This window comes from Microcaecilia unicolor, chromosome 9 (assembly GCF_901765095.1).
Source record: "Microcaecilia unicolor chromosome 9, aMicUni1.1, whole genome shotgun sequence".
Classification (NCBI taxonomy): Eukaryota; Metazoa; Chordata; class Amphibia; order Gymnophiona; family Siphonopidae; genus Microcaecilia; species Microcaecilia unicolor.
The window spans coordinates 84,037,993-84,182,171 of NC_044039.1; the positions used below are offsets into that span (position 1 = coordinate 84,037,993).

Below are 144,179 nucleotides of genomic sequence, written 5' to 3' on the forward strand. Positions count from 1 at the left end.
GGATGGATGGAGGGAGGGAAGAAGGAGATGCACACGGATGGAGTGGAAGGGAGAGAGGAGAAATGCCGGACATGGATGGAGGGGAGGAAAGACAGAGGAAGTTCATGCACATGGATGGAGGGGAGACATGCTGGATTTGGATGGAGGGGAAATTGCTGAATTTAAGGGCTGGATTGGAACACTTTGAGGGCAGATGCTGAAACTGGAGAAAGGATAAGGACAGGGCTACAGATGGTAGACAGGACGCATAAGGACACAGGAGGATGGTGGACATGTTGAGAGAAAAAATATCAAATGGAAAGAAGACACTGGGACCAAAGAATAGAAAAACTAAATGATCAGACAACAAAGGTAAATAAAAGTATTTTATTCATAATTTATTAATTGAAATGTGTCAGCTTTTTGAAATGTGCATCTGTGATATTTTGCCTGTAAATTTCATTTCCTTCCTCCATATTAGCATATTCATTTGCATATGTATATATGCAAATGATATGCTAATATGCTCCGCCCATTCTTTGCCCCCCCCCAAATGAAACAGTCAAACTACGCCTATGGATAAAAGTCCCCTTTACTCTAGTACATCAACCAGCTAATATGCTGATCACTGTACTAGTAAGATGGATCCTCAGGAGCTTAGCCAAGATTGGGTGGCAGAGCCGATGGTGGGAGGTGGGGCTGGTGGTTGGGAGGCGGGGATAGTGCTGGGCAGACTTATACGGTCTGTGGCAGAGCCGGTGGTGGGAGGCGGGACTGGTGGTTGGGAGGCGGGGGATAGTGCTGGGCAGACTTATACGGTCTGTGCCAGAGCCGGTGGTGGGAGGCGGGGCTGGTGGTTGGGAGGCGGGGATAGTGCTGGGCAGACTTATACGGTCTGTGCCAGAGCCGGTGGTGGGAGGTGGGGCTGGTGGTTGGGAGGCGGGGATAGTGCTGGGCAGACGTATACGGTCTGTGCCCTGAAGAGGACAGGTACAAATCAAGGTGGGGTATACACAAAATGTAGCACATATGAGTTTATCTTGTTGGGCAGACTGGATGGACCGTGCAAGTCTTTTTCTGCCGTCATCTACTATGTTACTATGTATGAGAAAAGAAATCAGGCAACTTTCACCAACTATCTGGGAAATACAGCTATCATGTTTTAGCAGGGATGTGCACAGGCAAAAAGATTCGGTTCGTTTTTTGGATTTAAAACAAAAAAAAAACTTTTTTTCCTGATTTATGTTCTCGTTTTTTTCAGTTGATTTCACGCATGCTGTTTAATTTAAAAACAAGAATTTAATGCACATTAGAACTTTTTAACGTGTGCACATTGATTAAACACCTATTAATGCATAGGATAAGGTGCATTAATTTTGCATGCAGTATATTTTACACGTCAATGCACATGTATGTGTTAAGCAGTGTCAGTTCCTTTTCAGCGTCAGCATCAGTACTGTTGGTAAGATCTACTAAACAAGAACCCACCCACTCCCTCCTGCTGTCTGAAGTAAGAGCCAGGGACAGGGAGGCAAACCAGATGGAGAGACTAGGAAGCCTGTTGCAATAGTTTGGTGTTGCTTTGTGGAGAAGAAGTAATCCTGAACTGGATTCTGCCTTTTAAAGTGAGATGTTGGAAGCGGTGCCTGCTCACGGAACGGACGGATTGCCCTGCACTGTATAAATAAGCAGCCATCTGGGAGGGGAAAGGAGTGACAGAGAGGATTTATGCTTTATACATGCGTGCTTTGGAGCTACAAGGAGGTAACTGTGCTGTCTGAGAGAACCTGTCTGAAAGGGAATGTCTCCTTGGAATGGAATGGTCATGTAATGGATGAAAAGGTAGGTACAAGAGTGAAAGTACGACCGATGCTCACCTGGAGACTGACGGTAATAACTTTGCTTTATGGTATTAGACGTATTAGGACTGAAAATGGAAATTTAAAAAGCAAGTATGTCTTGAGAGCACAGAAATCGCTTTGATGGAAGTTGGTCGTTATGCTTAATATTCCTGAGGTCTCCGTCTTCCAAACTTCTTATCTGTCTGCCTGCCTGAGCAGTACTCTTCAATAAAAAGTCTGAAACCCTTCCCCCTGCTCCTCAAACCAGCAATCAGTCCCTATGGTATCTATGGGGGAACCCACCTATTCCCATGCGCTATAGTGATTCATCATGTCTGTTATACACAGGATCTGTCTTTCCTTAGAGGAAAAACGACTTATTCATGAATAGCAAGTGCATTTGTATGAAGAAAAGATGTATAGCGGTCAGATGCAGAAAGCAGAGAGTAACTGGCTGGGTTGGCTGCTGCGTTGCCGGAATAGGACATCTCAGTTAACTCCACTCCTTCTTAAAATGATTCCTGGCAGCTGAATGTTAAAACCTCCTATGTTACTGTCAGATTTCTGTCTTTATTTTCTGCTTTGAGGAAAATAGATTCCTTCTCATTTTCTTAGGGTTTTTTGTGTTATTTTTTGCAGGGTTTTTTTGTGTTATTTTTTGCAGTGTATTTAGCAGCTGATTAGAAGGACACACACCCAAAACACAAAATAGCTTGTTAAGGAGGAAAGAAGCAAACCATGGGGAAGTTTCAAGGGGAACCCAGCAACAATGTACTATGGCTGCTGCTTTTTAGGTCTGTGTATATTTGCAGGACGACTTTTTTTTTTCCAAAGGGGTTTTCTGTGGAAAAAGGGCTGCTGAAAACTGCCTCTCCTTCTGTGCGTAAAGGTACATATTCTGTTTGATACCACAGGTGGCTTTGCCTGTGATGAAAAGGGTCTAGTCTGGGAGCATGGGAGGACACAGGGAGGTCACCACAAAGAAGGATTTCACACTGAAAACTCCAGAGATGCTTGTAGCCATTGACTGTATAAAAAGCGGTCAAAGGTCAGAGGTACTTGTGCCCGTCCCTTTTTCTTTCAGATGTACCTATGGGATACTTAGAACATTTTGAATGCCCGTTCATGAACTTTGATGTGGGTTAAATTCTGTTTCTTTTAATTTTTTATATGTTTTGTACGTTTTATGTATTTTTATATGTATATATTGCCTCGCCTTGGATAAGGGTGGGTTATAAATAATAAAATCTAAATCTTAATTGCAGTCAATATTCAAAAGATTTGTTGTCTGGCTAACTGTTGGAGATAACTGGAAATACTCCTCTCTCTCTCCCTTCTCCTCTTTCCCCTCCCCTCCATTTGAATATTTCCAGTGGACCTGTCTGGTTAAATTTCACTGAATATCCAGAAAAAGAAAACCAGATAACTTTATCCAAATAAAGTTTGGCACTTTTGGCATCTTGCTGAATATAGAGCTCAATGCATGCGTTAAAATTTACCAAAAATGGTGCATGTATGTAATCTGTTGGGTTGGTCGTGAGCCCTTGGGCCCTGGCCGAGGCCAGCAGAGCGCCACCACCACACACCCCAGCTACACAATACCCCGAAGCTACCCTCCCCCTCAGTACCTCAGGAAGAAAGGGAAATAGGCATACAGGCTGGCCTCGCGGCCGAACCGGAACCTAGGCATGCAGAGCCACTCGTGCGGGCCTCACGGCCAAACTGGAACCCAGACACACACAGGGAGGGGTGAAAGAACACCGAGGGCCCCCTGGGACCCCAAAATGCCAAACGCGCTAAACCCCAGCAATAGGGCAGAGGGAGTAACAAAAGAACCAGAGCGGGGCCACACCCAGGGGACTAGCGCAGGACAGGGGAGCTAATACAGCAAGCCAAAAAGGGGTGAGATAGCCCCCAACCAGAGGCTAGAGGTATAAGACACAAAAGGGAGGCAGAAAGCCCTTGCCTCAATCCCACTGAAGACAGAGGCAGAGACACAGTATACAAAGTACACAAAGGGTTAAACTCACTGAGCCAGCAGACCCAGGGAAGAGAAATCCTTAAACAATCAAAGAGAAAGCTCCCAAGGGGAAGCAGGACCACAAACAAACACACAGTCAGAGGCAGGGACACAATACACACAGTACACAAAGGGTTCAACTCACTGAGCCAGCAGACCCAGGGAAGAGAAATCCTTAGAGTAAACAATCAACAGGAGAGGACCTCTGCTCTCAGATAAGCAGCCTAGCTGAAACAGAGGCTGAACAAACCCCAGCCCCCACTGACAAAGAGCAGCTGGCTTCCCACAGAGAACTGCAGGCAGTGAAGGGAAACCCAGCTGGAGGCAAGAGAACTGATTACTCACACACGCACAGTTGCCCACAGCTAACACAAACAGAAGGGAAAGGAAAGAAATCCCTGAACAGGAAACTCAGATCAAAGTCAGAACCCAACAAGAGAACTGCACAGCTTTAGTCACACAGGGAATGTAACGCCAAAGCAAAGTAAGTAGCAACATGCAGGCTTAAGTACTACCCACTGACGTCAGCACAAACCCTGGCAGCCAATCAAAAAAGACGTCCTCCCTCTCCCTCTGCCAAACCGGCAGAATCATAACAATGTATTTTAAAATGTGCAATTTCAAACTATGTACTTTTCTTCAAAATGTGCATTTTTCTCAATATTTTATCTGGTTTGAACATGGAATACATTTTGAAAGCTTAGACTCCGTTTACAGGTGTAGATTATCATATATTTGAGGGTAACTTTATAATAGAACACATATGTTGAAAGGCTCAGATTGTGCCTATTTTATAAGGCAATATACGCTTTTATAAACTTTTTGTTTTATTTATTATATACCCACCCTGAGCTACTAGTGAAAAAGGTGTGAGCAAAATCTAAATAAATAAATATATACCACTTGCAAGCTATTGAAGCTTGTACATTTGGGTACAGGAGCTATTTTTCTGCCATTGGAGGGTTCACAACCTGAGTTTGTACCTGAGATAATGAAGGGCTAAAGGGATCTTTTACTAAGCTGCAGTAGCGTTTACAGCTTGTGGTAGAAATCAGCTGGTGGTAAATGCTGAGATGCCAAAGGCGTCTCGGTGATTACCGCCAGCTGATTTCTACCATGAGCTAAAAACGCTACCACAGCTTAGAAAAAGACCCCGTAAGTGACTTGCCCAAGATCACAATGATGTTAACGCACCTATAATGTTGCTTAGTAAACAGGGCAATGGACTTCTCCGGTTCTCAGCCCATTACTCAAAGTGGCTATTGGGCTCATAAGTACATAAGTAATGACACACTGGGAAAAGACCAAGGGTCCATCGAGTCCAGCATCCTGTCCACAACAGCGGCCAATCCAGGCCAAGGGCACCTGGCAAGCTTCCCAAACGTACAAACATTCTATAAATGTTATTCCTGGAATTGTGGATTTTTCCCAAGTCCATTTAGTAGCGGTCTATGGACTTGTCCTTTAGGAAACCGTCCGACCCCTTTTTAAACTCTACCAAGCTAACCGCCTTTACCATGTTCTTCGGCAACGAATTCCAGAGTTTAACTATGCGTTGGGTGAAGAAACATTTTCTCCAATTAGTTTTAAATTTACTACAGTGTAGTTTCATCGCATGCCCCCTAGTCCTAGTATTTTTGGAAAGCGTGAACAGATGCTTCACATCCACCTGCTCCACTCCACTCATTATTTTATATACCTCTATCATGTCTCCCCTCAGCCGTCTCTTCTCCAAGCTGAAAAGCCCTAGCCTCCTTAGTCTTTCTTCATAGGTAAGTCATCCCCATCCCTGCTTCGCTGCACCCTTTTCCATTCTACTATATCTTTCTTGAGATGCGGCCACCAGAATTGAACACAATACTGAAGGTGCGGTCGCACCATGGAGCGATAAATTGGCATTATAACATCCTCGCACCTGTTTTCTATACCTTTCCTAATAATACCCAACATTCTATTCGCTTTCCTAGCTGCAGCAGCACACTAAGCAGAAGGTTTCAGTGTATTATACAACGACACCCAGATCCCTTTCTTGTTCCGTTACTCCTAATGTGGAACCTTGCATGATGTAGCTATAATTCAGGTTCTTATTTCCCCTTGCACTTGCTCATATTAAATGTCATCTGCCATTTAGCCACCCAGTCTTCCAGTCTTGTAAGGTCCTTCTGTAATTTTCACAATCCTGTTGTGAGCTAATGACTTTGAATAACTTTCAGGCTTATTTTCGAAAGTGATTGCCGGGCATCTTCTGACATAAATCGAGAGATGGCCGGCAATCTCTCAAAAAGAGGCGAAATCGGTATAATCGAAAGCTGCTTTTTTGACACCATTGCTGCTTTCCCCTCGCCAAGCCAGCGAAAGTTCAAGGGGGCGTGTTGGCGGCGTAGCGAAGGCGGGACATGGGCGTGGCTACCAGATGGCCAGCTTTCGCAGATAATGGAAAAAAACCCGGCGTTATAATCAGTATTTCGCGCCGGGTTTACTTGGTCCCTTTTATTTTTCACTACCAAAGTCTCAAAAAGGTGCCCCAACTCAATAGATGACCACCGGAGGGAATGAGGGATGACCTCCCCATACTCCCCCAGTGGTCACCAACCCCCTCCCACACTAAAAAAAAATAAAAACCTTTTTTTGCCAGCCTGTATGCCACCCTCAAATGTCATACCCAGTTCCCTGACAGCAGTATGCAAGTCCCTGGAGCAGTTTTTAATGGGTGCAGTGCACTTCAGGCAGGCAGACTCAGGTCCATCCCTCCCCTACCTGTTACACTTGTGGTGCTAAGTGTTGAGCCCCCCAAACCCCACTGTACCCACATGTAGGTGGCCCCCTTCACCCATAAGGGCTATGGTAATGGTGTAGAGTTGTGGGGAGTGGGCTTGGGGGGGATTTGGGGGGCTCAGCACCCAAGGTAAGGGAGCTATGCACCTGGGAGCTATTTGTGTATTTTAAAAAGATTTTTAGAAGTGCCCTCTAGGGTGCCCGGTTGGTGCCTTGACATGTCAGGGATGACCAGGCACTACAAATGCTGGCTCCTCCCAGACCAAATGCCTTGGATTTTGCCGGGTTGAGATGGCCGGCATCTTTTTTCCATTATGCTGAAAAACAAAACCGGCAATCTTCAACCCGGCGAACTCTGGCATTTTGGCGGGCCAAACCATATTATTGAACGAGAAGATGATCGGCCATCTTTTTTCGACTATATGGTTACGTCACCGGTGATCTATTTCGCTGGCGCCGTTCGATTATGCCTCTCTTTGTGTCATCAGCAAATTTAATTAACTTGCTAGTTACTTGTCACGATTTCACAACAGGAACTGGGTTTGTGAGCCCTTGTGTCCCGTCCCGGGTCCTTACCTGGGCTCCCGCGGCGGGAAGCGATGGTCGACGGAGCCCGCAGGGCCCAGTGCGGCGAAGACGAGCCGCCGACGGGGCCGGCGCTGCCGCGGATCGGTCCGAGGCCGGCGACCCGCTGGAGCGAACGCCGGCCTCGGAGAAGGGAATACGCCGGCCAAGATGGCGGCGCCGGCGTTGTCGTCTCCCCGGCCAGAGCAGACCAGCGGGCAAGCCCCGCCCACTCGCGCCGGATTGGCGCATGGAAGGAGAGACTCCACCTGCTAGGCAGGCCTGCCAATCCGGGCGCTCCTTGCCTGTCAGGGCCGGAGGGATTGGCTCCTCGTCCAGGGAGGGGATGGACTGGCGGGGGATTTAAACCTCGGAACGGGAAGCATTCAGGGCTTCCGTTTCTAATGTCAGGAGCCGACGCAGTGGATCGCGGAGTGTTATTCTTCAGAGACTGTGTTCTTTTTGTTGCTAGCCGTCCTTGCTAGCCACCCTCAGAGACTGGGTCCATCTTCCTTGCTAGCCGTCCTTGCTAGCCACCATCAGAGACTGGGTCCATCTTCCTTGCTAGCCGTCCTTGCTAGCCACCATCAGAGACTGGGTCCATATTCCTTACTAGCCGTCCTTGCTAGCCACCCTCAGAGACTGGGTCCATCTTCCTTGCTAGCCGTCCTTGCTAGCCACCATCAGAGACTGGGTCCATCTTCCTTGCTAGCCGTCCTTGCTAGCCACCATCAGAGACTGGGTCCATATTCCTTACTAGCCGTCCTTGCTAGCCACCCTCAGAGACTGGGTCCATCTTCCTTGCTAGCCGTCCTTGCTAGCCACCATCAGAGACTGGGTCCATCTTCCTCATTGCTAGCCGTCCTTGCTAGCCACCCTCAGAGACTGAGTCCATCTTCATTGCTAGCCGTCCTTGCTAGCCCCCCTCAGAGACTGTGTTTCTTCCGGTGCTGGCTGCCCTTGCTAGCCACCTTCAGAGACTGGGTCCATATTCCTTGCTAGCCGTCCTTGCTAGCCACCTTCAGAGACTGGGTCCATATTCCTTGCTAGCCGTCCTTGCTAGCCACCCTCAGAGACTGGGTCCATCTTCCTTGCTAGCCGTCCTTGCTAGCCACCATCAGAGACTGGGTCCATCTTCCTCATTGCTAGCCGTCCTTGCTAGCCACCCTCAGAGACTGAGTCCATCTTCATTGCTAGCCGTCCTTGCTAGCCCCCCTCAGAGACTGTGTTTCTTTCCGGTGCTGGCCGCCCTTACTAGCCACCTTCAGAGACTGTGTTCCTTTTCATTGCTAGCCGTCCTGGCTAGCTACCGTCAGAGACTGTGTTCCTCTTCATTGCTAGCCGTCCTTGCTAGCCACCCTCAGAGACTGGGTCCATCTTCCTTGCTAGCCGTCCTTGCTAGCCACCATCAGAGACTGGGTCCATATTCCTTGCTAGCCGTCCTTGCTAGCCACCCTCAGAGACTGGGTCCATCTTCCTTGCTAGCCGTCCTTGCTAGCCACCATCAGAGACTGGGTCCATCTTCCTCATTGCTAGCCGTCCTTGCTAGCCACCCTCAGAGACTGAGTCCATCTTCATTGCTAGCCGTCCTTGCTAGCCCCCCTCAGAGACTGTGTTTCTTTCCGGTGCTGGCCGCCCTTGCTAGCCACCTTCAGAGACTGTGTTCCTTTTCATTGCTAGCCGTCCTGGCTAGCTACCGTCAGAGACTGTGTTCCTCTTCATTGCTAGCCGTCCTTGCTAGCCACCCTCAGAGACTGGGTCCATCTTCCTTGCTAGCCGTCCTTGCTAGCCACCATCAGAGACTGGGTCCATCTTCCTTGCTAGCCGTCCTTGCTAGCCACCCTCAGAGACTGGGTCCATCTTCCTTGCTAGCCGTCCTTGCTAGCCACCATCAGAGACTGGGTCCATATTCCTTGCTAGCCGTCCTTGCTAGCCACCCTCAGAGACTGGGTCCATATTCCTTGCTAGCCGTCCTTGCTAGCCACCCTCAGAGACTGGGTCCATCTTCCTTGCTAGCCGTCCTTGCTAGCCACCATCAGAGACTGGGTCCATCTCCTCATTGCTAGCCGCCTTGCTAGCCACCCTCAGAGGACTGAGTCCATCTTCATTGCTAGCCGTCCTTGCTAGCCCCCCTCAGAGACTGTGTTTCTTCCGGTGCTGGCCGCCCTTGCTAGCCACCTTCAGAGACTGTGTTCCTTTCATGCTAGCCGTCCTGGCTAGCTACCGTCAGAGACTGTGTTCCTCTTCCTTGCTAGCCGTCCTTGCTAGCCACCCTCGGAGACTGTGTGCCTTTTCAATGCTAGCCGCCCTTGCTAGCCACCTGCAGAGACTGTGTCCTTTCAGTGCTAGCCGTCCTTGCTAGCTGTCCTTCAGAGACTGAGTTGCTGACTACCAGCCAGGCCGGCCGTCACCCCGCGGTTCCAGCAGTCCTGCTGGCCGCCTGCAGCTGGGGGCTCAACCCTTGGTGAACAGCGGTCGCCGCGGGTGAAGATTCGGGGTGCGCGGCTGTCCTCTGAGGTCTTGCGGGGCCTCAGGGAACCTAAGGGCTCACCATAACCGACACAGGACACCTTGGGCCACTGCCGAGGTGCGGCAGTGGCAGGCAAAACCACCCCACACCAGGGGCACGGCAGAACTCTGACAACAGTTAGGCTTCACCTGTACCTGGCCACTTTCCACCAGGAGTTGAGCTCCCAGCTTCAGGTGGCCGACAGGACTTGGCAGGACAGGGCAGGAGCGGGAAAACAGCTAGGCAGCACAAGGACTAAGTGTCAGAGAGGAAAGGAAGGAACATGGGCAGCAAGGCAAGAAACTGGGCTAGACAATACAACACAAGGCAGGGACAGGACAAGCTAGGGGACAGAAACTGGAAGCTGCAAGCAGCCACTGAAACAGGGAACAAAACACTGACTAACAAGACACAGAACTAAAAGCTGCAAGCAGCCACAAAGCCAGCAAACAAACAGAAACTAACTGTAACAGGAGACAAGAGGCAAATGGTTCGAGGCATGACAGCTTTTATTAGCTAGCTGACACAGTACTGAGTCCAGACTCGGGATACTGTGCCCCGAGCGTCACCTGACACTCGTTCTTATACACTCTTATCAGTAGTCATGCGCAGTTACAGACAGAGGATCTTACACAAAACCCAGGAAAGAAACTTATCTTTGGCTTTGCACACAACCCTCTATTTCCAACACTGGTCTCTAGTCTATTCACAGTTATTTGGCATTGCATAAACCATATAAGGCAATATACTGTTAAGCAGCACAAGTTCCAGCTGGTTTCTGCTATCTGGTTACAGCTGCTTCCTGTGAGCTAACTGTCAGCTTGCAAGCCTTACATTTCAGAAAGGCACAGAAGGAGAGAAAATGTATTTCACAGAAAAAGCAAAGTTAATGGCTGCCATGTTACAAGTTACAGCTTCTTTTAGCTAAGCACAATAGATTGTCCTTTACAGCAAAATCTAACTCTAGTATAACCTGACTCCAGTTTCAGCAAAACAGTAACTTATTGCAGTGTTCCAGCACATTTACACAATACAGCCTCTATGCATGGATCACGAGACTGCGCTGGCAGAGCCAGCTGCCTTCCCTACAACCCTAAATTGCTGACTACTACAACTTGTTATCTAGCTGCTGGTTAACAAATACATACTACTAGTAAAAGTCCAACTGCACAGGTTTAGGTCTTAGTCTAGGCTCATTATATGAAAGCTGAGGTTTTGGTACAAAGCAAAGGTGCAAGTGTGAATGCAAAGTCCAAATAGAAAATCCTGTTAGTGCAAAAGTCCACAAAAGTCCAGATAAAGTAAACTGTGTAACGCTCTTTATCTAATGGGTCTGCATCCTGTCTCAAACAGTTATCTATTGTTGAGAATTTAGGGGTCCCCAGCCCCCCCAGGAAGGCTAGAGTGACCTTAATCTGACTCCATCTCTAAATAACACTAGTACTGGGGTAATCAGGGAGTTATTGCCTCTAAGGGAGAAGTTAGGTCTAAGGAAAAGATACCAGCCTTATGACAAGTTATACAATGCATTTATACTTACAGCCTTTGATCATTAAGTGAAGCCCACAAATCATCATTTGGAATGAGGAGTTTATTTGCTAAGGTATAAGTCAAATCAGAGATTGACAACAGGCATGTACAATCAATTAATTATAGGAATATAATAAGCTGCAAACAGGTGTTAATTATTTGCTAATCTTTTATAATTTCTTTTACCAATTAGAGGTTTTACAAGGGAAAGCAATTAGGTAATTTGTTAATTCTGCTGGACACATTGGTTTCCCTTGGAGAGAGAGTGCCAACCCTTGTCTCTCTAACTCAAACCAGGAAATACCCGGATTTTTATAGGTGCCCTCAGGATATGGGTAATATGACAGTAGATATACCTGATTGGGTCTATGCTAATGTCATGGTTGTCACTGATTGGCTCATGCTAATGAGTAGCTTCTATCTTGCTACGCCTTTCCTTTCTCACACCAGCTGACCAGCTGACCACAATCCTGCTCACAGGAAGTCTCCCTCCTCTCTGGAACAGCTAGTTCCCTATTTTCTTTGCACCTGCTATGACTCACTTATTTCTCAACTTGTTTTTCTAACTTACATTAGAGAAAATTCCACTTTGTAACAGATATGGGCTTCCATTTTGTGCTGAATTCCTCCATTTTATTTCCATATCTATTAACTTTTCCTAATTTAGCTTATTTAGGCCTCAATCTGGGCTACAAACTAGGCCATACTTTTCCAGTAAGCTCCCAGTTATGTCAGCCATCAGATTTCTGACTCAGCCAAGGTCTGTACTGGCCTGAGCTCTGTGACTGGGCCCTCCACCATTCCAGTGGGGGGGGGGGGGGGGTCTCTGGCTGTACCATAATTATACATTCCCCACTTGTCACCCCCTCTGGGGAGGGTGACACAAAGCTCGTCAAGCTTGTCATCATCCATTCCAGAAGGTGGCAAGCTATCAAACGAGAGGGCGAGTTTTGATCTTACAAATTGCTAGAAGGTATGGTGCAAGATAGGAAACTTCATTCTCAGGTGATATATTACCCAACCCCTTGGGCCTTAATCCTGATGTCATCTCTCTTGAGACTTACTCAAACCTGTAGTGAGAAAGGTTTTATGAATGGGACAAATCCATGAGTTCATCTACAAAATCCCATGAAGTATAGGTAATAGCAATTTCAGGTGGATCGTACTAATAAACACTTTCAGGTCTTTCTATGGCTTCTATTGTATCTATTGCATAGTGCATGGGGAGATAATCTAATGTATCTATCTCAGTGGTCTTGAGAAGGAACAGTGGTTTCGATTAAGCATTGTTATGGGCTCAACAAATATATGGTTAGTACTCAGATTGCAGGCTGTTTTAGGTTGTAGGTATTCAGATCCTTAAATAGGTCGGAATTCCGGACCTTACTATTACTCATCATTAGCATCCAATCATGAGCACCAAAAAGTGGATAGCAAGTATGAGGTTGCCTCATACAGCAAAAAGGATCAATCCTAGGAAAATTCATATTAACAAAGGTCATGCATGGAACTTGACATATGCATAATGATCTGGAAGTATGGGAAGCATTTTATATATCCGTTATCCCACTTGGAGCTTAGTCAAACCTACAGAAAGATATGCAGCTTAAGTAAGCCTATACCAGAGTTAAACAATTGCATAACTGGTTGATACTAACAGGGTTTACACCTACATTATGATATCATAGCCAGTATTAGGGTTTGATGTTACCCTTGTATCTGAGCAATATCAACTTCAATTTAAATTACATAAACAGAAATAACGGGGAAAGTCTTAGAAAAACATTTAGAACAATAAATAAAAATAAAACCTCTTCAATATATAGACAGGATTACTGCTAAACTGAAAATAAAACAAAATATGAATCTATAATGTCCATAAACAGCAACAATAATTCTCAAATTAAGTATCAGTTCTAAATTCTCTTCCATCGATCATGGTTGAGGCGGTGGAAGCGCTGAAGAATCTGGATGGAGATCTGGGTTTTCAGGCTGGCCTGCTGAAGGAAGTGGCTGGTCTTGAGATGGTTAGGCTGGTAACATCTGGTTCTGCGGCTGAGTAAACCCGTATATCTTTCACATGGACCCAGGACTTGTGGTCCAGTAGTTTGCAAGGTGTAAAGATTATTGCCACAACCTTGGGGGATCTAACATCATTGGGCCTGGATAGATCTTGAAGACGTACTTGTGGTGCACAACTTGGATCTTTCCATGTCTTATTCTAGGCATGCCCCATCATAATCAGTCCATCAAGAGTCAGAGGCTAGCAAGGGAATAAGCAAAATAACTGTATGCCTGACTTGCTGTTGCTATAACTTGGTGGGCATAATCAGTGTAAACTGAATAAGCAAAAATAATATATAGATGTCAAGAGACATGAAGACAATGTAAACATGGAGAAAACAGTGCTAATTAAGTGCAAAAGCAAAAGCGAAACCATAAGGGTTCAATAACGAAAAGCCAATTACATAAATAGCAATATAGTATATGAAATTATATCTCCTGATTGGTAGGGGTCAGAGCTTCAACTTCAACCCTCTTAATACTAGGAATATATCCCCACTTCTGGCTTGCATAATGTGCAAGACAGATTGGTAATTATTACGAAGACATGATTAAATAACAATGGTTAAGTATATGGAACAAAAGAAAAGAGTACAAAAAAAACTAACAATAAAAATTGATTGTTCGAGTTATTGATGTATGGAGGGTCAAAAATATGGTGAACAAAAATAGTCTAAAGGCACGGATAATGCGTTGCAATCTATGGCCAGTAGGTATGGAATCTTCACCTGCGATGACTAACATTCACCAAGGGTTGAGCCCTCAGCTGCAGGAGGCCAGCAGGACTTACGAGCTAGATGATTCAAAAAGAAGGGTAGCGTAGGAAATAGTCATAGTCAAAGCAGAAGACTAATGTGCAGAAATTTAAAACTCATAACTAGTCCAGGTGATGGAAGTATCTACTGAAATCACGGTCACTGTCTGTTGTAACAGAGAGCTCATACGTAAAGTGCCATATAGGTTCTGGAAAAGATGAGCCTGCAAAAATATTTAATACAGTAGAATATTTAAGAGCCTAACCAAGAAGGTCTAAATTAATGACATCATTTGGACAAAAGAAAAATCTCTTTGGAGGAGGTGGCGCTTCTTTTTCATGCCAGAGCTCAGTTGTAGCAGAAGTATCAAACTGGAATAGAGGCGGTAGATCAGGAATTGGATTAACAGTCTTCACTCACCCTACAGAACTTAATAAATAGAGCTGATATAAGAAGTAATATCAAGTGGTCAAATCTCAGCACAGGACCATCAGAAAGAAAAGATCAAAGAATGCATTGTTAGTTCCTTGGGGCACCAGTAGGTGGAGCATAGTCTCAATACATAACATCACAAATTACCAGTAGGAAAAAAAAAAATGTTCTCTGTAAATTAGATGTTGCTGGCACAGGAAGTCAGCAGAGTCTGAGGAAACATTGTGGTCAGAGTCTGCTCCAGGAAAATACAACAGCCTTTAATATGATATTTAGAGAGATAGAGAAAAGCCAATATCAGAAAACAAAGATGTAAAAACTATATATGTCTATGAGGCCTCCTCACGTGACCTTTACAAGGTTTAAATAGGTCAAATGAGAAGGACAATAACCTATAGTCCTCTGTAATAGTTCAGAGCCAATTTGGATAATGAAAATTATATTAAATTTTAAACTGATCCTTTCTATGCTTTCACAATTTGGGCCCTAAATTATGACAGCATATCAAGATTCACATTCAGAGGGATAGCTAAAAATAAGCTTATATATTCCCAGGAATCAATTTACAATTTAAAGTATATTTTAAATACAGAGGAGGAGCCACTTTATCAGCAGGAGACAAGTAGGAGCATTTCTTAAAACATTTTAGTAAAATTCAAAAATTCAAAGATATAGTAACAATTTTTATTAATGCAATAAATGCCCACAATTGACCAATAGGATATGTTCATATAGACCAGTATGATAAATGGAACAGCTTGTAAACCTACATTGTAGGATAACACAGAATCACAGAAAAACCCATCTAGCTATTAAAAATCTGAAACACGTAATGAATTCCTTTATCATATACTGAGTTCAAAGCATTTGTAAAGATGAACTTTAGAGAAAATAAGAACTACAAGGGTTAATCTCTGTTAATAGGTCTTAAGGAAATCACGAAATAACTGTGTTTCCTGTGTCTAATTTGAGTTTACTGCTCACTGCAAGCATTGGATATTATGGTGACTGAAAATAGGTCTATACATCAGACAAAAACTGTAAGTTTAAGTTTTCGTATTAAAACTTCATGCTGGTGGAATTGGTCTTCATAGAATTAATACTTCAGGACAGGAAAAGAAGGAAAAGAAGGTTATTACTTTATCTGCTTTTCATAGGTACGGGTCTCAATAAAAAGGAAATTGGCAATTGTAGCTAGTCTTATCTGAACATAGCTCTGAAATAATAGCAACCTGAATTTCTTTAGTTCCGATTTACCAGTTAGTTATGTTATGCAAGGGTTAATCTCTAAACCCTATTGAGAACCAGAAATGCTGGAACTCTATACAATAATATATCTTAAAACTATAAATCTTTAAGAGGCAGGGAAGGAAGTTTGAAAGTAGTAGATAAGACGTGAAAAGAAAAAATTAAAACAGTTAATTCATTCTTACGGAACACATCCCCAATAGAGAGCCAGGAAGTGAACATCAGCAGTAGTAATTTTAAACAACGTCACAAATAAACAGTGTTTTAGATGGCATATAATATAGAACCTTTTATAGTAAATATCTGGAATAATTATGCAATTTTCAAAGAACACACACACGGACACACACCTATAAAATTAAAACTAAAGAGTGCTTGCATTTCTAGTGAAAGCAATTTACCAGAAGTCAAAAACAATCAGGTATTTAACATCACGTCACAAATCAAACAAACATTGCTTAAATGAAATAATATACAATCCTGGAAAAAAACACTCCTTTGAGATTTACTACCACTGCAGTTGATAGGCAATCTCTCAGAGTAACCTTAAAGCACTAATTTAAAACTAAAGAAATGATTCCTTAATAATTAGCTGGTTTATTATATGCCATTTATCACAGGACACACAGCAACATATAGACATAAAATTAAAACAGTAACCTAACCCTGATAAGTAGAAAACTTAAAGTTCAGAAGATGAAGCGAGATATTTCTAAATGTAGTTCAAAACCAATCATTGGAATTGTGCACAGTTAAGGAATTGTATAGGGTTTCAAAACAAAAAATATAAAAATAAATATTCCAGTAGCCAATTACAAGTCACAGCACATAGACAGAAAAGGAAAGCCACACTCATACACAGACACAGTTATTGTCTCACATACAGAGGTATCCTTGTGTACTGAGGACAAAAAATCTTAATCCTAAATTTGGTAAAAGAAAACATTTAAATTAGAGCTAATCCAATAGGCTATTGAAAGTATATAACGGCAAGCTTAATAGTAACACATACAATAATGAAAATATACTCACGATTCGTACAATGTAATCTCCAGCGCAGAAAATCAAGTGAGAAAGAGAACAGTTGGCGGGATAACTATGCCCTTCCGAACTCTCGGTGGCATAGGGAGGTCAACCGCAAAATAGAAGATTTGTTTCAGAAAGTCCTTACCAGAGATCTGAATAGATGTCAGATCACCAGTATCTGGTGTTGGGTGTGGAGAGGAAGATATGATATAATGGGTAGTGAACAACATCACCCAATATGTATAATGACGGGACCTAGTGAGCAAGTGGTCTACAAATAAGCTTCAGACCTGTAATTTGCTATAGAAAAAAATGAACTAAATTAGTAATATATATATTGACCAGATCTAGAACCCGGTACAAGGTCAGTGGTTCAAAAGGCAGCTTCAGAGACAGCAAGGAGACCTAGAAATGATAATGTGCTAACAGTTTACAAAAACATGCGATGATTATCCTGATAGTAGAACATGCAGAGACATAACACAATCATACTCACGCATCTGCTAAGTACTCCAACAGAGGAACCCAAAATAAAGTTACTAATTGGCGGAAAGCTCCACGCTTTGACCGCAGGTGACATTAACAGAGAGCTGACAGTTGATGGTTAAGGCACAATACAAGGAGATGCGAATGTTCAGTAAACATTCAAGTACAAAGTATGCCACAGAGAACGCAAGGTCAATAAGTTGTGTGCAAACAGCAAAGTCCATAGGTAGTATGCACAGAGCTTGAGGTTGTCCTGCCAGTCTAGTGAAGGCTGCAGGCCGTGCACAGTGTTCGCTTGTCCACTCCTACATAACCACTGAGAAACAAACAAGAAACAAGGCTAGGAAAACAAGTAAAACCTAAACTAAACCAAACACAGACTAACTAGAAACAGGCAAGTATCAAGGCAAGAATCTCAGAAAAATCACTGGACTAGCAGAAGTATTGAGCTGACATCTGGAATGGGTGACAGCACACCGACAATCTAATACAGCCAGCACATAGAGACAGAGACAGAACTAACTCACAAAGAACAGACAGAAGCCAGCTCAGACGCTGACCACAGGAAATAAGGTGAGTCTGAGAGGGGTCACGGCCACAGACGTGACATTACTCCCATCTCTAAATCATTTATAAATATATTAAAAAGCAGCGGTTCTAGCACAGATCCCTGAGGAACCCCGCTAACTACCCTTCTCAATTGTGAATACTGCCCATTTAACCCCACTCTCTGTTTCCTATCCTTAATCAGTTTTTAATCCACAATAGGACATTTCCTCCTATCCCATGACCCTCCAGTTTCCTCTGTAGCCTTTCATGAGGTACCTTGTCAAACGTCTTTTGAAAATCCAGATACACAATATCAAACGGCTCCCCTTTGTCCACATGTTTGTTTACTCCTTCAATTACTCCTTCAAAGAAACTGAAGTAAATTGTTCAGGCAAGATTTCCTCACACAAAAGTGGAGTGGAGGAGTGGCCTAGTGGTTAGAGTGGTGGACTTTGGTCCCGGGGAACTGGGTTCAATTCCCACCACAAGCACAGGCAGCTCCTTGTGACTCTGGGCAAATCACTTAACCCTCCATTGCCCCAGGTACAAATAAGTACCTAAGCTGCATTGAGCCTGCCATGAGTGGGAAAGCACAGGGTACAAAAAAAAAAAGCTGTGCTGACTTGGTCTCAGTAATCCATGTCCTTGGATGTGCTCTGTAATTTTGTTTTTGATAATAGCCGCTACCATTTTCCCTGGCACCAACGTCAGACTCGCCGGTCCTATAATTTCCCGATCTCCCCTGGAACCTTTTTTAAAATTGGTGTTACATTGGCCACCTTCCAATCTTCCGGTACCACGCTCGATTTAAGGATAAATTGCATATCACTAACAGTAGCTCTGCAAGCTAATTTTTCAGTTCTATCAGTACTCTAGGATGAATACCATCCAGTCCAGAAGATTTGCTACTCTTCAGTTTGATATACCATTTCCGACACCGGTATCCCACCCAAATCTTCCTCGGTGAAGACTGAAGCAAAGAATTCATTTAATCTCTCTGCTATGTCTTTATCTTCCTTGATTGCTCCTTTTACCCCTCGGTCAGTCAGCGGCCCAACCGATTCTTTTGCCGGCTTCCTGCTTTTAATATACCGAAAAACATTTTCGCTATGTTTTTTTGCCTCTAATGCTATCTTTTTTTTGTAATCCCTATTGGCCTTCTTTATCTGCGCCGTGCATTTGCTTTGACACTCCTTATGCTGCTTCTTGTTATTTTCAGACGGTTCCTCTTCCATTTTCTGAAGGCGTTTCTTTTAGCCCTAATAGCTTCCTTCACCTCACTTTTCAACCATGCTGGCTGTCTTTTGGACTTCCGTCTTTCTTTTCTAATTCCCGGAATATGTTTGGCCTGGGCCTCCAGGATGGTATTTTTGAACAGTGTCCATGCCTGTTGTACAGTTTTTACCCTCTCAGTGGCCCCCCTAAGTTTTTTTTTAACCGTTCTTCTCATTTTATCATAGTCTCCTTTTTTAAAGTTAAACGCTAACGTATTTGACTTCCTTTGTATAGTTACTTCAAGTTTGATATCAAAACTGATCATATTATGATCACTGTTATCAAGTGGCCCCAGTACCATAACGTCCCTCACCAGATCATGCTCTCCACTAAGGACCAAGTCTACAGTGGCGTAGGAAGGGGAGGCCATCCGCCCCGGGTGCACGCCGCTGGGGGATGTCGGCTCTGCTGGTTCCCTGTTCCCTCTGCCCCGGAACAGGTTACTTCCTGTTCCGGGGCAGAGAGAGCAGGGAACCAGCGGAGCCGACGCAGCTCCCAGCGACGTGCAGTCGGGGCGGATCGACCCTCCCACCCGCTCCCCGCTTTCCTATGCTAGTAAGAATGCGCTCCGGGGGGGGGGTGCATGCCAAGGGGGGGTGCGCCGTGCTGCACTGGAAGGAGGGGGGTGCGCAGCGGCGACCCGCCCCGGGTGTCAGCCGCCCTTGCTACGGCACTGCAAGTCTAGAATGTTTCCTTCTCTTGTCGGCTCCTGCACCAGCTGCTCCATAAAGCTGTCCTTGATTTCATCAAGGCATTGTACCTCTCTAGCATGTCCCGTTGTTACATTTACCCAGTCTATATTTGGATAATTGAAGTCACCCATTATTATCACATTGCCCATTTTGTTTTCAAAACAGAAAAACGTCTAAAAAGTGGCATAAAGCAGCATTTGGACGTTTTTCTCACAAAAATGTCCAAATCAGTATTTTCGAAACCTATTTTTAGACGTGTTTCTATGAAGTCCATGAGAAATGCATCCAAATCAAGGGGGTGTGTCAGGGGTGTGTTCATGCCGGCACTTGGGCGTTCCTAAGACTTGGATGTTGTTCAGCCATAATGGAACAAAACAAAATTGTCCAGGACTAAAACTTAGACGTTTTGAGCTAGACCTGTTTTTATAACGAATAAGCCAAAAAGGTGCCCTAAATACCCAGATGACCACTGGAGGGAATCAGGAATGACTTCCCCTTTTCCCCCAGTGGTTACTAACCCCCTCCCACCCCCCAAAAACGTGATGAAAAGCATTACTTGCCAATCTCTATGCCAGCCTCAGATGTTATACTCGGGTCCATTAGAACAGCAAAAGCAACAAATCAAGCAGAAGAAATCCAGAAAGACCAGGTCCATTAGAACAGCATGCAGGTCCCTGGAGTAGTCTAATGGTGGGTACAGGGCACTGCAGACAGGTGGACCCAAGCTCCTACCGCCCCCTACCTGTTACACTTGTGGATGAATCTGTAAGCCCTCCAAAACTCACCAGAAACCCACTGTACCCACATATAGGTGCCCTCTTCACCCATAAGGGCTATGGTAGTGGATTACATTTGGGGGTAGTGGGTTTTGGGGGGGGCTCAGCAGACAAGGTAATGGAGCAGTGGTGAGATGTGTACCTGGGAGCTTTTTATGAAGTCCACTGCAGTGCCCCCTAAGGTGCCCTATTACTGTCCTGGGATGTCAGGGGAACCAGTCTACTAAAAATGCTGGCTCCTCCTACATCCCAATGGCTTGATTTTGTGTGTTTTGCACTTGGATGTTTTGTTTTCGAAAATGGACCAAAAAACAAAATGTCCAAATCACAAAACCTTGTTCAAAACGGTATTTTCGGAAAAAAAATAGACTTTTTCTTTTTTGAAAATGGCCTTTTCACCTGTTCCGATTTTGGATGTTTTTTGCAAAACATCCAAAGTCGGACTTAGATGTCATATTGAAAATGCCCTACTATGTGCCTCTCTGAAATAGGCATGAGGTATCAGCTCCAACAGTGTGCAAATTCAAACACACAGATTTGCACCTGCTCTTAAAATAATGAAAATGTGTGCATCTACTGTATGCCTGTTCCTGTGCATTTTAGCGTGCAGGACGGCAGGAGTCAGGACTCACAGAAACAGATCAGCGAACGCGCCGGAGACCAGCGCTGAAGAAGACTTCGGCTGGCGGGTGTTGGGGCCACCCCCCAGCAAAGGTACCTGGCGGAGGGGAGGGATTGAAAGTGGTGGGGGGGGAGGGTAAAATGTGCCCCCTCACCTTGGGCTCTGGACCCCCCTTCTGCTGAGGTCTGGCTACGCCCCTGCCATTCACACTCTAAATTAGAGCACCCTCACCCCACGTTGGCTCTTTAGCACTTAGCTGCAATTCATACTCTGTCAACCAGGAGTGCTCGTGCTGCTAGTGTTGTCATGATCATGACTGAAAAGTTCAGTGCTGGTGCCACTAGCGCTGGCCCTTCTGCTGTGGTTCAGCGGAACCAACACTCCATTCTTCTGCCACGAGTCTGGAGACACCAGCAGCAGGAACGCTCCTGTGCTCTGCCAAAGAACAGCTGTACCTGTAATACAAAGCCTACAAAAGTCACTCAAAATCTATATAATCTACTGTACCATAACACCACTGATTTTACAGAAGTAACACAACAAAGACCTTATCTAGAAAAATGCAAAACAGGGAATACTACTGTAGGAACTAGAACATCAATATGCCTATTGGAAAACTGGAACAAGTTGAATTCTTAAAGATGCTTAAGTAGAAACTAGATTCAAACAGAGTACCTGGCCTTGGTCACAAACACTGAACACCTTTGCAAGGTGTAGAATAAATTACCACAAAGTTAAAATATGAATATGTAGACAAAACTTAAACTTAAAATTCAAGAAGCCACACTGCATCCAGTTTAACACTAGAGAAATTGAAATAGCACCCTCCACTCTGTAAAATATAAAGAAAGCAGTGTAAACTTACTGTAAAACTGACATTTTCCATTCAGTGAATTAAAAATAAATTTTTTCTTTCTACCTTTGTTGTCTGGTTGTTTTGTTTTTTTCCCCCATCATGTTTGTCTCTGTCTCCAGTTTTTGCTTTCATCTGGCTTTTCTTAACTTTCTTCACTTCTCTTCCTTCCTGCCTTCTTCACTTCCTCTCCTACATCCACCTCTGAATTGATCTTTTCCTTTCAGCTTTCCTTCATTTAGTTTTCTGCCTCTTAGACTTCATTCATTCTTACTATTCAGTCTTCAATCTTCCATTTTATTTTAACCACATCTGCCTACAGTTTTCATCTCCCTTACTCCAGCCCTCCCATTCTTTATCCTATTTCATAGTTTATTTGTTTTTTGCTATCCCTTCTCTTCCATCACCGTCTCTTTCCTCCCTTGTGTACAGCACCCTCTTTCTATTTTCACTCCTCTGACCAGTATATTCTCTTTCGTTTTCTCTTACACTCCTCCATCCAGGATGTCCTCTTTCCCTCACCTCCATCCAGCATCTCTCCCTGACACCCTACTCCCCCCTCATATGCAGCATTTCTCCGTGTCCTTCTCTCCTTTCTATGTCAGCATCTCCCCTATATCCCTACTCCTCCCATATGCAGCATATCCCTTCTCGGTCCTCATGCCTGATGTGGGACTGATGTGGGTGGCGTTGGGTGAAACAGTATTTAGGAGGGAGAAACTTCATTAAAGGTAGCCTGGGGAGAGGATGGCCTGATGGGGTGTGGCATGCTGAGGGCATCAAACCAAAACTTGGCTCAGGGCATCACGGTCCCTTGAGCCAGCCCTACGAATCAGCAATTGCAAGTATCCTTTCTCCAAAATTACATTGGATAACAATAAGCTTGTTGCTCCTAGCACATTTTTAGCCACCTAATAATTTCCTCCATTCATAGAGCCCTAAAGAAGGTTACTGAAAAAAGGGCTGTTTCAAATGGAGATACACAAATCTTCCTCAATACCTCCAACAACGTGTACAACTCCCCAGGCAAAATAGGAAGCCTGGTACGCCGGACTCCTGAGACTGCTGCACTATGGGTATAACCTCTCAACAGCTTCTTCACAAGAAAAGTGATAAACAGGCCAGGGACCCTTTCCCAAGAAGTTTGTTAAGGAATGTAATACTGGCTATTGATTACAAACCGTAATCTTACTTTAGACAGTCACGTGAAAAACGTAGCAGAGAGGATGTTCTATGCAATGTGGAGGCTGAAAGGAATGAAACCTTTCTTCCCAAGGGAGGTATTCCGCAATTTGGTACAATCACTCATTTTGAGTCATCTGCACTATTGTAATTCCATCTATGCCGGATGTAAAGCCCAAGTTATTAAGAGACTCCAGACAGCCCAAAATACTGCCGCCAGACTCATATTTGGTAAAGCGAAATTTGAAAGCACCAGACCCCTCAGGAAAAAACTACACTGGCTCCCACTAACAGACCGAATTACATTCAAAATCTGCACTCTGGCTCATAAAATAATTCATGGAGAGTCCCCGATTTACATGTCAGACCTTATAGATCTACCAGCAAGAAATTCAAAAAGTTCCTCACGGACTTTCTTGAACCTCCACTACCCCAGCTGTAAGGGACTTAAATACAAGTCATTATATGCATCCAACTTCTCTTAAATCTGTGCGCAACATTGGAATGCACTACTAAATCCCTTAAAAACAACACAAGATCTGACAGTCTTCCGGAGATCTCTGAAAACTAAATTATTCAACGAGACCTACAATAAGAACCCTTCATAAAGACCCTCTATCACATCTGTATCAAAACTAATCAACATTGAACTCCTAATTTGACTACTTTAATCATATTGTTATTTAACACCATACTCTACCTTATATTTTGCATATCTGAGCTGTATTAATTATTTCTTTGTTTCTAATTTTCTTGATATCTAATGTACCTTAATTGTATTAATACTTTGCTCTTCTCACACCATTAATGACGATTGCCATTGCGGCATAATGTAAGCCACATTGAGCCTGCAAAGAGGTGGGAAAATGTGGGATACAAATGCAGCAAATAAATAAATAAATAAAATGCCTTTGCAATGTCCAGTACCCCCCTTTGGTTTTTTTTTATTCCCCCTTGTCCAGCATCTCCCCGTCTTCCTACTCACCCCATGTCTAGCATCCTCCAATATTCCCCCCCACTCTTCCAAGCCAGAAATTGCCCTCACTCAACCCCTTTAGAGACCTATCCACTTCCATCCAGCTGAAAAGAGTGTTATTTATTTATTTATTTATGTGTAGCATTTGTATCCCACATTTTCCCACCAATTTGCAGGCTCAATGTGGCTTGCATTATGCCGTGATGGCGATCGCCATTTACGGGTACAGAATTACAAATGGTGTTGCATTAAGGTGCATACATACATGGTAAAGAAGAATACATTATGGTATTGCATTGAGGTTTCTGAGTGATCGACATTTCCGGGTACAAAGTTACAAATGGTTTCGCATTAAGGTGCATACCTACATGGTAAAGAAGAATACATTATGGTATTGCATAGAAGTTTCTGAGTGATAGAGTGAATTGTAACGTAAATTAGGTCATCGGCTATAGAGAGATCATTTTCAGCATAAGAGATAAGGTGGTAGTACGTATTATGTAGCTTTCATTAATAGCAATGAGGTTAAACAGTCAAGTGACAAGAGTTCGGTTTTGTCTAGTTCATGTAAAGTCTAATTATTTTGTATATAGGATGGATCATTATGGTAGGCCTTCTTGAACAGGTCAGTTTTCAGTAGTCTACGGAAGATTGTTAGGTCATGCATTGTTTTTATGGCCTTCGGTAATGCATTCCATAGTTGCGTGCATAGGTAGGAGAAGCTTGATGCATATATGGATTTATATTTTAGTCCTTTACAGCTGAGGTAGTGGAGATTGAGGAATGCGTGTGCTGATCTTTTTGCATTCCTAGTAGGCAAGTCTATGAGGTCTGACATACAGGTAGGAGCTTCCCCGTAAACGATTTTATGGACCAGGGTGCAAACTTTGAATGCAATTCGTTCTTTTAATGGGGCCAGTGTAGTTTTTCTCTTAGGGGTTTGGCGCTTTCGTATTTCGTTTTCCCAAATATGAGTCTGCTGTGTTTTGAGCAGTTTGAAGCTTCTTAATGACTTGTTCTTTGCATCTGGCATAAATGGCATTGCAGTAATCTAGATGGCTTAGCACCATCGATTGTACAAGGCTACGGAATATTTCCCTTGGGAAGAAAGGTTTGATCCTTTTAAGTTTCCACATTGAGTGGAACATTTTCTTTGCAGTATTTTTTGCATTGTCTTCGAGTGTGAGATTTCGGTCAATTGTGACTCCCAGAATTTTCAGACTATCTGAGACCGGAAGGGTGTAGTCTGGGGTGTTTATGGTGCTGGGTTTGTTTGTGTTATATTATGAGGACAGAATGAGACATTGTGTCTTTTCTACATTTAGCTTTAGTTGGAATGCATCTGCCCATGAATTCATTATTTGGAGGCTGTGTTTGATTTCATTTGTGATTTCGGTTAGATCATGTTTGAACAGGATGTATATTGTGACATCGTCTGCATAGATGTATGGGTTGAATCCTTGGTTGGATAGCGATTTGGCTAAAGGTGTCATCATTAAGTTAAAAAGGGTTGGTGAGAGCGGCGATCCTTGTGGTACTCCGCATTCAGGTTTCCATGGTGTTGACATTTTTGAGTTTGATATCACTTGATAGGTTCTTGCTGTTAAGAAGCCTTCGAACCATCCAAGTACGTTTCCTCCAATCCCGAAGTAGTCTAGGATGTTCGAGAGTATTTGGTGGCTGCCCATGTCGAATGTGCTGGACATGTCAAATTGTAGGAGAAGCACGTTGTTTCCGGTTGCAATTAACTGTTTAAATTTGGTTATAAGAGTGGTTAGAACTGTTTCAGTGCTATGGTTGGGTCAAAATCCTGACTGTGATTCATGTATTATTTATTTTATTTTATTGCTTTTGTATCCCACATTTTCCCACCTATTTGCGGGCTCAGTGTGGCTTACAATACATTGTGATTGATGGAAGTACAGCTTGCTACAATTCAATATTGGGTTACATTGTAGAGAATTAAGGGAAGACAAAGTCAATTCAGAATATCATTTGGTGGATACATCAATGGAATGTAACAAAGGGGGATGATAAGACGATAGAACAGTAGCCTGAGAACGTTAAGGTGTAACAGTTTTATCTGTGGGTGGAGCTTTAGGTGTGGTGAAAGTATGGGGAGGAGAATTCAGGGGAAGTGTATTGATGCATTTCTATTAGTGCGGAAGGAAAGAAAGGCAGGTTTGTGGCCTTGTAGCGTAGAAAGAACGGTGCGCATAGGCTCCGTTTCCCCTAAAATCCATTTGGGGGAGCGACCACTCCCCTTGTGCCCTACCTAGCTACGCCACTGTTCCTTCCCTATTGTAGCCCATGCTCTCTTCCTGAGGCCCTAATGCTCAAATGTAAATGCAGGTGCTAGAGGTCATTAGCGCTGGTTTAGTACCTGCGTTTACTAGCGCAGGATGTTTGGAGACCCGGAGCATGGGTTTGAATGCACGTGGGAAGGAATAACATAATGAGCATGCAAATGTATGCTGATGAGCTCATTCACTGTCCCTCCCCAATGCTCAGTGGGCACTGTGCCAAAGAAGGGCACTCTTCCCACTGCAAACCCTATGCCAGCTTGGAGCTGGCATTAGGGTTTATCAAGCAGCCTGGCCATCAAGTCCTGGTGGTCTGGTGGACCCCAGATCCCCCAACACCCCCAAACACTAAACCCTGATGATCCAGTGGGACCCCATACCTCCCACCTTCCAAACACATAAGGGCCTGGTGGTCCAGTGGGACACAAGACCCCCCACCCCCAAACACATAAGGGCCTGATGGTCCAGTGGGACCCCAGACCCCCACTACCCCAATCACTAAACCCTAGTGGTCCAGTGGACCCTAGATCTTCCACCCCCAAGGATGTAGGGGTCTGGTGGACCCCAGACCCCCCTGAAAATAAAAAAATCCATGATGGTCCAATGGGGCCCCTGGTCATGGCCCCCATCCTGAAGACTAGCCCTGGTGGCCTAGCAGCTGCCCCCACCCCTCCTACCTTGATGGAGGATAGAGTCTTGGTCCCTCCTCCTGCTGAATGCGCCATCAAAATGGTAGTTAAGCCCCTCCCAGTGCATCCCATGGTAGGGAACCACCATTTTAATGGCACGTCTAGCAGGAGGGGGGACTAGGACTCCATCCCTCCCACCATGGTTTTTTTTTTTGGGGGGGGGGTGGAGGGTCTGGGGTCCACTGGACTACTAGGGCTGAAAGTCTTTGGAGGTGGGGAGTCTGGAGGTCCACCGGATCTCCAGGCCCTTATGTTGGGGGGGGTCTGGGGGTCCTCTAGACCACCATGGCTTGTTTGACAGGTCAGGGCTTTTTTGACAGGTTAGGGCTTTGTCTGTGCATGCGCTCAAGAACTGTGCTTAACCCACAGCTCTTGAGTGTATGCCCAGGCATAATTGTTCCACAGAAGTCCCTAATGCTCAATGTTAACAACGTGCCTAAATTTCATGTCATTAGCATTGCCTGCACTGTTGTGGTGATATTTTTCTGGCACCAGAGTTTTGAGCATCCCCTTATTTGTTCCTCTCACCTTCACCTTCTACCCCTCTCACACAGCTGCATTTCCAGGACCTGTGACCATTACCCAACCTCTCTTCCCCTTACAGTTGTTTCTTCCTCTTCCAACCAATTACAACAGCATTCTCCCAATCCCTTCCCCAGTAATTTCTTTCAATCCCCTTTACCCTTTCCTAGCACCTATATTCCTTTTCCAGTGCTTCCCTGTCTTTTCCCCCTTAACTGCTAGAAACTATGGGGTCCTTTTACTAAGGTGCGTAGGTGCTTATGTGCGTCCAATGCATGTCAAATTGGCACTACCACTGGCTACAGCGTGCCCCGGGCGGTAATTCCATTTTTGGCATCCACCCAAAACACAAGGTAGAAAATTTCTACCGTGGGGTGCTTACCCGGCAGTAATCAGCAGTTGGTGCAGGCTGAATACTTAGAGGTAAGGTATTGCCTTCTAACCGGGTGGTAAGTATCCAGCGTCAATGGGTGGCGTTAAGGTCTCAGGCTAAAAATGGACGCATACTGGTTTTCATTTTGCCACACATCCATTTTCCGGCACAATAAAAAAAAATCCCTTTTTTCCAGGTGCGCTCGGGAAACGGACCAGCGTGCGTCCAAAACACGTGCCTACACCAGCGCAGGCCACTTTTGTGTGTGCCTTAGTAAAAGGGCCCCTATGATAGAGGGAATCCAAAGCACACCAAAAGAGCACCAAACATAAAAGTACAAAGGGCCTTCAAGATTAGGTTGTCAACTCAGAAATTTATTAATTAGACCCGACATGGTCTGTGTTTCAGTGAAATCATCTGCGTCAGGGGTCTAAACATAAAATATTAAAATACAAAAACAAAATCAACATACATATCCTATATATTAATTCTCACCACCAACGTTCTAATGTCTTGCCTGTGTCCGTGGCTCCTTCAGCGTTGCTGAGCTAGGCTCCGTAGCCAGACTGACGTCACTCACAGCTGGCTGTCAGCTCTGCAGCTACTCCTGTCGCCTCTCAAGTCACTGCCCCCCTCTCTGAGTCGCTGAATGCCCGCCCCCACAGCGGATCCAACCCCCCCCCCCCCGCCCTCCCCAACCACAAACTGGCATGCGCAGATTTGACAGGAAAGAAACACAGCAACTGAAACCGAAAAGGCTCGAGACTCCATGACTCCCTCCCTTCCTCCCTCCCGTCCACTGCCAGCCCCCTCCTTCCGAATTTTAGAAGTCTCACTTACCCAGTTAGGGTTACGGCAGATGGCAGCAGCAGCAGAAAATGGCCTGCAGGCTCAGCCCATCTGTCTCTCTCAGCTCTGGTCCTGCCCTTGCGGAAACAGGAAATGAGGGCGGGACCACAGCTGAGAGAGACAGACGGGCCAAGCCTGCAGGCCGTTTACCGCTGCTGCCGCCCGCCATAACCCTGACTGGGTAAGTGAGACTTCTAAAATTCGGAAGGGAGGGACGACGACCCTGGAACTGAGAGTGAGGGGGGATCCTGGAACTGGCATGGAGGGAGGGAGGGAGGGAGGGGGGACCCTGGAACTGGGAGGGAGACCCTGAAACTCGGGGAACTGGGTGGGAGGGAGACAGAGAGAGAGAGAGACCCTGAAACTCGGAGGGAGGGAGGGGGACCCTGAAACTTGGAGGGAGGGGGGACCCTGGAACTCGGAGGGAGGGAGACCCTGAAACTCGGAGGGAGGGCGGGGGGATGACCCGGGAAGGGGGGGGGGGGGGGGACCCTGGTAGGGGGGGACCCTGGCACACACTCTCATTCTCACACACACACTCACACCCAGTCTCAATCTCTCTCTGTCACACACACACTCACACATTTACTCTCTCTCACACAGTCACTCTCACACACACTCTCTCAAACATACACACTCTGAGGAAAACCTTGCTAGCGCCCGTTTCATTACATACAGAAACGGGCCTTTTTTACTAGTATCTATATAAAATATTTTAAGAGTAAATACATCTTTGTACTCAATACATAAATAAATGTGCATATATATATATGAACAGTAAGTTAAAAACACAGAGCTGAATATACTAAATTCATGAATTACAAATCAAGTGATGTTAATTTATAAGTAAATACAGAAACACTTCCTTCCTCTACTGCTTTACAGTATGGAACTTTCTACTTTAATTTAATAAAATACATTATTAAAATAATGGGCTGTTTGGAGGTAATTTTATAAGTGGGGTACGTAGGTTAGTGTCACGTTTTCAAAGCTGGAACTGGGTTTGTGAGCCCTTGGGCCACTGCCGAGGAGCGGCAGCGGCAGGCAAAACCACCCCACATCAGAGGCAAGGCAGAACTCTGACAAACAGTGAGACTTCACCTGCACATGGCCACCTGTCACCAAGACTTGAGCCCCTGGCTGCAAGTGGCCGGCAGGACTTACTGGGCAAGGCAGGACTGGATACCCACTAGGCTGAACCAGGACAGAGGGTCAGAGGGGAAAGGAATAAACATGGGCAGCAAGGCAGGAAACTGGGCTAGGACTCACAACACAACACAAGGCAGGGAATGGACAAGCTAGGGGACAGACACTGGAAGCTGCAAGCAGTCACAAAAGCAGGAAACAAACACTGACAAACAAGGGAAAGAACTAAAAGCTGCAAGCAGCTACTGAAGACAGACAACACAGAAACCTAAGCCCTACACAAAGAACTACAAACAAGGAGCAAGACTAAGAACAAGCAAACCCTAAACTAAACATAGACTAACTAGAAACAGGCAAGAACTTCAGGCAAGAAACTAGAACAAGGAAACAAACTCAGGCTGAAGTGCAACAAACACCTACATACCAGGGCCTTAGACGATGCAAAGGCAAAGGCAGAGAGATTCCAAATGGCTAATAAACCCAGCAGCAACTGAGGCTCAGCTGCAGCAATCACCAGGCCACTATGGGAGCTGTGCAGGGTCAAACAAGACAGACAAATCCAGCCGCCGGGAAGATCCGGACTGGACTAGGCTAAAGTCTGGAACGGGTGATAGTCCATAGCAGCCACCGGTTCTGGCCACCAGAGGACGAGGTGAGCACAGACGTAATGGTACCTCTCTCTCAAGGCCCCCCCCCCCCCGACCTCCACGGGGAATTCAGGTCTCCACGGGTAGCAATGGTGAAATCTAAGGAGGAGCCTCAAAACATGACCAGGGTAGCTTGGCTGGAGCTTGAACAAGGTTCAAGACTGGAACCCGGACTGGCATCAGGACTGGACTTCGCCTCTTGGCCAGAACTGGAACTCGGCTTGGACTCAACATCTTAGCTGGAATTGGAACTCAGCGTGGACTCAGCAGCTTGGCTGGAACCGGAACTCAGCGTGGACTCAGCAGCTTGGCTGGACCTGGAACTCAGTGTGGACTCAGCAGCTTGACTGGAGCTGGAACTCGGCTGGGACTCAACATCTTGGCTGGAGCTGGAACTCGGCTCGGACTCCGCATCTCGGCTGGAGCTCAAACTCGGAGTGGACTCAGCATCATCTTGGCTGGCAATCAAACTCGGCAAAGGCTCGGCGAGGAGTGCCACTTGAACAGGAATCGAAGGCTCAGTTAGAAGCGCCACTCGAACTGGATTCAGAGACTTGACTGGAAGCGTCACTTGGACTGGCATCGGAGGCTCGGTTCGAAGTGCGACTCGGACTGGACTCCGAGGCTTGAGTGGGAGCGTCACTTGACCGAGGATTGGAGGCTCAGTTTGAAGTGCCACCCGAACTGGAATCGGAGGCTCGGTTAGCAGCGTCACTCAGACTGGACTCCAAGGCTTGAGTGGATGCACCACTTGAACTGGGATTGGAAGTTCGGTTAGACGCGTCCCGTGGACTGGACTCCGAGGCTTGAGTGGGAGCGCCACCTGAACAGGACTCAGGGCTTGACTGGAACTGGAACTCAGCATGGACTCAGCAGCTTGGCCAGAGCAGGAACTCGGCTGGACTCGAGCAATTCGGCTGAGAGCATCCCTCCGGATGGACTGACGGTACGCCTTGTCACGTTTTCAAAGCTGGTACTGGGTTTGTCAGCCCTTGGGCCATTGCCGAGTGGAGAGTTAAGTGACTTGCCCAAGAACGCCTGTGCACATACCAAGCCGTCCACTCCCCCCCCCCCCCCTCGTGCAATGCTGGGTTTTTGTACAACCGAGCAAGTGAGAGGGAGACCCACCCCCGTGCATTCATGAAAACCTCAAATGCACAAAAACTGTGCATGTGCAGGGGATTGGCCTCTTCTGCGCATGCGCGGTTGTACAAAAACCCAGCATTATGTGGGGGTTGGGGAGTGGATGGCACAGTATGTGGGCAGGAGGACATCTGCTGGTGAGGCTTGGGGACCTCCGCCAGCCAAGCACCTCAGTTGGGGGGGGGGGGCCTGGGGCACCTGTCATGTGCAGGCCAAGATGGTGCCAAGTTGGTCCACTCCCCCCTTACTACACCACTGTCTACAACTACACAATATTTTGCAGGTGTGTGTTTACAAAGGTGGAGTCTGGGTAAACTGTGGGCAGGGTGCAAATTTACCCAGTAACTTACAGAATACTTAGTTAGATGTGGATCTCCTGAATCTAGGTGCGAGCATTTACACCAGCTTTATGACTGGCATATGAGCTCACACCTAAATGTATATGTGTGTACATACTGGGTTATGCTACTAGGTGTCTCCTTTTCATTATAGGCACCCTGTAACCCACTTATTCTATATAAGGCACCAAAGGTTAGGCACCAGTTCGGCATGTAATTACGGCAGTTACGTGCCAAATTGTGGGTGAAATGGCAGGTACATGTGTAAGTGCACATAGGCGCTATCTATAACTTGGTGCTACTGCTCCCTCTAAGCTGATTTGGAGTCCTCCATCTACATTCCTGCCAGTAGGTGTTGCTGTTTCGCTATCATGTTTTCAATAGTGAGGGGCAAGCAAGTTCTGAAACAATAGCAAACTTGTGAGGTTTATGACTGCCTATGTGTTTTTTTTTTTATTTGACAGCTTTTTATTTATTTGAAAGCTTCCCATACATAACCCAAGGTCCTGAGGTGTGAGCTGCGGTCCACGGGTACAGGCACTCCAGAGCCACAGGAGGCTTGATTGTAGTGGGGGGTAGCTTTAAGAAAAGCCCCAGCTCTTCCTGAGCCTCGGGGCTGAGTTGTGGGGATACGCTTCCCCCCAGAGGTAAAAAAAATAAACAAAACCCTTAGGTTATATATGGGAAGCTTTCAAATAAATAAAAAAGTTGTGAAATTTCAAAAAACATACGTGGAGGGGCATAATCGACGTGCAGGCCTCTAGAACTTGTTGCTGCTATATAACATTGGCACACCAGTTGAAACCTGAAGACTAATCTCTCCGAAAATGTCCTTTATTGGAATAAGCACGCTTACTCACAGTTAACTGCAGATCAGAGGTTGTGCCCCACTGGCAACGAGTCTCACTGGTACTGAGATTAGCAGTAGGTCAGAGCTGGAAGAATGGTGTACAATGCCCTCTTTCAGCCACATTCAAGGTAAGAACTAAGTTCTGTAATGTGGCTAACACGTGAAAGGGATCTAAAACTGGCTTACAAAAATGGCCACTACCTCATGGACTACCAGAAACAAAACAGGGCACACTCTGACCCAGTAAGCAGGGGGAAAAGCACCATGGGAGTAAAGCCTACCAACTACCAACATCGTGAGCATTTGCCACAAGCTAGTGGAATCACGGAGCCCAATACCCTACACCCACCACAATGCATTGCTGATGTGACTCTGCAGTGTGCATAACAGAAAAGGTGTCACACTCACCGGAGCCCATCAGAACCAGGGATAGGCTGTCACAAGATAGAACACATTCTGCTGTCATGGAGGTGGGTACGGCATTTGAGGCTGGCATAGAGGCTGGAAAAAATTTTTTAAGTGTTTTTTTTGGGTGGGAGGGGGTTAGTGACCACTGGGGGAGTCCGGGGAGGTCATCTCCGATTCCCTCCAGCGGTCATCTGGTCAGTTGGGGCACTTTTTTGGGACCTGATCGTGAAAAAAAAGGGTCCAAAAAAAGTGACCCAAAATCTCGGTAAAAACGTCTTTTTTTTCGATTATCAGCTAAAGACGCCCATCTCTCCTCGGCCGATAAACATGCCCCAGTTCTGCCTTCACTACGCCTCCGACACGCCCCCGTCAACTTTACCCGTTTCCGCGACTGATTGCAGTTGGAAATGCCCAAAATCGGCGTTCGATTATACCGATTTGGGCACCCACGGGAGAAAGACGCCCATCTCCCGATTTGGGTCGCAATATAGGCGTTTTTCTCTTTCGATTATAAGCAGGATAGGCAGTCATAAACCTCACAAGTTTGCTATTGATTTCAATAGTGTCTGTGAATGTTTGGGGTCACACAATATGGCAGCTCCGTGGGGGAGACAGCTTCAACTTTTTGACATCATGCTGTCTACTGTCATAAAACCTCCTTGATTGACATAGTGTAGGTAGATACACCTAAATGTTGGCACTGCCAACTTATGCTAGTATTCTGGAAAGGATTTGGTGTACCAATTTATCATTATAGTATTTTGATGTCTAACTTTCCATGCTCTTTATAGAATTGACTCCTAGGTATAACAGTGGAGGTACCCCTTTGTAGAACTGCTATCCACATCCTAGTAAATTTTCAAAGGGGCCTTATTTAAGATCCTAGTTTTTAGAGGTCTTTTGCAGCAAAAAAATGGACTACTGTTGGACATGCTACAGTGTTTTTGAATGTGCACTTGCTAACCGCACGCTAAATAAATTTTAGTATATTTTTAGGGGGCATGTCAGGAGCAGAGAAGGGGTAAATGTGAGAAAAGATCCACCAGGAGGTGGAAAACTCAAGAACCCCACGGTAAAAACTCCCACTTTTTACACATTCAGGAGCAGAGAAGGGGCATTTCTGTGCTAACCAGTTAGTACATCTACATTATTGCACGCTAACTGGTTAGCGCACAGATAACACAGGAGCACTTACTGCCTATAAAATACATGTCAATATGTGCTCCCACGGTAATGTTTAAAAATGGCTGCGTGCTAGTGGCAACATTAGCTCATGGCTACTGCTGCAAAAAAAAAAAAATCAGGATTTTTACAGCTGTGATGAAAATGGCCTTAGAATGCAGGAAAGATCCATATAAGGGTGAGTTAAGGCCTATTTTTATCACAGCTTAGTAAAAGGACCCCAATGTTAGGAGTCTAAACCCTTTCAAAACTGACCCCATAGTATTTGGAGGAAAGTTAGAATTTTCTGATGTTTCATGAACTGTCCAGTAAGTGAAAGATGAGAACATTTCTGTCAATTTGTGAGAAGATGTGAGCAGACCCCCTTAATTTGGGCTGAACACTCCCAGGAGTTGTTCACAGACTGCATAAAATACAGAAGAGCTTTATGGTCTCACTATGCCACTGTCAAATACCTTTGCCTATAGATGATAATGATGACTCCAGGTGTAGCCAGACCTCAGTGTGTGTGTGTGTGGGAGGGGGGGCTGAGCCCAAAGCACATTTTGCCCCAACTCCCATCTGCTCCCTGCCACAACCCCACATACCTGGCCCCCAAGGCCCCCCTGTGTCTACGCCACATTTACTTCTTATTTATTTATTGCATTTGTATCCCACATTTTCCCACCTATTTGCAGGCTCAATGTGGCTTACATAGTTTTGTTATGACATTGTCATACAGGATAACAGATACAATTAATTATGTGCAAAGATTAAGTAAGGGAAGAAAGAAGGAGAGTGTTAGGCGGTTAAGTATAGGAGGTAATCTTTCAGGCTGGGTGGGTTGGTGAGGTGGGCTAGTAGGGCTGTAGGTTCTCTTTGTAGGCCTTGTTGAAGAAATATGTCTTCAGAGATTTGCGAAAGTTGGTTATTTTGTCGATTGTTTTAAGGTCTGTGGGTAGTGCATTCCATAACTGCGTGCTCATGTAAGAGAAAGATTTGCGGGATGATCTTATGGCGTTTCTGGGAGGTAGGTCCACGAGGTTTAGCATGTAGATTGGAGCGTCTACGTGAATGATTTTGTGTACGATCGTGCAAATCTTGAACGCAATGCGTTCCTTAAGTGGGAGCCAGTGAAGTTTCTCTCTTAGGGGTTTTGCACTTTCATATTTAGTTTTTCCAAATAGTCTGGCGGCAGTATTCTGGGCTGTTTGGAGTTTTTTGATAGTCTGTTCTTTACAGCCAGTGTACAGTGCGTTGCAGTAGTCCAGATGACTTATTACCATTGACTGTACCAGGGTACGGAAGATGTATCTCGGGAAGAAAGGTTTTACTCTTAAAACTAAACGGTTGGAAATCCTTTTTTTGCCAGGTGTCTCTCAGCTAAGCAGGAGTGTCTTGAACCAGAGACATGCCCCTTTGCAACATGCCTCCGTCAACTCCCACCCTGCCCACTGTATTATGAACAAGCAGAGGAGCTGGTGTGACATAAGTGAAGGAATGGATCTACAGATGTTAGCGGAGATTGGGTGGCGACGCCGATAATTGGAGAATAAAACCAATGCTGGACGGACTTCTATGGTCTGCGTCCTGATGGTGGCTGAATAGATATGGATGGGCTGGAGTGTTAATTTTAAGGGGCTTCAACATTAGCTTCAGAAATTGTAGTACAGGAACAGTGCTGGGCAGACTTTTACAGTCTGTGCCCTGACAAAGGCAAGGACAAATCAAACTTGGGTATACATATAAAGTATCACATACCATGTAAAATGAGTTTATCTTGTTGGGCAGAATGGATGAACCGTTCAGGTCTTTATCTGTCGTCATTTACTATGTTACTATGACATGATTGTCTGTATGTCAGAAAGGAAATGCTTTCAAAGTACTACTACTACTACTACTTAATATTTCTAAAGCGCTACTAGGGTTACGCAGCATTGTACAAATTAACAAAGAAGGACGGTCCCTGCTCAAAGGAGCTTACAATCTAAAGGACGAAATGTCAAGTTGGGGCAGTCTAGATTTCCTGAGTAGAGGTGTAGTGGTTAGGTGCCGAAGGCGACATTGAAGAGGTGGGCTTTGAGCAATGATTTGAAGATGGGCAGGGAGGGGGCCCTGGTGTATGGGCTCAGGGAGTTTGTTCCAAGCATGGGGTGAGGCGAGGCAGAAAGGGCGGAGCCTGGAGTTGGCGGTGGTGGAGAAGGGTACTGAAAGGAGGGATTTGTCTTGAGAGCGGAGGTTACGGGTAGGAACGTAAGGGGAGATGAGGGTTGTAGGATGAAAATAAGTAATTAGGGAAATACCCCTACAGGGTAGAGAGGTAAGGAGGGGCTGCAGATCAAGTGCATTTGTAGGTTAGTAGGAGAAGCTGAACTGTATGCGGTACCTGATCGGAAGCCAGTGAAGTGACTTGAGGAGAGGGGTGATATGAGTATATCGGTCGAGGCGGAAGATAAGACGTGCAGCAGAGTTCTGAACGGACTGAAGGAGGCTAGATGGCTAAGTGGGAGGCCAGTGAGCAGTAGGTTGCAGTAGTCAAGGCGAGAGGTAATGAGAGAGTGGATGAGAGTTCGGGTGGTGTGCTCAGAGAGGAAAGGACGAATTTTGCTAATGTTATAGAGGAAGAAGCGACAGGTCTTGGCTATCTGCTGGATATGCGTAGAGAGGAGAGGGAGGAGTCGAAGATGACACCGAGTTGCGGGCAGATGAGACGGGGACGATGAGGGTGTTATCAACTGAGATAGAGAGTGAAGGGAGAGGAGAAGTGGGTTTGGGTGGGAAGACAATAAGTTTGGTCTTGGCCATGTTCAGTTTCAGGTGGCGGTTGGGCATCCAGGCATCAAAAGAAGATTTGCATTGACCTCTGTTCTGCAAAAATCCACTAGAGGGACAAAATGGGTTTTTTTGTTTGTTTGTTTTCTGACATAATGCAGGTTTAAAGATTTGCAGTCAGACTATACAAATAGAGCAGTAAGGCTAGCATACATGTCAGAATTTTCATGTAAGTGGGTTTATGCTGGATTACTTAAGGAAAGTCACATTCTAAAAGCACTTGTTATAATGCAATGTTACTTAAAGCACAGTGCAACAAACACTAGACGTTATTTTAGATACAAAGAGTCATAGAAAGAGCTACAGGTGTACATTGGGTGAATCTCTTCATAAAGGCGGTTAATAAATCTTAATAATTAAATAAAGACATGGCCACCTTAGCAAGGCCAGGAGTGAGAGAAAGAAAAACATCATAGCTCTTGTCCTATTTATAGACTGCCCTGTATTGCAATCCGTGGACACATGATATGTATCAACTATATAGGATGTAGTATAAAAGACATGTGCCTCTCACACTGGTTAGCAACATTGCCCTGGTAAGTTTGTACACTTTTAAATCATAAGGTATTCTTCCCAGCTTCTGTTCGAGGTTCATTTCATGGGTCCTATGATTGTAAACCATTAGGTCAGTTTTCAAGGGGACTACAGTATAGGTTCAATGACTATCACTAAACATATATGTCTTCCTATCTACAGATTTCCAGCACCACTATGGGGGCAATTCTATAAATGGCACTAAAAGTTAGGCACCCAAAATCTAGGTGCTAAGCTTGTGTTCTACAACATCAAATTTGTGCGCATAATCCTTTAGAATACTAGCATAAGTCAGCAATTAGGTGTTTAAATGAAGTTGTGACCATTACACTTGCTCTGTGGCAGGTGTAAATGTACAGGGCCGGCTTAACCATTAGACCAGCTGAGGAACTGGTCCAGGGCGCCGGTGACTAAGGCTGCCAAAATACCCAAGTGAAATGTAATAAGTCCTAGGAAAATTTCCCAACACACATAATTTTTCCAAATGATTTTTCAAGAAAGTATTATTTTTCATATATACAGTATAAAAAAAGGAGGAAAATACCTCATCAAACTGGCATCAATAATTCTACAAATATGTAGATCTTCTAGTATAATCACTTGAATTGGCAACCAGTCAAAAAGTCATCATCGGTCAGAAAAACCTCCCAAAACAGTCTACTTATATTTTTGCTTAAACCACAAATAAGAAGAAAACAAATAAATCAAGAGCGCACTTAAGTCATGGAAGATGGCTCCAGTCCCTACGGGGACCTGTTTCGCAACGGCTTCTTCTTGAGACCATGCCATACTTGCACCTTTGGACAAAACTTTCAATCAATAGAATATAGTGCTGAAAAGTAACAAAAAGTACCACGAAAAAACAAAAAATACTACTGCCGTGTAAACTAGCTCTGTTCTTTTGCAAATGTAAGAAGATGGCAGTTTCTTAAAAAAAGGCACAGTCTTGCTGTGAATCAATCATTGCACAGTGGCATCACAGAGAAGCTCTCCAATCAGGATACAGCCTAAAAAATAATGGACAATAATACTTCAAATAAACGCGGACCACTGCAACAGAGTATTTAAACTGCCTGGTTCAAAAGATTTCAGATGAAAAATCCAGCATTGTTCTCGCTGAAGTAAATGTTTGTCTCTGTTGCCAACACGACTGACCTGGTTAACTTGTGCAATAATTCAACAATGAAAAGAGTTGAAGTCATGTTGGAACACCTTGCAATGTGCCACTAAAGGTGCCCTTAATTTGCCTTTAGTGATGCTAGAACTATTTTCACCCAACCGTATAGTAAAATGGTGGATAGGCTTCCCCACATATATAATTTATTGCAGGGACACTTTAAGGCATATATAACATGGTCTAAATTACAGGTGGTGGTAGAATGTAACTTGTAGATTTTCCAGTTTACTGGGTTTGTAAAATCAGTGCACTCAATGGTCATATCTCAAAACTTACAATAACAACAACCGTTGAAAATGCCAAAAAACTCTTTAATCTTAATTTAGAAAAATCTTAACTCATAGTCATACGACCAATTATTGAGTATAAACTTTGATTAGCATAGTGTTCAAAACTTACAATGAGAGCATTTACTATGTCCCAACGGCAGAGCATGCTGTAAAGTTAGTGTAAAACCTGGTAACACAGCTGGACTAATAAGTATTTCTTTAAGATTAGAATCTCTGGAATAGTCAATCCTTAATTGATGTTCTGAAAAATCAGGGTGAGTTTGCATAATGTCCCAGTTTTTCTTCTACAATTTAGCCACCTCTTCCCCTCCCGTCTTATATCATAATATAAAATTGTTGCATAGACCATGTGGAGGACAATAAAAGATTATGGTTATTATATTTAGTTCTAGTGTAGGACTTCCTCAGAATATGTTTAGGATATCCTTGCTAGGCCAAATCTGTGGTCAAAGCTTTTGCTTGATTTTTATAATCAACCGTGTTGCTACAAATTCTACACTTGTCTTAAAAATTGTGAATAAGGCAGGCTGTTTTTTTAAGGTCAGGGAAGGCAGCTCTGGTATTATAAGAAACTGTTCCTATTGGTAGGTTTTTGATATACTTTGGTATAAAAAGTACCATCTGAAAGCAAAATTGACACATCCAAAAAATGTGTATTTGAATCTGAAACCTCATGTGTAAATTGAATAGCTGCATCACATGAATTAACTCAACTGAGGAAATCATCAAGCTGCTGAAGTTTCCCTGTTCATAACATGAAAACGTCATCTATGTAATGTTTCCACATCAAGATCTTATCCTTGAACGGGGAATCCACCAGCCACTTTTTTTCAAAAATGTTCATAAATAAGTTTCCAATGGTAGGAGCAAAAGTTGCCTCCATTGCAATGCCTGAAACTTGTAGATAATTCATTCTGAAAAAGAAAAAAATTCTTACATAATGCAAGTTTAGCCAATTCAAATAAAAATTCCAAAGGAACTTCAATAGGTCTAGGACGATCGTCCAAAACCTTCCAAATTACCTCCAAAACCTGAATCTGTGGAATAGAAGTATAGAAGGATTTGATGTCCATAATTGATATGGATCACCTTAAAAGAGAGGATAGAACCTCTGTCCATGTGGGTGTTGTCTACAGACCCCCGACACAATTAGAGGAACTAGATAAAGATCTGATCGCAGATATTCAAAAATTAGGAAAGAAAAAAGAGGTTCTGTTGATGTGAGATTTTGATCTGCCGGATGTAGATTGGAAGGTTCCATCTGCGAAATCAGAAAGAAGTAGAGAGATAGTGGATGCTTTACAAAGTGCTCTGCTCAGACAAATGGTGAAGGAACCCACGAGGGAGGGAGCGACGCTGGATCTGGTGCTCACAAATGGGAATAGTGTATCAAATGTCCGAGTGGGTTCCCACCTGGGCAGCAATGACCATCAAACAGTTTGGTTCGATATGACAGCTGAAGTGGAGGGCAGCCACTCAAAACTGAAAGTCTTAGATTTAAAGCGTGATGATTTTAGTAAAATGGGGGAATACCTGAGGAAGGAGCTGATGGGCTGGGAGAACGAACAAGAAGTGGAAGGACAGTGGTCCAGGCTGAAAGAAGCTATAAATAGAGCCACAAGCATTTATGTAAGGAGATTAAATAAAAGCAAGAGAAAGAGGAAACCGATATGGTTCTCCAAGCAAGTGGCCGAGAAAATAAAGACTAAAGAGTTGGCGTTCCTGAAATACACCAAAACTCAAGAAGCCGAACACAGAGAGGAATACCGGAGGAAACTGAAAGAAGCCAAGAGAGAGATACGTCTGGTGAAAGCGCAAGCAGAAGAAAAAATGGCTAGAAATGTAAGGAGACGTGACAAAAATTTCTTCAGGTATATTAGTGAAAGGAGGAAGACAAATAAGGGAATTGTGAGACTGAAAGACGCTGCGAACCGCTATGTAGATAACGATGAAGAAAAAGCAAATTTGCTAAATAGATACTTTTGTTCTGTATTCACATAAGAAAATCCTGGAGAAGGACTGTGATGGACTGGCAAAAGTGCAAATGAAAATGGAGTAGATATAGCACCGTTCACGGAAGAGAGTTTGTATAAACAACTTGAAAAGCTAAAGGTGGACAAAGCCGTGGGACCGGAGGGGATTCACCCCAGGATATTAAAGGAGCTCAGAGAGGTTCTGGCAGGTCCTCTTAAAGATTTGTTTAATAAATCATTGGAAACGGGAGAGGTTCCATGGGATTGGAGAATGGCGGATGTGGTCCCTCTTCACAAAAATGATGATAGGGAAGAAGCTGGAAACTACAGGCCAGTAAGCCTCACTTCGATTATTGGAAAGGTAATGGAAGCGATGCTGAAGGAAAGGATAGTGAATTTCCTGGAAGCCAATAAGTTGCAAGATCCGAGACAACAATGGTTTTACCAAAGGAAAAATCGTGCCAAACGAATCTCATTGAATTCTTTGACTGGGTGACTGGAGAATGAAATCAGGGATGTGATATAGACGTAATCTACCTAGATTTCAGCAAGGCCTTTGACATGGTTCCCCACAGGAGGCTCTTGAACAAACTGGATGGGCTGAAGATAGGACCCAAGTGGTGAACTGGATTAGGAACTGGTTGACGGACAGATGCCAGAGGGTGGTAAATGGAATTCGCTCGGAGAAAAGGGAAAGGTGAGTAGTGGAGTGCCTCAGGGATCGGCGCTGGGAACGATTCTGTTCAATATATTTGTGAGTGACATTGCTGAAGGGTTAGAAGGTAAAGTTTGCCTTTTTGCGGATGATACTAAGATTTGTAACAGAGTGGACACCCGGGAGGGAGTGGAAAACATGAAAAAGGATCTGCGGAGGCTAGAAGAATGGTCTAAGGTTTGGCAATTAAAATTCAATGCGAAGAAATGCAAAGTGATGCACTTAGGGAGTAGAAATCCACGGGAGACATATGTGTTAGGCGGGGAGAGTCTGATAGGAACCGATGGGGAGAGGGATCTTGGGGTGATAGTATCTGAGGATCTGAAGGCAACGAAACAGTGTAACAAGGCGGTGGCCGTAAGTAGAAGGTTGCTAGGCTTTATAGAGAGGGGAGTGACCAGCAGAAGAAAAGAGGTTTTAATGCCCCTGTATAAGTCGTTGGTGAGGCCCCACCTGGAGTATTGTGTTCAGTTCTGGAGGCCGTATCTTGCTAAGGATGTAAAAAGAATTGAAGCGGTGCAAAGAAAAGCTACGAGAATGGTATGGGATTTGCGTTACAAGACGTATGAGGAGAGACTTGCTGACCTGAACATGTATACCCTGGAGGAAAGGAGAAACAGGGGTGATATGATACAGACGTTCAAATATCTGAAAGGTATTAATCCGCAAACGAACCTTTTCCGGAGATGGGAAGGCAGTAGAACTAGAAGGCACGATACGAGATTGAAGGGGGGCAGACTCAAGAAAAATGTCAGGAAGTATTTTTTCATGGAGAGAGTGGTGGATGCTTGGAATGCTCTCCCGCGGGAGGTGGTGGAGAGGAAAACAGTAATGGAATTCAAACATGCGTGGGATAAACATAAAGGAATCCTGTTCCGAGGGAATAGATCCTCAGAAGCTTAGCTGAGATTGGGTGGCAGAGCCGGTGGTGGGAGGTGGGGCTGGTGGTTGGGAGGCGAGGATATTGCTGGGCGGACTTATACGGTCTGTCCCATAGCCGATGATTGGGAGGCAGGGATATTGCTGGGCAGACTTGTACGGTCTGTGCCCTGAAAATGACAGATCCAAATCAAGGTAAGTTATACACAAAAGGTAGCACATATGAGTTTATCATGTTGGGCAGACTGGATGGACCATGCAGGTCTTTTTCTGCCGTCATCTACTGTGTTACTATGTAATCACCATAAAATATGATCAGCAGAGTTTAAAGAAACCTCTCACAAAATCTACAAAAATAATGTGTTGAATCCTTAACAAAAGACGTGGAAAATTCAACAAAAAGTTTAAAAAATAGTCAACAAGGTGGAAAGTGGCTCAAGTAAGGAGCCCCTAGGTGATAAATGGGACATCCCATTAAGTTGTCCAACCTTTTGTGCACTTTTGGTAAGGCATACAGAACTGGTGTCAAAGGGTGGGAGGTGTTTAAAAAACACCCCTCTGTTTTAGTCAAAAAGCCAGCTACCATGGCTTCCTGAGTAAGAATCTTAATCTCTTCCTGAATTTCTCCTGTTGGGTCCTCATGCAGTTTTTGATATGTATTAAGATCCATGAATTGTGATCTAACTTCATTCACATAATCATCTTTATCTTGGATGACCACCACGCCACCTTTATCGGCTTTTCTGATCACGATATTATGAATAGCCTTCAATTTTTTCAAAGACTGTCTTTCATCTTTTGTCAGATTATCATAATACCTGTATTGTCTAGAGAGGACTTTCACATCCTGCAAAACTTCTATAAAGACCTTAACTATGGGATCTAATGGACCAGGAGGGGTCCAAGTGGAATATGCCTTTATCCTTGAGTGATCTTCCAAAGAACATAAGAACATAATTACTTATGCTACACTAGGAAAAGACCAAGGGTCCATTAAGCCCAGCATCCTGTCCACAACAGCAGCCAATCCAGGCCAAGGGCACCTGGCAAGATTCCCAAACGTACAAACATTCTATACATGTTATTCCTGGAATTGTGGATTTTTTCCAAGTCCATTTAGTAGTGGTTTATGGACTTGTCCTTTAGGAAATCGTCTAACCCCTTTTTAAACTCTGCCAAGCTAACTGCCTTAACCACGTTCTCCGGCAACGAATTCCAGAGTTTAATTATGCGTTGGGTGAAGAAAGATTTTCTCCGATTTGTTTTAAATTTACTACACTGTAGTTTCATCGCATGCCCCCTAGTCCTAGTATTTTTGGAAAGCGTGAACAGACGCTTCACATCCACCTGGTCCACTCCACTCATTATTTTATATACCTCTATCATGTCTCCCCTCAGCCGTCTCTTCTCCAAGCTGAAAAGCCCTAGCCTTCTTGGTCTTTCTTCATAGGGAAGTCGTCCAATCCCCGCTATCATTTGTCGCCCTTCGCTGCATCTTTTCCAATTCTACTTTATCTTTCTTGAGATGCGGCGACCAAAATTGAACACCATGGAGCGATACAATGGCATTATAACATCCTCACACCTGTTTTCCATATCTTTCCTAATAATACCCAACATTCTGTTCTCTTTCCTAGCTGCAGCAGCACACTGAGCAGAAGGTTTCAGTGTATTATCGACGACAACACCCAGATCCCTTTCTTGGTCTGTAACTCCTAACGTGGAACCTTGCATGACGTAGCTATAATTCTTTCCCAAATGCATCACCTTGCACTTGCTCACATTAAATGTCATCTGCCATTTAGCCGCCCAGTCTCCCAGTCTCGTAAGGTCCTTCTGTCGCGAGTTAATGACGTTGAATAACTTTGTGTCATCAGTAAATTTAATTACCTCGCTAGTTACTCCCATCTCTAAATCATTTATAAATATACTAGCCGTTAAGCCCATAAAAACGGGTGAGATTTCCAGCTACCCTCCTCGCCACCGCTCCCTCCCCCCTCCGCACCGGGCCCCCTGCACCGACCCGACAGCGCATCCCACCTCTGCGTGAAAGCGCCGCAGGCAGCAGCAGATCGCTCTACTGCTGCCTGCAGCGCTTCCACACAGAGGCGAGAGGCACCGTCAGGCCAGCACAGGGGGCCCGACATGGAGGCAGGAGTGGCGGCGGGGATGGGGGGAGGGTGGAGGTTGGTGTGCGCGATGTTCGTTTCCAGGCGGCAGCGTCCGACAGTGACTCCGACTCCGTTTCCCTCTCTGTTCCACCCTCTGTCATCACTTCTTGACGCGAGGGCGAGATAGAGAGGGAAGTCTCTACTGCGCATTTGCAGGTGTGTTGGTCACTTGCCATTTATATGTTTGATTAAAATATATTAAAAAGCAGTGGGCCTAGCACAGACCCATGAGGAACCCCACTAACTACCTTCTCCATTGTGAATACTGCCGATTTAACCCACTCTCTGTTTCTTATCCTTCAACCTGCGGGGACGGGGACGGAGACAGAACCTGCGGGGATGGAGACAGAACCCGCGGGGACAAACTTTGTCCGCTTGTCATTTTCTACACACAACTAATGTTAATAGTGTCCAATATTCAAGTTTCTACTTTGGGAGCAGAGGGACCTAAATCACTATACCTTAAAATGTTTTGGGCACTATAGTATATATTACTTACATTAACAGTAGAAAACGTTCCAAATCAATGTGAAATTGGAACTCATCAAAGCCAGCAGATGGTACAAACAATAGGCCCTTAGATAGTAGAGACAAATCAGTGACATCCAAAGTAGTAGATGACAAATTTATTACCACTGATGAGCTTGTCTCTGGGATCGTGTCTGGGGCTGCATTGGGCTTGACGGTCCCTTCTTCTGAGTGTGCTTCTCCCCCGTCCTCTGAACTGTTGAGCCCCTAAAAAATGCTCACTACATTCATTACCACTGGAACCATTATCACTTAAACCAGACTCAAAAAGGTCCTCTGGTTTATTACCTTCAACTTTTGCTGAAGGTTTATATTTTTTGGACATCCAAGAATAGACAATGTTCTCAATATAATCTTTAGCATCCCTTTTGAACTTTTTAAGTTTGAGCTTCCAGATAGATTCACAAAATGTACTCAAAGATTCTTTTGTCATGCTCTTTCTCAAACTGTAATTGGGGTCCTTTTTCTTTTAACTTTTGTAATGCATCATCCAGGGCTTTCTTCTCAGTTTCTAACACAATTTTACTTCTTTCTATAATGAGAAGCCTTAAATGCAATGAGCATTTGTTCAATATCATATTCCATCTGGAAACAAATTGTTCATCATCTCTAAAGATCGGAGTTGGAATACGTTCTACTTTACAATATTAATTTAAGGAAGCGTTATTTAGTTCTATTTTTAGCGCTGACTTAAATTTAGCACTCAATGTTTCCAAATCAAATGTACAATGCCCAAACCCACAGTACCAAAAAAGGAGCTAGGTCCCAGCAAAGTGGTCACTGAGTCGGCTGTAAAACAAAATCCTGTTTACCAAGAGTCGGACATATTGTCAAAAAGTGATCTACATAAAAAGTTAAAGACCAAATCACACCATTCAGATCTTATTCACCTTAATGTAAACAAGTGACACCTTGAAATGCTAAAAGGAAATGTAGTAAATCCTAGGAAAACTTCCCAACACACATAAAGTGAAATGTAATAAGTCCTAGGAAAACTTCCTGTTAAACCATGCTGCGTTGGGAGCCATAGCATTCCTCCAACGCATAGAAGTCCACAGTAAATTGTTCCTGCCAAAAGCTTTGTGGTGGGAAGAACTTCCATGAGTTAAGTGTGCTCTTGATTTATTTGCTTTCTTCTTTTTTTTGTGATTTAAGCAAAAATATAAGTAGACTGTTTTTGGAGGTTTTTCTGACCGATAATGATTTTTTGACTTCTAGTATATTTCAAGTGATTATACTAGAAGATTGATGTAAGCACAGAAGAACAAAACTTTGCAGACTTGCAATCACACAGAAAACAGCGAAGGTGACTCAAAAAGGAGGATTGGACAATGCTTTTGAATACAGAGTTTATTGATCAATCTACAGACTCGACATGGCCGTGTTTCGCCCAAAGGGCCTGCCTCAGGAGTCTAAATACAGAAAATAAAATAAAAAACTAGTGCAGGAATAAAAAAGATAAATATATAACTAGTAGATCGATAGAACTAAAACACAAATGAAAAATAGTAATAAACAATAATAAAAAATGAAAAACAATAAGTATATCTTAAAAATTAAAATTGGAGAGATAGCAATAATGACACAGTATAATACAAAACAATGGATAGATAAATAATGTAAAATATGCAATAAAAACTATAATTGAAAAAATGGTAAATTAGTCTAGACAGAGAAAAGGAACAGTTAAATATACAAAACAGAGGCTGTCTTCTTTAAGAGATATATAGATGATGTATTCTTACTTTGGAGAGTTGAAGAGAGAAAATTGATGGAGTTCTGTGACTGGCTGAACCAACAAGACAAACATTTACATTTTAAAATTCATTACAGTAATCACCAAATTCTATACTTAGACATTTTGATTATTAAGACTACATACAGATTTGTTACAAATGTTTATAAGAAACCAATGGACATAAGTACATAATAAGTACATAAGTAGTGCCATACTGGGAAAGACCAAAGGTCCATCTAGCCCAGCATCCTGTCACCGACAGTGGCCAATCCAGGTCAAGGGCACCTGGCACGCTCCCCAAACGTAAAACATTCCAGACAAGTTATACCTAAAAATGCGGAATTTTTCCAAGTCCATTTAATAGCAGTCTATGGACTTGTCCTTTAGGAATCTATCTAACCCCTTTTTAAACTCCGTCAAGCTAACCGCCCGTACCATGTTCTCCGCAACGAATTCCAGAGTCTAATTACACGTTGGGTGAAGAAAATTTTCTCCGATTCGTTTTAAATTTACCACACTGTAGCTTCAACTCATGCCCTCTAGTCCTAGTATTTTTGGATAGCGTGAACAGTCGCTTCACATCCACCCGATCCATTCCACTCATTATTTTATACACTTCTATCATATCTCCCCTCAGCCGTCTCTTCTCCAAGCTGAAAAGCCCTAGCCTTCTCAGCCTCTCTTCATAGGAAAGTCGTCCCATCCCCACTATCATTTTCGTCGCCCTTCGCTGTACCTTTTCCAATTCTACTATATCTTTTTTGAGATACGGAGACCAGTACTGAACACAATACTCCAGGTGCGGTCGCACCATGGAGCGATACAACAGCATTATAACATCCGCACACCTGGACTCCATACCCTTCCTAATAACACCCAACATTCTATTCGCTTTCCTAGCCGCAGCAGCACACTGAGCAGAAGGTTTCGCGTATCATCGACGACGACACCCAGATCCCTTTCTTGATCCGTAACTCCTAACGTGGAACCTTGCAAGACGTAGCTATAATTCGGGTTCCTCTTACCCACATGCATCACTTTGCACTTGTCAACATTGAACTTCATCTGCCACTTGCACGCCCATTCTCCCAGTCTCGCAAGGTCCTCCTGTAATCGTTCACATTCCTCCTGCGACTTGACGACCCTGAATAATTTTGTGTCATCGGCGAATTTAATTACCTCACTAGTTATTCCCATCTCTAGGTCATTTATAAATACATTAAAAAGCAACGGACCCAGCACAGACCCCTGCGGGACCCCACTAACTACCCTCCTCCACTGAGAATACTGGCCACGCAATCCTACTCTCTGCTTCCTATCTTTCAACCAGTTCTTAATCCATAATAATACCCTACCTCCGATTCCATGACTCTGCAATTTCTTCAGGAGTCTTTCGTGCGGCACTTTGTCAAACGCCTTCTGAAAATCCAGATATACAATCAACCGGCTCCCCATTGTCCACATGTTTGCTTACCCCCTCAAAAAAATGCATTAGATTGGTGAGGCAAGACTTCCCTTCACTAAATCCGTGCTGACTTTGTCTCATCAGTCCATGTTTTTGTATATGCTCTGCAATTTTATTCTTAATAATAGCCTCCACCATCTTGCCCGGCACCGACGTCAGACTCACAAGAACATTTTTTTTATATTTCAACAGCTTTCAAAACCAGTCTCAAAATAATTTACCTTACTCTCAATTCCTCTGTTTACGACGCCTATGCACCAATTTTGAAGACTTTGAATCACAGGCAGAGCTCCTAAAATAAAAATTCAGAGACAGAGGCCATCCTGAAGCATGCATACAAGGAAGTCTTGACAGGGCTAAGCACAAGACAGAAACCTTTTACTCAATACAGTGAAACCTAGGTTTTAGTCGATAATCCGTCCGAAAACAATCGGCGAAATCTGAAACCAATGAAAATCGAGGCAATTAACAAGGACACCCAAAATCGGGAGAAGGACGTCCATCTTCCGATACAAATTGGGAGATGGACGTCCTTCTTTTTTGACAAAATCCGAGGCAACCAACGAAAACCGAGACAAATTTCTCGTCGAAAAAATCAACGAAATCCGAAACCGACGAAAACCGACATCAACGAAAACCAAGGTACTACTGTACTAAGAAAGAGTCCAACCAAGCATAGTATTCACCTTGAAGTTCTCACAATTTTCAAATCAATTTTGCAAACGTATTCTCAATAATTGGCATATTCTGGAAACACAGCCAAAGAATATGAAACCCACCATTGCAAACTCAAGAAATAAAAACCTTAAAGAGCGACTTGTACCCTCAACTGTACCTACAGTTAGTTTGGAAGAATACATCCATACAGGCCATACCATCTGTGGTAAATGTACAGTATGCCAACATAGTTTGACACTAGATAAATTTGTACATCCTATTACGAGGAAGACCTACCTGCTTCATCATTCTACTGATTGTACATCTTCTAACGTGATTATGTTCTCATTTGTCATTGCAAATTACTATACATGGGAAAGAATACTACTACTACTACTTATCATTTCTAAAGCGCTACTAGACGTACGCAGCGCTGTACACTTGAACATGAAGAGACAGAGAAAGACAAAGAGAATGGTGAAAACCGGAATAATAGAACACAGATCATGTGTCAACGGACACATTCTATTGGCACCTTTAGTTTCCCACTGGGATGAAACCAATCTCAGTGTAGTAGATGTGAAATTCTTTCTTTGTCATTAAGCATATTCCATCTAGAACAAGAAGGGGAATATAGATAGCACTCTTCTCAGAGAAGAACAACGTTTCATCTTTAACCTAAACACAGTCGCTCCCAATGGTCTTAATGTAGAGCTAGATCTTACATCATTCCTGTAGGTTTACTACTGTCCCTATAGACATGTCTTAAAGTAAGGGGCCCTTTTACTAAGCCGTGTGTCTATGCATGCCCAACACATGCCAAAATGGACTTACCGCCAGGCTACTACGTGGCTCTTTTGGTAATTTCATTTTTGGCGCGCGTCCAATACGCACATCCGAAAAAAAAATTTTATTTTCTGACACATGTCTGCCATGCGTGCCAAGTGGTATTTGACATGTGTAGGTCATTACTGCCCAGTTGCCATGTGAGACTTTACCACTAAGTCAATGGCTAGCGGTAAGGTCTCAGACCCAAAATGGGCACGCACCAATTTTGATTTTGCCGCACGTCCATTTTCGGCAAACATTTTAAAAAGGCATTTTTGCAGGCGCACTGAAAATGGATCTGCGCATGCCGAAACACATGCCTACTGTGATGAGGATGAGGACGGTAGGGGAGCGAGAACTGGGCGAGAGAGGAATAGGACATGGAAGGAGACCCCCACTTGGAGCAAGGATTATGATTCCCAGCGAGTCCTGAGGAGGCCATTCTACAGAGTTAGGGACTTTCCTTCCCAGCAGCTCCCAGAGAAGATCAGGGGAAGGCCAGGGGAGGGTGAGTTCCTTTAGATTGTAAGCTCCTTTGAGCAGGGACTGTCCTTCTTTGTTAAACTGTACAGCGCTGCGTAACCCTAGTAGCGCTCTAGAAATGTTAAGTAGTAGGAGTAGAAGGGAGCAGCCCTAATGTGGAAAAGGAGGAGCAAGTGGGGGGAAGAGCCCATGGAATGGCAAGGGGCGGAGGAACAGGAGGAGCTGATGCATATCTCAGTTTTGGCAAAAACCAGAAAAGGGGGATTGGCCCAGCAGGTGATAGCCTGGTGTAAGGGTTTGACAAAGACTGGAAGGAGGTGGTTATTCCAGGGGAGAAAGAGGGGGAGTGAGAAGGCTGAAGTCACTTAGAGTACAGCAGGAGAGCTGGACAGGACAGACGGTTTGAACTGCTGTGTTTAGGTTGAAACTTCTCAGGCCTGAATTGGCTGTTTTGTTTAAACTGCCCCAGTGTTAAACTACTGTGTTATTGTTTGAAACTGCTTAAGCTCTGAACTGCTGTGGGTTTTTTGTCTGAAACTGCTCAAACTCTGAACTGTTGTGCTTTTTTTTTTGTTGAAACTGCTCAAGCTTTGAACTGCTGAGTTTTGAGTGAAACTGATCAAGCTTTAAACTGCTGTATGGTTTGTTTGAAACTGCTCAAGCTTTGAACAGCTGTGTTTTGTTTAAACAAGCTTTGAATTGCATGTGTTTTTTGTTTGTAGCCAGTTTGGGATTTCTGGGTTTCTTTTTTTTGTTTTGTTTCGAGCAGCTCAGTTGGAGCTGCTCTGTTTGGGGAGCTCACGGTGCTGGAATACCCTTTTCCCCAAGGGGTGGCCACAGCGGATTATCATATCCTGTCTCTCTGGTGGATTACAATACACAGCTTGGTCCGGGAGGACAGAAAGGGTATAAAAAAGCTTCCGGGTCTGGCCAGCAGAGGAGTGCCTGTTCCAAGTGCTCTGTGACCATGAAGCTTTACACTATCCTACCGCAGGCCAATTTTTCAACGATCTTAGTAAAAGGACCACTAAGAGTGTTTATGATCACATGTGTGAGACTTTTTTTTTTCATATTTCTAGTGCCCTCTCTTAATATTAACCCTGTTTCATCAAATACTGTTTATATATATCCAGTATAACATCGTTGACATTATAGCTCTATTAGTCACTACATAAGTAATGCCACACTGGGAAAAGACAAGGGCACCTGGCAAGCTTCCCAAACGTACAAACATTCTATACATGTTATCCACACTGATCCATTACCATATTAGATTTACATTTTTAGTGTGAAAGGTTTATTTTATTTTTATTACATTTGTACCCCACACTTTCCCACTCATGCAGGCTCAATGCAGCTTACATATTGTATACAGGTACTTATTTGTACCTGGGACAATGGAGGGTTAAGTGACTTGCCCAGAATCACAAGGAGCTGCCTGTGCCTGAAGTGGGAATTGAACTCAGTTCCTCAGGACCAAAGTCCACCACCGTAACCACTAGGCCACTCCTCCACTTTATAGATGACAGCATGCATTTTCTTTTTATTAAGTCTATTGTTACCTTTTATTCTTGATGTCATATCACTATTACACATGCACTTTGTAGTATACCATAAGTATATTTATTTTGTTTCTTTGTTCATATCATTTATACATTAAAAAAAATATTTATGTTATTTTATTCTCTCCTGTCAGCAGGGGCGTAGCCAGACTTTAGCGGGAGGGTGGTCCAGAGCCAAGGTGAGGGGGCAATATTTTAGCCCCCCCCCAGCGCCGTCGACACCCCCCCCCTTGCCATTGGTGAACCCCCCCTGCCCACCAACTTTGACCCCCCCTGCCATTGCCAACCCCACCGCCACCAACAACCCCCCCTGCCGATGACTCTCTCGACCCCTCCCCCCTCACTGCCAACCTACCGTCGCCTACCTTTGCTGGCGGGGGACCCCAACCCCCGCCAGCCGAGCCGAGGTCCTCTTCTTCCCAATCCCGCGCAAGGCTTCGTTGTAGTCTGACGTCCTCCACAGAAAGACAACTAACCAGACAGACTACAGGTCAGAGAGAACTGGTGAATCCTAGTCTAATGTCCTCACATTTCAACCTTCAATCTGCCCTATTCACGGCACATACTGGGAGGGGGGGGGGATACTTACCACCCTCACCCCAGATTTTGAACGGTGTACTTCTCTCCCCTCCCCGAGACTCCCTGGCATTGGCAAGCATTAGCAAGGGCACACACTGTGTCCTATGGAGGCAGCAAGGTTCCATCAAAATCCCCTGCAGCCTTCAGTAAAACGAGTACACTAGAAGAATTTCATTCTTTGGGAGAACCTGGGAGACGGAGAGATAGAAAAAAAATCCCTGCAGTAGGAAAACAGCAGCATCTTAAACTCTGGGGAATTCGGGAAAAGCGTGTGAGAAGCAGAAGAGAGGGGGAGGGAGGCAGAGCTGTCGCCCCTCCTGTGGCAGCCAGAGTCTCCCCCTCCCCTGGCCATGGGCAGAAGATCATTTAAACTCTCTCTCTCTCTTCCTTCCTTCCTGTGGAGAGCAGGAGCTACTGTCAGTTCAGGTCCCCTCAGAGCTGTAGCTTTCCCCTGAGCTTTTTTTTATTGCCCTCTCAGAAATGCTTCCTTGACTGAGGAAAACTTGGCCAGGAGCAGAGGCTACTGCAGGAGGAAGCCAGAGAACTGAAGTTGAGGCAGCACAGGGGTGGAGGTGTCCTCCCTCCCTCCCGTGTTGCCTTGGCTTCGGTTCTCTGGCTCTCTCAAGTTCCTCCTTCCTCCCTTTCATTGCTATGCACCGCCGCCGCACCAGGGCAGGCACATGTAAATTGATTTATGCATCACCTGCATACTCCGGTGCCCACTGAGATGCGATTGTTTATGTGAATTGCGAGCTCATGGTTCACATAAACGGTCGGGTCTAATTCAGCACAGGAGGAGGAAGTGACTTCCTCCCTCTTCTTCTTGCCATGTGAGCTGCTCTGGAGTGCACTGCTGAACAAACCGGCTCACAAAATTCAACAAATATAACAACTGGCTCTTGGGAGCCGGACGCCGGTGCGAGCCGGCTCCAGCACACCACTGAGTGGGAGAATGGCCTAGTAGTTAGAGCACCGATCTTGCAAATCCAGAGGTGACTGGTTCAAATCCCACTGCTGCTCCTTGTGATCTTGGGCAAGTCACTTAACCCTCCATTGCCTCAGGTACAAACTTAGTGTGAGCCCTCCTGGGACAGAAAAATATCAGTGTACCTGAATGTAACTCACCCTGAGCCACTACTGAAAAAGGTTGTGAGCAAAATCAAAATAAATAAATAGGGCAGTTGGCAACTGCCTTGCCAACCTCCAATGGCCAGTTATATGATACAATCTAAGAAACATACCTTTGCTTTTAAACCTAATGATTTATGGTTATGGTTTATTCAAACCTTGTTAGACTGCTCAAGCTGGCCATGGCAGAGCAAAGTTGTGTACAGGCTAATCAAATCAAATCAGGAAAAGAACACCATTAATGATAGAAAGATAAACACTCACAAGAGAAAACACCAGAAAAGGAAGCCAAGGAGAAAGAGGTGGGGTAAAGGAAACTGGAGGACCTCCAGTTGATGAACTCACTTAATTGGACACTTCAAATGCCTGCCTAAACAGCCAAACTTTCAGATCGGGCTTTGAAAATCTTGATGGAGGATTCTGTGCGGAGCGGTGTGGAAGATTGTTCCAAATGTGGGGAGATAGAAAGAAAAAGGCACAATACCTAAGAATGTCTTGCCTTCCTCCACCGCTGACTAGCATAATTATTTGCTAATATCAACTTTATGATTTAACCCTTCCCCCTTAGAGATACATAGTACTTGCACTCATACCACAAGAGATTAAGTATGCACATATCCTATCACAATCTCTCCTTGCCAATTTTGAGGCACAGAATGTAGAAGTCAGCCTAGCATCAGTTCTACTTCCCAATTACTGGAGTTGCCATCAAAGTCCACGCTATACTGGCGGTAACTGGTCAGCGTGCGGTGCTGCCCAATTATCGCTGGGTAAACACTGGTGTTAAATAGAAAAACATTTTGTAGTGCCGGAAATGGAGTGCGCTGGGGGGTGAGAACTACTGCCCGGGGCTCCTATTGTAGATCTGGATTGGCACATTACCGTGCACCAACCCTTTAGTAAAAGAGCCCAATAGGCACTTAAGTGTCTTTATAAAATAGTTCCAAAGTTGGTGTCTACTTCCCTCTTAACCTAGGTGCCCTTTTAAAAAATGTAGGAGGCAGTTCTATTCTATACAGGAATGCAGGTATCCACTTTCCTTTATAGAATACTAGTGTAACAGTGAAATATGCACCTATAATTGAGGCACAGCACTTACACCAGCCATAGAGCTGGCATATGCGTGCTCACCTAGGTGACAGAAATAGCGTGTATGTTACACCTGTGTGAGTCCCACCCACACTTCATCCAGACTCCACCCACGTCTACCCCTACTTGTAAAATGCATATTCAACCCCATTTAGACAGGTCATGAAGTCGGAATAGAGACGTGCAGGTCAGGATATCTCAAGCTATAGGAGTATTTTAGAACAGAATCTACCGACAGAAAGTCTGTTCTAAAATTCAGGAGAAATGGACATTTGTGCACTGGGTACCTGCAGCAAAACCATCCATTTTAGCAAAATAAGGGCCCCTTTCACTAAGCTGTGTTAGGCTCTACGCATGCCAAAATGAACTTACCGCCCAACCACCACGTGCCCCTTGTGGTTATTTCATGTTTGGTGCGTGTCCGCTATGCGCATCTGGAAAATATTTTTTATTTTCAGATGCACATAGCGGACACACGCCAAGTGGCATCTGGTGCGCGTAGGTCCTTACCACGCAGATTCCTTACCACTAGGTCTATGGCTGGCAGTAGACATCCAAAATGGATGCGCGGCAATTTTGATTTTGTCGCATTGGTACGTGCACTGAAAAATATTTTTGCGCGCACCCAAAACCCGTGCCTACACTATTGCAAGCCACAATTTACCGCAGCATAGTAAAAGGAGCCCTAGATGTAGAAACATAGAAAATAGCCAGCACATTAAGGGCCATACACGTGCAGTGTTGCATTACAGTAACATAAACGATTCTATGCCAGCTCATACCTGTCTATCTTTGTGATGTTAGAAGTATAACTGTGTATTATCCTAACGCTGTTACAGAGCCCAATTTCCCTTGCCAGTTTGGCACTTAGGAGAGGACAAAAACAACTGAGAGATTAAGCGGGCAATCTCCCCTAATCACTCTGGTGGAGTGGTACTCAAATAGCAGCAGTTTACCAAATCCTAAATGTGTTTGGTAGTAAGTGTAACTCCCAACGCCAGTCTTATAGGACATCGAGCTAGTCTACTTCTATTCATTGAGTGAAAAAAAATATTTCCTCCTATTTGTTTTAAAAGTAGTACCATGTAACTTCATTGAGTCCCCTAGTCTTCCCCTAGTCTGTCCCCTAGCCTTCGTACTTTCTGAAAGAGTAACAAATTGATTCACTTCTACTCGTTCTATACCACTCAGGATTTGTAGACCTCAATCACATCTCCCCTCAGCCGTCTCTTTTCTAAGCTGAAGAGCCCTAACCTTTCCTCATATGGGGTGAGTGAGAGAAGAGTGGAGGGAGGAGCACCTGCACAGATCTTCTCTTTTCAATCCCCTCCCACTGACCTTGTTTTTCCTCCTCTCCACCCATCACTGTTTACCTTGCCAAATGGTGTGAGTCTCAATCATTTCTTCAGCATCTGCCAGTCTGAAGTTCCACCAGCTGCCAGTGCCACAGGTCTCTATCATACCATGAGAGTCTTCCTTTCTATGTCTGGAGGGATAAACTCCTCGAGCCACTCCTCCTCTGCACTATTTGTGACTAATTCTAAAATGAGTGCAGTTTTTCTGGAGTCTGAACCACATTAATTTAGATTAAACACTTAGAACTCCTTTTACAAAGCTGTGCTAGCGATTCCCATGTGGTAAATGCAATGAAGCCCATAGGAATGTTGCTACTATTTTGGTTTCCACCAGGTATTTGTGACCTGGATTGCCCACTGTTGGAAACAGGATACTGAGTGAATGAACTATGGGTCTGACCCAGTATGGCTATTATATTCTCATGATCGTGTGGAATTGAATGGGCTTCGTCGCATTTGCCGTGCTAGAATCACTAGCGTGGCTTTATAAAGGAGCCCTTAATTTCTTGGTGGTGGTGGTGGTGGGGAGGGTCAGAGATCCCTATAAGGATGGGTCTATTGTCCTACAGTTAAGTGTAGAACATTCTATGTCTTCTTGGAAAGTATTTACTGATTAATGTAGCAGACAATGAGGGGCATAATCAAAAGGGATGCCCAAGTTTTGCTGAGGACGTCCTCGCAAAAATCCCGATGGAGGGGCGGGGAAACCCGTATTATCGAAACAAGGTGGACGTCCATCTTTCATTTTGATAATACGGTCGGGGATGCCCAAATCTTGACATTTAGGTCGTCCTTAGAGATGGTCGTCCCTAGACTTGGTTGTTTCTGATTTTCTGTGATAATGGAAACTAAGGACGCCCATCTCAGAAATGACCAAATGCAAGCCTTTGGTCATAGGAGGAGCCAGCATTCATAGTGCACTGGTCCCCCTGACATGCCAGGACACCAACCGGACACCCTAGGGGGCACTGCAGTGGACTTCAGAAATTGCTCCCAGGTACATAGCTCCCTTACCTTGTGTGCGGAGCCCCCAAAAACCCACTACCCACAACTGTACACCACTACCATAGCCCTTCCGGGTGAAGGGGGGCACCTACATGTGGGTACAGTGGGTTTCAGGTGGGTTTTGGAGGGCTCACATTTACCACCACAAGTGTAACAGGTAGCGGGGGACGGGCCTGGCCTGCCTGCCTGAAGTGCACTGCACCCACTAAAACTGCTCCAGGGACCTGCATACTGCTGTGATGGACCTGAGTATGACGTTTGAGGCTGGCACAAAATATTTTTAAAGATGTTTTTTTTGAGGGTGGGAGGGGGTTAGTGACCACTGGGGGAGTAAGGGGAGGTCATCCCCAATTCTCTCCGTTGGTCATCTGGTCAGTTAGGACACCTTTTTTGTGGCTTGGTCGTAAGAAAAACAGGACCAGGTAAAGTCGTCCAAGTGCTCGTCAGGGACGCCCTTTTTTTCCATTATGGATCGAGGACGCCCATGTGTTAGGCACGCCCAAGTCCTGCCTTCACCACGCCTCCAACACGCCCCCGTGAACTTTGGTCATCCCCGCGACGGAAAGCAGTTGGGGACGCCCAAAATCGGCTTTTGATTATGCCGATTTGGGCGACCCTGTGAGAATGACATCCATCTTCCAATTTGTGTCGAAAGATGGGCGTCCTTCTCTTTCGAAAATGAGCCTGAATGTGTCGTTTTATTGCTTTGTTCATTGGAACAAAAATTAATATAAAGATTTTAAAAAATGAGTGCAGCTGCACTGCTAGCTGTTCATCTCACAATTATTTTAAGCACATTTCTAAAAAAAAAACAGAAAGTGCCTGTTGTTGAGTGTCAGTCCATTTCTCAATCTGTTCATCCATCCATGGGCATGCACAAGCAGATACGTACCAAGCTTCAACAAGTTGCAATGTGTACCTTTACTATGTGATAGAATGGCCTGTTGCCCCATGAACAAAAAGGCCTCCTGGCCCCCTCCCCTTTTTGCTGTCCTAACTTTATCCAGATAGTTATCTGGTTAGTGGACTTTTTTTTATCACCATTAATCACATAGCGGTGAACTCTGTTTCAGTTCCTTCCACAGACTGATCAACACTATCCAGATAATGTGGAGGCAGTCTGTAAGAATACATGAATAGTACCTCAGTAATACCTTAGGTACTGAAAGGTTGTTCCTCAGGTATACCTTTACCTACTAAGGGGGCCTTTTACTTTACTTACTGCAGTAAAAAAGTGCTTACCACACTCTAAAAAAATAAAGTTTATTTTTCAGCGTTGGGAGTGGGTTGGGGATGGAGAGTAGGCATATTCTGCGCCAACCAGTTAAGAACATAAGAACACCAGAACAGCTATACTGGGATCAATGGTCCATCTAGCCCAGTATCCTGCTTCCAGCAGTGGCCAATCCAGGTCACAAGTACCTGGCAGAAACCCAATTAGTAGCAACAATTCATGTTACCAATCCCGGGGCAAGTAGTGGCTTCCCACATATCCATCTCAATAACAGACTATGAACTTTTTCTCCAGGAACTTGTCCAAACCTTTTTTTTAACCCAGATACTCTAACTGAAGGAGTGGCCTAGTGGTTAGGGTGGTGGACTTTGGTCCTGAGGAACTGAGTTTGATTCCCACCTCAGGCACAGGCAGCTCCTTATGACTCTGGGCAAGTCACTTAACCCTCCATTGCCCCATGTAAGCTGCATTGAGCCTGCCATGAGTGGGAAAGCACAGGGTACAAATGTAAAAAAAATAACTGGCATTACCACACCCTCCGGGGCAAGTAGTGGCTTCCCACATGTCCATCTCAATAACAGACTATGGACTTTTTCTCCAAGAACTTTTCCAAACCTTTTTTTAAACCCAGATACTCTAACTGGCATTGCCGGAGGGTGTGGTAATGCCAGTTAGAAATTCTGGGTTTAAAAAAGGTTTGGACATAGTAAGTTATTATATTACTATGTCCAAACCTTTTTTTAAACCCAGATACTCTAACTGGCATTACCACACCCTCCGGCAATGAGTTCCAGAGCTTAACTATTTTTTGAGTGAAAAAATATTTCCTCCTAATTGTTTTAAAAGTATTTCCATGTAATTTCATTGAGTGTCCCCTGGCCTTTGTACTTTTTGAAAGTGTGAAGCTACAAAGTAGTACATTTAAAACAAATCAGAGAAAATTTTTTTTCACTCAACGTGTAATTAAACTCTGGAATTCGTTGCCAGAGAATATGGTAACGGTGGTTAGCTTTGCGGGGTTTAAAAAAGGTTTGGGCGACTTCCTAAAGGAAAAGTCCATAGACCATTATTAAAGTGGACTTGGGGAAAATCCACTGCTTATTTCTGGGATAAGCAGCATAAAATGTTTTGTACTTTTTGGGGATCTTGCCAGGTTTTTGTGACCTGTTGGAAACAGGATGCTGGGCTTGATGGACCTTTGGTCTATCCCAGTATGGCAATACTTATGTACTTATGATTCAGCTACATTGCCGCACACTAACCGATTAGCACATGGTTAGCTCATGAACCCTTACCACCTGTAAAATAAGTGTAGGTAAGTGCTCACATGCTAATGGCCATGTGCTAAAGAGAAAATTAACATGTGGCCATTAATAGAAAAATCAGCCACTTTACTCATGTGGTCAAAATGACGACAGTGCACAGGAATGGCATGTGTAACCATGCCCTAAGGCCACTTTTTACTGCCCTAAATGACCAGATGACCACTGGAAGAATAAAGTGTAGTTTCCCAAGTCTCAGAACGCCCTGCAAGCTCTACTATTACCTGTGGCCGAATATTTGCAGTTCACCCTCTGAGCTCAGAGACAATTAAACTAACCTTCCCTCCAAAGTCCTAGACTATGGAGAGAAAGAAAACTAAAAGGATTTAAGACCCAGTATCCAGACAGATGGTAAGTACAAGTTACTAGTTGTTTATTTAAACCCAATTTGTGGTATAGAAAATGTGGTGTTAACACAGTAGGTTATTTTGTTTCATAAACATACATTTAAACATAAATTAACAATAAAATTTTCTCTAACAGGTGCAGTAGTATAGCTTAAGAACAAGAGTAAAACCATTAGATAAATATTAACCAAAGTATCTTACTTGCTCTCTCCTACTCTATAGTTATAACTTTCCTTTATAGTGTATGTCTCAAGAATTGATTTTTTTAATTAATTTATATCTTTCAGGTGTGAACACCCAGATCCAGTCTTGATAGCGGGTAAGTCAGATTAAACTCAGTGACCTTTCAGTGTCCTTTGTTTCACTGTGTATGGGAGTGCAGACTTATCTTTGTTCTTTCTTGGAGCTTCTTTCTTTTCTTTCCTTGTACATTGGAGCTCAGGTTCTTCTCTTCCAGTTCAGGAACCTACTGCCTCACACTTTAAATAAAATCAACAAAAAAGACTTCCTCCCTAACAGCAGGAACAGCCGTAGCTGGGATTCAGGGATAACTATGGCTTTCTAACTAACAAAATAAATAATAATTTTGTAAACTTAAATAGTTTTTCTATTCTTTTACTGAGTACTCTAAGGAAGGGCATTCTTCATTGGATCCTGTAGTCACACTGCCCACAGTAACTTGTTCTCTCCAAAATCATGCAATCTTCCACACTAGTACACCAGCAGATCATGCAGAACACACATGCTGCCAGCCCAACCTTAAGCTTTAGAGACCAGTTTTCCTAGTGGCTTAACTGGGATTAATCCACTTACACAAACTTATTTTATACAATCATGCACTTGATCTCTCTACCTGAGTCTTAACTGCAAAGCTTTTAAACAGCACACAAACAAACAAAAAAAAAAATCAGTTTTAGTCAGTGCTTTTTTTGTAGAAAAAAGGTGCCGGTACTCATTATGGGCGGGGTCACCACATATGGCTCCACCCCTATGATAGCCACATCCGCATTAGCCACACCCCTTATACCAGCCATGCCGCATATAAACAGACATCATTGAAAATATACTAGTATAGGAGAAAAACAATAACTTGTGATTTTTTTTTCATTATAAATTATTTCTGTAAGATGTTACAGCTCCAGTATACCCAGTGCAAAATAAGACAGCAGAAGTAAATTCTCAAATTGGACAAATTCCAAACACTAAAATGAAAATAAAATGATTTTTCTACCTTTGTTGTCTGGTGACTGTTTTCTATCCATACTGGTCCAAGTGTCTGATTCTGCTGCTCTCTATCTGTTCTCTTAACTCCATTTCCAGAGCTTCCTTTCCATTTATTTCTTTACTTTCCTCCTTTCTTCTTCCATGTCCAGCATTTCTCCTCTCTCCCCGCCAACCCCTCCATCCATCCATTTTCAGCAATTCTCCTCTATCTCCTGCTCTGCTCTCCTCTCCATCCATTTCAAGCATGTCTCCTTCCACCCCTGCCATCCCATCCATGTGCATCTCCTTCCTATCTTCCCTCCCCTCCATTCATGTCCAGCATGTCTCCTCTCTCCCCTACCCTCCCCTCCCATGTCCAGTGATTCTCCTCTCTCCCCTGCCCTCCCCTCCTCTCCTATCCAAGTCCAGCAATTCTCTCTTCCCTGGCCTTCCCCTTCCATCCATGACCAGCAATTCTCCATTCTCCTCTCTCCTCTGCCCAGCAAGTCTCCATTCTACTCTCTCCCCTGCCCAGTAATTCTCCATTCTCCTCTTTCCCCTGCCCTGCCCTCCCCTCCCCTCCATGTCCAGCGATTCTCTTTTGCCCCCTATCCTCCCCCTCCCTTCCATGTCCAGTGACTCGCCCCAGCCTCCACCTGCCCCCGAGATCATTCAAACCCCAGCCCCATTTGCCCAGCCCTCCCAATTTGTGTCGGAAGATGGCCAGCGATCTCCTTCGAAAATAAGCAGGCTGGTAACACAGTAACATAACAACATAGAAACATAGAAACATAGTAACATGGAAGAGCATTTTCAATATGATGTCTGTCCGACTTTGAAAATGCAAATAAGAAAGAAAGTCATTTTCAAAAAAAGGGAAAATGTCTATCTTTTTTTTTGTAATTTTCAAAAATACCGTTTCAAACAAGGTTTTGTGTTTTGTATATATATATTTTTTACCATTAAAAAAAAAGTCCAAGTGAAAACAGTAGAAATCAAACCATTGGATGTAGAAGGGGCCAGTATTTTTAGTAGATTGGTTCCCCAGACATCCCAGGAGAGCAAAGGGGTGCCCTGGACTTCAAATAAATGCTCCCAGGTACACATCTCACCATTCCTCCCTTATCTTGTCTGCTGAGCCCACCAAGACCCACCCAAAACCCACTACCCCCAACTATACACCACTACTATAACCCTTATGGGTGAAGGGGGCACTTTTATGTGGGTACAGTGGGTTTCTGGTGAGCTTTGGAGGGCTCACAGTTTCCTCCAAGAGTGTAACGGGGGGGGGGGGGGGGGGGTTATGGCCTTTGGCCCACCTGTCTATAGTGCATTGTACTCACCACTAGACTACTCCAGGGACTTGCATGCTGCTCTAATGGACCTGAGTATAACATCTGAAGTTGGCACAGAAGCTGGTAAGTAATGTTTTTAATCACATGTTTGGGGCTAGGAGGGTGTCAGTGACCACTGCAGGAGTAAGGGGAGGTCATCCCTGATTCCCTTCAGTGGTCATCTGGTCATTTAGGGCACCTTTTATTGCCTTATTTGTTATAAAAACAGGTCTAGTTCAAAACATCTTAGTTTTAATCCTGGATGGTTTTGTTTTGTTCCACTATGGCTGAAAAAAGTCTTGGGAATACCCAATCCCACTCATATCACACCCCTGACATGTCCCCTTGAGATCTGGATGCACTGCAGATGAACAGCATAGTAAAATGTCTAAAAAATAGGTTTTGAAAATACCGATGTGGATCTTTTTGTGAAAATAATGTCCAAATGCTGCTTTATGCCACTTTTTAGACATTTTCTCTTTTGAAAATGAGCCCAGTATTAACATAGTAACATAATAGCATAGTAACATTGTAACACAGTAACATAGTAGCAGCACAGTAATATAGTACCCCAGTAACATAGGAACATAGTAACACAGTAACGTGGTAACACAATAACATAGTAACAGAGTGTGAGAAAACAGTGGGTTTTAAGCCTGTAAACTGTATTATTTCTTGAAGTGTTTTTCTCTAGCTTGCCCAGCAGGTGGCTCCTTTAGTTAGCACACAGAGGAACCAACCTGAAGTGATGTGGCCAGCTATTCTTAAAATTTGCTGTTCTGGGCGCTAATTGGCCAAGGAGCTCAAATTCAGCTAGGATGTACTAGCCTTTTCCCCAGTCTCAGATTAGGAGAGAGGAGAGAAAGTTCTCTTCACTGAGACCCTTGAGCAGTTATATTCTATAACTTGTGAGCAACTATATTTCCTGTACTCTCCAGGCACTATTCAGGTAGTGAACAAATGTTTAGATAGTTTTATAATTGATCTGTATTCAGTTACCTGTTATTTTGTGCTGTTTTGTTCCATCTGTTTTTATAAGTTCACTGTTCAATATTTTTTTCTACGATAATAAACCTTTTTAGTTTATTGCCTCTGCTTGTCTGGACTGACTAAGAATCGTTGTGGTTTCTGTGTTGGATCTGTGAGTGCATTCTAGGAGCTGTGGACTGGGAATGTGCCCCAGTAACCTAGAAATTGCTAGGGAACACCTTGAGAGTAGGAGACTCACCCAGAGACGGTTGGGACCCAGTCAGTGGGAGGAGGGTGCTAGTGCACAACATTAGGTGCAGGTGGACCTAAGATGTGCTGGGGATAGACCCTCTAAGTGGCCGCAGTTTAGCCCCAGATGGGTGCCAGGCATTTCATGACACAGAGTAACATAGAGGGGCATAATTGAAAGGCGCCGGCCAAATAGCTGGCCGGCCATCTTCGGGGCCGGCAACGTAAGTGGGCGGAGCCAACCGTATTTTCGAAAAAGATGGCCAGCCATCTTTTTCTTCGCTAATACGGTTGGGCCCGGCCAAATTTCAGAGTTCGCCGGGTTTGAGATAGCCGGCATCGGTTTTCGGCCATATTGGAAAATAATGCCGGCGATCTCAAACACGAACAAATCCAAGGCATTTGGTCATGGAAGGAGCCAGCATTTGTATTGCACTGGCCCCCCTCACATGCCAGGACACCAACAAGGCACCCTAGGGGACACTTCTAAAAATTATTTAAAAAAATAAAAATAGCTCCCAGATGCATAGCTCCCTTCCCTTGGTTGTTTAGCCCCCCAAATCCCCCCCAAAACCCACTCCCCACAACTCTACACCATTATCATAACCCTTAAGGGTGAAGGGGGACACCTACATGTGGGCACAGTGGGTTTTGGAGGGTTCTCATTTACCACCACAAGTGTAACAGGTAGGGGGGATGGGCCTGGGTCCACCTGTCTGAAGTGCACTGCACCCACTAAAAACTGCTCCAGGGACCTGCATACTGCTGTTATGGAGCTGGGTATGACATTTCAGGCTGCCATTATTTTTTGGGTGGGAGGGGGTTGGTGACCACTGGGGGAGTAAGGGGAAGTCATCCCCGATTGCCTCAGGTGGTCATTTGGTCAGTTGGGGCTCCTTTTTGAAGCTTCGTCGTGAAAAAAAAAGAGACCAAGTAAAGCCGGCAAAATGCTTGTCAAGCCTGGCTTTTTTTTTTCAATTATCAGGCAAAGCCGGCCATCTCATGAGCATGCCCCCGTCCCGCCCTGTCCCGCCTTCACTACCCTACCGACACGCCCCCTTGATGTTTCACCGGCTCCGTGACGGAAAGCAGTTGAACCCGGCCAAAATCAGCTTTCGATTATACCAATTTGGCCGGGTTCAGGAGATCGCCGGCCATCTCCCGATTTGTGTCGGAAGATGGCCAGCGATCACTTTCGAAAATGAGCTGGATAGTAACATAGAAACATAGTAACAATAACATAATAGATAACGGAAGATAAAGATCTGTACAGTCCATCCAGTCTGCCCAACAAGATAAATTTATAGCATAAGGTATGATGTGATATTACATATTTATTTGGATTTTGCTCACACCTTTTCCAGTAGTAGCTCAAGGTGAGTTACATTCAGGTATGCTGGATATTTCTCTGTCCCAGGAGAGCTCACAATCTAAGTTTGTACCTGAGGCAATGGAGGGTTAAGTGACTTGCCCAAGATCGCAAGGAGCAGCAGTGGGATTTGAACTGGCCACCTCTGGATTGTAAGACCAGTGCTCTAACCACTAGGCCACTCCTCCACTCCATGACTACTAAACTGGTTAAGTGCTGCTGAAAATTAGCAGTTTTAGATTTGTTAGGAACTGGGCAACATTCTGGGGAAGGGGGAGCCTATTCTGAAAGGATAGGCTCCACCTTAACCAGGGTGCGACCAGACTGCTGGCATCGGCATTTAAAAGGGAGATAGAGCAGCTTTTAAACTAGAAACGGGGGGAAGGCCGACAGTCGCTCAAAAGTGCATGGTTCGGGATAAGGTATCTTTCAAAGATATCACCAAAACAGGGAAGATAGGGTATCCTGATAGTGAGGTTGCAAAAGAGACCGTAGTAGATCAGGTGTCCTTAAATAAAACTAAAAATCAGACAAAAGATTGCAAATTAATACTGTCAAGTACTAAGCATGATATAAATAGGAACAACAAACATAGTTTGAAATGTCTGTATGTGAATGCCAGGAGCCTAAGGAATAAGATGGGAGAGTTAGAATATATTGCACTAAATGAAAATTAGATATAATAGGCATCTCTGAGACCTGGTGGAAGGAGGATAACCAGTGGGACACTGTCATACCGGGGTACAAATTATATCGTAGTGATAGGGTGGATTGAATTGGTGGAGGGGTAGCATTGTATATTAAGGAGAGCCTTGAATCAAATAGATTGAAAATTCTGCAGGAAACAAAATACTTCTTGGAATCACTGTGGATTGAAATTCCATGTGTAAAGGGGAAAAGGATAGGAGTGTACTACCGTCCGCCTGGCCAGGATGAACAGACGGATGCAGAAATGTTAAAGGAAATTAGGGACACAAACAAACTGGGCAACACAATAATAATGGGTGATTTCAATTGCCCCGATATTGATGGGTTAAATGTAACATCGGGGTACGCTAGGGAGGTAAAATTCCTTGATGAAATCAAGGACAGCTTTATGGAGCAGCTGGTACAGAAGCTGACGAGAGAAGGAAAAATTCTAGACCTAGTCCTTAGTGGAACACATGATCTGGTGCGGGAGGTAATGGTGCTGGGGCCGCTTGATAACAGTGATCATAATATGATCGGGTTTGATATTAGCTTTGAAGTAAGTATACATAGGAAATCAAATACGTTAGAGTTTAACTGTAAAAAAGGAGACTATGATAAAATGAGAAGAACGGTGAAAAAAACTTAGAAGAGCGACTGCGAGAGTCAAAAATTTACATCAGGTGTGGATGCTGTTCAAAAACACCATCCTGGAAGCCCAGGCCAAATATATTCTGCATATTAAAAAAGGAGGACAGAAGACCAAACGACAGCCAGCGTGGTTAAAAAGTGAGGTGAAGGAAGCTATTAGAGCTAAAAGAAAATCCTTCAGAAAATGGAAGAAGGAACTGACTGAAAATAATAAGAAACAGCTTAAGTGATGCAAGTCAAATGCAAAGCGCTAATAAGGAAGGCTAAGAGGGACTTCGAAAAAAAGATTGCGTTGGAGGCAAAAACACATAGTAAAATGTTTTTTAGGTATATTAAAAGCAGAAAGCCAGCAAAAGAATCGGTTGGACCGCTAGATGACCGAGGAGTAAAAGGGGCAATCAGGGAAGACAAAGCCGTAGTGGAGAGATTAAATGAGTTCTAAACTTCGGTCTTCACCAAGGAAGATTTGGGTGGGATACCGGTGCCGGAAATAGTTTTCAAAGCAGATGAGTCGGAGAAACAATGAATTCTTTGTAAACCTGGAGGATGTAATGGGGCCGTTCTACAAACTGAAGAGTAGCAAATCTCTTGGACCAGATGGTATTCATCCCAGAATACTGATAGAACTGAAAAATGAACTTGCGGAGCTATTGTTAGTATTATGTAATTTACCCTTAAAATCGAGCATGGTACCAGAAGATTGAAGGGTGGCCAATGTAACGCCGATTTTTAAAAAAGGTTCCAGAGGAGATCCGGGAAATTATAGAGTGGCGAGTCTGACGTCGGTGCCGGGCAAAACGGTAGAGACTATTATTAAGAACAAAATTACAGAGCATATTCAAAAGCATGGATTAATGAGACAAAGCCAATATGGGTTTAGCGAAGGTAAATCTTGCCTCACCAATCTACCACATTTCTTTGAAGGGGTGAACAAACATGTGGATAAAGGTGAGCCAGTTGATATTGTGTATCTGGATTTTCAGAAGGCATTTGACAAAGTACCTCATGAAAGAGTCCAGAGGAAATTGGAGAGCCATGGGATAGGAGGTAGTGTTCTATTGTGGATTGAAAACTGGTTAAAAGATAGAAAACAGAGAATAGGGTTAAATGATCAGTTTTCTCGATGGAGAAGGGTAGTTAGTGGGGTTCTGCAGGGGTCTGTGCTGGGACCGCTGCTTTTTAACATATTTATAAATGACCTAGAGATGGTCGGGGATGCCCAAATCCTGATATTTAGGTCATCCTTAGAGGTGGTCGTCCCTAGACTTGGTTGTTTCTGATTTTCGGCAATAATGGAAACCAAGGATGCCCATCTCAGAAACGACCAAATGCAAGCCCTTTGGTTGTGGGAGGAGCCAGCATTCATAGTGCACTGGTCCCCCTGATATGCCAGGACACCAACCGGGCACCCTAGGGGGCACTGCAGTGGACTTCATAAATTGGTCCCAGGTACATAGCTCCCTTACCTTGTGTGCTGAGCCCCCCAAACCCCACTACCCACAACTATACACCACTACCATAGCCCTTACGGGTGAAGGGGAGCACCTAGATGTGGGTGCAGTGGGTTTCTGGTGGGTTTTGGAGGGCTCACATTTACCACCACAAGTGTAGGGGGCAGATGGGGCTGGGTCCGCCTGCTTGAAGTACACTGCACCCACTAAAACTGCTCCAGGGACCTGCATGCTGCTGTGATGGACCTGAGTATAACATTTGAGGCTGGCATAGAGGCTGGTACAAAATATTTTAAAAGATATTTTTTGAGGGTGGGAGGGGTTAGTGACCAGGGGGGAGTAAGGGGAGGTCATCCCCAATTCTCTCTGGTGGTCATCTGGTCAGTTCGGGAACCTTTTTGTGCCTTGGTCGTAAGAAAAATACGACAGGTAAAGTCATCCAAGTGCTTGTCAGGGACACCATTTGTTTTCCATTATGGGTTGAGGACATCCATGTGTTAGGCACACCCAAGTCCCGCCTTCGCTATGCCTCCGAAATGCCCCCGTGAACTTTGGTCGTCCCTGCGACAGAAAGCAGTTAGAGATGCCCAAAATCAGCTTTCAATTATACCGATTTGGGCGACACTGCGAGAAGGAAGCCCATCTTCTGATTTGTGTTGAAAGATGGGCGTCCTTCTCTTTCGAAAATGAGCCAGCAAGTGTCTTTAAATAAAAGTCAGACAAAAGATTGCAAATTAACACTGAGCAAGATGTAAATAGGAACAACAAACATAGTTCGAAATGTCTATATACGAATGCCAGAAGCCTAAGAAATAAGATGGAATAGTTAGAATATATTGCACTAAATGAAAAATTAGATATAATAGGCATCTCTGAGACTTGGTGGAAGGAGTATAAACAGTGAGACACTGTCATACCGGGGTACAAATTATATTGTAGTGATAGGGTGGATCAAATTGGTGGAGTGGTAGCATTGTATGTTAAGGAGGGCATTGAATCAAATAGATTGAAAATTCTGCAGGAAACAAAAAACATCTTGGAATCCCTATGGATTGAAATTCCATGTGTAAAGGGAAAAAGGATAGTGATAGGAGTGTACTACAGTCCACATGGCCAGGATGAACAGATAGATGTAAAAATGTTATCAGAAATTAGGGAGGCTAAACTGGGCAACACAATAATAATGGGTGATTTCAATTACCCAGATATTGACTGGGTAAATATAATATCAGGGCATACTAGGGAGGTAAAATTCCTTGACAAAATCAAGGACTGCTTTATGGAGCAACTTTTAAAGGAGCTAACGAGAGGAGGAAAAATTGACCTAGTTCTTAGTGGAGCGCTTAATCTGGTGCAGGAGGTAATGGTGCTGGGGCCGCTTGACAGCAGTGATCATAACATGATCAGATTTGATATTGGCTTTGAAGTAAGTACACACAAGAAATCTAATATGTTTAGATTAACTTTCAAAAAGGCGATTATGATAAAATGAGAAGAATGGTGAAAAAACCTAGAGGAGCAGCTACGAAGGTCAAAACTTTACATCAGATGTGGATGCTGTTAAAAAATACCATCCTGGAAACCCAGGCAAACTATATTCCATGTATTAAAAAAGGAGGAAGGAAGACCAAAACACAGCCGGCATAGTTAAAAAGTGAGGTGAAGGAAGCTATTAAAGCTAAAAGAAAATCCTTCAGAGAATGGAAGAAGGATCCGAATGAAAATAATAACAGCATAAGGAATGGCAAGTGAAATACAAAGCGTTGATAAGGAAGGCAAAGAGGGACTTTGAAAAAAATATTGCATTGGAGGCAAAAACACGTGGAGGGGCATTTTCAATATCACATCTAAACGTCCAAAAGCTGAATAGAAGAAGAAGGTCATTTTCAAAAAAGAAAAATGTCTTTTTTAAAAAAAATACTGTTTGAACAAGGTTTTGTGACTTGGACGTTTTGTTTTTTGGTCCAAGTGCAAAACGCAAAAAATCAAGCCATTGGGATGTAGGAGGAGCCAGCATTTTTAGTAGACTGGTCCCCCAGACATCCCAGGAGATAAATGAGCACCCTAGAGGGCACTGCAATGGACTTCAAAAACATGCTCCTAGATACATATCTCATCGTTATTTTGTATATGCTGAGCCTTCCACCCCCACAAAATCAACTACCCCCAACTGTACACCACTACAGTAGCCCTTATGGGTGAAGGGAATACCTATATGTGGGTACAGTGGGTTTCTGGTGAGTTTTGGAGGGCTCACGGTTTTCACCACAAATGTGACAGGTAGAGGGAGATAAGGGCCTGAGTCCCCCAAGCCATGGTGCACTCCACTGACCATCACACTACTCCAGGAACCTGCATGCTGCTCTAATAGGCCTGGCTCAACATCTGAGGCTGTCATATAGGCTGGGAAGTCATATTTATTGGGGATAAGAGGGGGTCAGTGACCACTAGGGGGTATTGGGGGGTCACCCCTGATTCCCTCCAGTGGTCATTTAGGGCACCCCTTTGTACCTTATTTGTTATAAAAACAGGTCTAGCTCAAAACATCTTAGTTTTAGTCCTGGATGGTTTTGTTTTCTTCCATTATGGCTGTAAAACGTCCAAGTCTTAGGAATACCCAAATCCCGCACTTAACACACCCCCAACTTGCCCCCTTATGTTTTGAACGCACTACTGATGGACTTCATAGAAAAACATCTAAAAATTTGTTTTGAAAATATTGCTTTGGACATTTTTGTGAGAAAAACATACACATGCTGCTTTATGCCAGTTTTTAGATGTTTTTCTCTTTTGAAAATGAGCTCCATATTTAATTTTTTTTTTTAGATATATTAAAAGCAAGAAACCGGCAAAAGAATCGGTTGGAACGCTGGATGACCAAGGGGTGAAAGGGGCACTCAGGGAAAACAAAGCTATAGCGGACAGAGATACTGATGTCAGAAATGGTATTCAAAGCTGATTAGTCAGAGAAACTGAATGAAATCTCTATAGACCTAGAGGAAGTAATGGGGCAATTTGACAAATTGAAGAGTAGCAAATCTCCTGGACCAGATGGTATTCATCCCAGAGTACTGATAGAATTGAAAAATGAACGTGCGGAACTATTGTTAGTAATATGTAATTTATCTTTAAAATCGAGTGTGGTGCCAGAAGATTGGAGGGTGGCCAATGTAGCGGCGATTTTTTAAAAGGTTCCAGAGAAGATCTGGGAAATTATAGACTGGTGAGCCTGACATCAGTGCTGGGCAAAATGGAAGAAACTATTATAAAGAACAAAATTACAGAGCATATTCAAAAGCATGGATTAATGAGACAAAGTCAACATGGATTTAGTGAAAGGAAATCTTGCCTCACCAATCTATTACATTTCTTTGAAGGGGTGAACAAACATTTGGATAAAGGTGAGCCAATGATATTGTGTATCTGGATTTTCAGAAGGCATTTGACAAAGTACCTCATGAAAGACTCCAGAGGAAATTGGAGAGTCATGGGATAGGAGGTAGTGTCCTATTGTGGATTAAAAACTGGTTAAAAGATAGAAAACAGAGAGTAGGTTTAAATGGTCAGTATTCTCAATGGAGAAGTGTAGATAGTGGGGTTCTGCAGGGGTCTGTGCTGGGACCACTGCTTTTTAACATATTTATAAATGATCTAGAGATGGAAGTAACTAGTGAGGGTATTTAAATTTGCTGATGACACAATGTTATTCAAAGTTGTTAAATCACAAGAGAATTGTGAAAAATTACAAGAGGACCTTACAAAACTAGGAGATTGGGCATCTAAATGGCAGATGACGTTTAATGTGAGCAAGTACAAAGTGATGCATGTGGGAAAGAGGAACCCAAAATATAGCTATATAATGCAAGGTTCCACATTAGGAGCCACCGACATGGAAAGGGGTCAAGGCATCATCGTTGATGATACATTGAAACCCTCTGCTCAGTGTGCAGTGGTGGCTAAGAAAGCAAATAAAATATTAGGCATTATTAGGAAAGGAATGGAAACCAAAACTGAGGACATTGTAATGCTTTGTATCACTCTATGGTGTGACTGAATGTTGAATATTGTGTGCAATTCTGGTCACTGCATTTCAAAAATATATAGTGGAATTAGAATAGGTACAGAGAAGGGCAATGAAAATGAAAAACGGGAAGGGAGAACTTCCTTAAGAGGAAAGGCTAAGGCAGCTAGGGCTGTTAAGCCTGGAGAAAAGACAGCTGAGGGGAGATATGAAGAGGTCTATAAAATAATGAGTGGAGTGGAGCAGGTCGACGTGAATCACTTGTTTACTCTTTCTAAAAATAGTAGGACTCTGAGGCATGCAATGAAGCTACAAAGTGGTAAATTTAAAATGAATCAGAGAAAATATTTCTTCACTCAACATGTAATTAAACTCTGGAATCTGTTGCTAGAGAATGTAGTAAAAGCAGTTAGCTTAGTGGGGTTTTAAAAAAGGTTTGGATGGCTTCCTAAAAGAAAAATCCATACACCATTATTAAAATGGACTTTGGGAACATCCACTGCTTATTTCCAGGATAAGCAGCATAACATGTATTGTACTGTTTTGGGATCTTGCCAGATACTTGTGATATGGATTAGCTACTGTTGGAAACAGGATGCTAGGCTTATTGGATCTTCGGTCTCTCCCAGTATGGCAATACATATGTACTTATGACTCTTCAGCTTGGAAAAGAGATGGCTGAGGGAAGATATGATTGAGGTCTACAAAATCCTGAGTGGTGTAGAATGAGTAGAATTGAATCAATATTTTACTCTTTCAAAAATCACAAAGACAGAGGACACTCAGTGAAGTTACATGGAAATACTTTTAAAACAAACAGGAGGAAATATTTTTTCACTCAACAAATAGGAAAGCTCTGGAACTCGCTACCAGAGGATGTGGTAACATTGGTTAGCGTAACTGGGATTAAAAAAAAAAGTTTGGACAAGCTCCTGGGGGAAAAGTCCATCGTCTGCTATTGAGATAAACATGGGGAAGCCATTGCTTACCCTGGGATTGGTAGCATGGAATGTTGCTACTATTGGCCATTGGTCTGACCCAGTATGGCTATTCCTATGTTCTATGCAAAAAACAGAGGAAACCAGTCTTCGCAAAATCGTAAACAGAAAACAAAAAACAGCGAAGATGACCAAAGATAATCTATAAAGTAGACGACGCTCCAGTTGAAAATCTAAGACGCCAGACAAGAGAAATCAATTTATCAGATTATACGGTGAAAGATCCAAAAACTGACCTTTTGGATGGCAAAAAGACTCCTGATGCAGGCCAGATAGGCCGAAACACAGCTGTGTCGAGTCTTGCTCACCGATTATTTTATTGTATTTTATATTTTTTTACTCTATTTTTGTTCATTAAATTTTTTTTATTGGATTTTCAACTGGAGCGTCGTCTACTTTATAGATATTCTTTGGTCATCTTCGCTGTTTTTTGTTTTCTATTCCTATGTCCTTAAAGAATCTCTAGTAACACTGAATATAAGTTTGTAAAAACGGAGGGCTCCTTTTACTTAGCGGTGGTAAGCCCACTGCTAGCTTGCCGTCATTTCCTGCGCTACAAACATTTATTTATTTTTGTAGTGCTGGACTGTACCCAGCGGTAATCGGGCAGTGGTTACCACCAGGTTAACGCAGGAGCCCTTACTGCCACCTCAATGGGTGGCGGTAAGTGCTACCCCCGCCCTGAAATGCCTGCCTGGCAAGTGCTTTACTTGCCACTCGGCCATTTCCTGTAGGAAGACGAGACTTCTCTTTTACCAGCTACGGTAAAAGGGGGCCTCAGCAAGCATGTAAAACACGTGCCAATGCCAGCACTAGCCCCCTTTTGCCACAGCTTGGTAAAAGGGGCCCTGAGTATGTTATCAAATATGACTCCAAGTTATTTTATTTTATTTTTATGTAATTTAAAGAAATTACTATACAAGTGAAACATACACTTGGCAGAACATCAAGTGCTATAAGTAACAATGTAAAAGAAAGTAATATCAGTACATTATATAGAACCTTCTGAAAAGTCCACAGTTTAAGGGGGAACAGAGCTTTAACAAGAAGAAAACAAATTAAAAACTGACCACTGAAGTAACTAAGCATACAGACATCCTATCTCATTAATGCAGAGTGAAAGAGAAGCTTACACAGTGGGAATCCCTGATGAAATATTCTGGGTTTTTCACCTTACATTCTTCTTAGACAGAAAAAGTGCCAATTGAAAAGGCTCAAAAAATGCATATTTAACATTCTCAAATGAAATGATACATCTATAGGGGAACAGCAGCAAGAAATGAGCCCCCAAATATAAAACTTGGGGTCGAAGCAAAAAAAACCTTTTTGTCTTTCTGGGTTGCCTTAGCCACATATGGGAAGACCTATAGACAGTTCAAAACTTTTTCTTCCTATATTTATAATAAAACATCAGAATTTTATCTCAAATGATTCAAATATTGCTGTCAGTGTTGAAATGGACATTATAGTTGTCCAGAGAGATAAAGCAGGACCAATTGACTCATCTTTGATGGCATAAATATATAAAACACCTTATTCATCTTTGGGAGACATTCAGCTGAAATATTCAAATTTTCCAAAAGGTATTGTTGAGACAAAGTCTGAGAGGATAGTCCAACTTTCCTGGGAAAGTTGATAAACTGCAGATTTTTATTTTAAGACAGATTTTCAAAAGCTGCAAATTTTCTTTGAGTTGCTAAAATATCTTTTATCAAAGCTGCATCTAAAGTCTCACTTTTCTGTATTTTCAATTCTATGGAGTCAGGTCTCTTGCCCTGATCCGCCATATTTAGAGTTGGTTCTGAAAAATCTGTTGAGAGCATAACTTTATTTTCCACTGAATTAAATTTCTCAATGAATATTTTACCCAAATTATGAATCGCTAACCATAGTGATTCCACTGTCACTACTTGAGGCTTATCAGAAATTATTTGTGAGCCCTATTCTGCCCCCACGTGATCCTTAGAAGTAGAAAAATCAGCAAAACTATGACTCTAAGGCCTCCATGCTCAGAAGCAAATGTGGGCACTAGAGGCCATTAGCGCAAGACTAGCACCCGCATTTGCCATGGCACGATGATCAGAGGCATTACCACGGGAAACAAGAAGCTCGCTCATGATCTGCGCAAGTAGCAGGCAGATGTAGTCAAAAGGATTTAAATAAGCTCAAGGTTAGCTAGAAGGTTGCTAGGCTGCATAGAGAGGTGTGACCAGCAGAAGAAAGGAGGTTTTAATGCCCCTGTATAAGTCATTTGTGAGGCCCCACCTGGAGTAGTGTTTTCAGTTTTGGAGGCCGTATCTTGATAAGGATGTAAAAAGAATTGAAGCGGTGCAAAGAAAAGCTACAAAAATGATATGGGATTTGCGTTACAAGACGTATGAGGAGAGACTTGCCAGAGCCGGTGGTGGGAGGCGGGACTGGGGTTGGGAGGCGGGGATAGTGCTGGGCAGACTTATACGGTCTGTGCCAGAGCCAGTGGTGGGAGGTGGGGCTGGTGGTTGGGAGGTGGGGATAGTGCTGGACAGACTTATATTGTCTGTGCCCTGAAGAGGACAGGTACAAATCAAAGTAGGGTATACACAAAAAGTAGCACATACGAGTTTATCTTGTTGGGCAGACTGGATGGACCTTGCAGGTCTTTTTCTGCCGTCATCTACTATGTTACTGTCCAGCTTATAATTGAAAGTGATCGTCGGCCATTTCCCGACACAAATCGGGAGATGGCCGGCAATCTCGGAAAAGCGGCAAAATCGGTATAATCAAAAGCTGCGTTTTTGACAGCATCGCCGCTTTCCCGTCGCCTCGCCAGCGAAAGTTCAAAGGGGCATGTCGCCGGCTAAGTGAAGGCGGGACATGGGCTGGCATGGGCGTGGCTACCAGATGGCCGGCTTTCGCCGATGATGGAAAAAAAAACCCGGCGATAAGCAGTATTTCGCCGGGTTTACTTGGTCCTTTTATTTTCACGACCAAGCCTCAAATAGGTGTCCCAACTGGCCAGATGACCACCGGAGCGAATGGGGGATGACCTCTCCATACTCCCCCAGTGGTCACCAACCCCCTCCCACACTAAAAAATAAAATTAAAAACCTTTTTTGCCAGCCTGTATGCCAGCCTCAAATGCTGTACCCACCTCCATGACGGCAGAATGTGTTCTATCCTCCGACAGCCTTTCCCTGGTTGTGATGTGGCTCTCGGGTGAATGTGACACCTTTTCTGTTAACTGCACTGCAGAGTCACATCAGCAATGCATTGTGGTGGGTGTAGGGTACTAGGCTGTACTCCCATGGTGCTTTCCCCCCTGCTAACTGGGTCAGAGTGTGCCCTGTTTTACTTCCGTTAGTCCATGAGGTAGTGGCCATGTTTGCAAGCCAGTTTTAGATCCCTTTCATGTGTTAGCCACGTTAGAGAACTGAAAGAGGGCATTGTACACCATTCTGCCAGTTCTGACCTACTGCTAATCTCAGTACCAGGAAGACTCTTTGCCAATGGGGCACAACCTCTGATCTGCAGTTAACTGTGAGTAAACGTGCTTATTCAAATAAAGGACTTTTTCAAAGAGATTAGTGTTCAGGTGTCAACTGGTGTGGCAAGCTTATACAGCAGCAACAAGTCCTGTCCCTGGAGCACTTTTAGTGGGTACTGCAGTGCAGTTAAGGCAGGTGGACCCAGACCCATCCCCCCCTCCCCCACCTGTAACACTTGTGCTGGTAATGGGAGCCCTCCAAAACCCACTGTACCCACATGTCTAGGGTGCCCAGTTGGTGTCCTGGCATGTCAGGGGGACCAGTGCGCTACAAATGCTGGCTCCTCCCACGACCAAATGGCTTGGATTTCGCCGGGTTGGAGATCGCCAGTATTTTTTTCCATTATCGCTGAAAAACAAACCCGGCCATCTCAAACCCGGTGAAATCCACGCCATTTGGCCGGGCTAAACCGTATTATCGAAAAAAATGGCCGGCCATCTTTTTCGATAATACGGTTCCGGCCAACTGTAGCACCACCACCACAATAGATCGCCGGCGACCTATTTGGCCGGTGACGTTCGATTATGCCCCTCCACGTTACTATGACCTGAACATGTATACCCTGGAGGAAAGGAGAAGTAGGGGTGATATGATACAGATGTTCAAATATTTGAAAGGTATTAATTCGGAAGCGAACCTTTTCCGGAGATGGGAAGGCGGTAGAACTAGAAGACATGAAATGAGATTGAAGGGGGGCAGATTCAAGAAAAATGTCAGGTATTTTTTCATGGAGAGAGTGGTGGATACTTGGAATGCCCTCCCGCGGGAGGTGGTGAAGATGAAAACGGTAACGGAATTCAGAAATTCATGGGATAAACATAAAGGAGTTCTGTTCAGAAGGAATGGATCCTCAGAAGCTTAGTGGAGATTGGGTGGCAGCACCAGTGGTGGGAGGCGGGGCTAGTGATTGGGAGGCGGGGCTAGTGCTAGGCAGACTTCTACGGTCTGTGCCCTGAAATTGGCAGATACAAATCAAAAGAGGATCCACGTACGTGGAGAACTCAATAGATATCACGGGGCAGCAAACAGAGATAAAAGAAGTGGGAAAAGTAAACCAGGCTTATCCAAAGAACTGGGACCAAACAAATAATTAATAATAAAATCAATACAGTTTATTAATGTTTCCTTAGAAATGACTCTTCCTCCAGCCACCCATGTCCAAGGACTCTCTTCTCTCCCCTGCCCCCCTCCAGCCACCCATGCCCAGCGACTCCCTTCTCTCCCCTGCCCCCCCTCCTCCAGCCACCCATGTCCAGCGACTCCCTTCTCTCCCCTGTCCCCCCCCTCCAGCCACCAATGTCCAGTGACTCCCTTCTCTCCCCTCTCCCCCCTCCAGCCACCCATGTCCAGTGACTCCCTTCTCTCCCCTGCCACCCCCTCCAGCCACCGAGGTTGTCCAGCGTCGATGCTTCAGGGCAGGCAGGAAAGATCCCCAGTTTTTCTTGCCCGCTGCCGGCGCGCTGACTCTCCCCTGCTGCCGGATCGCTGTTCAAAATGGCCACCAAGACTTACAAGGGCGGCCTCCAAGACTTCAGCAGAAGTCTCGCGAGGCTGCCGCTGGAAGTCTCGGCCACCATTTTTAAAGAGCGATCCGGCAGTGGGGGAGATTCAGCGCCAGCAGCGGGCAAGCAAGACTGCCTGCCCCGAAGAATTCGCTGGACAAGGGAGGTGAGGGACCAGACCCTGTAGGAGGGAGGGAGGGAGGAAGGAAGGAAGGAGAGCCGGCTCGCCCTCAGGAACAACCGACTCGCAAGTCGGTAAAAAATTTAACAACTGGCTCTTGTGAGTCGGTGCTAGCCGGCTCCAGCACACCACTGGACATAAGTGACCTACTGAGGAGCAAAGAACCATAAAAGACCTATTATTGAGATAAGATTGAAACCAGCAGGTCGATGCTTGAAACTCTCTGGTAAAGCCAAGAGCGAAGAATCCATACCGCCACATCAGCAAAGAAAAATAGCTTGCCAATACTCAAAGGAAATGGTATTCAAATTATATGCACACTGTAAAAGTGAAAGCAAAGGGTAATGTGTTTGGCACATGCGCAAAAGAGTTTTGTGTATGCTTTCACTTTCGAGTTTGCTCAGACTCGTGCACATTTATTTCTTAGTACCGATACTTACGGGCTTTCTTCCACTTTCAAAAGAAATCGAAACCAGCAGATTTGAAAAGAAATCCTCTCTTCAAAAAACCTAACACCTGCTCTGAATTGGCGTTAAGTTTTCAGTGGTAAGGGCAGGGCCGCCGAGAGACTGGGCTGGGCCCAGGGCAAGGCCACCCCCGGGGACCCAGCCCACTCCCCCCTGAGGTCGTCGCCGCTGCCGCACAGCAGTCCCCACATGCCCCCCTCTGTCTGCCACCCGGCTGGGCCCCCCGCATTGAAATCATCACAGAGCCTCACCTGTCACCTCGCTCTGTTACTGAAAGCGCAGCAGCAGCAGATTGGATTCACCTCCCTTAGGGCCTTTCCTCCCTGTGTCCCGCCCTCATGGAAGTTACATCAGAAGAGGGCGGGACACAGGGAGGGAAGGCCCGATGGGAGGTGAATCCGATCTGCCACTGCTGTGCTTTCAGTCACGGAGGTGACAGGTGAGACACTGTGATGATTTCAATGCGGGGGGCCCGGCCTGGTGGTGGACAGAGGGGGGCGGGTGGGGACTGCGGCGTCGGGCCCCCCTTGGAGGCCCGGGCCTGGGGAATTTTGTCCCCCCTGACCCCCTCTCTGCGGCCCTGGGTAATGGCGGCTGTGTTTTGTGCGCTGTTCTCTGAGCATTGGGAGGGAATAGAAAGTGACCTCATTTTTTAGTGCACCTGTAAAATGCCTTTTTAATATTGGGGGCAAAAATGGATGTGTGGCAAAATGAAAATTGCTGCGCATCCATTTTGGGTCTGAGACATTACCGCCAGCCATTGACCAAGTCTCACATGGTAACCAGGTGGTAAATGTATCTGTTGGGATACATTTGCATGCTATTTGCACTAATCTTTGGTGCGCACATTGTCTCCCACACTAGAGCCCTCTGAGCATTCTGTGTTCAGTGAGGGGCCCTTTTACTAAGCTGCATATGTGTGGTCCTTGCAGTAATTTCATTTTTGGTACGCATCAGCTACTCGTGCCCGAAAAATATTTTTTATTTTCTGGTGCGTATCAGCTATGCGCACCAAGTGGCATTTGGCACATGTAGGTCATTACCACCTGGTTACCACATGAGACTTGGTCAATGGCTGGCGGTAAGGTCTCAGACCCAAAATGGATGCGCGGCAATTTTCATTTTGCCGCACATCCATTTTTGCCCCCAATTTTAAAAAGGCATTTTTACAGGTGCACTAAAAAATGATTCTGCGTGCGCCCAAAACACGGGTCTACACTACCGCAGGTCATTTTTCAACGCGCCTTTGTAAAGGGGCCCCTAACACCGGCATTGCATTTTGAACCTTGGCTTCCAAGAGAGAGCTTTACTACAGATGTGCAAATCAACTAGGCATTGATGGAGTAAAGGGGTGGCTTTCTCAGGTCAAAAGCAGCTGATAAATCAAGAGAAACAAGAAAGACATCCCTTCCACTATCCAGAAAAAGCATACAGTTAGTGAGGCCAAGAAGAGTGTTTCCATTAGAGAGGTGAGTGTGAAAATTGTTTGGCGAAGGTTCAGGGCACTGGTTTTATCAAGAAAATCCATTAGTTGTTCAACTACAAGTTTTTCCACCACTTTAAAAATAAAAGGAAAGTTAGAGAGAGGGAAAATGTAGTTATTGTAGAGGGATCACCTTTAGGATCTTTACTATATAGCAAAGGAACGCCTGTTCCCATGATCTAAAAAAAAAAAAAAATTGACTAATTCAAGACTAGAGGTCACCATAGAAAACAGAAAATTTAGAAGGGGGTCTATCAAACATTTCAGATGAAAGACAGGCATGAGGTCAGTATGTGGAGATGAAGATTTTAGAGAATACACGATCTTGAATACATGTGAAACACTTGGCAGATCGAACTGTGTCAGGGAAGCAAGTACAGCAGAATATGAGAGGGGATCTTGTGATCTAGAGGTAGATCAGTACTGTCTAGAAAAGGTGAAGGGGAAAAGTATCCTTTAATTGCCTGACCTTCTAAAAAAAATGGTAATCAAAATCATCAGCAGATAGAAGAGAGACATGGGCAAGTGAAGTTCGATCACTAAGGCTCTGAATATAGGTGAGCTATTATTTAAAAGACATGAAGGGTTGGTGTACAGTGCAAGGAGGATGGAGAAATATCTACTTAGCCAAGTTAGTTTCTAGCCACTCTAGAAAGATAGAAAAAGATGCAGAAGAAGGGCAGCTACACCAATCACGCACTGCATTTTTTACCTGCTACTTTAAGGTTGTAAGTGCTTGTTTTAGGGATGGATTATTATTCAGGAGCAACTGTATTTAGGGTTGAGTGAAGCAGTAGTATAGCCAGACCACCAATTTTGGGTGAGCATAAAACATTTTCTTCTCCACCCTTTCCTTGCTCTCTGCACCTCCTCATCCCTCCAGCATCCCCAACTCAAAATATAAATATTTCAGCATGTCTGAAAACTGAACATGCATAGTGTGCCAGTGTTAGTGATGGCTCAGGGGCATTGCTGCCAACTGCTGACCTTAGTAGGTGTGCTGGTCACTGGTGGAGGAAGTTTTCAGTTGGTGGGACTTCGTGATCCCTGTCAGCCACTGCTGAATGTGCCTGAGTCCAAAGTGGGTAGGCTCCTGCCCACCACACCCATGGCTTTGCCACTAGAGTGAAGTATATTATTCTAGCATATAGCCTGTTACTTGAGTGGGAGAGAAGAAAGAGAAGTTAGCTGGGAAATATTTACTACATGCAATTAAATTATCAAAGGAAAGATTATTCAGGCTTCTGGTGGATTGCAAAGAGACAGGGGATTCAATGATCAGAGTGTATTAGTTCCTCCCGTTTCTTAGCCCTCACAGGAAGGGGGGAAGCATAGGAAAATAATAATAAGAAAGAGAACTTAGACTCTATTAGACGCAGCCAATAATTACTTTTATTAGCATCTCACAGAGCCAAAACTACAAAATAGTTCTCTTCCTGGAGCAGGTTGCCAATCAGCAGTGCACATCCTGAAAGACAAGGTCTGCTCAGCTAATACTGCCCCGGACATCACATATATACTGTTACAAGTTACATTTTCCCAGAAATCATGTGATTTCAGTATAAACCAGAACCATTAGGTAGCCTTATACCATATATGGATTGGTCATGTATTCTATCAGTCTCTCCTGATATATTTGCACGTGAACAATTGGTGGCCATTGGTTAATTACTTATGAGTTCTGCATGCACAGCCAGAACAATACCCTTGTGTCCGCTCTCAGTCTGTCTTCCTCACACTGTGTCCTCAGCCTGTCAGCAACTGCCAAGGATACATCCACCTTATATGAAAAACATACTCAGCTGCAAACTAAATGTTATGAAGTGTCAGTTCTCAGCTCCTGAGAAAGCAATGATTGTTACACAAGATGCTGAGTTAGTAGGCTAACATGTGAGAACCAAGCTGAGCAAAGTACAGGCCTTAGGCCTAGCCCTTAGGAACAGTTCAAGCATAGAAAGGTATATACAAGAGGCAGCTGCAAGTGAAAGTTGATGACAGGGCCACTGAGAGACTGAGCCATACTTGGGGCAGGGCCACCGCTGCCAGGCACCCCCCCCCCCCCAACGACCACGGCATAGTCAGACTACAAAAATTGGGGGGCACATCCCAAAGTGGGGGGCACATTTTGCCTCACCTCCCTGCCCCCTGGCCACATACCTTGGTACAAGCCTTCCTCAAGCACTGTTCTTCACAGGGCAGGCAATGCGGCGGCGAATAGTGCTGGAGGAAGGCTTCTGCTGGCGGGGCTTGGAGACCCCCACCAGCCAAACCAGAGGCCCCAAAGCCCCATGTCTGCTCCTCCCCAGCCTCTAAGGGATGCCCGGCACCGGAGTTTTCTCTCTCCTGCTCCTGTCAGGACCCCATCACCCGGGCCCAAGGGAATCTTGCCCCTCCCTTCTCGTTGGCCCTGGTTGATAATAGAGTGGTCAGACAAAGGAAAAGAGAAGAGAGCAGGAGATATAATGAGGGCATCAAGAGTATGCTCCACCCAGTGAGTGGAAAAAAACAAAGGCTGAGTCAAGTCCAGATCAGAAAGAAAAGCATTACTGTCCTGTCCCACAAAGATGGTTTGTCAAAATGTATGTTAAGGTCATCCAAGTGAATGAAAGCAGTTGAGGAGAGTACCTGTGAGAAGCGGAGATAATAGAAACCAAGTAGGAAAACGGTAACGGAATTCAAACATGCTTGGGATAAACATAAAGGAATCCTGTTTCGAGGGAATGGAGCCTCAGAAGCTTAGCTGAGATCAGGTGGCAGAGCCGGTGGTGGGAGACGGGGCTGGTGGTTGGGAGGCGAGGATATTGCTGGGCAGACTTATAAGGTCTATCCCTGAGCTGGTGGTTGGGAGGCAGGGATAGTGCTGGGCTGACTTATATGGTCTGTACCCTGAAAATGACAGATACAAATCAAGGTAAGGTATACACAAAAAGTAGCACATATGAGTTTATCTTGTTGGGCAGACTGGATGGACCATGCAGGTCTTTTTCTGCCATCATCTACTATGTTACTATGGTTAGGAAAGTAAGGGTAACAGGGGGTGGCTGGTAGAGAAAAAGGTTAGTGGGGCAGGGCCCTGAGATCCAAAAGTACAATAGTTCAAAGTTAGATTGATAAGAAGCATTAAGAATATAAACCCTCAAGTGGAAGACATATTATAGCCAGGCAACCACCTCTTTTAGTAGAACTGTTCAGGAACTAAGAATGATATCATGGGGGGCAGGACTGCTTGAAATGGGAAATATTAGAGTCAGCTTGAATCAGACAGAAATGGTCAAGATGTGCTGACAGAATATGGCCCTTTACCGGTACATAGAGGAGACCTAAAGGGATGTTGTAGAGAAGTCCCACCTCTAGTATGGTAGCCCCTGTGCTACCTTGGAGAAGGGAGGTCTCCTAGAAGGAAAGCATCACCTTGGTGAAGTAGGAAGTACTCCTGTAGCCAGAACCTGCCCACCAGGGGATATACTATCCTCTCGCACCGAGGATATGTCTCCAAGTGCTGCTCGGGAGGGAAGGGTTAGGACAGCTGTTGTAGTTGATGATTCGATCATTAGGCATATAGGTAGCTGGGTGGCTGGTGGACGTGAGGATCGCCTGGTGACTTGCCTGCCCGGTGCGAAGGTGGCGTACCTCATGCGTCACCTAGACAGGATTTTAGATAGTGCTGGGGAGGAGTTGGCTGTCTTGGTACATGTGGGTATCAATGACATAGGAAAATGTGGGAGACTATGATAAAATGAGAAGAACGGTGAAAAAAAACCTCAGAGGAGCGGCTGTGAGGGTCAAAAATTTACATCAGGTGTGGATGCTGTTCCAAAACACCATCCTGGAAGCCCAGGCCAAATATATTCCTCGTATTAAAAAAGGAGGACGGAAGACCCTACGACAGCCGGCGTGGTTAAAAAGTGAGGTGAAGGAAGCTATTAGAGCTAAAAGAAAATCCTTCAGAAAATGGAAGAAGGAACCGACTAAAAATAATAAGAAACAGCATAAGGAATGTCAAGTCAAATGCAGAGTGCTGATAAGGAAGGCTAAGAGGGACTTCGAAAAAAAGATTGCGTTGGAGGCAAAAACGCATAGTAAAAATTTTTTTAGGTATATTAAAAGCAGGAACCTGGCAAAAGAATCAGTTGGACTGCTAGATGACTGAGGAGTAAAAGGGGCGATCGGGGAAGACAAAGCTGTAGTGGAGAGATTGAATGAATTCTTTGCTTCGGTCTTCACCGAGGAAGATTTGGGTGGGATACGGTGCCGGAAATGGTATTCGAAGCTGAGTCGGAGAAACTTAATGAATTCTCTGTAAACCTGTAGGATGTAATGGGGCAGTTCTACAAACTGAAGATTAGCAAATCTCCTGGACCGGATGGTATTCATCCCAAGTACTGATAGAACTGAAAAATGAGCTTGCGGAACTATTGTTAGTAATATGTCATGTATCCTTAAAATCGAGCATGGTACCGGAAGATTGGAGGGTGACCAATGTAACGCAGATTTTTTAAAAAGGTTCCAGAGGAGATTCGGGAAATTATAGACTGGTGAGTCTGATGTCGGTGTCGGGCAAAATGGTAGAGACTATTATTAAGAACAAAATTACAGAGCATATTCAAAAGCATGGATTAATGAGACAAAGTCAATATGGATTTAGTGAAGGAAAATCTTGCCTCACTAATCTTCAACATTTCTTTGAAAGGGTGAACAAACATGTGGTAAAGGTGAGCTGGTTGATATTGTGTATCTGGATTTTCAGAAGGCGTTTGACAAAGTACCTCATGAAAGATTCCAGAGAAAATTGGAGAGTCATGAGATAGGAGGTAGTGTTCTATTGTGGATTAAAAAATGGTTAAAAGATAGAAAACAGAGAGTAGGGTTAAATGGTCAGTATTCTCGATGGAGAAGGGTAGTGGGGTTCCCCAGGGGTCTGTTCTGGGACCGCTGCTTTTTAACATATTTATAAATGACCTAGAGATGGGAGTAACTAGTGAGGTAATTAAATTTGCTGATGACACAAAGTTATTCAAAGTCGTTAAATCGCAGGAGGATTGTGAAAAATTACAAGAGGACCTTACGAGACTGGGAGACTGGGCGTCTAAATGGCAGATGACGTTTAATGTGAGCAAGTGCAAAGTGAGGCATGTGGAAAAGAGGATCCCGAATTATAGCTGTCATGCAAGGTTCCACGTTAGGAGTCACAGACCAAGAAAATAATCTAGGTGTCGTCAGTGTGCTGCTGCGGTTAAGAAAGCAAATAGAATGTTAGGTATTATTAAGAAAGGAATGGAAAACAAAAATGAGGATGTTATAATGCCTTTGTATCACTTCATGGTGCGACCGCACCTCGAATATTGTGTTCAATTCTGGTCACCACATCTTTAAAAAGATATAGTGGAATTAGAAAAGGTGCAGAGAAGGGCGACGAAAATGATAAAGGGGATGGGACGACTTCCCTATGAGGAAAGGCTAAAGCGGCTAGGGCTCTTCAGCTTGGAGAAAAGGCAGCTGAGGGGAGATATGATAGAGGTCTATAAAATAATGAGTGGAGTTGAATGGGTAGATGTGAAGCGTCTGTTTACGCTTTCAAAAATACTAGGACTAGGGGGCATGCGATGAAGCTACAATGTAGTAAATCAAATCGGAGAAAATGTTTTCTTCACTCAACGTGTAATTAAACTCTGGAATTCGTTGCCACAGAATGTGGTAAAGGCGGTTAGCTTAGCGGAGTTTTAAAAAGGTTTGGACGGCTTCCTAAAGGAAAAGTCCATAGACCATTATTAAATGGACTTGGGGAAAATCCACTATTTCTGGGATAAGCAGTATAAAATGTTTTGTACTTTTTTGGGACCTTGCCAGGTATTTGTGTCCTGGATTGGCCACTGTTGGAAACAGGATGCTGGTCTTGATGGACCTTTGGTCTTTCCCAGTATGGCAATACTTATATACTTATGTACTATGCAGATAGAAATATTCAGATAGGCAGTCTGAAGAAGAAGATGGCCCAAAACTTTGAGGAGGGGGAAGGAGTGAACTAAGAGTGAGGAACAATAGTAAAAACTTTCACCCGAGAAGGGCAATAAGTAGATAAACTGAACATTGGTCTATGGCCCCATTGGACAGGAATAGACAAAATGACCATAGTTTTGCAACAGGCAGATAGAGATATTGATGCAAGAATTACCACTATTGTTAGCAGAATCTATGGTACTTCAGGAGTCAAATACCACACACCAGAATGAGAGAGAAATCTTCTTTATTTGCCAGCAAACAAAGTAGGACATCAGCACTAGCCCTCTCCTTCTCTTGGCTCTCTGTGTCTTGTCTCTTTCATAAGCTGCTTCTGTTCTCATTTATATATGGTTCTAAATCCCTCTAGCCCCCCTTTCTCACCAGATGGTAAGGAATAGATTGATTACCCTGTCTTGAACTAATTATCTCTACACATTACTTAAAATATCAGTTACACAGGTTTCAGATATTTCCTAAACTGACCTACGACCTGGGGCCTCTCAAACTAGACAATGCGGCACCTATCTCCTGCATTTTATTATTATTAAATTCTCAGATTCTATTATTTTACCAATAACTCAATCCTCTGTTTTATTATTCACATAATCAGATTCCCAGTTAACTCATAACTTAAAATGCTAGCTGGCCTCTAACCCCCTCGGGACATTCATTAAGGGGCCAGTCCTACACTTAGCTATAATCAATCAAGGAAAAGAGTTGACTTTTCCTGACCTCTTTCACCTTTAGCTTCATACACAGAACTAGCTAGGAATGTGGATACTTGAAACCAGATGATGACGACCTCTTAAACTGTAGAAAATCTCACTTGAAAAGTCAGACAAAGATGTAAACACTGAATTGAAAAGATATTTTACAGGGAGAAATAGAACTTATTAAAAGAAAGTATTAAAAATTAAACAGAATAAAACATATCTTAAAATAAGCAGAGATCAGAATTCCTTATAAGACAGAATCTAAATTATCAAGAAATTATTTAAAATCCAAACTATCTCCTATTTCCAGGACTGCCTCAATATGGTACAAAGGAAGAGGAAAATAGGCAAAAAAGGTGGCAGCTTCAGGAGATGCACCAAGGAGCACACCAAAGAGCACAACATGCTCCTTAAGTGTGTTCTTTTGGAAAATGCCACAGGGAAACAGCTAGGGCTAAAAGAGGTCAATAGTTATGTCAGCTCCAGGGGTGAGCCAAAGGGGCAGAGCTAATCCACTGCACTCTTGGAGAGGAACAAGGTACAAACAAACAGTAGGTATCAATATAAATGTTAATGTACATTGTAGAGAAACATCTACAAGACTTAAAAAGATCAATAGTGATGTCACATCTGATGGCAGAGCCAATTTGCCATCCTCATAGCAGACAGCCAGAGAGCTTCAGGGCCAGAAGGAGGAAAGCCTGGAGGGAATAAAACACCAACAAATGCATATTGCTTATTTTAATCACAGTGAGAGAAGCTTTTCCTTGGAGTGTAAATCTACACAACTATTTATCCAGCAAAAGTCCAATCACAGAAAAAAAGCAAACAATCACAGGTACTTGCTCCTCATAGTCATTTTCAAATGTAAGCTGTATGCATGCATTCCTTTTGAACTTGGAGGAAAACCTATAGACATAAAATACATGTTGACTTTGTCCCAAGGAGGGTATACATCCAGTGGTGTGCTGGTAAATGTTTAAAGCAATCCAACCAAAGATCGATACTGTTCACCAAAATTGATAATCTCAAAAATACCCATCTGAACAGTTTAATTGTGTTTGTGAGGGAAAAGTCTCAACTTTACGGCAACAATTTTAAACTGTTATGTTGCACATACAAAAAGTCATCATAGACTAAAAAACCCTAATGTAATAGTTTTTAGTAATTTTTCAAAATTATGAAAGTTCATATATTGGAGAGTCAATTAGACTGAGAGAAAATATATATATATATATATGTGATCTGTAACTCTATCAATTCTCAATGACTCAAATGCACTTATCTTGCAACTTCACACTCCAGTTTGCCAGATGATTCCAACGGTCTCATTTCGTTCATCTTCCTCAGGGAACCACGCAGCAAAGAGTTTTAAAATCGCTAGAGCAAAAGCAGAAAAAGTATTAAAAATAATGTATTGTACAACCAAATCTTTGCGCAAACATCATGAAATCATGTCCATACATTGTTACCTAATTGCTGGAGAAAACTCGAACTAACATCACCAGCATCACTGAATCTGATGTGATTTAAAGCAGTTCCTTATCCAATCAAAAAATGACACACCACTGATGACGTATGCCCGTCAACCGTCTCAGTAATTGACAGGCACCTACATCAGCTGATGATGACCTCAGTCGACAGACTGCCCGAACATGTCGTTCAGAAAAAAGCCGCCCAATGTATAATAGAATTTAAACCTAGAGGTTCCAATGTATTCAGTCTATGGATCCATCTTTGTTCCGTTTGTAGTAACATTTTGCTGCGGTCTCCTCCACGAATATGCGCACTAACATGATCACCCAACATTTAAACTCAATGAAACTGTGGTTCAAGGCTCTACAGTGAGCCTCCAATGGTGCTCCTGGCTTCAGTGACGTGATGCAAGACTTATGTTCACTTAGTCTACGGTGTAGATGTCTATCAGTTTTACCAACATAAAATTTACCACACGGACACTTGAGTACATAAACCACGTGATCAGATTTGCATGTAGTAATATGTCGAAGCTTATATATTCTACCATCCACTGGATTAATGTAGCTGTCACACTCAATCATCATATCACAAAATGTGCATACTCCACATCTCTTGTGCATTCCTTCTGTCACTATGACCCCGGAGACAATGTCGGCAGGGCAAAGTAGTTCTTTCAAATTACGTTCTCTTGAAAAGGCAATTTGAAGATCAGAGTCTTTAAATACTTCATGCGCTTGAAGGATATCCCAATTCCTACGGATAATGTTAGCTACCTCTTCCCCACCCTGCTGGTATCTGATTACAAATGTTTCTTTGCGATCTTTATTGTCCTGGGCGAACCCAGAAGTATTGGACAATAAAAGAGATCCGTCGTTGTATCTCGCTCTGGTATAAGATCTTTTTAACACAGTGGTAGGATACCCATGTTGATGTAGCGAATGTGCCAAACCATTTGGCCTGTTGTTTAAACTGATCAACTTCGGAACATATCCTCCTATAACGTAAAAATTGAGAAAATGGCAAACTATTTCTTAATGAACGGGGGTGACAACTGTCATATTGTAAAATGGTGTTTCTATCAGTCGGTTTCTTAAAAACCGTTGAGCAAAAATGCCAGATTGGATGTGAATATAGAACTCAAATAAACTATTTATCCATTTATTTCTTTACTTTCCACCTTTCTTCTTCATTTCTTGTCCTACATCCGTAAATAAAAGCTGGGTCCTCCGCAGACTTGACTGTCCAGTGGATCCAGCTTCTGCCTATTTTCTTCATCCATGTGCAGTTTTTCTCCTCTCTTCCTTTTCCCTCATCTCATCTCCTTCCTCACTCTTCCCTCCCCTCCATCCATGTCCAGCATTTCTTCTCTCTCCCTTCCCTCTCCTCCATCCATGTCCAGCAACTCTCCTCTCCCCTGCCCCCCCTTCAGCCATCTACATCCACCCAGCGATTCTCCTCTCTCCCCTGCACCCCTCCAGCCATCCATACCCACCCAGCAATTCTCTTCTCTCCCCTGCCCCCCTCCAGCCATCCATACCCACCCAGCGATTCTGTTCGCTCCCCTGCCCCCCTTCAGCCATCCATACCCCAGCGATTCTCTTCGCTCCCTTGCCCCCCCCCTCCAGCCATCTACACCCACCCAGTGAGTCTCTCCTCTCCCCTGCCCCCCCTCCAGCCATCCATACCCACCCAACAATTCTCGCTCCCCTGCCTCTGTCGCAGCAGCCACAGTGAAAGCCCGTCTCTAGCCTTCCCTTCATTTCCTGTCAGTGTTCCGCCCTCGCGGAAAGAGGAAATGACATCAGAAGAAGGCAGGACACTGACGGGAATGAAGAGAAGGCTAGAGACGGGCTTTAACTGCGGCTGCTGCGATGGAGGTATCAACAATTTAAACCCCCCCAGAGCGATGGGGGATGAGGTAAGCATGGCTTGTGGCGCCCTCCTGCCATGCTTACCTCACTTACCGCCGGGTTGCACCGCTCCTGGAAGCCGGCTCGTCTGCCACAACAACCGGCTCGCAAGAACTTTAAAAATTTAACAACTGGCTCTTGTGAGCCGGTACGAGCCGGCTCCAGCACACCACTGTATACATCCAAGGGTACTAAAAGAACTCAAGCATGAAATTGCTGATCTTCTTTTAGTAATATGTAACGTCATTAAAATTGTCCGTAGTACCTGAAGATTGGAGGGTGACCAAATGTAACACTGATTTTTAAAAAGGGCTCCAGGGGTGATCCACTACTACTACTACTTATCATTTCTATAGCGCTACCGGACTTACGCAGCGCTTCACACTTGAACATGGAGAGACAGTCCCTGCTCAATAGAGCTTACAATCTAATTATGACAGACAGACAGGACAAGTAAGGGATAAGGGTTAGGACAGACAGGACATATCAGGGATAGGGGACAGTTGAAGGTTTAGGTTTAGAAGTTAAAAGCAGCATCGAAGTGGGTTTTTAGCCTAGATTTGAAGATGGCCAGAGATGAGGCTTGGCGTACCGGCTCAGGAAGTTTATTCCAGGCATACGGTGCAGCAAGATAGAAGGAACGGAGTCTGGAAATTACAGACTGGTAAGCCTGACGGCAGTGCCGGGTAATATAGTGGAAAATATTATAAAGAATAAAATTATGGAACACTTAAATAAACATGGTTTAATGGGACAGGGTATCATGGGTTTAGACAAGAGAAGTCTTGCCTCACAAATATAAGTACATAAGCATAAGCACTGCCACGCTGGAAAAAGACCAAAGGTCCATCAAGCCCAGCACTCTGTCTCCGACAGCGGCCAATCCAGGCCCCAAGAACCTGGCAAAACCCCCAAATTTAATAACAATGGACTTTTCCTTCAGGAATCTGTCCAGACCCCCTTTAAACTCAGCAAGGCCAGCTGCTGTCACTACCTTCTCCGGCAATGAGTTCCAGAGTCTAACCACGCACTGAGTAAAGAAAGACTTTCTCCAATTTGTTTTAAACCTACCACATTCTAATTTCATCTTGTGTCCCCTGGTTCTATTATTCTTAGAAAGCGTAAATAAACGCTTCACATCTGTCCGCTCTACCCCACTCATTTTGTAGACCTCTATCATATCACCCCTCAGCCGCCTTTTCTCCAGGCTAAAGAGTCCTAGCCTTCTTAACCTCTCCTCATAAGGTAGTCATCCCATCCCTTTTATCATTTTCATCGCCCTTCTCTGCACCTTCTCCAATTCCTTTATATCTTTTTGAGATGAAGCAACCAGAACTGAACACAATACTCCATAACGGCATTATAACATCCTCATGCTTGTTTTCCATCCCTTTTCTAATAATACTCAACATTCTGTTCGCCTTCTTAGCTGCCGCAGCACATTGAGCGGAAGATTTCAACGTCCTATCCACGATGACTCCCAGATCCCTTTCTTGGTCCGTAACTCCTAAAGCGGATCCTTGCATGGCATAGCCGTAATTCAGGTTCCTCCTTCCCACATGCATCACTTTGCACTTGTCACCGTTGAACTTCAGCTGCCATTTGGTCGCCCAATCCCCCAGTCTCACGAGGTCCTCTTGTAATCTTTCACACTCCTCCCGCGACTAGACGGCCCTGGATAACTTTGTGTCATCTGCGAATTTAATTACCTCACTAGTTACTCCCATCTCAAGGTCATTTATAAATATGTTAAAAAGCAGCGGTCCCAGCACAGACCCCTGAGGGACCCCCACTAACTACCCTTCTCCATCGAGAATAATGACCATTCAACCCTACTCTCTGCTTCATATCTTTTAACCAGCTCTTAATCCATAATAATACACTGGCTCCGATCCCATGACTCTCCAGATTCCTTTGGAGTCTTTCAGGAGGCACTTTGTCAAACGCCTTCTGAAAATCTAGATATACAATATCCACCGGCTCCCCTTTGTCCACATGTTTGTTCACCCCCTCGAAAAAATGTAGTAGATTTGTGAGGCAAGATTTCCCTTCACTAAATCCATGCTGACTTTGTCTCAGTATCCCATGCTTTTGTATGTGCTGCTCTGTAATTTTATTCTTAATAATAGCCTCCACCATTTTTCCCGGCACCAACGTCAGACTCACCGGTCTATAATTCCCAGGATCTCCTCTGGAATCCTTTTTAAAAATCGGCGTTACATTGGCCACCCTCCAATCTTCCAGTACCACACCTGATTTTAGGGACAAATTGCATATTACTAACAGTAGCTCCACAAGTTCATTTTTCAGCTCTATTAATACTCTGGGATGAATACCATCCGGTCCTGGTGATTTACTACTTTTTAGTTTGCAGAACTGCCCCATTACATCCTCCAAGTTTACAGAGAAATCATTTAGTCTTTCTGACTCGTCCACTTCAAATACCTTTTCCGGCACCGGTATCCCTCCCAAATCCTCCTCGGTGAAGGCTGAAGCAAAGTTATTCAAAGTTGTTAAATCGCGACAGGATTGTGAAAAATTACAAGAGGACCTTACGAGACTGGGAGACTGGGCGGCTAAATGGCAGATGACGTTTAATGTAAGCAAGTGCAAGGTGATGCATGTGGGAAAAAGAAACCGAATTATAGCTATGTCATGCAAGGTTCCACGTTAGGAGTTACGGACCAAGAAAGGGATCTGGGTGTCGTCATCGATAATACACTGAAACCTTCTGCTCAGTGTGCTGCTGCGGCTAGGAAAGCGAATAGAATGTTGGGTATTATTAGGAAAGGTATGGAGGATGTTATAATGCCGTTGTATCGCTCCATGGTGTGACCGCACCTTGAGTATTGTGTTCAATTCTGGTCGCCCTATCTCAAGAAAGATATAGTAGAATTGGAAAAGGTGCAGTGAAGGGCGACTAAAATGATAGCGGGGATGGGACGACTTCCCTATGAAGAAAGATTAAGGAGGCTAGGGCTATTCAGCTTGGAGAAGAGACGGCTGAGAGGAGACATGATAGAGGTATATAAAATAATGAGTGGAGTGGAACAGGTGGATGTGAAGCGTCGGTTCACGCTTTCCAAAAATACTAGGACTAGGGGGCATGCGATGAAACTACAGTGTAGTAAACTTAAAACAAATCGGAGAAAATGTTTCTTCACCCAACGCATAATTAAACTCTGGAATTCGTTGCCGGACAACGTGGTGAAGGCAGTTAGCTTGGCAGAGTTTTAAAAGGGTTTAGACAGTTTCCTAAAGGACAAGTCCATAAACCACTACTAAATGGACTTGGGAAAAATCCACAATTCCAGGAATAACATGTTTGTACGTTTGTACGTTTGGGAAGCTTGTACGATTGGCCGTTGTCGTGGACAGGATGCTGGGCTCGATGGACCCTTGGTCTTTTCCCAGTGTGGTATTACTTATCTACTTATGAAGAACAATGATTTGCAAGTGAACAGCAGACGATTTGAGAGACAACCAAACGGTCAGACCGCCATCTTCGAAATCTCAATTATGATAGGGTCTTCCATCTCCAATAAAGAATTTCTGCAAAATGTTAAAATGTTTCTTTTTAAGAAATGTTATAACTTCTACATCATAATATGATGTCTATTTAGCCAGGGCCAGCTTAACCACTAGTCCAGATGAGGCTCTGGCTTAGGGTGATGATGACTAGGGGCACTAAAATACCAGGCCTCTGATCTCACCCCCTCCCCCAATCCGGTCTCTTTCCTTCTTCCCTGTAGGTCCAGCACTGCTCCTTTGCTCCATTGGTCTTTCCTCTGCCATGTCCTGCATCCTCTGATGCAATTTCTTGTGGGTAGGATGCAGCAGAGGCTATTCCATGAGTCCACCACCTTCCTGGTGGTAATTTCAGATATGGCGCATGCCCATAACGCCTGGGTGAATTATTTATTTATTTCATCCTATGCACTTGGTGCATTTGGTGTGCGCCAACTGGTCACTGCACATGTAGTGTGTGAGCCTTTACTGCTAGATCAATGGGTGGCATTAAGGACTCAGGATGGTTTTGGGCACATGCTGGTTTCATTTTTACCGCAGGCCCTTTTCCTGTCCCATTTAAAAAAAAAAAAAACCCCATTTATTATAGATGCAGTAAAAACTGGCCCAGCGAACGCCCAATACATGCGCCTACACTACCGCAGGCCACTTTTTACTGCAGCTTAGTAAAAGGACCCCTTAGGCGTGTACATTTGCACCACATTTCAGTTGGTGCAAATGTCCATGTCAATAGTTAGGCACGATTCCCGGGCATAAGCTCTGTTCTATAAACCATGCCTAACTAAGTGTGGCTTATACAATAGCACTTTTTTTCAGTGCTGATTTTTTCAGTATCATACATAGAATTCACCCCAAGCCCATTTCTAGCACAGCCATGAAAAAAGGGATTTTTTTTCCTATTTGTTTCATTTCTGGCCATGTGCTGGTGTTAGCATTAACATTCGGCCATTTAAAAAGATTACCATGGGAGCCCTTTACGCTTTCTATTTAGAAGGTACTAAAGGGCCCTTTTACTAAGCTGTTGTAGGGCTAATGCGTAGGTACTGCTGGGGTAGTGCAGGTGCCCAGTGGTAATTTCCAAAGTTGGCACGCTCTGTTTCCCGTGGTAGAAAATCGTTTTCTATTTTCTACTGTGGGGGCATTCTTGGTGGTAATCGGCAGCATGGCCACTTTGCCACGAGTAGCACATCAGCCCTTACTGCCAAGTAAATAGGTGGCATTAAAGGCACAGGCAGTAAATAGTCACACGCTACTTTTAATATTAGCGCACAGCCATTTACTGCCCCATTTTAAAAAAGGCCTTTTTACCTACCACAGTAAAAAATGGTCCAGTGCGTGCCAATTTCACATGTCCACTAGCGCAAGCCACTTTTTTCTGCAGCTTAGTAAAAGGGCACCTAAGGGCTCTCGCGTTATGGGCATGCTAAACAATTAGTGCAGTACATATTGTAATGCCCTTGTACGAGTCCGGGCGGAACGCTCGAGCCACTTGGCCCCTCCAAGCGGGTCTATCTCCGCCCTGCTCAATAAAGTCAGACTGGGTTAAGACCAGAGCCGAGTCCAATTAGCCCAGCTTTTCAACCCAGTCCAGCAATGCTTGGCTTCTCCTAGAAAAGTTCCATTAGCCAAACTTTTAAACACAGTACAGCACTGCTTGGCTTCTCCCAGCAAAGTTCAATTAGCCCAGCCTTTAAACACAGTCCAGCAGTGCTTGGCTTCTCAGAGCAAAGTTCAATTAGCCAGGCTTTTAAACACAGTTCAGCAGTGCTTGGCTTCTCCTAGCAAAGGTCAATTAGCCCAGCTTTTAAACACAGTCCAGCACTGCTTGGCTTCTCCTAGCAAAGTTCAATTAGCCAAGCTTTTAAACACAGTCCAGCAGTACTTGGCTTCTCAGAGCCATGTTCAATTAGCCAAGCCTTTAAACACAGTCCAACAGTGCTTGGCTTCTCAAAGCAAAGTTCAATTAGCCAGGCTTTTAAACACAGTCCAGCACTGCTGGGCTTCTCCTGGCAAAGTTCAATTAGCCCAGCTTTGAAACACAGTTCAGCAGTGCTTGGCTTCTCCTAGCAAAGGTCAATTAGCCCAGCTTTTAAACTCAGTCCAGCACTGCTTGGCTTCTCCTAGCAAAGTTCAATTAGCCAAGCTTTTAAACACAGTCCAGCACTGCTTGGCTTCTCCTAGCAAAGTTCAATTCACCCTGATTTTAAACACAGTCTATCATTTGCTGGGCTTCTCCTAGCCCAGTTCAATTAGCCAAGCTTTTAAACACAGTTCAGCACTGCTTGGCTTCTCCTAGCAAAGTTCAATTTAAACACTGTCCAGCTTTGTGCGGGCTCAAAGCCTCAGGTCCCACCCTCTTGGTCAGCCTTCTACTTTCTGACCTCCTCCCGCATGACCCGGGCAGCCCCACTATACCTCCTGCTCTGGTCTGCTGAGAGCCAAGAGTTCCATGGGCTCCTCTGAGATGGGTTCCGGTTCTCCTACTTCCATCCCCTCTGGCTCCTCTATCTCTGGAGCCCAGTCCATCTTCTCTCCTCCTTCCCCTTCCTCCTGTTGAATCACTTCCCCCTCCTTAAATGGGCCTGGGTATTTTTCTTTCCCCGCCCATTTGTGCCACCACCTCTTCCACCAGGGAGGTGCCTCAACCTTTTCTTTTCCCTGTTGGCCCTCTCCTGGAGCTTCAGGGTGGAGCAGCCTATTCCGCCTCCTTATCCTGGCTCTCCCGGGGCTTTCTGGGAGTTGTAGTTTTCTCCCCCTAGGTTCCTCTTTCTCTCCCCCCCGGCGCCTTCAAAGGAGCTTCTTTCGGCACTTTGGAGCTGGGCTTCATCCCTAGCCTTTTTTCTTCTCCATACTCCTTACATACCCTCCCCCTTAAGCTTTTACTCTCCCCCGGTTTTCCCCCTTTCTCTTCGGGATCTTCTCCTACCCGGGATAGGGCATCTACATTCCCCAAGGCCTTCCCTGGACGATGCTCCACCGTGAACTGGAATGGTTGCAAGGCTAAATACCAACGCATAAGCCTGCTGTTATTGTTTTTCATTAAATTGAGCCACTTCAATGGAGCATGATCCGTGATCAGCCTAAACGGTCTACCCTCCAGATAGACTGTACATTCCTGTACCGCCCATCTTATGGCTAAACATTCCTTCTCTATTGTGGAATAATGTGTCTCATGAGGCAGGAGTTTGCGGCTCAGATAGAGAACGGGATGCTCGGCCCCTCCGTGGTCTTGGGACAGTACGGCCCCCAGCCCCCTACCCGAAGCATCCGTTTGCAGGATAAAGGGCTTTTGGAAATCTACCGCCTTCAGCACCGGCTCCTGGCACAGGGCCTTCTGCATCAACGCAAAGGCCTGCAACTCCCCTTCCTCCCATCTCAGCTGATCAGGTCTCTTACCCTTTAACATATCTGTCAGGGGGGTGGCTATTTCTGAAAAGTGGGGAATGAACCTCCTGTAATACCCCACCATACCCAGGAAGCTTCTTAATTGCTTTTTTCGACTAGGCCGAGGAAATTCTTGGATACCTTGTACCTTGTTCAACAACGGACGTACCTCTCCGCGACCCACATTATAGCCCAAGTACTTGACCCTATATTGGGCAAAACAACACTTCCTGGGGTTTAGGGTAAGCCCCGCATGTCTGAAAGCTTGTAACACCGCCCCAACCTGCTGCAAATGTGTGGGCCAGTCCTCGCTGTGAATTACCACATCATCCATATAGGCAGCCGCATAGGCTTGATGGGGTCTGAGGACTTGGTCCAGCAATCGCTGGCAGCTGGCGGCGGCTGAATTTAGACCGAACGGCAGCCTTTTAAATTGGTATAAACCCATGGGGGTGCTAAAAGCCGTCTTCTCCCTTGCCTCCGGCGAAAGGGGAATTTGCCAGTACCCTTTCGTCAGATCTAGGGTGGTCAGATACTGGGCGGCCCCTAACCGGTCTACCAGCTCCTCTATATAGGGCATGGGGTAAGCATCGGGCTTAGAGATAGTATTCAGCTGTCGAAAATCAATACAAAAACGCCATTCCCCTTCAGGTTTGGGAACTAATATCACCGGGCTCGCCCAGGGACTATGAGATTCTTCAATTACCCCAAAGTCTAACATCTCTTTCACTTGGGTAATGACTTCTTTCTTTTTCATTGGGGAGAGTCGGTAGGGCTTTTGCCGCACTCTCTTCCCAGGCTCTGTTACTATATCATGCTCCACTAAGTGGGTACTCCCCGGGCAGGCTGTCAACACATCCGTAAAGCTCTCCAAGATCTTTCCTATCTCCCTCCTTTTCCCCTGGGGTAACTGAGGATTCACTCCCGGCTCCCCATGCTGGAAAATCTCCCTTATTTGGGGCCCTAACTCCTCGCCCTCCTTCTCCTCCCACCTGGTTTGATATCCTACCCTAGCTATCCAAGGCTTCATCAGATTAATGTGAAAGGTTTGTACCCTACCCTTCTCATTTGCCACCTCATAGGTGCGGGGCCCGAGTCTCCGCTTTACTACCCAGGGCCCTTTCCACCTAGAGGCGAATTTATGGGGGTCTTCCGAAATCAATATCAGAACCCGGTCCCCTACTGCAAACTCCCTTTCTCGGGTCCCCCGATCATAGTATCCCTTTTGTTGTTCCTGGCTCTTTTCGAGCCTTCCCTGGGCATACTCTTGTATCCTAGCTAACCGTCCTTTTAGATCGTGCAAATACTCCACCACGGACTGATCCGTAGTTTCAGGGGGTACCCACTGCTCGTGTACAATATCTAATATGCCCCTGGGACGCCTGCCAAACATTAATTCAAAAGGAGAAACGCCTAAGGAGTCCTGTTTCTTCTCTCGGTATGCATATAGCACGAATGGTAAAAGCTGATCCCAGCCTGTTCTGTCGGCGCCTAAAGCTTTTTTGAGCATCCCCTTTAACGTCCGGTTAAAGCGCTCCACCATCCCATTTGTTTGCGGATGGTAAGCGGCCGTGCGGATATGGTGGATCCCAAAGGCCTCCCATACCTGCCACAATGTCTGCGACATAAAATTTGAACCCCTGTCCGTCAATACCTCCTGGGGAAACCCCACCTCACAGAAAATCTTCAGGAGCTCTCGGGCAATATTCCGTGCCGAAATACTCCTTAAGGGCAGGGCCCAGGGATATCTGGTGGCCATATCCATAACTACGAGCACATAGCTAAACCCACTTTGGGACCTTGTCACCGGCCCCACTATATCCATGGCCACCCTCCTCCCCGGCTGTTCTACCCTCGGGAGCGGTATTAAAGGGGCTTTGGAGGGGAACCGGTCGGTCACTTTTTGGCAGTTGGGGCATGATTTACAGTATTTTTCCACCTCATCATAAACCCCGGGCCAATAAAATCGGGCCAATATTTGTGTCAGAGTAGCTTGCGAGCCCTTATGCCCCCCCAGGGGATGATCATGGGCCAGCCTAATGACCAAGGAGCGAAAAGCCTGGGGGACCACTAATTGCTTTCCCCCCCCAGAGGTTTTCCCGCTAGGTACCCTTCTATATAATATGTCCGCCTCCACCAGGAACCCGGGAGCAGCCTGCTCGCCCCCTTGCCGGGCTCTCTCCCAGGCATACTCCAGAGTAGGGTCCCTGGCCTGCTCTCTGTGGAATTGGGGAAACTGCTCCCTCAGCTCAGCCGGCAACACCGGCAGGTAATTTTCCCTTTGCACCCTCAGAAGAGCCTCTTGTCTATCCTTTTTTTCCACGGCCTTTCCCTTCCTCGTTCGGCCGGGCTCCCCCAGTACTTCCCCCCTAAAAGGGAAAACCCCTCCTAGGGCCTCTTCTTCCCCCTCTGCCCCACGGCTCGACTGAGATCGGGTAGTCACGTACACCTTCTTTTCTCCTAGACAGTCTCCAAAATGGGGCCAATCCCTCCCCAAGATCATCTCCTGGGGCAGCCGGGGCAGAATAGCCACCGCCAGTCTTACTTCTCCCTGGGGCCCCTGTACATTGACCCTTTTTACCGCATAAGGCGTTCTAGCCCCATGAATACACTGGATGGACACCCTTCCTTCATAGGTCTCCTTCCCCGGGGGTCTCCTCCTTCGTATTCTCTCCCAGAGCCCCCTAGAGAGCATGGATTGATCGGCACCCGAGTCCAACATGGCCGTAATGGGTTCCCCTTCCACCTTAACCTTGGTTAGGTACCTGGGTCTACCTCCCCTGGTCACCCTAGAGGTCCACCCCTCCCGCCATTGGCAATCTTTTTTTAAATGTCCACTTTTACCACATTTGAAACACATTCGGTTCCCACACGTACCAGCCTGTTTACTCGGGCCTGCCCCTACCTCGGGCTTCTTACTCCAGGTCGGGGCCTCTGGCTTGGGGGGAGAAACTTTAGGCTGCCCCTCTTTCTCTGTCCCCCGTGCTCTTCCCCCCTCCAACCCGGGGATAGTCCACTGCTGGGCCTCTAGGTAGCATTCCAACCCCGAAGTCACTCCCTCCACCGTCTTACAGCCCCTCTTTATTAATTCACCCCTAATTCCTTCGGGGAGACCCTGAAGGAATTGTTCCACCACGAGCTCCTGCAATACCTCTTGCAGGCTGTGTTGCTCGGGCTCCAGCCACTTTTTCACTAGATCCATGAGTTTGTTAGCTACTGCTTTAGTGGGGGTCCCCTTTTCCCACTTCGTGGCTCTAAACTTACGGCGGTAGGCTTGGGGGCTAAGACCATATCTGTCCTTAATCGCCTCCTTCAGTCGGGCATAATTGGCAGCCTCCTCAGGCGACAAATCCCTGAAGGCTGCCAAGGCTTCCCCAGATAGCGAAGACACTAACCTCATAGCCCATTGTTCCCTAGGCCAGCCCGCCGCCCCAGCCACCCTCTCAAAGGCTGTCAAAAAATCGTCCACATTATCCTGTTCTGATAGCTTCCCCCAGTTAAGTGTGTGTAGGGATACAGGTCCTACCGCTCCTCCTCCACCGATCCCTTGTCCAGCTGTTCCAGCTCCTTCCTCCCGTGGAGCACCTGCCCCTCTCTGGAAGAAGTCCTGAAGCATGTTCAATACGGGCTGCTGTTGATCCCGGGCGGCGGTCAGGGAGTCTTCGACTATTTTGGCTGTCAGCTCCTGTTGTTTTTGAAATTGCAGCGTCATCCATCCGAAGATCTCCTTGGGGTCCATCTCGCCTCCGGAAACACCACCTGGGGAAAAACCAACAGAGAACCACCTCCAAGTGCGATTACCACTTTGATGTTGGATTCTTTGACCCCTTTTAATCCCCCCACGTTAGGCCCGCTTACCAGAGCCCCAGATGGGTCTGCGCCTTTCTCAGCGTTGGCCCTCCCGTGAGGCTTCTCCTTCTGTCCGGTCCCCGTCTCCTCTTACGCGACAGGTTCTGCAGAAGACAAATCCCACCACTGCCACCACTTGTAATGCCCTTGTACGAGTCCGGGCGGAACGCTCGAGCCACTTGGCCCCTCCAAGCGGGTCTATCTCCGCCCTGCTCAATAAAGTCAGACTGGGTTAAGACCAGTCCTTTCCAGCTCGGCTTCTCAGAGCCGAGTCCAATTAGCCCAGCTTTTCAACCCAGTCCAGCAATGCTTGGCTTCTCCTAGAAAAGTTCCATTAGCCAAACTTTTAAACACAGTACAGCACTGCTTGGCTTCTCCCAGCAAAGTTCAATTAGCCCAGCCTTTAAACACAGTCCAGCAGTGCTTGGCTTCTCAGAGCAAAGTTCAATTAGCCAGGCTTTTAAACACAGTTCAGCAGTGCTTGGCTTCTCCTAGCAAAGGTCAATTAGCCCAGCTTTTAAACACAGTCCAGCACTGCTTGGCTTCTCCTAGCAAAGTTCAATTAGCCAAGCTTTTAAACACAGTCCAGCAGTACTTGGCTTCTCAGAGCCATGTTCAATTAGCCAAGCCTTTAAACACAGTCCAGCAGTGCTTGGCTTCTCAAAGCAAAGTTCAATTAGCCAGGCTTTTAAACACAGTCCAGCACTGCTGGGCTTCTCCTGGCAAAGTTCAATTAGCCCAGCTTTGAAACACAGTTCAGCACTGCTGGGCTTCTCCTGGCAAAGTTCAATTAGCCCAGCTTTGAAACACAGTTCAGCAGTGCTTGGCTTCTCCTAGCAAAGGTCAATTAGCCCAGCTTTTAAACTCAGTCCAGCACTGCTTGGCTTCTCCTAGCAAAGTTCAATTCACCCTGCTTTTAAACACAGTCTATCATTTGCTGGGCTTCTCCTAGCCCAGTTCAATTAGCCAAGCTTTTAAACACAGTTCAGCACTGCTTGGCTTCTCCTAGCAAAGTTCAATTTAAACACTGTCCAGCTTTGTGCGGGCTCAAAGCCTCAGGTCCCACCCTCTTGGTCAGCCTTCTACTTTCTGACCTCCTCCCGCATGACCCGGGCAGCCCCACTATACCTCCTGCTCTGGTCTGCTGAGAGCCAAGAGTTCCATGGGCTCCTCTGAGATGGGTTCCGGTTCTCCTACTTCCATCCCCTCTGGCTCCTCTATCTCTGGAGCCCAGTCCATCTTCTCTCCTCCTTCCCCTTCCTCCTGTTGAATCACTTCCCCCTCCTTAAATGGGCCTGGGTATTTTTCTTTCCCCGCCCATTTGTGCCACCACCTCTTCCACCAGGGAGGTGCCTCAACCTTTTCTTTTCCCTGTTGGCCCTCTCCTGGAGCTTCAGGGTGGAGCAGCCTATTCCGCCTCCTTATCCTGGCTCTCCCGGGGCTTTCTGGGAGTTGTAGTTTTCTCCCCCTAGGTTCCTCTTTCTCCCCCCCCCCCCCCCCCCCCCCCGGCGCCTTCAAAGGAGCTTCTTTCGGCACTTTGGAGCTGGGCTTCATCCCTAGCCTTTTTTCTTCTCCATACTCCTTACAATATGTATAGAAGTATTGTCATACTGGGACAAACCGAAGGTCCATCAAGCCCAGTATCCTGTTTCCAACAGTGGCCAATGCAGGTTACAAGTACCTGGCAAGATCCCAAAACAGTACAATGCATTTTATGCTGCTTATCCTAGAAATATAACAAAAAATGCACACAGAGTGTATAGATGCAAATAAATGCAAGTAAAATAACCCTAAGGGTTATTCACTAAAGTGAGGAAGAGTCTCATATGTAATACACAATAATATTTTTTTCACTCAACAGGTGAATCGCTTGTTCGTGTTCATATCTTAATGGTTGACTCAGCCTCCACCATCCTAGGTCTACTAACAAAAAAGATATATAACTAGTGACTTGTACAAAATTCTTAGTAATGAGATAATGCACACTGCACTTATCTTAGGCAGGTTGGTGAGCTCTTAAACCCCGACAGGTCCCCGTTTTATATTCACTTTGTCAAGGGGGAGTGCCACCAAATCAGTCGATAAAAGAAAGAAAAATTCAAGTCACCTGCAGTCTGAAAAAAACCTCTTATTTTAATTTTAATTTTAACCTCTCTTGATATTTGCATATTTTCTCTCTATATTTGCTGATGGCTTACCCGATTACTGCCCCAGGTATCTGTATGTGCTGGCTTATACTGACGAACTAAAATGGCAACAGTGTCTTTTTATTAACAGGGAACAGCTGATGAAATCATGCTGGGTCTCAATATGTACGAACATTGTGAGACTCTTAAAGGTACATAAAGGTCCCACAGTTAAAATCCCTTTCTAACTTAAGGAAAACATCTACAGCAAACACTAGAAAAAACCTTAAGAAGAAACCTTAAGAGTCTCACAATGTTTGTACATATTGAGACCCAGCGTGATTTCATCAGCTGTTCCCTGTTAATAAAAAGACACTGTCGCCATTTTAGTTCGTCAGTATAAGCCAGCACATACAGATACCTGGGGCAGTAATCGGGTAAGCCATCAGCAAATATAGAGAGAAAATATGCAAATATCAAGAGAGGTTAAAATTAAAATTAAAATAAGAGGTTTTTTTCAGACTGCAGGTGACTTGACTGCAGCGTGGAGTATCCTTGAAGGATACTATTGAAACAGGATCTTTAGGGAATCTCAATAGAGAGGTTTCAATAATAGTGATAGAAAGCCAGGAGTGTTCAATTGAAGAACAGAGTAAAGTTTGCAAATTATCCCCATTATCCACTGCTCTCTTCGGTGTGATTTATTTGAAAAACCCTTTGCTGATTGTTGTAATCATTGACAAAAAAACCCCCTCCGTCCATATAATATATAACTGCAAATGTGATTGCTATTTCAATGATAATTAATCCATCAAGGCAATTTACATTATACTGAGTGACTGGCAGCAAACTTGAAAAATAATGCAGGACAGCACTTATCTTTTGGCTCAGATGGACTGCCCAGATGGACATCCATTGCGCAGTTGCTTTATCAAGGGATTGGAGCCTCAAAACAATAACATAATGTCTGCTGTATGCTGCTAATACCACTGAACTTTATTATAGACAAATGCAAAGTGATGCACATTGGGAAGAATAATCAGAATCATATTTATCTGATGCTAGGGTCCACTTTAGGAGTCAGCACTCAAGAAAAAGACCTAGCTGTCATTGTAGTCAATACACCGAAATCTTCTGCCCAGTGTGTGGTGGCAGCCAAAAAAACAAACAGGATGCTAGGAATTATTAGGAGAGGGATGCAAAATAAGACCAAAAATATTTTAGTGCCTCTGTATTGCTCCATGGTGCGACCTCACCTTGAGTATTGTGTTTAATTCTGGTCGCCGTATCTCAAAAAAGTTCAAAGAAGAGCAACCAAAATGATAGAGAGAATGGATCTGCTCTCGTATGAGGAAATGCTAAAGAGGTTAGGGCTCTTCAGTATGGAAAAGAGCTGAGGGGAGATATGATTGAGATCTACAGAATCCTGAGTGGTATAGAACAAGTGGAGGTGAATTAACTTTTTACTCTTTTAAAAAGTACGACGAACAGGGGACATTCAATGAAATTGAATGGAAGTACTTCTAAAACAAATAGGAGGAAATATTTTTTCACTCAAAGAATAGTTAAGCTGTGGAACTCATTGCCAGCAGTTTTTAACAGGTTTGTGTCTCACATGTCCTCCTGTCTCACGCACCCCCCTCTCCTGGGATGTGGTAACGGCGGTTAGCGTATCTGGGTTTTAAAAAGGTTTGGACAAGTTCCTGGAGGAAAAGTCCATAGTCTGTTATTGAAATGGACGTGGGGGAAGCCACTGCTTGCCCTGGGATTGGTAGCATGGAATGGTGCTACTAATTGGGTTTCTGCCAGGTACTTGTGACCTGGATTGGCCACTGCTAGAAAAAGGATACTGGGCTAGATGGACCATTGGTCTGACTCAATATGGCTATTCTTTATGTTCCTAAATTGCTTCATGTTTTTCAGTATAAATATATGAGTTTACTATCCTAAAATTTAATTGAAAAATAAAACCTAAGATTTCTAGAAAACTGTATGTATCTATTTTATTTAGCTCACATCTTTTTATTGGTAGCTCAAGATGAATTACATTCAGGTACAGTACGTATTTCTCTGTCCCTAAATGGCTTACAGTCTAAAAGGTATACTATTTTACCACAAGAAAATTGACATGGGATTCACAAACCTTTGGTAAATTATTGCATAGCCTGACCTGTCATAGTAGTACTGCAAGACTGCCACTAGGGCTCAGGTGATGCCATTTTTTGAAAAAGGCATGGCCAGGGCAAGATTGACCATGGTTCACTCCTGTCCCCTATTGAACACTAGAGATATCCTCATAAGTCCTGGAGTGTGCCTGTGGTGGTACTGAAGACTAGAGGAGGGGAGTGTCATTATTTTGATACAAGGGAGTAGTAGTATGGGGAGGAGGTGGGTGAGATGCAATATTTCTGAACATTCAGGCCACTTTAAGACTTTCTTCAGGAGCATTGGTTCATGTATATGCAGGCTGATCCTCCCAGGGGAAAGTTAACAACAACTCTGAAAGTGTTAACTTTCTTCCAGTAATGCATCTTGTGAAGTGTAGTGCAAGCTGCATTTTTTATTTTACATAGGTGTGTACTGCTTTACATGCATTTGCATGTCATATAGTTCATTACTACTTAATGTGCATTGGGCTGCTTTTTTTTCTGCATTCATCTGTGTTATTGGCAAATAGCTGGGATTGGCCATTGTGGGAAAGAGAATACAGGGCTTGATGCATGTTTAGTCTAACCCAGTACGGCAGGTCTGATTTTCTTAAATTACACAGTGATAGTGAATATGTTCCATAAGAAATAATAGGGCACATTTTCCTACACTAATGTGTAATGCAATGTTTGTGAACTGGAGAAAAAAAGTATACAAGTGAATTTTTGTTGATTGTACTGATCTATAGTATTCAAAACACTTTGGACAATTTATGATAAATATAAGCTTGGAATATTTGCATTTTCATTATATGCTGGGTAGCACTGCAGACTGGCATACAAGCAGGGATCAATCACTATTTTGTGATCTTAAGTAATGACTTGTCACTTGGCCAACTGTGAGAGCTATCCATTTCCATCTCTGCAGTACCATAACAAAATATGCATTATTCAGGATTGTCTGGAATCATAACTCATTCCATAGCATGTGGGACCACGGCCCAGAATCCACATGACAGATTATAGCCATAAAAACAGATGCTGAATTAATTATCTACAAGTGCTCTAGCATGGCCTATTTATGTTTGTTTGTATTGCCTTGTTTAGGGTTCCAGTAAACTGAATTACATTTGAATTTTCCCTGACCTAATGGAATTGGAACACCTGTGTACAAAGGCTAAAATAATCACACCTCTCATCTGTAAAGCTGAACCGTCCCACCCCTTCTGACGCAACTTCCTGTTTTGTGAAGGGCGGGACAGTTCAGAGAAATGTCCCAGTGCAGGCTGCAGGCAACCTACTAGTGCCACTGCCACTGCCTGGGTGAAAACTGAAGCAGAGGTGATTTTAAGTTACCAGGAGACAGGGGTGCATGAGACAGGAGGCCATGGGAGACACACTCCCTATTAAAAATTCCTGGCTATGCCACCTTCCTGTACATGTATTTTTTAAGCTCCTCATACAGATCACACATGTGGAAAGCAGCCAGTGAGGCAATTAGTGGACTAAGCACTATTCTTTAAAGGGTGCTCAGAACTGAATAGCTCATAGGGGTGAATTCTATAAATCACACCGAAAAAATCAGCACCGAAAAAAAATGCTTAAGTGCTATTCTATAAGACGTAGCGAAGAGACTGAATGAATTCTTTGCTTCGGTCTTCACCGAGGAAGATTTGGGTGGGATACCGGTGTCGGAAATGGTATTTCAAGCGGACGAGTCGGAGAAACTTACTGACTTCACGGTAAACCTGGAGGACGTAATGGGGCAGTTCGGCAAACTGAAGAGTAGCAAATCTCCTGGACCGGATGGTATTCATCCTAGAGTACTGATAGAACTGAAAAACGAGTTTGCGGAGCTACTGCTAGTGATATGCAACTTATCCTTAAAATCGAGTGTGGTACCGGAAGATTGGAGGGTGGCCAATGTAACGCCCATTTTTTAAAAAGGCTCCAGGGGAGATCCGGGAAATTATAGACCGGTGAGTCTGACGTCGGTGCCTGGGAAAATGGTAGAGGCTATTATTAAAAACAAAATTACAGAGCACATCCGAGGACATGGATTACTGAGACCAAGTCAGCATGGCTTTTGTGTGGGGAAATCTTGCCTGACCAATTTACTTCAATTCTTTGAAGGAGTGAACAAACATGTGGACAAAGGGGAGTCGGTTGATATTGTGTATCTGGATTTTCAAAAGGCGTTTGACAAGGTACCTCATGAAAGGCTACAGAGGAAATTGGAGGGTCGTGGGATAGGAGGAAATGTCCTATTGTGGATTAAAAACTGGTTGAAGGATAGGAAACAGAGAGTGGGGTTAAATGGGCAGTATTCACAATGGAGAAGGGTAGTTAGTGGGGTTCCTCAGGGGTCTGTGCTAGGACCGCTGCTTTTTAATATATTTATAAATGATTTAGAGATGGGAGTAACTAGCGAGGTAATTAAATTTGCTGATGACACAAAGTTATTCAAAGTCGTTAAATCGCGACAGGATTATGAAAAATTACAAGAGGACCTTACGAGATTGGGAGACTGGGCGGCTAAATGGCAGATGATGTTTAATGTGAGCAAGTGCAAGGTGATGCATGTGGGAAAAAAGAACCCGAATTATAGCTACGTCATGCAAGGTTCCACGTTAGGAGTTACAGACCAAGAAAGGGATCTGGGTGTCGTCGTCGATAACACACTGAAACCTTCTGCTCAGTGTGCTGCTGCGGCTAAGAAAGCGAATAGAATGTTGGGTATTATTAGGAAAGGTATGGAAAACAGGTGTGAGGATGTTATAATGCCATTGTATCGCTCCATGGTGCGACCGCACCTTGAGTATTGTGTTCAATTCTGGTCGCCGCATCTCAAGAAAGATATAGTAGAATTGGAAAAGGTGCAGCGAAGGGCAACTAAAATGATAGCAGGGATGGGACGACTTCCCTATGAAGAAAGACTAAGGAGGCTAGGGCTATACAGCTTGGAGAAGAGACAGCTGAGGGGAGACATGATAGAGGTATATAAAATAATGAGTGGAGTGGAACAGGTGGATGTGAAGCGTCTGTTCACGCTGTCCAAAAATACTAGGACTAGGGGGCATGCAATGAAACTACAGTGTAGTAAATTTAAAACAAATCGGAGAAAATTTTTCTTCACCCAACGTGTAATTAAACTCTGGAATTCGTTGCCGGAGAAAGTGGTGAAGGCGGTTAGCTTAGCAGAGTTTAAAAAGGGGTTGGACGGTTTCCTAAAGGACAAGTCAATAAACCGCTACTAAACGGACTTGGAAAAATCCAAAATTCCAGGAATAACATGTATAGAATGTTTGTACGTTTGGGAAGCTTGCCAGGTGCCCTTGGCCTGGATTGGCCGCTGTCGTGGACAGGATGCTGGGCTCGATGGACCCTTGGTCTTTTCCCAGTGTGGCATTACTTATGTACTTATGTACTTAAGCCATGCCTAAAGTTAGTCATGGTTTACAGAATAGCGCTTAAGTCCCAGGGGTCACGTATAATTTAGGTGCATCCATTTGCACCAATGAAAACTTGGTGCAAATACCCTACCTAAAATTACGAACGGAACCCCTTTATTCTATAATTGGGTGTATAAGCCAAGACCACGCCCACAATATGCCCCAAACTGCCCATGACCCTCCCATTTCCACGCCCCCTTTTTTGGACGGATGTAAAATTTAGGCATGGATCACGTGCCTAAATTTACATACATACATCTTAATTGATTCCAATTAGTGCCAATAATTGTTTGGGTTTTTTTAACATATTTTTATTAGTGACCACAGGAACCACACACAAACATATAAACATTATGGCTTTTGTACATTTTAGAAATAAGTATCTCGTGGTCCCCAATATAACAGCATACTACTACTTCTACGGTCTGTGCCCTGAAAATGGCAGATACAAATCAAGGTAAGGTATACACAAAAAGTAACACATATGAGTTTATCTTGTTGGGCAGACTGGATGGACCGAGCAGGACTTTTTCTGCCGTCATCTACTATGTATGTTACTATGTAATTAAAGCCCAAAACTCCCCCCATCCTACCCCACCTATCTAACCCCAATACCCCCTCCCCATTACCCCACCTTCGCTAATAATTGCTTGTTAAAAAGCCAATTATTGGCACTAATTAGCTCATTATTCAATTAAATTGTGCATGCAATTTTTGGCAACTTTTATATTATAGGAGGTTAGCTTGGAGTTTTCCCAGTGCCTAACCCTGAGCGCTATTTACTGAATCTGGCCTTGTATTTGCCTATAGTGGCATATATGTGTGAAAGTGACATTCTACAATTGTGTTTTTCTCATTATTGTAATGTTTATATTACAATTGTAATCCATGCAAGATTGTAAAGACGAGCCAAAAATAAATGTATGAAAGAACAAGATTGCTCTTTCTTGGGGAACTATTCCTTTAGGGTCGGTTTTCTATAGAATCCCTTCAAATTAGAATAAAGTTAAATTTTACCTTGTAATGAAAGAGGTTTGTTTTTAGATTCGTTGACACTTCCATTAGTATAACTTGTGCCTGAGAGATCACTGCTAGTGAAACTGAGTAAGAATGGATGGCCACTGCAATGCATATTATCAAGTGAAAGTTTTGATGATCAAGGCATGAATCAACATTTTTTGAAGCCAAAAAAGTATTTCCTTATATTTATTTTAAAAATTTTTAAATATATTTTGTTCAGGTTTTTTTTTTTTGCTTCAATTTAACTTATTCCCATTCCATGCCCATCCAATTTTTCTCCCCCTTCCCAAGTTTCTAAATGTATTCAGTGCTTTCTATCCTACACATCAAGCAGGTTTTCTGAGTGGTTCTTAATTCTAAAATGGGGGTATATGAAAGTACTACGGAAGTGAGAGTGGTTACATGAGTGGGTGAGGTAAGTGGGGGTGGGGGGAAATGTAAACTACAGTATATGATAGGAAAGACAGGGCAAACAGTTGAACAAGGGACTAGTTTTATAGCAGGGGGCCTGGTTTAAGAAGAGAAGTAGATGCCTGCTTTGGTTATGTTCTATAAAGGCACATAGGTGCTTTTGTGTATTTATAAAATAATCACACCTACATTGCAGGTGCTAACAGATATATCTGCTCTCCAGCAGGTATAAATATCTGCACCTAGACTATGTATGTATGCATGCATATTAGCATATTTTATAATTTATGTGTTCTTGCAAACTATGCCCACAATCCACCCAATCTCTGCCCCTGTAAACACCTACTCCCAGGTTCATTATAGGTCACCCTAATTTGGGTGCGGATCCCAGATCAACACACAAACTAATTATTTAATGAGCCATTAACAATCAATCATTTGTGTTAATTGCCACTCTTTGGGGTTTATGCACAGTTCTGCCCTACACACTATTCAATAAAATGTGTGACTAAATATCATAGCATACAACACAAAAGGAGGCATTGCCATAGGAGGGACACAGGCGGGTCAGCAACATTCCCAGAAACTAGGCACAATGTTATAGAATAGGGCAGTGGTTCCCAACCTGGTCCTGGAGACACCCCAGCCAGTCCGATTTTCTGGATATCCACAATGAATATGCATTACCATATATTTCTTGCTGATTGAATTTATTCTGATACTACTATTTATAACTACATACCTGTTAATACTATGCACTCATATATATTGAGAAATATATATATACTAGTGGAACCCAGACCGTTTCCTCAACAATGAAATGGGCCCTAGGAAGGCTCTCATAAGCAATTTTTTTGTCTCTCCCCTCCCCTCCCCTCCATGTCCAGCGATTCTTCCCTTCCCTCCCATCCCATCCCCTCCCCTCCATGTCCAGCGATTCTCATCTTCCCTGCCCTCCCATCTGTGTCCCACGATTCTCTTCTCTCCTGTCTTTTCCTCCCATCCCATCCCATCCATGTCCATCGATTCTGCTCTGCTCTGCCCTGCCCTCCCCTCGATGTGCTGCTATTCTCTTTTACTTTGTATCTGTACCTTCCGTTGGTGACATCCTGACATCAGCTCACCTCCAGCGTTCCCTTCCCTCTCACTGTTCCGCCCTCTGACGTCATTATGTTTTGACGTGAGGGTGGGGCAGTGAGGGGGAATGGAACGCTGGAGGCTGGCTGACATCATGAGATGTTACGAACCCAGGCAGCCAGACAGCAATGGAACGTTGGAGGTGCAAATTATTATATAGGGTGTGTGTGTGTGTGTGTGTGTGTGTGAATAGTGCTCAGTACACCCCCATCATTCCAATTCTGAAACAAGATGGTAAACGGATGACAATCATTGCACCAGCAGCTATACTTAGATGAAAATTTAAAAAATATATTCAATCAGCAAGAAATATAAGGTAATGTTTATTTGAGTTGTTGATTCAGGTCAGTTTGGGGAGCCCATTTATTGATAACAATGAATATGCATGAGAGAGATTTGCATGCACTACCACCGCTGCATGCAAATCTCTTTCATGCATATTCATTGTGGATATCCTGAAAACCTGACTGGCTGGGGTTCCTCCAGGACCAGGTTTGGGAACCACTGGACTGGAATAGGTTTATTTACACAATTATTGGCACTAATTGGAATCAATTAAGTCATATGTGCATAAATTTAGGAGCGTGATCTGCGCCTAAATTTTGCACGCATCCCAAAAATGGGGGAGCAGAAATGGGAGGGGCATGGGCAGTTGGGGTGGATCATAGAAGTGCTTTTTTGTTACGCAACTCAAAAATTAGGCAATAATTATATCAATAATTTCTACTGGATCCAATACCATAGTCATTCAAACATCATAATATCCAGTTAAAGTTCATCCACCTTCCTTCCATAAAAGTATAGAGTAATTCCCAAAATTTCAACTTCCTGATAAGTAGAAATATATATTTTTTTCTTTCTTTTAATAGTCTCTACTAAGTGACCTCAGTGACACTCACCATCCACGACCCTCACAGGAATTACATGGAGGTATCATAGAGCGTCAATCATCTTCACCGGTACACTTTTCTCACATTAATTTTCAACTTTGTTACGCAAGCCATTATAGAATAAGGGGGCTCTGCACGTAAATTTTGGTAGAGGCATTTGCACCACTTTTTCATTGCTGCAAATGGATGCACCTAAATTTACCCCCCGGTCTTAAACACTGTTATATAAATCACACCTAACTTTAGGCACAGCCTATAGAATAGTGCTTAAGCATTTTTTTTTGTCGCCGATTTGTTTGGTGCAATTTATAGAATTCACCACTTAGTAGTTAGTATGGATCTTGACAGCACCTAACTTTGGGCGCCATTCATAGGATTGCATCTCTAATGACACAATATGCACCATCATGTCATGTGGGGTACATTTACATAAGAACACAAGCATTGCCATACTGGATCAGACCAAAGGTCCATCAAGCTCATTATCCTGTTTCCAGCAGTGGCCAATCCAGGTCACAAGTACCTGGCAAGATCCCAAAACAGTACAATACATTTTATGCTGCTTATCCTAGAAATAAGACGTGGATTTTCTCAAGTCCATCTTAATAATGGCTTATGGGCTTTTCTTTTAGGAAGCCAGCCAAACCATTTTTTAAACCCCGCTAAACTAACTGCTTTTACCACATACTCTGGCAACAAATTCCAGAGTTTAACTACTCGTTGAGTGAAGAAATATTTTATCCGCTGCTTGCTATTTTATAAAAGGCCATTTATGTATGAAAATCACATTATAAGACTGTGTTCTAAATGTGGCCCTGCAGTGGAACTTATTTGAAACAACCCTTGAGGCAATTCCCAGACTCTGGACCCTTCCTCAGGGATCTTTCTACATGGTTTAAGGATAATGAGCTAAAGTTGAATCTAGCAAAAACACATTTTCCCCTGGATTCTATAATACGGCCCCCAGATTTATGTGCACACCCAAGATACGCACAAAAATTAATTGAGTAACAAGCCCCTAAATATCAATACTTGGGGGCTAACAACCAACTATTAGAGTTAATTGGCACTCATTGTATTTATTTATTTAAACATTTCTATGCTATACAATCCTACAACTCTTGGTGGATAACAACATAACATACACAATACAAATTAGAAACAAGATAAACACACACTCTATGCAACAAATGGACTCCTGCACAGTACAGGAGTGTCAATCACTAAAATATCAGCATAAGAAGAACTCATCAGTAAACAGCAGCAAAAGCTTGAGTAAAAAGGAAAGCTTTCAAGTGTTTGTGAAATTAATGAAGCGACGTCGTACCTTGTAAATTAAAAGGTAACAGGTTCCACTGTTTCACACCCTCAGTATAAAAGACAGAAGAATGGTATTCAATTAGTCTAATTTGGTGAAAAGAAGGAATGTCAAGTAAAAGTTTATCTGATGAATGCAGGATTTGAGAGGGTAAATAAATTCTTACAGAATTAGCAAAAGAAACTTGAACATCGTTGCTCAGAGCCTTACAAAGCGGCGGTAAGCCCGGCGCGGGCTTACTGCTCGCTATAATGGAAGTACCACTGAGCTACTGCAGCAGCCCAGCAGTAGTTCCCACCCCCTGCGTGCCATTATATCTGGCGCTGTACTACCCGGTTACTCCTGGGTTAGCGTGGGAGCCCTTACCGCCACCTTAATGGGTGGTGGTAAGGGCTCCCCCCAAGAATGGCCCGTGCAGCAAGTGCTGTGGTAAAAGGAGGCCTCAGTGCACGTCAAAAACATGTGCTCATTCCAACGAAGGCCCCCTTTGGCCGCAGCTTGGTGAAAGGGGTCCCTAATAAACAAATGTAACCCACCATTGCACGTATCTATTGCCAATTATTGCTCATTATTGCTTGTTAAGCGCTGCTATCAACACTGATTATCTTGTTTAAGCCAATTAAGTTGCACGCATTGTTACAGAATACACTTGGATTTCGACACAGAACACTTAGGGGCCCTATTACTAAGCTGCGTAAGTGTCAATGTATGCCCAACACACGCCAAAATGGAGTTATTGCCCAGCTACCACGTGGCTCTTGCGGTAATTTCATTTTTGGAGTGTGTCCGATACATGCATGCAAATAATTTCGGATGCGCGTATCGGATGCGCATCAAGTGGCATTTGACACACGTAGGTCATTACCGCCCAGTTACCGCATGAGTGTTTACCACAAGGTCAATGGCTGGTGGTAGGGTCTCAGACCCAAAATGGACACACGCCAATTTTGATTTTGCCGCACGTCCATTTTCGGCAAAAATTTAGAAAGGCATTTTTTGCAGGCATGCTGAAAAATGGATCTGTGTGCACCCAAAACACACGTCTACACTACCGCAGGCCATTTTTCAATGGGCTTTTGTAAAAAGGCCCCTTATGTACGCTATATAAAATCCAGGGGCTAGTGCCTAAAGTTAAGCTCGGGAATCGGCACGCTATTCTATAAATAGCGCATAACCATTATAAAATAATACTTATGCCTGTTTTCAGCATACGTTTTTTTGAACGCCATTTATAGGAGTTTTTAAAGCTTTGTTTGTAGGAAATGAGTTATTGAGTAGGGTTAAGAGGATCTAACTTGGTTTGAGGCAGTAGTGAGATGTGTAAGGGTTTTTTGTCTCCCACTCTTTTATTGCATATGGTTTTTATTGTAATTCAATAAATTATATTAACTCAAAACATTAATAAAAAAGGATACATTACAAATAGTCTAAAAGCATAATCTCAAAAATAATTATAAGACACAAACCAAATACCCTAAAAAGATGTGTGTACCGATTTATAAAACATGGAAACAACTTTAAAAAATGTATTAAAGAATGATATTACTAATACAATAAATTGTATTTTAAAATTATCTTAAACGTCTCTTCCATTCAATAAGTATCATAAACACTTGATGAGGATCATAGATTTTGCAACAAGATGAATCAAAAACAGTGACAGAATTAAACCAGACCCGATCATGAACATGCAAATACATTAACAATGCAAGAATAATAATTTCTTATTAATATCATAAAAACTAATAAATAATCATAATTTCTTATTAATATTATAAACCACCTTATAATTGAAAGAGAAAAACGCCTAGATTTCGACCCAAATCGGGAGATAGACGTTTATCTCACAAAAACGAATAAATCAGTATAATGGAAAGCCGATTTTGGACGTTTTCAACTGCACTCCATCGCGGAAGCGTACAAAGTTGACGGGGGCGTGTCGGAGGTGTGGCGAAGGTGGAACTGGGGCGTGGTTATCGGCCGAGGATAGATGGGCGCCTTTTGCCGATAATGGAAAAAAAGTATGCGTTTGTAGCTAGAATTTAGGGCACTTTTCCTGGACCCTGTTTTTTCACGAATAAGGCCCCAAAATGTGCCCTAAATGACCAGATTACCCCCAGAGGGAATCGGGGATAACCTCCCCTGACTCCCCCAGTAGTCACTAACCCCCTCCCACCACAAAAAAATGATGTTTCGCAACTTTTTATTTTCACCCTCAAATGTCATACCCACCTCCCTGGCAGCAGTATGCAGGTCCCTGGAGCAGTTGTTAGGGGGTGCAGTGGACTTCAGGCAGGTGGACCCAGGCCCATCCCCCCCTACCTGTTACAATTGTGCTGCTTAATGCTTAGTTGTCCAACCCCCCCAAACTCACTGTACCCACATGTAGGTGCCCCCCTTCACCCCTTAGGGCTATAGTAATGGTGTAGACTTGTGGGCAGTGGGTTTTGAGGGGGATTTGGGGGGCTCAACACACAAGGGAAGGGTGCTATGCACCTGGGAGCTCTTTTACCTTTTTTTTTGTTTTTGTAAAAGTGCCCCCTAGGGTGCCCGGTTGGTGTCCTGGCATGTGAGGGGGACCAGTGCACTACGAATCCTGGCCCCTCCCACGAACAAATGCCTTGGATTTATTCGTTTTTGAGCTGGGCGCTTTCATTTTCCATTATCACTGAAAAACAAAAACGCCCAGCTCACAAATTGTCGAATAAAACATGGAAGTCTATTTTTTTCGAAAATACGGTTCGGTCCGCCCCTTCACGGACCCGTTCTCGGAGATAAATGCCCATGGAGATAGACGTTTTCGTTCAATTTTGCCCCTCAAAGAATAATAATAACTTCAAGTTACACATTTTGCAACAATAAAAATCAAAAACAGTGACAGAATTAAACCAGACACGATCATGAACATGCAAATACATTAACAATGCATAAATAATAATTTTGATTCATCTTGTTGCAAAATCTATGATCCTCATCAAGTGTTTATGATACTTATTGAATGGAAGAGACATTTAAGATAATTTTAAAATACAATTTATTGTATTAGTAATATCATTCTTTAATACATTTTTTAATGTTGTTTCCATGTTTTATAAATCGGTACACACATCTTTTTAGGGTATTTGGTTTGTGTCTGTTATAATTATAATTATTTTTGAGATTATGCTTTTAGACTATTTGTAATGTATCCGCTTTTATTAATGTTTTGAGTTAATATAATTTATTGTATATCATTTTAGGGACTCCTGAGGCAGGCCTGAATGGCCAAAACACGACTTGTGTCGAGTCCAGTTTTTTAAGAATAAACTCTTGCTGTGAACTTTTTTCTGAGTCCAGTAGAAGTTTGTTTGGCGTCATCCATCTTGTCACCTTCGCTGTGTTCTTTTCTTGGTTTTTCCATTGCGGAGGTCCGCTTTCTTCTATGTTTGCCGTTTTTTTGTAATTTGCCTCGAGATTTTGGTGAGGCAAAATGTCAAATAATGTAAAGTAAAGTGTTGGCTCCTTAGCTGCAAGGGCAGCTCTGTGGCCCTGGGTGCCAAAGTGCAAGCACTTAGACAAATAGCCATCCAGAATTTTATTAACCCTTCACATTATAGTAGGTAGATTACTATATTTCTCAATTTCTAACAATTGTCTTGTTTTGTTTTGCTTTTTTGCAGACATTCCTTTTATTGGAAACACAAAGCTTTCTGCTGTAAAGACAATGGGCAAAATGTCTGCCACAGTACAAAACTTATTCCAGCTGGCTATGAAGAATAAATATAGAGCTACTTTTATCATCTTTGTTAAGTTCATATCCTTCATTTCAATCATCTTGTACCTGAGAATCACAGATGAAGATGCAGCTCAACATTATAATTTACCTGTGGAAGTTAAATGCCCAGGCACTGTACCTTACACTCTTCCTCCTTCCAGCCCCCTTCCAGGCCATGGGATATATTTTGTGGAAACCTCAGATCAAACAAATCCAAATTTTCTATTCATGTGCTCTGTGGAATCAGCAGCAAGGGCTCACCCTAAGACCAAAGTAACTATCTTTATGAAGGGTTTAACAAAACCAACGCTACCTAAAAACCTGGGCATTTCTCTCCTGAGATGTTTTCCTAATGTTGAGATAAGACCACTAAACCTCAAAGATCTTTTTGCAAATACGCCTTTGGCCTCTTGGCATGCATCATCTCAATTCAGATGGGAGCCATATCTCTTGCCCATACTTTCTGATGCCTGTCGGTTAGTTATCATGTGGAAATTTGGTGGGATCTACTTGGACACCGATGTCATAGTTCTTAAGAATTTAAAGAACCTCACTAACTCACTTGGAATTCAGTCTAACTATTTATTAAATGGAGCCTTTCTTTCCTTTGAACAAGGGCACAAATTTATAGAGGTTTGCATGCAGGACTTTGTTGATAATTATAATGCCTGGATTTGGGGGCATCAAGGGCCACAGCTTTTAACCCGAGTTTTCAAAAAATGGTGTTCTATTAAAAGGTTGAGAGACAGCAAAGGCTGTAATGGGGTAAGCACCTTGCCTCGGGAGGCCTTTTATCCTATCCGCTGGCAGGACTGGATGAAATATTTTGAAGCCATCACCCCTACTGATTTTAACAAGCTTTTCCAGAATACTTATGCAGCTCATGTTTGGAATAAAAAAAGTCAAGGAACCAGGTTAAAGACAGGGTCCAAAACTATCTTAGATCAACTTCAGTCAAACTATTGCCCTTCTACTTATGAAATAATAAAGATGCATCTTTGAATTGGAAAAGAAAAAGCTGACCAGTATTTTGAGGCATTGTCCCATACTGTAATAATTAAGGTCAATGGATAGTTACATATCTGCTCTGAATGATCATACAGTGGTGGAAATAAGTATTTGATCCCTTGCTGATTTTGTAAGTTTGCCCACTGACAAAGACATGAGCAGCCCATAATTGAAGGGTAGGTTATTGGTAACAGTGAGAGATAGCACATCACAAATTAAATCCGGAAAATCACATTGTGGAAAGTATATGAATTTATTTGCATTCTGCAGAGGGAAATAAGTATTTGATCCCCCACCAACCAGTAAGAGATCTGGCCCCTACAGACCAGGTAGATGCTCCAAATCAACTCGTTACCTGCATGACAGACAGCTGTCGGCAATGGTCACCTGTATGAAAGACACCTGTCCACAGACTCAGTGAATCAGTCAGACTCTAACCTCTACAAAATGGCCAAGAGCAAGGAGCTGTCTAAGGATGTCAGGGACAAGATCATACACCTGCACAAGGCTGGAATGGGCTACAAAACCATCAGTAAGACGCTGGGCGAGAAGGAGACAACTGTTGGTGCCATAGTAAGAAAATGGAAGAAGTACAAAATGACTGTCAATCGACAAAGATCTGGGGCTCCACGCAAAATCTCACCTCGTGGGGTATCCTTGATCATGAGGAAGGTTAGAAATCAGCCTACAACTACAAGGGGGGAACTTGTCAATGATCTCAAGGCAGCTGGGACCACTGTCACCACGAAAACCATTGGTAACACATTACGACATAACGGATTGCAATCCTGCAGTGCCCGCAAGGTCCCCCTGCTCCGGAAGGCACATGTGACGGCCCGTCTGAAGTTTGCCAGTGAACACCTGGATGATGCCGAGAGTGATTGGGAGAAGGTGCTGTGGTCAGATGAGACAAAAATTGAGCTCTTTGGCATGAACTCAACTCGCCGTGTTTGGAGGAAGAGAAATGCTGCCTATGACCCAAAGAACACCGTCCCCACTGTCAAGCATGGAGGTGGAAATGTTATGTTTTGGGGGTGTTTCTCTGCTAAGGGCACAGGACTACTTCACCGCATCAATGGGAGAATGGATGGGGCCATGTACCGTACAATTCTGAGTGACAACCTCCTTCCCTCCGCCAGGGCCTTAAAAATGGGTCGTGGCTGGGTCTTCCAGCACGACAATGACCCAAAACATACAGCCAAGGCAACAAAGGAGTGGCTCAGGAAGAAGCACATTAGGGTCATGGAGTGGCCTAGCCAGTCACCAGACCTTAATCCCATTGAAAACTTATGGAGGGAGCTGAAGCTGCGAGTTGCCAAGCGACAGCCCAGAACTCTTAATGATTTAGAGATGATCTGCAAAGAGGAGTGGACCAAAATTCCTCCTGACATGTGTGCAAACCTCATCATCAACTACAGAAGACGTCTGACCGCTGTGCTTGCCAACAAGGGTTTTGCCACCAAGTATTAGGTCTTGTTTGCCAGAGGGATTAAATACTTATTTCCCTCTGCAGAATGCAAATAAATTCATATACTTTCCACAATGTGATTTTCCGGATTTAATTTGTGATGTGCTATCTCTCACTGTTACCAATAACCTACCCTTCAATTATGGGCTGCTCATGTCTTTGTCAGTGGGCAAACTTACAAAATCAGCAAGGGATCAAATACTTATTTCCACCACTGTATATGATAATCACTCCGATTTCGAGCTGAGTCATTGAATTCAAAGAGGAGTTCCTTGGAAGTGGATTTAAGTTCTGTCTATCTGAAAACAGTTGGACGTGGGTTGTACCATGTGTAAATAGGGTATGATAAAAATTAAAATGAAGACATGCTTTACATAGCAGAAGTGCATGGATAACTTTCAAATGACTACATAAAATCAGATGAACTTATTGTATGCTCATGATACCACACTCGTCATAGAGATTTGTAATAATATTTTGCATGTAAAATGAAATACGCAAAATTTGATGTTTGGTTTTGTGAAGTTACTTGCCCAGGAAACATAACCTGTAATTGTGCCTTGTTATGTGATAGAAACAGTATAATGAACTTTGCAAGGGACAAGAAGTGGCCTAGTGGTTAGAGCAGGGGTGGGCAACCTCAGTCCTCGAGGTCTGCCTGCAACCTAGTCGGGTTTTCAGGATTTCCCCAATGAATATGTATGAGATCTATCTGCATACAATGGTGCATGCAAATAGATCTCATACATATTCATTGAGGAAATCCTGAAAACCCGACTGGGTTGCGATCCTTGAGGACCGAGGTTGCCCACTCTTGGGTTAGAGTATTGCGCTGTGGATCAAGAAAGCCAGTGTTCAGTTCCCGCTTCTTCCACTGACACTCCTTTAGCAAATCATGTGATTTCCCATTGGCTCAGGTGCCCGTTTAGATTGTAAGCTCTTTGGGGCAGGGACATATATGGGAATACTTATCACCACTGTACTGTCCAGTAGCAATATAAAAAGGATAAAAAAGCTTTACCTGTGTAATTGTAGAGGCTAACAGACAGTGGAAGGCCATAGCTTTGAGTTGTTCCGATCTTCCCAGATATCATTCCAAGATTTGTTTGATCCATCCATGTATTGTTCTTATGATGTGCTTGACCTAGTACTAACATAGTAGATTATGGCAGAAAAAGACATCCACAATGCATCCAACCGTATCCCAACATAGCTTCTTAAAACCAATTTAACAAGTAGCCTCATGCAGACTTTTTACTGTAGCAATGTTGAAGTGAACCTAAGCCCGCCTCACAAAAGAAGGCAACGGAGGTGCTCTCTTATCAAGGTAAGAAGTTTTGTTGCCTAAGAATGCCATTAATAATATGGTAGGGATTAAAACATAAGCAAAAGATAGCAAAAATTATGGATAAGATTTTGACACTTTAGCTCTTGTCCTGACACTTGGTAGTAAGATTGGCAAATTACAAGTGAGACTTTCCCTTGAATAAGATTATGAATGTGCACATAATTTGAATCCATATTTAAATAATAGCAAAACTTGCCAGATTTTTTTCACTGGACTTCATGTGCATGGCAGTTGGGAGAAAATATGAGTTCATTTCTTAAGTAAACAGAAGAGAACGTTCTGCATGCTTCAAGAACGACTGAGAGAATTGTAAGATGATAATACTAGTAGCAGAGGTAATATTTCATTTTCATGGAGATATGTTAGCCCAGCGACTCCATTGAAAGTCAATAAGCAAAACAACAGGGAAATGAGTGGATTTTCATTCCTGTTTTTCTCAGGAATATTTCCTATTTATTTGAATCCAACTGGAAACCTAAACTCTAGCTCTCAAAGAGAATTATTGGAGAAAGCCATATATCCACAACTCTGCCATTGTCAGACTTTGTAAAAAGCAAATAACCCCCCTTTTGTAAATAAACAGATTCCCCTTTTTGTAAATGTTGAATCCTGAATTCACTTTGCTGTTTAATATCGTCAAAATGTAAAAAGCAAGAATCATATGATATGCTTGTAAAACCAGTGGTGAATTCTTTCCAGAGTTTGACAAAATCAATAAATTATTTCAAACAGGCTACCAGTGAAGTGTAAAAGTTAAAATGAATAAACATTATATAAGCCATCTAGGGGGTCCTTTTCTGAAGGTGTGCTAACGGATTTAGCACACACTACTGATTAGCGCGCACTAAATGTTAAGAAACAGTTAGCACGCACTAAATCAGTTAGCATACTCTAGAAGAGGAAATGGACTTCCAAACTGGCCTGCTTAAAAGTATGCAAGTATTTTTTGAAAGGGTTGATAAGTGTTGAGCTTTCTATAAAATACATAAAGAGGACAATTGTATGATAGGGCCTCACCAGTTATGAGCCAAAATGAATCAGGTACCCTCAAATTCTAAATATGGTGCCTTAAGTAGTGCGCAGTAATTTGGCTGTATGTCCAAATTGTGCACAATAAGCCAATCAGCACTGAGAATTGTATACTAACAAGCAATTAGCGGCACAAATTGGCTTTAATTAGAATTTACACGCACAACTTTCAAGTCGTATTCTATAATGCGGTACACAACTTTCAAGTCGTATTCTATAATGCAGTACACATAAATTCTGTTGTGCACAGTTGAAAAGGAGGCATGGAATGGGCGGGTTGTGGGCATTTCAAAAAACTATGCGCACTATTATTAAATACACCTGATCTGCGCCTAATTTAGGCATAGGTATTTAAGCCTGGTTTTAGGTGGCTCAAATGGGGCGCCTAAATTTTAGGCACAAGAATGACGCATGAGCATATTCTATAAATTACACCTAACTTTACTACTACTACTACTTATCATTTCTAAAGCGCTACTTAGATGTACGCAGCACTGTACACTTGAACATGAAGAGACAGTCCCTGCTTGACAGAGCTTACAATCTAATTAGGACAGACAAACAGGACAAACAAGAGATAAGGTAATATTAAAGTAAGGATGATAAAATAAGGGTTCTGAACAAGTGAATAAGGGTTAGGTGTAGTTTATAGAATCACACTAACCGCATGGTTTTATGGTGCTGATTTTTAAGGCACCATGTATAAAACTTCTCTCATAGTGTGCTTATTCTATAACATAATTTACCCATATAGAATACTATCTTAAGTCATAAATACAAATGTTCATAAGTACATTAGTATTGCCATACTGGGACAGACTGAAGGTCCATCAAGCCCAGCATCCTGTTTCCAACAGTGGCCAATCCAGGTCACAAGTACCTGGCAAGATCCCAAAAAAGTACAATATATTTTATGCTGCTTATCCTAGAAATACTAGTGGTTATACATGGTCGGGACCACGAGCTAAACAGCGTCACTACAGATAAGTGCGGTTCAACAATCATTTCTGTGGCGTAAGTTAGCCACCACAGTTATGATATATTTCACAATGCTAGACATTCAGCCCCAGATGGGAGTACTTTCAAAATAGTAGTACTATGGAGTTGCAATAATCTAAAAAATCAAAACAATAAAAAAAGAAGAATTTAGATTGAATAAGATCTCAAATATCGGTAGGAGGAGGTCAGTCTATGATTATAAGTGTCACTAAGCAGGGGTTCACATGAATTGGTGTCAAACATCACCCCAGTGACTGTATGAGACTGTCTATATATATGTTAAAGAGTAACAGATTTGTTATTCTTCTCCCACATTTACCTCTACTAATAAGGTATCGTATATTGTATCCTAGAAATAAGCAGTGGATTTTCCCCAAGTCCATTTTAATAATGGTCTATGGATTTTTCCTTTAGGAAGCCATTCAAACCTGTTTTAAACCCCACTAAGCTAAATGTTTTTACTACATTCTCTGGTAACGAATTCCAGAGTTTAGTTACACATTGAGTGAAGAAATATTTTCTCTGATTCGTTTTAAATTTACTACTTTGTAGCTTCATTGCATGCCCCCTAGTCCTAGTATTTTTGGAAAGAGTAAACAAGCAATTCATGTCTACTACTTCTACTACTACTTAACATTTCTAGAGTGCTACTAGGGTTACGCAGCGCTGTACAATTTAACAAAGAGAGACAGTCCCTGCTCAAAGAGCTTACAATCTAATAGACAAGTGAACGGTCGGTCCGATAGGGGCAGTCAAATTGGGGCAGTCTGGATTCACTGAACGGTAAGGGTTAGGTGCCGAACGCAGCATTGAAGAGATGGGCTTTAAGCAAAGACTTGAAGACGGGCAGGGAGGGGGCTTGGCGTAAGGGTTCAGGAAGGTTGTTCCAAGCATAGGGTGAGGCGAATGTGTGGAGTGGAATGTCAACCCATTCCACTCCACACATTACTTTATAGACCTCTATTATATCTCCCCTCAGCCATCTTTTCTCCAAGCTGAAGAGCAATAGCCACTGTAGCCTTTCCTCATAGGGAAGTCGTCCCATACCCTCTAACATTTTCGTCGCCCTTCTCTGTAACTTTTCTAATTCCACTATATCTTTCTTGAGATGCAGTGACCAGAATTACACACAATTTTTGAGGTGCTGTCACACCATGGAACAATATAAAAGCATTATAATGTCCTCATTTTTGTCTTCCATTCCTTTCCTAATAATACCTAACATTCTATTTGCTTTCTTAGCCACCGCCGCTGCCGCACCCTGAGCATAGGGTTTTAACATAGCATCAACAATGACACCTAGATCACTTTCCTAGTCGGTGACTCCTAATGTGGAACCTTGCATTATGCAGCTATAGTTCGGGTTCCTCTTTCCCACATGCATCACTTTGCACTTGTTCACATAAATTGTTCACATCAGCCATTTGGATGCCCAGTCTCCCAGTCTCGTAAGTTCCTCTTGTAATTTTTCACAATGCTCTTGCGATTAACAACTTTGAATAACTTTGTGTAATTAGCAAATTTAATTACCTCACTAGTTACTTCCATCTCTAGATCATTTATAAATATGTTAAAAAGCAATGGTCCCAGGACAAATCCCTGGGGAATCCCACTATCTACTCTTCTCCATTGAGAATGCTGACCATTTAACCCTACTGTTTTCTTTTATTTAACTAGTTTTTAATCCACAATAGGACACTACCTCACACGGCATTCGGCACTCACTCAGACACAACCACTTCCATATCCAACACTACACCAGAAGCCATTTTCTTTAACGAATGTGGATTTATTTAGGCCGCAGCCAGGTCCTCGACATTTTATTTACCATAAACCTTAACATAATCAACCATTGATAAACATATCCTTCACCCAAGTACACAGCCCTTCTTTCTTATATTTCCACAAGCTGTGCCGTCCAAGCACCCTGTCCCTCCTCAGTGCTGTCTGCTATAGCATACGATGTCAATTCAATGCATTCCGTATAAGGATGCATCTACCACTTTAACCAAAGCTATTGGCCCCCTGGCCGTCCAAGCCAGGAGACTAGCCGTGTCCATCTTGTTTTGTAAGCCTGCCAGCATGCAGGCATACCATTTTGCTCAGTATTTCAACTTGCAACAGCTCATTAACAAATATGTAATAAGTCACTTTGCCATGTTATCCTCTGAGGTGCTGTGTACCCGGCGCTAATGTTACCTAACTTCCATAGCTTACGCCTCGCTGCGACAACTACCCCCCCTGTCCTCCATGGGCGGGAGGGTGGGTCAGCACTTATCCCTCCACCTGCTGAGTACCAAATGGCGCTGTCTCTCCCTTTCCAACCCTTCTTCACCACCTCTCCGTCTCCGCCCCTTCTCTCATTAACTCTTCGTTCTCCCCTCTGCACCTACTCCTCCCTCCCCCCCACCATTCTTCATGGGCCTTCAGCCCGGTTGTAATCGGCCCCCCTTTAAGGGGTGGGCCTTTCTATTTTCTTTTATTTAACCAGTTTTTAATCCACAATAGGACATTACCTCCTATCCCAGAACTCTCCAATTTCCTCTGTATCAATGTACCTACATTTAGACATTAGCTTGTACACCAGGTGTATGGCTGGTGTAAAATATAGCATCTAAGTGCAATATTTATGTGTGCCATTTACAGTATTCTTTAAGCGAAGCCCATAAATGTCAGCCTTGACTATGCCCCATCCATTTCCCTCCCCTGAAATTCTGTGCTAAGATGTTTTAGCACATAAATGCAGAATAGTAGTTAAGTGAGTCCCTGCCATTTATGCACATATGTAAGCACTTATGTGATAAACAGCAGATTTCTATGACTTTAAATGCACAAATAGGACTCAATAGCACCCCAATTTGGGTGCCAAAAAAATGCACACTGAGCACTATTCTATAAATGTTGCTCGGAATTAGGGGCCACTTAGGTGCCCTTTTATTAAGCCGCAGTAAAAAGTGGCCTGTGCTAGTCTGGATGCATGAAATTGGCGCACACTGGGCCATTTTTCCCTGCAGCAGCCTTTTTTATTTATTTATTAACATTTATTTATTTATTTCAAAATTATTAACAAGAATACCTTGTTAGTGTAATACAGCCAGGAAACAATAAACATTCATATTGTCAAAAATAACAATTCACCAAGTAACAAATTTCGCTTTTTCAGACCACAAAATTGGGGGAGAGTGAAATGAATAGAGAAGTTTATGCCAAAGAAATTATTATTTAAACAAAGAGAAAAATCACTGCATACTCCCAACAATAAAGTTACAGATGTTATTTAAGTTGCCTCATATCTAGAAATGCCTTTAGTTGATCTGGAATAAAACACATATTTAGTCATACCCATTTTAACTATGCATTTGCATGGATATGCAAGAAAAAAAGAACCTCCTATTTCCAGTGTCCTTTTCCTCATTGCAAGAAAAAATTTTCCTTTTCTGCTGGGTTTGTTTCGTGACATCAGGGTAAATCCAAATCTTTTCCCCTCCAAAGAGGGTATTAATATTCTTAAAGTAATGTCTCATAATAGCATTTAAGTCCTGCTCAAATACTAAAGAAACAATAAGAGTTGATCTTTCTGTGGAATTGTGTAAGGATTGTTCTAGTAAAACTGAGATATTATCCAAATCAAGGTTTGTTCTCGACGAATCTCTTATTTTCCCTTCTTTCTCCTTAGGATTTACAATGTAATATTTTTAGGAGGAATAGCTTCAAGAGGAAACTTTAAATTTTCGTTTAGATATCTTTTAAACAAGTCCAACGCGCGGCAGAAAATAATTTCTATTTTCTACTGCATGGTGCTAACCGGGCAGTAATCGGCAGTGTACGTACGCTGACGATTACTGCCCAGTTAATGCATGAGACCTTACCACTAAGTGTTATGATCGTGGTCAGAACCCCTCTCAAACTTACCTTTTGCCTGGGGGTCAGCTTCTTAGCTGGCTTCTGTTTTGTTTGTCTGTCCTATCTGAGCTAGCTCTCTCTCTCTGTGCTGGCTGCTGCCAGCATGGGGCTAATTGTCTCACTTTACTGCAGCTGTGGGTGTTGCCTGAGTTGCTCTGCTCCCTTTCTGGGTGTACTGGCTTCAAGTGCTTCATGGGGCTGCATTGGTGTGGGTTGGGCCTCTCTGGGTCAGTGTGCTGTTGCCTGGGTCTAGGGAGTGTGACATCATCTGGGAGGGCCTTGATAAGGAAGTGGTGTTCTTTCCTTCAGGGCCTTTGCAACGTTGGTGTTTGCGTGTGCTTTAGAACGTCTGCTGAAGGTCATGGTTAGTGCTTAGTGATGAGGAGCACTTTCTGCTCTGTTAGCTTCCCCTTTGGTGCTTAGGAAGCACCTTGATAGTTTTGTGTCTAGCTTGCTAGGGTAGTGCTTAGGAAGCACCTTGTTAGTTTTGTATCTAGCTTGCTAGGGTGGTGCTTAGGAAGCACCTTGATAGTTTTGTGTCTAGCTTGCTAGGGTAGTGCTTAGGAAGCACCTTGTTAGTTTTGTATCTAGCTTGCTAGAGTAGTGCTTAGGAAGCACCTTGTCAGTTTTGTGGTAATCTTGCTAGAGTAGTGCTTAGGAAGCTTGTTAGTTTTGTGTTTAAGCTTGTTAGTGTAGTGCTTAAGAGCAGTGGCATAGGAAGGGGGGGCAGGAGGGGCAGTCCGCCCTGGGTGCACGCCGTTGGGGGGGGGGGGGGTGTCGGCCCCGCTGGTTCCCTGCTCTCTCTGCCCCGGAACAGGTTATTTCCTGTTCCGGGGCAGAGAGAGCAGGGAACCAGCGGGGCCGACGCAGCTCCGAGTGACCACTCGGGGCGGATCAGCCCTCCCGCAGGTAAGAATGCGGTCGGGGGGGGGGGGGGTTGCGCTCTAGGGGGGTGCGCTGCAGAGGGGGGGGGGTCGCGCCGTGCTTCACCCAGGGGGAGTGCGCAGCGGCGACCCATCCCGGGTGCCATTAGCCCTCGCTACGGCACTGCTTAAGAGTAGTGCTTAGGAAGCTTGTTAGTTTTCTGTTTAGCTTGTTAGTGTAGTGCATAGGGAGCACCCGTGCTGCGTAGGTGTGTAGCTTCCCTGCTTTTCCCTTGTAGATCCCCCTGCTTTCCCTTTGGTTGCTGATAGAAGTACTTCAGGTTTTGGGGTTGTTAGGAGCACCTGTGTGAGCTGTTGTGTTTAGGTTCCCTGCTCTCTCCCTGTGGCTCCCCTGCTTACCTGTGTGTCTCTATTAGTAGTACTTCTAGTAGTGAAGGGCCTTGGAAGTCCTTTTGTGTGTGTGGTGCTATTAGTACTTCTGTTAGTATAGGACTTAGGAAGTCCTTTTGTTAGTGTAGGGCTTAGGAGTGCCCTGGTTAGTCCAGTACCTTGGAGCACTGCGGTCTCGAGCCTGTCCAGTGTGCTCCAGTCCAGTGTGTTCCGGTCCGGTGTGTGTTCCAGTCTGGTGCGCTCCAGTCCAGTGTGTTCCGGTCCGGTGTGTGTTCCAGTCCTGTGTCCTCCAGTCCGGGGGATTGCAGTCCAGTGTTCCAGTCCTGTGTCCTCCAGTCCGGGGGATTCCAGTCCGTGTGTTCCGGCTCACTGAGCAATGCCTGCAGCCCCTGCTGGTGCGCTTGCCCAGCGTTGGTTGGTGGGTTTTGCCTGCTGCTGTCGCTCCTCGTCAGCAGCCCAAGGGCTCACATTTGCTCCAGAGCCCAGCCCCGCGGGCTCTGAACCTGACAACCTGACACTAAGTCAATGGGTGGTGGTAAGGTCTCAGACCCAAAATGGACGTGCAATGATTTTCATTTTGCAGCACGTCCATTTTCGGCAAAAAAAGGCCTTTTTTTCAGGCATCCAATACATGTGCCTACACCAGCGCAGGTCATTTTTCAGTGTGGCTTAGTAAAAGGGCCCTTATATTTAGAACTGTTCTCCGAGGACAAGCAGGCTGCTTGTTCTCACTGATGGGTGACGTCCACGGCAGCCCCTCCAATCGGAATCTTCACTAGCAAAAGCCTTTGCTAACCCTCGCGCGCCAATGCGCACTGCGCATGCGCGGCCATCTTCCCGCCCGAAACCAGCTCGTGACGGCCAGTCTTCTTTTGTCCACGCTCGGTACGGTCATGTTTACGCCGTTCGCACCCCGAAAGTCGACCTCGCGCGTCTTTTTTGGACTTCGCTGCGAAAAAAAAAAAAAAAACATTCGGAAGGAGACCTTTTCGGTCTGTTTCCCTTCCTATATTTCTAGTTTTTGCCCCGTTAAGTTTTCTTTCGTCGTCGGGGTAGGCCCCTTGGAGGCCTCGGTTCGAAGTTTTTCTTCCCCTATTTTGTGGTGCCATCTTCGCCATTACGAGTTTTGATCTCGCCGGCGCGATTTTTCCGCCCATGACATCGAAGTCTCCCAGCGGCTTCAAGAAGTGCACCCAGTGCGCCCGGGTAATCTCACTCACTGATAGACACGCGTCGTGTCTTCAGTGTCTGGGGGCTGGGCACCGCCCGCAGGCCTGTAGTCTGTGCTCTCTTTTACAAAAGCGGACTCAGGTAGCGAGATTGGCCCAGTGGAACGTTTTGTTCTCGGGCTCTTCGTCGGCATCAGCACCGGGAGTATCGAGTGCATCGACGTCGCCAGCGTCCAGACCTTCATCCTGGGCCGCGATTGCATCGAGTGCATCGAGGCATCGACCCTCTGCATCGGGGCTGAGACATCGGAAGGCTGCGTCGGCGTCGGTGGTACCGGGACCTCCTCGTCTGCTGATGTCGTCGGACGGTGGTGCTTCGTCTGGAGTGCAGGTGAGGGCTGTCCATTCCCCTGCTGGTGGCGGTGAGCCTTCGGGTGGGTCTCCCCCTACCCTGAGGGCTCCTGCGGTACAGCCCCCCCCCCCCCCCCCGAGACCGACCTTCTTCGGCCTCGGCCCCGAGGAAGCGACGGTTGGATTCTACGTCCTCCTCGTCGGTGCCGAGAAGCTCCGGTGACATGCTTCGTCCCAAGAAGTCGAAGAAGCATCGACACCAGTCCCCTTCCCGTGTCGGCACCGAGAGCTCTGGGTCGCCGAGGGAGTCGGCACCCAATAGGCATCGGCACCGAGAGGACCGCTCACCCTCTGTTCAAAAGGTGTCGATGCGCTCCACTATGGACAGCCCGGAACAGCCTCCACGCCCGGAACAGACTCTGACATCGAAACCTGCATCGGCTTCCATGTCTTTCTCCACAGCCGCTCTGCACGAGAGTCTCCGGGCCGTTCTCCCAGAGATCCTGGGAGAGCTGTTGCGCCCTTCCCCTCCGGTACCGGGGGTGCTTGCGCCACCGGTACCGTCGAGTGAGGCGCCGGCTGGCCCCTTGCCCGGGGTGAGGTCTCCGACATTGGTGCCGCTTGCGGTACCAACTGCGGTAGCCTCCCAGGAAGGCTCCCCGACGACGTTGGCGGAGGGAGCTTCGCCGGTGCGGGCGAGGGAGTCTACCTCTCGACGCTCCCACCGTGGTCGTGGGTCCACGGAGTCGAGCCGGGCACGGCTTCAGACACAGGTCCGCGAACTTGTGTCTGATACCGACGGTGAGGCCTCGTGGGAGGAGGAGGAGGACATCAGATATTTCTCTGACAAGGAGTCTGATGGCCTCCCTTCTGATCCCACTCCCTCTCCTGAAAGGCAGCTTTCTCCCCCCGAGAGTCTGTCTTTTGCTTCCTTTGTCCGGGAGATGTCTACGGCCATCCCCTTCCCAGTGGTTGTGGAGGACGAGCCCAGGGCTGAAATGTTTGAGCTCCTGGACTATCCTTCTCCACCTAAGGAAGCGTCCACAGTACCCATGCATCATGTCCTAAAAAAGACATTGCTGGCGAACTGGACCAAGCCACTACGTAATCCCCACATTCCCAAGAAGATCGAGTCCCAGTACCGGATCCATGGGGACCCAGAGCTGATGCGCACTCAGTTGCCTCACGACTCTGGAGTTGTGGATTTGGCCCTAAAGAAGGCTAAGAGTTCTAGGGAGCATGCTTCGGCGCCCCCGGGCAAGGACTCTAGAACCTTAGACTCCTTTGGGAGGAAGGCCTACCATTCCTCTATGCTCGTGGCCAAAATTCAGTCTTACCAGCTCTACACGAGCATACACATGCGGAACAATGTGCGGCAGTTGGCGGGCTTGGTGGATAAGCTCCCCCCTGAGCAAGCCAAGCCTTTTCAGGAGGTGGTCAGGCAGCTGAAGGCGTGCAGAAAATTCCTGGCCAGAGGGGTGTATGACACCTTTGATGTTGCGTCCAGGGCCGCTGCTCAAGGTGTGGTGATGCGCAGACTCTCATGGATGCGTGCCTCCGACCTGGAGAATAGGCTCCAGCAGCGGATTGCGGACTCGCCTTGCCGTGCGGATAACATTTTTGGAGAAAAAGTCGAGCAGGTGGTAGAGCAGCTCCACCAGCGGGATACCGCTTTCGACAAGTTCTCCCGCTGGCAGCCTTCAGCTTCTACCTCTACAGGTAGACGATTTATGGGGGGAAGGAGGACTGTTCCCTACTCTTCTGGTAAGCGTAGGTACAATCCTCCTTCTCGACAGCCTGCGGCCCAGGCTAAGCCCCAGCGCGCTCGCTCTCGTCAGCAGCGTGTGACTCAGCAAGGCCCCTCGGCTCCCCAGCAAAAGCAAGGGACGAGCTCCAGCAGAGCATAGCTGACATCCAAGTGTCAGTGCCGGGCGACCTGCCAGTCGGAGGGAGGTTGAAAGTTTTTCACCAAAGGTGGCCTCTCATAACCTCCGATCAGTGGGTTCTCCAAATAGTCTGGCCAAGGATACACCCTCAATTTGGCCTCAAAACCTCCAAATTGTCCACCGGGAGCTCAGTCTTACAGCTTCCATCACAAGCAGGTACTTGCAGAGGAACTCTCCGCCCTTCTCAGCGCAAATGCGGTCGAGCCCGTGCCATCCGGGCAGGAAGGGCTGGGATTCTATTCCAGGTACTTCCTTGTGGAAAAGAAAACAGGGGGGATGCGTCCCATCCTAGACCTAAGGGCCCTGAACAAATATCTGGTCAAAGCAAAGTTCAGGATGCTTTCCCTGGGCACCCTTCTCCCCATGATTCAGGAAAACGATTGGCTATGCTCTCTGGACTTGAAGGACGCCTACACGCACATCCCGATACTGCCAGCTCACAGACAGTATCTGCGATTTCAGCTGGGCACACGTCACTTCCAGTACTGTGTGCTACCCTTTGGGCTCGCCTCTGCGCCCAGAGTGTTCACGAAGTGCTTGGCTGTAGTAGCAGCGGCATTTCGCAGACTGGGGGTACACGTGTTCCCATATCTCGACGATTGGCTGGTGAAGAACACATCCGAGGCAGGAGCTCTACAGTCCATGCAGATGACTATTCGCCTCCTGGAGCTACTGGGGTTTGTGATAAATTATCCGAAGTCCCACCTTCTCCCAGTGCAGAAACTCGAATTCATAGGAGCTCTGCTGAACTCTCGGACGGCTCGCACCTATCTCCCAGAAACGAGAGCCAACAACTTGTTGTCCCTCGTCTCGCGGGTGCGAGCGTCCCAGCAGATCACAGCTCGGCAGATGTTGAGATTGCTGGGCCACATGGCCTCCACAGTTCATGTGACTCCCATGGCCCGCCTTCACATGAGATCTGCTCAATGGACCCGAGCTTCCCAGTGGTTTCAGGCTGCTGGGGATCTAGAAGACGTGATCCACCTGTCCACGAGTTTTCTCAAATCCCTGTATTACATAAGTACATAAGTACATAAGTAGTGCCATACTGGGAAAGACCAAAGGTCCATCTAGCCCAGCATACTGTCACCGACAGTGGCCAATCCAGGTCAAGGGCACCTGGCACGCTCCCCAAACGTAAAAACATTCCAGACAAGTTATACCTAAAAATGCGGAATTTTTCCAAGTCCATTTAATAGCGGTCTATGGACTTGTCCTTTAGGAATCTATCTAACCCCTTTTTAAACTCCGTCAAGCTAACCGCCCGTACCACGTTCTCCGGCAACGAATTCCAGAGTCTAATTACACGTTGGGTGAAGAAAAATTTTCTCCGATTCGTTTTAAATTTACCACACTGTAGCTTCAACTCATGCCCTCTAGTCCTAGTATTTTTGGATAGCGTGAACAGTCGCTTCACATCCACCCGATCCATTCCACTCATTATTTTATACACTTCTATCATATCTCCCCTCAGCCGTCTCTTCTCCAAGCTGAAAAGCCCTAGCCTTCTCAGCCTCTCTTCATAGGAAAGTCGTCCCATCCCCACTATCATTTTCGTCGCCCTTCGCTGTACCTTTTCCAATTCTACTATATCTTTTTTGAGATACGGAGACCAGTACTGAACACAATACTCCAGGTGCGGTCGCACCATGGAGCGATACAACGGCATTATAACATCCGCACACCTGGACTCCATACCCTTCCTAATAACACCCAACATTCTATTCGCTTTCCTAGCCGCAGCAGCACACTGAGCAGAAGGTTTCAGCGTATCATCGACGACGACACCCAGATCCCTTTCTTGATCCGTAACTCCTAACGCGGAACCTTGCAAGACGTAGCTATAATTCGGGTTCCTCTTACCCACATGCATCACTTTGCACTTGTCAACATTGAACTTCATCTGCCACTTGCACGCCCATTCTCCCAGTCTCGCAAGGTCCTCCTGTAATCGTTCACATTCCTCCTGCGACTTGACGACCCTGAATAATTTTGTGTCATCGGCGAATTTAATTACCTCACTAGTTATTCCCATCTCTAGGTCATTTATAAATACATTAAAAAGCAACGGACCCAGCACAGACCCCTGCGGGACCCCACTAACTACCCTCCTCCACTGAGAATACTGACCACGCAATCCTACTCTCTGCTTCCTATCTTTCAACCAGTTCTTAATCCATAATAATACCCTACCTCCGATTCCATGACTCTGCAATTTCTTCAGGAGTCTTTCGTGCGGCACTTTGTCAAACGCCTTCTGAAAATCCAGATATACAATATCAACCGGCTCCCCATTGTCCACATGTTTGCTTACCCCCTCAAAAAAATGCATTAGATTGGTGAGGCAAGACTTCCCTTCACTAAATCCGTGCTGACTTTGTCTCATCAGTCCATGTTTTTGTATATGCTCTGCAATTTTATTCTTAATAATAGCCTCCACCATCTTGCCCGGCACCGACGTCAGACTCACCGGTCTATAATTTCCCGGATCTCCTCTGGAACCCTTCTTAAAAATCGGAGTAACATTGGCTACCCTCCAGTCTTCCGGTACTACACTCGATTTTAGGGACAGATTGCATATTTCTAACAGTAGCTCCGCAAGTTCATTTTTTAGTTCTATTAATACTCTGGGATGAATACCATCAGGTCCCGGTGATTTACTACTCTTCAGCTTGCTGAACTGACCCATTACATCCTCCAAGGTTACAGAGAATTTGTTTAGTTTCTCCGACTCCCCCGCTTCAAATATTCTTTCCGGCACCGGTGTCCCCCCCAAATCCTCCTCGGTGAAGACCGAAGCAAAGAATTCATTTAATTTCTCCGCTACGGCTTTGTCCTCCTTGATCGCCCCTTTAACACCATTTTCGTCCAGCGGCCCAACCGACTCTTTGGCCGGTTTCCTGCTTTTAATGTATCTAAAAAATTTTTTACTATGTATTTTTGCTTCCAACGCTAATTTCTTCTCAAAGTCCTTTTTTGCCCTCCTTATCTCCGCTTTGCATTTGGCTTGGCATTCCTTATGATCTATCCTGTTACTTTCAGTTGGTTCTCTTCTCCACTTTCTGAAGGATTGTTTTTTGGATCTAATGATTTCCTTTATCTTACTGTTTAGCCACGCCGGCTGACGTTTAGTCTTTTTTCCCTTTTTTCTAATACGTGGAATATATTTGTCCTGAACCTCCAGGATGGTGTTTTTAAACAGCATCCACGCCTGATGCAAGTTTTTTACTCTGCGAGCTGCTCCTTTCAGTCTTTTTTTCACCATTTTTCTCATTTTGTCGTAATCACCTTTTCTATAGTTAAACGCTAGCGTACTTGATTTCCTAGTTTCACTTCCTTCAATGCCAATATCAAAACCGATCATATTATGATCACTGTTATCAAGCAGCCCTCGTATCGTTACCCCCTGCACTAGATCATGAGCACCACTAAGGACTAAGTCTAGTATTTTTCCTTCTCTTGTCGGCTCCTGAACTAGCTGTTCCATGAAGCTGTCCTTGATTTCATCAAGAAATCTTATGTCCCTTGCGTGTACAGATGTTACATTAACCCAGTCTATATGCGGGTAATTGAAATCCCCCATTATTATTGTGTTGCCCAGTTTGTTTGCGTCCCTGATTTCCTTTAACATTTCCGCATCCGTCTGTTCGTCCTGGCCAGGCGGACGGTAGTACACTCCTATCACTATCCTTTTCCCCTTTGCACATGGAATTTCAATCCACAGTGATTCCAAGGAGTGTTTTGTTTCCTGCAGAATTTTCAATCTATTTGATTCAAGGCTCTCGTTAATATACAATACTACCCCTCCACCAATCCGATTCACCCTATCACTACGATATAATTTGTACCCCGGTATGACAGTGTCCCACTGGTTATCCTCCTTCCACCAGGTCTCAGAGATTTGGTCCAATTTGACTCTGGGACGTCCTTTCCAAATTCCTCAGCCACAAAAAGTGCTGACCACGGATGCGTCTCTCCTGGGGTGGGGAGCTCATGTCGATGGGCTTCACACCCAAGGAAGCTGGTCCCTCCAGGAACGCGATCTGCAGATCAATCTCCTGGAGTTACGAGCGGTCTGGAACGCTCTGAAGGCTTTCAGAGATCGGCTGTCCCACCAAATTATCCAAATTCAGACAGACAACCAGGTTGCCATGTATTACATCAACAAGCAGGGGGGCACCGGATCTCACCCCCTGTGTCAGGAAGCCGTCAGCATGTGGCTCTGGGCTCGCCGTCACGGCATGGTGCTCCAAGCCACATATCTGGCAGGCGTAAACAACAGTCTGGCCGACAGGTTGAGCAGGATTATGCAACCTCACGAGTGGTCGCTCAATTCCCGTGTAGTGCGACAGATCTTCCAGGTGTGGGGCACCCCCTTGGTGGATCGCTTCGCATCTCGAGCCAACCACAAAGTCCCTCAGTTCTGTTCCAGGCTTCAGGCCCACGGCAGACTGGCATCGGATGCCTTCCTCCTGGACTGGGGGGAGGGTCTGCTGTATGCTTATCCTCCCATACCTCTGGTGGGGAAGACTTTGTTGAAACTCAAGCAAGACCGAGGCACCATGATTCTGATTGCTCCTTTTTGGCCGCGTCAGATCTGGTTCCCTCTTCTTCTGGAGTTGTCCTCCGAAGAACCGTGGAGATTGGAGTGTTTTCCGACCCTCATCACACAGGACGAAGGGGCGCTCCTGCATCCCAACCTCCAGTCTCTGGCTCTCACGGCCTGGATGTTGAGAGCGTAGACTTTGCCTCTTTGGGTCTGTCAGAGGGTGTCTCCCGCATCTTGCTTGCTTCCAGGAAAGATTTCACTAAGAGGAGTTACTTCTTTCTATGGAGGAGGTTTGCCGTCTGGTGTGACAGCAAGGCCCTAGATCCTCGCTCTTGTCCTACATAGACCCTGCTTGAATACCTTCTGCACTTGTCTGAGTCTGGTCTCAAGACCAACTCTGTAAGGGTTCACCTTAGTGCAATCAGTGCCTACCATTACCGTGTGGAAGGTAAGCCGATCTCAGCACAGCCTTTAGTTGTTCGCTTCATGAGAGGTTTGCTTTTGTCAAAGCCCCCTGTCAAGCCTCCTACAGTGTCATGGGATCTCAATGTCGTCCTCACTCAGCTGATGAAACCTCCTTTTGAGCCACTGAACTCCTGCCATCTGAAGTACTTGACCTGGAAGGTCATTTTCTTGATGGCAGTTACTTCAGCTCGTAGAGTCAGTGAGCTTCAGGCCCTGGTAGCCCAGGCCCCTTACACCAAATTTCATTATAACAGAGTAGTCCTCCGCACTCATCCTAAGTTCTTGCCAAAGGTTGTGTCGGAGTTCCATCTGAACCAGTCAATTGTCTTGCCAACATTCTTTCCCCATCCTCATTCCTGCCCTGCTGAACGTCAGCTGCACACATTGGACTGCAAGAGAGCATTGGCCTTCTATCTGGAGCGGACACAGCCCAACAGACAGTCCGCCCAATTGTTTGTTTCTTTTGATCCCAACAGGAGGGGAGTGGCTGTGGGGAAACGCACCATATCCAATTGGCTAGCAGATTGCATTTCCTTCACTTACGCCCAGGCTGGGCTGGCTCTTGAGGGTCATGTCACGGCTCATAATGTTAGAGCCATGGCAGCGTCAGTGGCCCACTTGAAGTCAGCCACTATTGAAGAGATTTGCAAAGCTGCGACGTGGTCATCTGTCCACACATTCACATCTTATTACTGCCTGCAGCAGGATACCCGACGCGACAGTCGGTTCGGGCAGTCAGTGCTTCAGAATCTGTTCGGGGTTTAGGATCCAACTCCACCCCCCTAGGCCCATGTTTTTTCTGTTCCAGGCTGCACTCTCAGTTAGTTGGATAAATTGTTAGGTCAATCTCAGTTATGTCCTCGCCGTTGCGAGGCCCAATTGACCATGGTTGTTGTTTTGAGTGAGCCTGGGGGCTAGGGATACCCCATCAGTGAGAACAAGCAGCCTGCTTGTCCTCAGAGAAAGCGAATGCTACATACCTGTAGAAGGTATTCTCCGAGGACAGCAGGCTGATTGTTCTCACAAACCCGCCCGCCTCCCCTTTTGGAGTTGTGTCTTCCCTTCTCTTTGTCTTGCTACATATGAGACTGGCCGGCACGAGGGCTAGCAAAGGCTTTTGCTAGTGAAGATTCCGATTGGAGGGGCTGCCGTGGACGTCACCCATCAGTGAGAACAATCAGCCTGCTGTCCTCGGAGAATACCTTCTACAGGTATGTAGCATTTGCTCTACAAACACATATAAGATGAGATTTTGCAACTATGTAAGTGGCAGTTCGGGCCATACTGAACTATAGTTAGACTCCGTAGGACTGATATTCAGATTGCGGGAGTTAGCCAGGCTGCCTTCCGTGTTCGGTGCTGAGACCAGATAATCAATGCCGGGCCGTTTCCAGTGACCGGCATTGACTATCTGATTTATTTTTGGTCGGTTTCAACTTAGCCAGCCAAGTCAATATTCAGCACTGGCAGGTTAACTTAAAACTGGCCAAAGATAGGCCTGCTTTTTTGGTGGCCTAATTCAGCTGCCACACTTAACCGACGATGTGCTATTAGTGTATAGCTGGTTATATCACTCAATATAACCAGTTGTCCGCTAAACACTAACCAGCAATATTCAGAGGGACTGCCCAGAGCAAACTCCCTGGCTAGTTAAATGGTTTTAAATATCAGGCGATGTGTGACTCTCCCACTGGTGCCCTCCACCCCGCCACCTCGCTGCCATCAATGAGAGGAGATGGTGGGCTGGAAGCAGTATTTGTCTCCTCCATATCTGTGTCCATTGCAGCTGCATTACACTCACAGCTCTTGTGAATCAATTACACATGTACGGGGTGGATTTTGTAATCCGAGATGTATCAGAGGAACCAGTTAGGAAGCTGCTCTCTTTCTCCTCAGGGAGATGAGTTTCAATACCACAGGGGTATGCACTAATCCCCTGTCAAGTACTCCTCCAAACCACAGGCTATTGAGATATTAGGGGGGTTATATATATATATATATGATTAAAAGTAGGTGCACATACTGATGGCTAAAAGTGTACTGCCTTCATAAATATGGGATACACATATGGGATAAATTCTCTATGAAACACCTAAAGTTAGGGACTACAATGCTGTGCACTAAGCCCAAATTCTTGATTGGCAATTGCACAGATAATTGTCCTTAATACTAGCATAAGTTGGTATTTCCACATCAACATTTAGGCATGGCCACTTATGCCATATAAATGTCCACAGCTAATTGTTACATTTGTGTGCATAACTAACATGATTCTAGAAGCTGAGTGCGGAAATGGTTGGCCCGCTCCTGACCTACCTGTTCCCCTTCCACGTGCATGCCCTTTGCTGTTACATGCTATAGATTTGGAGTACTGTTCATAGAGTAGCAACTAGGTGCAGTTATGCACATATCCCCAGATTCTATATAGTGCGCCTAAAGATTGGTGCCGAAATTGGTGCAGATTCTATAGCAATGCACGTAATTTCACCAGTGGCATAGCTATGGGTGGGCCTGGGTGGGTACAGACCTTCCCAATCTTGGCTCAGGCACACCCAGCTGCAGCGCCACACTGCTCTCTTCCCCCCTTTCCTCTGTGGCGTCCCAGCACCTGCATTCCGGTCTCTGAACCCCTTCCCTCCCCAGTGTCTGTACAGGTGTCCTAGGTGCCTGCAGTGATTCATTCTCGCTGCTTGAGCCGGCCCTGCAGGCTTCCATCTACCGCGTTCCACCAGACAGGAAGCAGGCAATGACATCAGCGAGGGTGAAACATGGCAGATGGAAACCTATGGGGCCGGCACAAGCAGCGAGAATGAATCGGTGCAGGCACCGACGATGCCTGTACTGACATCGTGGAGGGATGGAGTTCAGAGACAGGAGCGCAGATGCTGGGACACCACAGAGGAGAGGGAGAAGATGTAGGGTAGTTGAAAAAAACCTCTTAGGTTCTTAAAAATATCTCTGGGAAGATATTTGTGGTGTGTGGTTGGGGGCACATCCAATTTACCTCTGGGCCCATCCAAAATACCGAGTCTGGCTACGCCTCTGAATTTAACAAGCTGAACAAGCTAATGAGCGCTGATAACAGCTCTTAGCAAGCAATAATGAGCACTAATTGGCACTGATTAGAATTTAGGTGCACAACTCGCTTAAGCGTATTCTGTAACAATGTGTGCCGAAATTCTAATACACACAGGCAAAAAGGGCATGGTTATGGGCGGGGAAATGGGCATTTTGTGGTCATTCTGAAATTTCCATGCTTAGTTATGTAATATGGCCCAGTGCACCTAAATCTACATGCTGGGATTTATGCCACATTTTCATTGGTGTAAATAGATACATGAAGATTTAGGCGCTGAAATATCAACTAAGCATATTCTATAATCAACATCTAAATCTAGGCACTGATTATAGAATCCGCTTAAATCAGTGCCAATTTTTTAGGCGTCATATATAGAATCTCCTCCATAATGGCAAATTACCCTACATTACAATATACTTCAGGTTCTTAGTGGTTTACAATAATTAGAAAACCAAGACATTCTCTTGGGAAACAAAAAAAAACAGAGAATCTTATTCAAGAACTAATTTTAACAAGCTTCTTAAAAAGATAGGTTTTTACATTTTACTTGAATAAGAAAAAAGATAACTAAGCAGCAGAACAAATATTAAAATCACTCCAGTACCTCGATGCATGAACTGCAAGAAGTCTATCAAACATCTTTACTCTTTACTCCCTTAATAGATAGAAGGATGAAGAGTGAATTATGAAATCATCTTCTATCGCTATTATTGGAAATAAATTCCATATGACCCATTATATAAATTGGGCATTCACCATTTAGGATCTTATATGGAAAGCGAAAGAATCTGAATATAATCCTCACCTCTATAGGCAACCAATATAATTCAACAAAATATGAAGAAATTTTATCCTGCTTCTGTAGTGAAAAAATTAATTGAATGACACTGATCTGGATTGTTTGCAATCGCCGAATAACTTGTCTAGGCGCAGCGAAATAGATAAGATTACAGTAGTCCAACTTGGATAAAAGCTATGCCAGTACACTATAACTATGCATGCAATTTTACACGCTAAGGGCTAGATTCAGTAAACGATGCTCTAAATTTGGCACTGAAAAAAATCAGTGCTGAACGATATTCTATAACAGGCATTCAGGGATTGGCACTTTTTATAAACTAGTACATAGCGCCAGGATCCGCGCTCAGTTTTGGGCATGAGGGATTACACCAACTGAAACTAGCAGTAAATCCAGGCATGCAAGTTGGGAGCTGGTCTGCACTATTGTATAGCACTATGCACATTTTAAGGGAACACCCCTAATCTTCCCATGCCCTTCCCATGGACACTCCCCCTTTGCAGATGTTCATGGACTCACTTAAGCACTATTCTATGAATGGGTGTACAAATGTATTTTCATATGGATCTGCCGTTTCTGCCCTGTTTTGGCACCTTGCATACGTTAGAACGTTTTTCTGTGCCAAAAACTTGGTGCAGAAGTAGAACCTAACGTTAGGCACCATATATAGAATCCTCCCAGAAGTGTGGAAATGTGCATGCAAGATTATAGAATTAGAGGGATAGACTACAAAGGACTGCCCAGAGCAAACCCCTTTGACATCATAGTGTGGTGCCACCAAGGAGGTTTGACTGGAGATGGCATCACATGACAAGGATGAAGCCATAGCCCCCATCTCAATATACTCAAACCAAAGCAAATTATTGGTCCACGCAAAGATGATCCTTATTTCTAATAAGAGTTTGCTATTGTTTTGGGTGACTCAAATATGGTGGCAAGCTCCGTCTACTTGCTTCAGGCCAGATAATGGGCCAAACACACTCCTGTCGTCTCCTGTCAATTACACCTCATTGGGTGCCACCTACCATTTACAAGTAGCACCTTTTCTAAAATTGACAATTTAAGCTTATAAATTCAGTTTTATAATGTGTAAATGGCACCTAAGGCTTTTAAAAATCATGCCAAGGTATTATTTGGGGTTAATTTTTTAAATGCCCACATTTGTGTAAAATAATCATATCCTTTTACTATGCAAACTCTAGTGGAACTTCAAAGCAAATGTGTACGCTTACCTGTGTCCTGAAAATGACCACATGAAAAGTATTGGCACACATTTATCCCTGTTTCCTGTTGTGCATAATCTTTCTGGGTTAAAAAAGAGGTTTATAAAGTACTAAGTGGAATGGAACAAGTAGATCTGAATCGCTTGTTTACTCTTTCCAAAAATAATAGGACTAGGGGGCACACAAAGAACCTACTGAGTAGTAAATTTAATACAAATCAGAAAAATATTTCCTCACTCAATGAGTAATTAAACTCTGGAATTCGTTGCCAGAGAATGTGGTAAAAGCAGTTAGCTTATGTATAGGGTACTCCCTTCTTGCCTCTAAAAAGGGGGGGAGCTGAACAGAAGAGACTGAAAGAAAGCAAGCCCTTCTGGCAATGGAAAAACTTTAGAGTTCAGTTTTTCTCTTTTATAATAATGCTAAAATTTATTAGAGTAAATAAATGGTTACAATAAAATTTCTTTTATCCCAGTATTACAGAAAATAGAATTCTTATTTATTTCAGTATAAGGAAAATAAAATCTCTCTCTCTCTCTCTCTCTGTTTCCTTTGGAACCTATCAGATTCTGACTTAGTAAAAGATGTGCTTAGGCAGAATACTGAAGCTTAATTTTGTCCAATCACTTAATGCCTTATATTTCCTCTCCTACTTATCTGGTATTCTTCAACTCTGACCTCTAAGATCACCTTCACATAATTCTGTTTCTTTGGTATTTTTCTCAAATATTCATCTTTTGCCCTTTGTAACCTCTTTCCCTCGAATACTTATCATTCATACTTGTGCTTCACTGAAAATGTCCCTGTGTTATGTTTAGAGCCTGTTTGAAGCAAACAAATAGGCACTTGTTAAAGTTTATGGTCCATTACTTGGGCTAAGCAAGCAAGTCTGTGAGAAGACCGAGAAGACACAAGCTAGCTAATTGCCCTACTAGATCATAGATAAGGGAATAAGTTATATATAAAAAGCTGACTGATCTGCAAAACCAGACAGCTATATACTAAACACTTAGCAGAGTTTTTAAAAGGTTGGAATAATTTTCTAAAAGAAAAGTTCATAAGCCATTATTAAGATGGAGACTTGGTGAAATCCACTCCGTATTCTAGGATAAGCAGCTTAAAATCTGTTTTGCTGTTCTGGGATCTTGCCAGGTACTTGTGACCTGGATTGGCCACTGTTGGAAACAGGATACTGAGCTTGATGGACCTTCTGTCTGTCCTAGTATGGCAATGCTTATGTTCTTATGTTCATGCTTTTGGGTTTACAAAAATATGCATATATGTGTGAATCCTTTCTCAGCCCCACCCACAGGAACAGATCTTAACTAGTTGATAAAGTTATGTGCATTTAAGCTGTATGCACATAGCTTTAATTGCATATGGGGTGGGTACTTAATAAAAGCCCATTTCCATGGGTAATACACTACCAAAACCCTCATCCACACCCTTGTCACCTCTCGTTTAGTCTACTGCAATCTGCTTCTTGCTGGCCTCCCACTTAGTCACCTCTCCCCTCTCCAGTCGGTTCAAAACTCTGCTGCCCGTCTCGTCTTCCGCCAGGGTCGCTTTACTCATACTACCCCTCTCCTCAAGACCCTTCACTGGCTCCCTATCCGTTTTCGCATCCTGTTCAAACTTCTTCTACTAACCTATAAATGTATTCACTCTGCTGCTCCCCAGTATCTCTCCACAATCGTCCTTCCCTACACCCCTTCCCGTGCACTCTGCTCCATGGATAAATCCTTTTTATCTGTTCCCTTCTCCACTACTGCCAACTCCAGACTTCGCGCCTTCTGTCTCGCTGCACCCTACACCTGGAATAAACTTCCTGAGCCCCTACATCTTGCCCCATCCTTGGCCACCTTTAAATCTAGACTGAAAGCCCACC

General features: G+C 44.4%; 1 protein-coding gene across 3 annotated transcripts; it reads left to right on the top strand.

Moving 5' to 3' along the window:
* Window positions 1–1,439: 1,439 nt before the first annotated feature.
* Window positions 1,440–118,840, top strand: A4GALT (alpha 1,4-galactosyltransferase (P blood group)). Of its 3 annotated transcripts, XM_030215315.1 has the most exons (4): window positions 1,440–1,821; window positions 60,762–60,793; window positions 112,589–112,678; window positions 117,587–118,840. In XM_030215315.1, exon 4 carries the CDS (start codon window positions 117,631–117,633, stop codon window positions 118,681–118,683), a length of 1,053 nt encoding a protein of 350 aa, XP_030071175.1. In that variant the 5' UTR covers window positions 1,440–1,821; window positions 60,762–60,793; window positions 112,589–112,678; window positions 117,587–117,630; the 3' UTR covers window positions 118,684–118,840. The 3 variants fall into 3 exon arrangements, with proteins under 3 accessions (XP_030071175.1, XP_030071173.1, XP_030071174.1); XM_030215313.1 differs by lacking the exon at window positions 112,589–112,678; XM_030215314.1 differs by lacking the exons at window positions 60,762–60,793; window positions 112,589–112,678 and having other exon boundaries at window positions 1,440–1,743.
* Window positions 118,841–144,179: the final 25,339 nt, after the last annotated feature.

Bases quoted from the DNA above. Each gene is read 5' to 3' on its own strand.
- A4GALT (XM_030215313.1), top strand. The intron at 60,794-117,586 runs GTAAGTCAGATT...GCTTTTTTGCAG, and splicing joins AGATCCAGTCTTGATAGCGG to ACATTCCTTTTATTGGAAAC.